Genomic DNA, 144,179 nt, shown 5'->3' on the forward strand with positions numbered 1-144,179 from the left:
GATCCTTTAGTGAGACTCGAAAGAACATTGCCCTGAGGTGAGGTCCCATTAGCCACCACCGTTGTCCCAGGAGAGGTTTGTCATCTATCTCAGTGCTGCTTGGAAGTCTAATACAGGTCTCCTATCACTCATGAAGACCACAGAACTCATTCTCCTTTTGAGTCTCCTGGGAAAATATCTACTGATTCAGTAGATTCTGTCTCTCCACTCTGAGTCTCTCCTTTCTTTGGGTCAATTCAGGTCTTTTTGAAAACAAAGCCTCTTATGTCTCTCTGGTATACACAGAACTGAGCTGAGCTCGCCCCAGGGATAGGAGTGAGAGTCTAGGAGGGTAGCATAAACACTTAATATTACTGATTTAAAATCTCAGTGAACCATCTCAGTAAATTATATGATTGGAAAGATGAGTTCGTAGTCAATAAACACACACCATACTCTGCCTAGAGAGAGATGCACCTCGAGTTCATCCATCCGATCCAACACCCATAAATCAGCTCCATAAAGCAATGGAGGGAGGAACTGAGATTAACAAATAACAAAATCCTTTCAGCCCAGCCCACACAGGCTGACATTAATCTGCATGCATAAAACCCACGGCATTTATTGCACTAGAGTACGCATTTTAGAAAAATGATTTTGCTTTTTCTTATACCTGGTAACCTGGAAAATACAGTCATCTGTACTCTGTCCCCCAGGCGTTAGCACAAATCAGTAAAGAGTTTCCATTGATGGCTCTTTTCGGACTCTAACCACAATTGAACTCTCGGCTTTCCATCACTCGCTCACCCCGTTGTGTACAAAGAAGCAGATATGCAATATAGCAGGAACACCAAGAAAAGGTCTGGCTGTTCTGTCAAAACTATTTAGTTCAATATTGTTCTCAATGTGGCACCATAGCCCTGGACATGACACCCAGCACGTCCAAACAGACATGATTATATATGAGACAGAAAGGCACTTGCATCACTGCGGGTTGTTATGCTTTAAAGGGCTTTTTCCCCCCTCTTCAAATTAAAAGTTTTCAAAAATGAAATAAAAATAAACCTTTGAAGAAACCAGATTGAGACAGAATTTGGAAGGCCCTCCTGCCTAGTGTATACTAAAGAAACATTTTCTGGGTTTGTCCCTGATGATTTTCCTTGTAGTTGAGAAACACAATCCACTGGGAGCTTTTGTGGCAGAACAAGAATTTTATGAACACGAACTTTACAAAGACTTCCCTAGGAGATTTAAGGTCTGGAAATCAATAGATCAATCAGCAGCTTTTATCAATCTATGATGGTTCTCTCTCTTTGGATGCTTGGATGAAAATGGGATCAACGTAAATTGAACACGGAATCACTTATTCTTACAAGTTAAATTTGTCAAACCGTAAGGCACATAAATGACATGAAATATAATCATTTTTGATTTGGGGACCCTTCAGGGTGCACGTTGATTGAAGAAAAAAGAACCAGATGTTTCTTCAGCAGGACTTATGGAGGCAATCTAAATATTCCTCAATTCTTGACACTTCTGATAATTTCCAAAGAAGCCAATTCATTAGTTAATTATTGGGGATATGTCTTGTGTATTATATAATTGGCCCAGGGCAAATAGTCTTCAAAGATGGCTGGCTGACTTTATAGAATCTGTTTTTACCAAATTTCCCCAAGGAAATAGGGGAAGATTAATGAGCACTACCTCATCTTACTTCCACTTTATTTTTAATGATAAAGAAGTGCTGGAACTTCTCCTTCCTTATAAAGTTACCTTAGCAGGTAGTTTATGGTCAGAAGAGTTAGGAGAAAATATGAAAATTACATTTGGAAATAAGAGCTACTTACCCAGTTCTTCTGGAAAAAAACACAGAAAAATGAAGTTGGATTTGTATTTACATTTTTGAGATGTACAAAGGTAACTTGTCTGGGCCATCATCCATACTCAATTCTAAAGCTTTTTATTTTAATGTATTTATTATTTTTCTGGCTGCCCAACACAGCATGTGGGATCTTTGTTTACTGACCAGGGATCAACTCCATGCCCCCTGAAGTGGAAGTGTGGAGCCTCAATCACTGGACGACCAGGGAAGTCCTGTTATTGAATGAGTACTGAGAAATTCCCGGATACATTGCAAGCCTACCATCACCCAGGAAAACAATAACAACAGTCAATGCACATGGAGCATTTCCTTTGTGCTTAACACATACTATCTCATTTAATTTTTATAGCAAATATCAATCTTGGTCACTATCTATTAATATCCCTTTGTTGTAGGTGAGAGAATGGAGACACTGAGAAGGTAAGCCCTACACAGAGTTGCCAGATAAATTACAATATGGCCAGTTAAATTTGAACTTCAGATAAACAATGGATACATTTCATTAGCCTAAGTGTAGCCCAGAAAATAGATCAAACATACTAATATACTAAAAATATATATGTATTACTTATCTGAAATTCACATTTAACAGAGCATCCAGCATTTTTATTTACTAAATTCTTTGGCAGACCCAAACAAAGCTTTCTGATTCCCAAGCTAAAACTCTTTACCACTAAACTGCCTCTTTCCATAAAAATAAAGTTTAAAATCTCCAATTTACAAAGTTTATAGCTTATTTAGACAGAAAGGATAGCACTGAAAGTGGAATGGGTGTGTGCCATGTCACTTCAGCCGTGTCCAACTCTTTGTGACCTCATGGACTGTAGCCCACCAGGTTCCTCTGTCCCTGGGATTCTCCAGACAAGAATACTAGAGTGGGTTGCCATGCCCTCCTCCAGGGGATCTCCCCAACCCAGAGATGGAACCTGCATCTCTTCTGTCTCCTGCATTGTCAGGCAGGTTCTTTACCAATAGCGCCACCTGGGAAGCCCTAAAAGTGGAATCAGTTCAGTTCAGTTACTCAGTCATGTCCGACTCTTTGCAACCACATGAACTGCAGCATGCCAGGGTTCCCTGACCATCACCAACTCCCAGAGCTTGCCCAAACTCATGTCCATCGAGTCGATGTTGCTATCCAACCATCTGTCGTCCCCTTCTCCTCCTGCCTTTCATCTTTTCCAGCATCAGGGTCTTTTCCAATGAGTGAGTTCTTCACTTCAGGTGGCCAAAGTATTGGAGTTTCAGCTTCAGCATCAGTCTTTCCAGTGAATATTCAGGACTGATTTCCTTTATGATGGACTGGTTGGATCTCCTTGCAGTCCAAGGGACTCTCAAGAGTCTTCTCCAATACCTCAGTTCAAAAGCATCAATTCTTCGGTGCTCAGCTTTCTTTATAGTGTAACTCTCACATCCACACATGACTACTGGAAAAACCCTAGCTTTGACTAGATGCACCTTTGTGGGAAAAGTAATGTCTCTGCTTTTTAATGTGCTGTCTAGGTTGATTATAGCTTTTCTTCCAAGAAGCAAGCATCTTTTAATTTCATGGCTGCAGTCACCGTCTACAGTGATTTTGGAGCCCCCCAAAATAAAGTCTCTCACTGTTTCCATTGTTTCCCCATCTATTTGCCATGAAGTGATGGGACCAGATGCCATGATCTTAGTTTTCTGAATGTTGCGCGTTAAGCCAGCTTTTTCACTCTCCTTTTTCACTTTCGTCTAGAGGCTCTTTAGTTCTTCTTTACTTTCTGCCATAAGGGTGGGGTCATCCTCATATCTGACGTTATTGATACTTCTCCCAGCACTCTTGAGTCCAGCTTGTGCTTCACCCAGCCCAGCATTCACATGATGTACTTTGCATATAAGTTAAATAAGCAGGGTGACAGTATACAGCCTTGACGTACTCCTTTTCCTATTTGGAACCAGTCTGTTGTTCCATGTCTAGATCTAACTGTCTCTTCTTGATCAGCATACATATTTCTCAGAAGGCAGGTCAGTTGGTCTGGTATTCCCATCTATTTCAGAATTTTCCACAGTTTTTTGTGATCCACACTGTCAAAGGCTTTGGCATACTCATTAAAGCAGAAGCAGATGTTTTTCTGGAACTCTCTTGCTTTTTCGATGATCCAGCAGATGTTGGCAATTTGGTCTCTGGTTCCTCTGCCTTTTCTAAAACCAGCTTGAACATCTGAAAGTTCATAGTTCAGGTACTGTTGAAACCTGTCTTGGAGAATTTTGAGCATTACTTTACTGGTATGTGAGATGAGTGCAATCGTGCGGCAGTTTGAACATTCTTTGGCATTGCCTTTCTTAGGGACTGGAATGAAAACTGGCCTTTTCCAGTGGCCTGTGGCCACTGCTGAGTTTTCCAAATTTGCTGGCATATTGAGTGCAGCACTTTCACAGCATCATCTTTTAGGATTTGAAATAGCTCAACTGGAATTCCATCACCTCCACTAGTTTGTTTGTAGTGATGCTTCTTAAGGTCCACTTGACTTCACACTCCAGGATGTCTGGCTCTAGGTTAGTGATCACATCATTGTGTTTATCTGGGTCATGAAGATATTTTTTGTATAGTTCTTCTGTGTATTCTTGCCACCTCTTCTTAATATCTTTTGCTTCTGTTTCATCCATACCAGTTCTGTCCTTTATTGTGCCCATCTTTGCATGAAATGTTCCCTTGGTATCTCTAATTTTCTTGGAGAGATCTCTAGTCTTTCTCATCCTATTGTTTCCCCATAAGACAAGGTAATTTTCACCAGTGGTGGGACAGACATTTCTTTTTCTGAGCAGTCTTAGCACAACATGTGGCAAAGCAGGCCTCACTGAATAGTTTAAAAGCAGGTTGAGGTAAGCCACCTCTGAAGAGGTATTGAAGGCTTGTCATGAAGTCAGTGTGGTGATTCCACTATTTTGGCTTCTAGGAGAGTATCAAATTCAAATTTGCTTTGAATACAATGGTGAATGATGGGATGGGGCCATGTTCTTTGCACCACTGTGCCCTCTACCTTCTGCTACTTGAACAGTCCCTTACGATTAATACCCTTGTATTTTGCTCCCAAGACATGGCACACAGGCCTATGGTGAAGGAGTTAGAGCGTAAAGACTTCTGAGTCTTACTGCTTGGTTGGATTCCTAGCTTTACCATATCTCTGTGTCTCAATTTCCCCCTGGGGATTGGAGATAATATTATATATCTCTATAGATTTTATAAGTTGGTTTGAATTAATGCATGTGATAACAGTAACATCCAGTGACATTTTTTTCCACATGTCCATCACTCATCTGAGGGAATTACTTGAATTATTTAATCCTTACAACCACATTATGAGGTCGGTTTTATTATTATCATCCCCACTTTATGGATGAGGAAACAGGTATAAATTAAGTCACTTGCCTAAGGTCACACAATCAGTTAGAGGCAATGGTAAGATTCAAATTCAGGCAGTCTGGATCCTGATTCAGTGCTCTCCATCCTTATGCTGTACACCGGGAACATACTAAGACCAATGCCTGGCACATAGCCAGCCCACACCACCTGGTAGCTATTACTGTAAGCTGGCAAAGAGCAGTTCAGGCATTGCTCTAATTATCCACTTTGGCCCTAATGCAGACTGTACCCACTGACAAATTGCTCCATGCTCGTCTGCATCCAAGGCAACTCAAAAGCTTCTGGGAGGTACCCTAGATTCTCCGACTCCCTCCACTCTGCTTTCAGCCGGCCACCCGCTCCTTCCAGTGCCACAGCCCCCTTCCATCCCCTTTGCCTCAGCCCACATTGACTTAAATGTTCACTTCTCTCCAACCCTAGGACAATATGTGCCCAAAGAATCTTTGTTTCCACTTGATCTGCCCCAACCTTGCCAATGGGGACAGCTTTCTAAATTAGATATGTAACTACAATATGCTGCCCTCTTGCCTAAAGTCCTTCTATGATTCTCTAGTGGCTTCAAGAAACATCCAAGCTCCTTATCTCTGAAGTGCAGATCCTGTGACCTGTCTGCTCATCTCTAACTATTTCCCCATAAAGACCTCATCTTTCATTTCCTTTAATACGCCATGTTCTTTCATGCCTCCATTTGTTTGCAACACTGTTTCTTCCGCATGGAATGTTCTTCCCTTTGAACCCCTAGTCATCCACTGGGACACTGGCCAAGGACTATGTAGTCTGGCATCCTCCATTTCCCCATTTGACTCAGCATCTGAGTTTCCTTGTCCCCCTTCCCACTAGTCAAGGGTATCTTATGAGCAAGGCCCACTCATTATTTATCTCAGTATCCCTAATACTGAGCGCACAGGTTTATCAAATAAAAAAAGAATGTTTTACCTTTATTGACACAGACTTAATAACTATCTGTACCCAAAACAAAGCTAAAGATAACAAACCTCCATAGCAAGAAGAGGAATGGAACTTAAGGTCAGAATGTACATCTGTTGTCTTTCAGGCAATGATGACTGTGAAGGGTAAGATTCTGCATCATTTTCCTAAGCTTATAGAATGATAGAACCACCCCCCAAATGTATACCTTTCATATTGATAAAGTCCTGGTACCAAAAATTCAGGACCTAAAACTGATATATCAAAAGTGCATAGGTATTTATGAGTTCTGCAAAAAGGCAGAAACAGCTGCTTAATTCTAAGCCTTTAACAGACACCCCTATAAATGTTTTTTCACAAAGGAACTATATACAAGGGAAAGAATTCAGCCAGCACTTGTGAAAGGGTGAGGTCACTAACTAGCTTGGCTACTCTCTTTTGAGTCACATTTTCATGGTTCTGGGGTGTGGTCAGTAAAAAGAGAACTTGACTGCAATCAGAAAACCGGACAAGCACAGTTTCTTAAAGATGTTTCTCTCTCCTTCTTTGATGCCAACTTTTTAGGGATGTACTATAATTAAGTTAAAATTGCTTATTTCCCCTGTCTAAACAGGGCAGGTGGTTCCCTAATATTGTATGTCAATCCTAATTCAATTGATTGTATTATAAGTAAAACGGCAGGTAAAAAATTCAAAGTGGATTGCTAATGTTTATTTTAATTCTTGGTTTAACATTATTAAAAATTAAATTCTAGAATTATATGAAGTGATTCCCAATGCTGAAATCCTAGCCTAAGTAGCTGAAACAAGTTTATAAACAAATATGCCTTAGGAAGATAGCTAGAAGTTCAACATCTAATTTCATCTAATATAAATGAAAGTATATCTTTCACGTGATATAAATACAAGTTCATCCTTAGCTTTTCTTTGTCCCACATGTGGCCCCCATCTACTTATGACTTTAAGGAGCAGTCCCATTTTTCCTAGAGGTCCCCCTTTTCCACTATCCTACTGTTTCGACCCTGCTTACCCAGAGATCAAGGAAAAGAAAATCAAACCATCCAAGAACTGAGAACATGGTGCATAGGATAAACTGATGGGAACAGGGTTTGAGGACTTTATGACCCTTCAACTTTTCAGACTTGTTCATTTTTGATTGATTTTCATTTTTAGGAAAAAGCCACCTATACCTTCTGAAATTGTGAGGAGACAAAGATGGAAAAGATGGTACCACAGAAGTGTAGACTTGGGAGGCCATACTGTTGTGACAATGGGGAAGACACTTAACGCTGGGTAGAACACTTGACTGGACTTTTCCTCGAGTTGTGGTTATTAGCAGGGGAGGGGTAGGTAGGTAGGAAAGAGAGTTAGCTACAGACTGAGCTCAAAAATGTTCTTGGAGAAGCCAAATGGCTTCAGGTTAGAAAATCTATGACACACTTTAGCTGTTTTTCTAAAGGATAAGCCAATGGCTGATCTAGCCAGATCACAGACCATCCTATAACACGGGTAGAAACATAGGTTCCCTTGGAAAGCTCTTCTTTGGTCTTTTAATGAATCCTGATTCCATATTAATTGCTATGCAAAGAAATAGGTTTTTCCTGAATCCTCCTCTCCCACCCCATATTCTTTTTTTTTTTTCAATACTTTTCCATATTTCTAATTTCCTGTATGTTAACTCACTCATTGTCAGCATTTTCTCGTGACACTTGTAAGCTCCCTAAAGACAGAGATTCCCGAATAAAGCTTAGTCTCATCTAAGGTACCCAGTAGAAAGCTAAAAAAAATGTTTGATGACAATATATCAATACATTAATCATTTCAGCAAAAACGGTGAGGAAGACATGGTTCTATTCTAGTTTAATGGAGCCCAGCTTCTGGTATCCAGGCCTGACTGCTCCATACATGTTAAACGGTGACTAGAACTTACTGGAGATGTTATATGAGATGCATTACAGACAGGAGTCCTGTCTTCATCATGTTAATGATCTAGAAGGACCCAGGTTGAACAAATCTCTCATGAATGCATGCTTGGTATGAATTATCTGTGCTGTGTTTCTGAACTGCTTTGGGGAAAGTGTGAAAGCTTGGTCTCATTGATCTGCATAATCTGTAAATAAGTCCCTTATGACAAAGATCTGCTGCAGCAAATTATTCCTTTCCCTAGAGTCTGTTGTGTTTTTCCATACAAGTATACGAAAAGGTTCAAGCATCAAACAAAGCCCAATTTCACAATGTCTTGTAGATTAAACAAAAAAAGAACAACAAATTAATCCTATTCTATTACAACCAGGAATGGGAAGTAATTATTAAATCATTCCCTCAAGGTATTTTTATTTTGTTGACTCATGAGAGTTGGCCCTGTCTCCTCCAAAACACTCTGAAGCCATATTTGGAGAATTTTGAGTTGGTGAGTTTACTCATGTGCAGAAAATATTGAGAATTTTTCATACATTCTTTGCTAAATCATTTTGGTTTTCTTAAACAATTGGTATTCCTCCCACTTTTTCTTGCATTTATGCATGTAACTAAAGAAAGATGTAGCTGCATTTGTCAGTGAACTGAAACCCACATCATGCTTGTCTTTTAAAAAATCATGACTTTCCATCTCAACTCTGATCAGCTAAGACTTTTTGAGAGTAAATAATTACCCGAGTCTTGTTATTTAAAGATGTTGGAATTCTGACAAGAAAGTTGTTACATAAATAAAAATGATATCATTTATATTAACAATTAATAACACAATGACAGTGAAGATGAATATTCATTTGGAGGAACACAAAAACCCTAACTAGTATTGGGTATTCCCAAGTCACATCGAGTAATACCCATACAAACTTGTTGACATATTAAATTAGCCTGGAAATCTTGTAAGCAAAAAAGAAAGTCTGCCCTTCTGAGCTTTCTGCTATTTCCTGCCTCTTGTCAGTCTGGAAATGTTTGAGGACCGCCTTACTCCTGGTATTTCAGTGTGCTGGCTTCTGGTCCCAGATGGAACCAAGAAAAGCAGAGGAGTGTGAAAAATAAAAATATTTTCAGTGTTGTTAACCCAACCTTTTAAAGCCTTAAGAGATTTCCTTCGGATTGGTGAAATAAGTGATTAGAATGTAGGGGTGCGGCTTTCCTCCCCAGGCCAGATAGCACATGTTCTCATGTTTCTAATGTCATAAGATAAACCTTAAACTAACTGAAAGTCACATCATCTATAGGTTCAGGCAATTTGACGTTTTTTAAAAAAAAGGAAGAAAAAAATTTTTAAGCTAGGATTTTCACATGTACATGGAAATTTCTAAAAATGTCTAGTCCCGCTATGTCTTTAATGACTTCTCCCATTGGAAGCCAAAAGATGAGCCCTCCCTAAGGCCTGTCAAGGCCCATGGGCTCCCAATAACTTACATCAGGCTCGTGTCACAAGAAGAAAAGTTATGGAGACCACTGTTGTTGCTTATTCTCTAAGTTGTGTCCAACTCTTTGCAACTCCATAGACTGTAGCCCACCAGGCTCCTCTGTCCATGGAATTCTCCAGGCAAGAATATTGGAGTGGGTTGCCATTTCCTTCTCCAAGACATCTTCCCAACCCAGGGATCAAACCCATATCTTCTGCTTGACAAGTGGATTCTTTACCACGTGGACAGAAAGGAGACTTGATTCAGGTCTTCATCACAAAACAGATGAAGCCTAAAATATTCAGATTTCTGACCCCCCCCCCAAAAAAAATCAAGTCAAAACAACAGTCGCAAATTTCTCCAGAATTTTTACACCAACTCAGACATGTCAATTGCTTATTTGCATGCTTTTTATTAGCTTTTATTCCCTTGAATTGAACTGGCTGGGTAATTTCACTGATTCTTATTTTATTTGGGAAACCAAGATGCTCTCTTTTAAGTATCAGAAGTTTGAAGGATCTTTTGAAAGATGGAGGATCTAAGACTTACCAAGTTCTTACTGAATACCAGGCATCATACTGGTCACATATATGCATCATCTCATTTAATTTGGAATAACTTCTGACTATACAAATATTACTGCCAACAATGTGGCAGGTTGAATAATGGTCCCCAAAGATATTCACATCCTAAACCTCAGAGCCTGTGAATATGTTACCTTATATGGCAAAAGGAACTTCACAGATGTGATTCAGTTAAGGGATTTGAGATGAGAAGACTTGGCTGGATAATCTAGGAGGACCTAATGGAATCACAGTGGTTCTTATAAGAAGGAGGAAGGAGGGGCAGAGACAGAGACAGTAGATGTAAGGACAGAGGAAGTAGTCAGAGAAACAAGAAGTACATTGATGGCTTTGAGGATGGAATGAAAGAGCACAGGCTAAGGTGGTTCAGACGGTGAAGAATCTGCATGCGACGCAGGAGACCTGGGTTTGATCCCTGGGTCAGGAAGATCCGCTGGAGAAGGGAATGGCAACTCACTGCAGTATTCTTGCCTGGAGAATCCCATGAACAGAGGAGACTGCCGGGCTACAGTCCATGGGGTTACAAAGAGTCAAACACAACTGAGCATGCACACCCCAGAAACTGGAGACCTCCAGAAGGAATGATGACATCTCAGCCTAAGCCAAATGACACTGATTTTGGAGCCCTGATCACTAAATTGTAAGACAACATATATATGTATTCTTTTAAGCTACTAAATTCTTGGTTACTGCAGAAATAGGAAGCAAATATTTATGAAATGCTTAGTATGTAGCATAAACTGAGCTAAATCACTTTATACATTAAGCCAATTAACAGCCATCCTTTGATTTTGACAGGTAAGGAAGCTGACAGTGGGAAAGATGGAGACTCCCAACTCTAATAGGTAGTGAAACTGGGATTCAGGGAGGGTCGGCCCAGAGAAATCTCTGTCCTTAATGAAATAACAAGATCTGAATTTTATAAGCATTATTTCTTACTCTAAAAAAATAACTCTGACATCAGCATTATTCCCATTTATAGATGGGAAAACTGCAGCTTAAAAGGATGAAGTAACTTGCCAAAGGTCATGGAACAAAAAAGTCAGAGCCAAGATTAGAATCAGACTCTCCATCCAATATTTTATGCGTGTAATCACCACAGGAGATTGAGTACAGTGCCAACCTCAAAATACTATCAACCAGTTATGTGCTCTTGGACAAGTTGCTTTTTACTTCAGGAAGCTTCTGGCTTTTTATCTTTAGAATGGGGACAAGAATTCTTACTTCATATGAATTTTGAGCGAATGACATGTAAAACCCATAGCGTTATGTTTGACACTTAGTAAGTGTTCAATAAATAGCCATTAGTTTATTGCAAATTACACAGTCCTGGAAATCCTTTCCCCTCTGCTACCCCATTGACAAACACAGCTGTGCTCCACTTCCCATAGAGTTGTGTCATGGGAGGAGGCAGCTGCCCATCCAGTCACCATATTTCTCAGCCCCACTTGTTTCGAGGTGTGGCCGCATGCTAATTATTCCCGATGCAATGTGAATGGGAGTGATGGGTAGCAGGCTGAAGACTTGATGAGTAATTATGCTTTATCCTCTCTTTTCCCCTCTGCTGAATATAGAGGGCTGTGGAATGCTAAAGTATAGTGCAGCCATAAGATGGAAAGGAGGGGCTGCCTGAATCATCACGTGGAGGGAAGCTGCCCATCAGCTAGAAATGTTAGGTTTGTTTATTGAATAGTTGGTATTACACTAAGTAAAAAAAGATGTGCACGCATGCACACATACACCCTAATAATCTTTTTCAACCCTTTGCCTCTGCTGAGAACTGCTCTACCAAAAATTTCTCCCCTCAGGTATTATCTGCTGCTGCCAAGTCGCTTCAGTTGTGTCTGACTCTGTGCGACCCCATAGACGGCAGCCCACCAGGCTCCCCCATCCCTGGGATTCTCCAGGCAAGAACACTGGAGTGGGTTGCCATTTCAGGTATTATCTAGGTATCATTTAACGTTGATACAATTATATTACAGAACCCACAGATGACACTGAAATTTCATCCGTTGTTCCAATATCATCCTTTAGAGTTATTTCCTCTTCTCCAGAGTCCGATCATGGAGGATGAACTGCATTCATTTGTTATGTCATTTCAGCTTCGTTAAGCTCCTCAGCCTTTCTTATCCTTTCTTAAAATTTATTTTTAGGCGGGTGATAATTGCTTTACAATGTTGTGTTGGCTTCTGCCATACGACAATGTGAGTCAGTCATAAGCATATCTCCTCCCTGTTGAACCTCCCTCCCCCACCCCCCGGTCCTCCCTCTAGGTTGTCAGGGAGCACCTGGCTGAGCTCCCTGTTATGCAGCAACTTCCCACTAGCTACTTTACATATGGTAATATACAAGTTTCAGTGCTACTCTCTCAACTCATCCCACCCTCTCATGATATTTTACTGTGGCTTCAAGCTGTCAGTTTTAATTTTTTGTTTTGTTTTCATTTGGCTGTGCTGGGTCTTTGTTGCACCTTGGAAGATCTTTGGTTGTGGCACGCAGGCTTTTAGTTTACAGTATGCGAATTGTAGTTCCCTGCCCAGGGATCGAACCCAGGCCCCCTGCATTGGGAGCATGGAATCTTAACCACTAGATGACCAGGAAAGATTAGAGGGAAGCCCATCTAACCTTTCCTGACCTTGTATTTTTGAAGAAGTGAGTTCGGTTAGTTTTTAGAACATATGCTTCCATTTGGGCTTGTTTGTTGTTTTCACGGTTAGATTTATATACCGTATTTTGGTCAGGAATACTACCAATATTGTAGTCTATCATGATACACTAGTGATGAGCTGTTCTTCTCGAGCTGTTCTTCTCTATATTAGGAGGCACAGGATCTTCGATTATTCAATGTTGATGATGTTCAGCTTGATCACGTGAGTCTGCCAACATTCTCCACTATCAAGCTAACATTTCCCTGGTGATATTGGCTTAAAAATAAATATTTCAAACAAATAATTTGTTAAAACCATGAACAAAAGCATAGATGTTTTAACATTCCAAATATGAGTATTCAATGAAGTCAGGAATTAAATAAATGATGTTATCTCATATCAGCTAGAGTCTTAAGTCAGACTCTGAAATTCATGGATATATGATAAATGTGCCATTGGAGAGTCTAACAGTGAGGCTAATGTTCAGCAGTAATTTTCATAGAGTCTCACACTGAAAAAGAGAAATAAGCCTTTTGTTTTTATTGTGTTTGCCTTTGCCTGAGCTCTTGAGAAAGCAGAACTCGAAGCAAAAATTAAGTGCTGATGCTTTATTTAGAGGTGCAAACCCAAGGAAAAGAGTGATAAAGAGGACAGGAGGCAGAAAAAGACAGGAAGCAATGCAATGTGGTACTTTACTGCTCAACGTGGGCTTTGTGAAGAGCTGCTAAGACCTAGAAACTCTGCTCAGTAGGACACATGCTACCTCTCTGGACAGACTATGAAAAAACTTCAGAGCAGCTCATGCACTGAGTAAAGGACACACCGTACTTACCTAGCTCTCCATCTCCCGACCCACGGCTCAGAGTTCACACGTGTGTGCGTGCCAAGTTACTTCAGTCATGCCTGACTCTTTGCGACTCTATGAACTGTAGCCCTCCAGGCTCTTCTGTCCATGGGATTCTTCAGGCAAGAACACTGGAGTGGGTTGCCATGCCCTTCTCCAGGGGATCTTCCCCACCCAGAGATCGAACCTGCATCTCTTATCTCCTGCATTGGAAGGCACTTTTACCACTAACGCCCCCTGGGCAGCCCCAGAGTTCTCACATAAGAAGTGCATTCCCCTGAACTTTTGGGTTGCAGCATCATTTGGTGGTGGCTTGGGACACAGACTCCATTCATTCAGAACTGGTGAGCTAACCAGATACTTGGGGGCAGGACCCTGGTGGGCTTGACTGAGAGACACAGGAGAAAGAGAGAGAGAGAGAAACAAAGAGCAAACCAGCCAGGCACTCCCAGGGCAAGAAACCAATTGGCCCCAGACAATAAAACCACATGGACAGAACAAGCTGGCTAGGTCTGATTGCAACCAGAAGGAACAGATATATACAGTATATTTCTTCTCTGAGTCTTTTTAAAATTTCCTTAATATTTTGGCAATGTGTGGCTGAGTATTTTAAAATGACAAAGGCATCTTCATTTCAAACTTCTAAAACAGACCATTGACACATGTGGACCTGCCAGATGTTGTGTTAGTTTACAGTATATAAAGATTTGGTCCTTTATCTTGTGACTCAGCAAAGATACAGAGCATTGCATAAGCTGAGCATGTGAGTTTTTTGCCTTTAAATATTTTAAAGGACAGTGTGGGGGAAGTGCCAAGAGATCGCTCTTCTATTCCAGGGACAAAAGAGGATGATTGTGGAGAATTTGAATGTCTTAATTAAGGTTCATAACAATTCACACAAAAACAAGAGCTCAGTGAGAAAAAAAGTAATAGAATGTGTCAGAAGATTGGTAACATGTTAAATATTCTTGTAAAAATTGATGTATAGTTAATTTACAATATTGTGTTAGTTTCAGGTATACAAGTGCAGTGATTCAGAGATATATACATATATATATATATATATTTCCCTGGTGGCTTAATTGTAAAGAATCCACCTGCCAATGCGAGACATGGATTCGATCCTGAGTTGGAAAGATGCCTTCAAGAAGGAAATGGCAACCCACTCAGGTATTCATGCCTGGAAAATCCCACGGACAGAGGAGCCCAGTGGGCTAGGTCCATGAAGCTGCAAAAGAGTCGGACACAACTTAGCAACTAAACATATATATATGTATGTGTATATATATATATATATATATATACTTTTTCAGATTCTTTTTCCTAATAGCTTATTGAAAATGTTGAGTATAGCTTTTAATAAAATTTTAAAATTTATAAACTTTTACTTTTGATTAAAAAAAATGACTGAATTAGATACAGTAGCTCAAGATTCAGCTCATGGGCTTGTTGTATGAGAAATAAGCACAGATGTTTTATTTGTTTGTTTGTTTGTTCTTGACCGTGCCCTGCGGCATGTAGGATCTTAGTTCCCCTACCACAGATTGAACCCACGCCTCCTGAATTGGGAGCACAGTCTTAACCACTAGAACAAGAGGGAAGTCCAAGCATGAATATTTTAGAGTATTTCTCCCAGAATGTTTCCATTGCAGAAAATTGAAAGTTAAATGAGATGAAAAGTCTGCATCATCAAATGGATTCTTGAGACATTTAAGAAACAATCCAGAGACACTCTGCTTTGATCTAAGTGTCCAGGAGGGAACATGTGTGTTTTGTGACATTGCCAGATGGATAGACGCTGGCTGTGTAAGACATTATGTGATGGGAGGGAGAAAGGATGTGTGCATGATGGAAAGACATGCAGATATTATAGTCATTTTTTCTTCAGGAAACTAATCTCAAACATCAATTTCATGTCCTCCAAAAAGAAAACTGATTAATTAAAAGGACAATAAAGAATGAAGGAAGTGATCTTCTTTCCTTCAGGAGAATGGTGTGATTAAGCGATTAAGTACAAAGGGAGCATATGGAACACTTTGGCTTGCATTTCGATAATGTCTGGAACAGAAATGTCCACGTGTTGAAGAGCTCAAACAAAATAATTCTAAATATGACATTTAAAAACAAACACAATAAAAATTCAGACCTCTACCAAAGATCCATAAAAGACAAACAAAAGAATTCTTTTACTGCTCTTACTATAACTATGAATTGCATTTCTTTCTTAGCGAGCTTTGTTTAGCTATGTTGGTTTTCTAGGAAAAAAAAAAAAAGAGTGGCTTTGGGTGATGGTAATGACAAGGAAAGAATATTCAATTTTTTAAGTATGGAGTTAATTATGTTGAAAAATACATCAGGGTTATGAATTATCTGAAAGAAACATATCTGTTACAAAACTCCAAACATTAGGTAATTGTGTATCTATAAATATCAATCCTCACTCTGCTTATACTGCCCGTTGCTTGTGTTCAACCAAAACTCAGAAATAGAAGAGTCACTCAATAAGAGTGACATCATGGGGCTTCCATCTTCCCCCTCAATGACTTCCAGGTCAAATTTTCTCAGTGTATAAATGAAACGATGCTATTTCTAACAGCCTTGCAGACTCAACCTGGGATCTCAAAATCCAGCTGTGTTCACTTTGCTTCCTCTTCCGTCTCTGTAATGAACACGCTCCATGCCTGACGACTGTGTTGGTGGTGTGTGAGGTTGAATACAATCTAGCTTGTCTCTTCTGTGAAGGATTTTCTGGCTCCACTAGCAGAAGAGGAATAAAGAAAAATGAGGTGTTTTTTTTTTTGGTCATTCTTCTTAAGTGTGTTTGTGTATCACGGAAGGGATTAAGAAAGTGAGGAGACAGGATGTGAATATACAGAACACAAAATGATTGAATAAGAAAATTCTGCTTTTATGGAGCCCCTTTGAATTCTCCTTCACATAACATATCCTCAATGAACGGATGGTAATTGACGCTCTCTGTACCTCACCAAAGAACAACCCACACACTTGTCACTTCTGTGATAAAGAAATGATTTCTGTGGGCAGCAAAATATTTAAGAGTTTAATTCTCATCTGATGTCACAAAATGTAAGTAATTCAAAATCATCCATGTGGTAAGAGAACAACGAGTTATCACTTGAAATTCTTTCTCTTGAGAAGCATTTTACTTGCCAACATTGTGATCATAAACCTCTTATCTGCCTTGCACCTTCTACAATCAAACCCATTGTCTGTCCACAGTCATTTCTTTCAGATATGTTTACCCCTTTTCCACTTTGTTTCTCTCACTACAAAAATCTGCCCACTACTTCTCTTTTATTCACTCTACTACACTAAGGCAGTAGAAATAGGGAGAATTTTGAACATATAACTTTAAAGAGTTTAAATGGAAACTGTTTACATGATGCTCAAACATCAGGCTCAGGGATGCATAAGTCTAGACAAGGATATGTACTGATAGACTGTAGTAAATTTCAAGAGATATGAGGATAGATGGGAAAATGTGAAGGTAGGAAGGAGATTAGAGGCAGGATTGCAGTGACAGTAGTCCATGGACATAAGTCTGAAAGGAGCTCGACCAAAGTTCCTACTAATGGTAAATTTCCCCCTTCTCTGCCCTTTACTCATTAGGGTTTCAGCTTAACTGCCCAGCAATACTGGTGCTACCTAGCACTGTTTCTCTCCACCCATCAGCTCTTTATTTCCTTCCCTGCCACTTAGCACAAAGTGAAATTATCTCCTGTATTAATTTAATTTGTATAATTAATTGAATTTGTACATATCATTTTGCAAGGTCCTTGAGGTTAGGGACTACAGAATAGGATCTTCACACATATTTTTTTTTTTAAGTGGGGTATAGTTGCTTCACTTGTGAATGTTGTATCAGTTGCTGCTGCACAATAAAGTGAAACAGCTATCTGTATACATATATCCCCTCTCTTGGAACTCCCTCCCACCTATCCCTATGCGATTCATCTAGGAAACTCTCCTGGACTCTTGGTTGGAATGTAAACTGGTGTAGCCACTATGGAGAACAGTATGGAGGTTCCTTATAAAGCTAAAAAATAGAACTAGCATGTGACCCAGCAATCCCAGTAGTGGGCATATATCCATTAAAAAGTGAAAGTGAAAATCGCTCAGTAGTGTCCAACTCTTTGCAACCCCATGGACTGTATAGTCCATGGAATTCTCCAGGCCAGAATACTGGAGTGGGTAGCCTTTCCCTTCTCCAGGGGATTTTTCCAACCCAGGGATCGAACCCAGCTACCCTTAAAACACCATAATTCAAAAAAGACCCCTGATCCGTGGTTTGGGAAGATCCCCTGGAGAAGGAAATGGCAATCCACTCCAGTATTCTTGCCCGGAGAATCCCCATGGACAGAAGAACCTGGCAGGCTTCAGTAGGTGGGATCGCAGTCAGACACGACTGAGCAAAGAACACTTTCATGGACTGTAGCCCACGAGGTTCCTCTGTCCATGGAATTCTCCAGGCAAGAATACTGGAGTGGGTAGACATATCCTCCTCCAGGGGATCTTCACGACCCAAGGACTGAACCCGGGTCTCCTGCGTTGCAGGCAGATTCTTTACCATCTGAGCCTCCACCCTAGACGGGCCCTCCAGATTTCTTTAATCAAGCCAAGGTGCATTTACACATCATCACCACTAGATGGCAGATGCACCATTTTTATAGCTGTGAGTGGTTCCCAGAAGCACTTTGCCCTTTGCCTCCTCTTGCCATTCAAGGATTTGGGACACCCTCAGAAACAGCACATTGAGTGAAGTAATAGCATCTTCTTGAAAAACAATAAGTCATTTATAAGTAATATCTATTATTAAGACTTTATACTTTAATCATTCAAGATAACAATTAAAATGTAAGAAATATATATGTATATCTCCTAGTAATTTATACTTTCTCCTCTAACAATATCCAAAAGAAAAGCAGATAAAAGAGCATTTCCTGAGAGTTTATGACACACATTAGATGTTAGAACTGGCCTACAGATTTGAGGGAGAGATGCTGAGCTAGCTGATATGATGATCCTGTCTTCATGCAGCTTACAATCTAGGGAGAAACATATAATGATATGATATATATACACAATGACATGATATATAATGATAATTATATGATATAAAATAATGATAATGATGATACTGCACGGTTGATCCTGGGGCAGAGCTATTAACTCATTGCTGGGAGAGTTCAACTCTGTGAAAGAGCTTCAGAGAAGTGTTCACAAGAAGGTAACATTGGAATCCGGTCTTAAAGTGATGAAGGGGGTAGAAAACGAAATGGGGAACATGGTTTTCCATAGTCCCCTAAATGCGCATATAAAGATATAAAGCTGTGAAAGGGCAGGGTGCATTTTGAGGACAAAATGAAATGTCTGAACATGCAGAATATGTAAGGCCTTGAATGTTACATAAGGACTAATAGAGGGTCTTCAGAAGGAGGTCACCAGATCCAAATGAGTTTTTAGAAAACGTCTTTCATCAAAAAGCTAAATTTTATGGAGGCATGTGACATCGACAAATGCTAATCCATTTCATTTTAACCATATCTTTAGCTCCTCCCACTTTCCCCATCTTCAGTTTTATTTTTAATGTTTTTTTAATTGGAGTATACTTGCTTTACAATGTTGTGTTAGTTTCTGCTGTACGACAAAGTGAATCAACTATATGTATACATATATCCCCTCCCACATGAGGCTTCCTCCTATTCCCCCCCATCCCACCCCTCCAGGTCATCAGTTTTGGAAATGAGTGTTGCTAACACTAAATAGCTGTTTGTCAAACACTTTGTTTTGAACCCAGAGATAAATCTCCACTGGTTGATTAGGCCACAGGCAAGTTGTCCAGAAAAAGTGAAAATGAAAGTGAAGTCACTCAGTCGTGTACGACTCCTTGCGACCCCGTGGACTGTAGCCCACCAGGCTTCTCCGTCCATGGGATTCTCCAGGCAAGAATACTAGAATGGCTTGCCATTTCCTTCTCCAGGGGATCTTCTCAACCCAGGGATCGAACTCAGTTCTCCTGCATTGCTGGCACATGCTTTAACCTCTGAGCCACCAGGGAAGCCTTGAGCCTTTTCAAACCTCAGGGTAACATAAGTAGGATGACCTTCCATGCCTGTCATCCTTTTCATCCCTCATGTAGGGCCTTTTGAGCCATATTCAATATTTTAGAATTTATTTTAAAATCAGTGAGAACCTATTGAAAAGTTCCCACCTTGGAAGTAAGAGGACTTTTGAGCTGAAATGAGGCCCGTGGGTTACAGCATATGGAGGGTGAATGCTACAGCCTAGCTGAGGGGCAACACGGACCTCAGCTTAATGCCTGTAGAATTGGAGAGAATGGGCAACTGCGTGATAGACTGAGTAGGTAAAATAGCAAACTTGGCAATCATTTAGATGTTGTGAATCTTACAAAAGGCCCTGCTACCTAACATATCATTTCAACTTGTCCCTCTATCACTAAATTTTTTACATGAGGAGCTGTGACAGAAAAAGACAAAACCTTAAATAGGCAAACACAGACATTTTTTATAGGCGGCTGATATGAATCTTCACTTGAGAATTTAACTACTTGAGAATATTATCAATGTTCTCCTTCAGATAAACATGATTTAAAATTGGCTTATGGTCACCAAGACGGAAGAATGGAGGGAAGGAATAGTTAAGGAGTTTGGGATCAACATGCACATACACTATATTTAAAATGGATAACGAACAAGGACCTACTGTAGAGCACAGGGAATTCCGCTGAATGTTATGTGGCAGCCTGGATGGGAGCAGAGTTGGGGGGAGAATGGATACATGAATATGTGTGGCTGAGTCCTTTTGCTGTCCACCTGAAACTATCACAGCATTATTAATTGGCTATACAAAATAAAAACAAAATTTAAACAGCAACAACAACAACAACAAAAAAAACAAAAGAAACCAAAGCAAGCAATCAAAAAACAACCAATAATAAAATACTTAAAATAATATGTTATGAGGAAAGTTACAAAAAAATAAAATTGGGCTTCACTGTTAAAGAGAATTCAGTCAGGTGCCCTTAGGTGTGCAGAGAAGGAGCATGTTAAAAAGGGAAAGGTCAAAGCTCAGCTTTGTCTCATGTCCTCCCAAGAGCACCAGGCTGGCCTTTTCTGGGTGTATGAGGTCGATGGCTTCCTCCTTCTTCTACCTCTGTATCCTCCCTGAACAGAAGCTTTTCTAACTGAGATGTCAGCTATCTGTCAGACTGGTAGCTGGAGCCCTTGCTCAAGGCTTGGCTGTCGAGTAGAAAAGTATTTAAACTGACATTAACGCCAACCTGAGCTGTGCGCACAGCAGGCCATGAGGTGCATCTCTGTGTCTTGGCAGACCAGAGTCTCTTTCCGCGTCTCCCCAATAGAGTCCTGCCTTTGACTTCTTGAGTGGTCGCCTGCTATGTTCCCAGACTAGCTCTAGAAGCATTTCTCATCTGCCTTGGTTTAGCTCTATGTGAAAAGCAACACAAAAGGAGCCAAGCATTTGGAAGTGACAAGGAATATATGATACACACACACACACACACACACACATATATATTGGCTTTCCTGATGGATGGTTCAGCAGGTAAAGTAATGCAGTAGACACAGGAGATATGGTTTCAATTCCTGGATCAGGAAGATCCCCTATGGCAACCCACTCCAGTATTCTTGCCAACACAAAATGAAGTCTTTCTTCCTGTGTGACTGGTTTCTGCCTCTAAAGAAAATCTTTCAAGGTGAGCTGGGTACCATTGAGGTACCCAGTGTTCTCAGCCTGGAATGCTACTGTTCTGTTCTTCTCTGCCCATCCCTCCCCTTGTGCAGGGAATTTCCAAACATTCCTTTTCTTTCCTTATTTTTGCCATACCACGTGGCTTGCAGGATCTCAGTTCCCTGAACGGGGATTGAATTCAAGCCACAGCAGTAAAAGCCTGGAGTCCTAACCACTAGGCCACAAAGGACCTCCTTCCTCCTATTGCTACCTCTGTTTTACAGAACAGAGTAAAAACAATTGTTCTTGAGATCAAGTCTACATACCTGGAAATTAAAAAGACAATTTTTGGAAGACGTGTGTGTGTGTGTGTGCGTGTGTATAGACACACACGTGTGTTTGCATAGTTGCTCAGTTGTGTCTGATTCTTAGCAACCCTATGGACTGTAGCCAGCCAGGCTCCTAAGTCCATGGGACTCTCCAGGCAAGAAGACTGGAGTGGGTTCCCACGCCCTACTCCAGGGGATCTTCCCGACCCAGGGACTGAACCTGTGATTCCTGTGTCTCCTGCATTGCAGGTGGATTCTTTACCTGCTAAGCCATCGGGAAGCGTATATATATATATATATATATATATATATATATATATATACACACACACACATATATATGCGTATGTATCATATTTTCCCTATCACTTCAAAATGCTATTCCTTGCTCATAGTAAAATGCCAAAGACGTATATTTGATAAAAATACTTCTGTCTGTGTGGTCACAGTTCCAGTGACTCTAGCATGTAACTTCTCTCTGAGATTTACTTTCTCCCTTCATATAATGCAGTTTCTTCAAAAGTAAAATGGCCAATACTAAACATTATGTAGATTGCCAAGTTAACTTCATAAGAAAATAATGTATGTGGAAGCTCTTTAAAAATCTTGTGGCTCAGCTGGTAAAGAATCTGCCTGCAATTCGGAAGCCTTGGGTTCAACCCCTGCGTTGGGAAGATCCCCTGGAGAAGGGAAAAGGAAGGGAAGGGAAATACCCACTCCAGTATTCTGGCCTGGAGAATTCCATGGACTCAGTCCATGGAGTCGCAAAGAGTTGGACACAACTGAGCGACTTTCACTTCACTTCACTTCAATCACCATATAAATACAAAGTACTCAGATCATTAATGCTTCCTTTTTCCTGTTGCACAGTTGACTGATATAAGGGATTTTCCAAAATTATTAGCCCTCTCAGGAAGTAATGCAATTGAAAATGTTAATGGGACAACAAAGCTGTTGACTATTAAGTAGAATTTTCAAAGTTGACATAAGTACTTTTACCTTGCAAGCATGAGAATATGCACAACTACCATCATCCTTTGTGACTTAAAAAAAAATCATTTGGTTGCACTGGGTCTTGGTTGCAGCAGGAGGAATCTAGTGCCCTCACCAGGGACCGAACCCTGGTCCCCGGCATTGCGAGTGTGAAATCTTAGCCACTGGACCATCAGGGAAGTCCTGACTCTGTGACTCTTTCGGAATTAGTCACTCTCTTTACTTTTAAAGTCCCTCTGAATAAATTGCAACAAATCTTTCCTGTTCAGAATGTAGTGGGGGCACCTTGCTTTGTATATTGTTGCAGTATCACTGATGGTGTCCTACGAGGATCTATTTCAGTACAACGACTGAACAGAGCAGGATTTGGGGGCCACTGGATCACGAGATTTTCTTTCTGGAAGGACAGTGCTCATCATCCTTGAAATATAAACTATCTATTTATATCCCAAATAATGATGGGTTGAAGTGTTATTATGAAAGGAGAGACACAGATTTTCTATAAATGTGTTTTTCTTGTGATAATATGTGAAATTACATTTCATGTTAAATTGCTTGAGGCAAGCAAGGTTTAATATGTAGCTAAATAATTAAGCTAATTGTGTAAAAATATATTTGCAGAATTCACCAAATGTGTTAATACATTTCACATCATGTTTACCCATTTTACATGACTAAAGTTTGCTCTGTGAAATGTTCTCCAAAATACCGGAAGGCCTCCGAGTCGTCATGATTGTTATCAACATACCGCGCTTTCTGGGGAGAAAAAAAAGGCGCTAAGAGTCACATCTTGAAAATTGGTAGACGGTCTTTCCCTTTCCTCCGTTCTACCTGTTTCCCTTCTTCTCTACTGAATTTCAAATATACGTTCAAAAATGTGTGCTTTGGGATACTCATCTCATGTTCCTAAATGGCATGGCAACCGCCCCCCCAACCCCCACATTCTCACAGGTCAGTGTTCCCATCTCAACTAATTTTTCAGGTCTGAGGGGCTGTGGTTGCCAACAGATTTCCATTCCAGTGTGTGGGCTGAGCTGATGTCACATGACCTTTCCAGTCTTTCCCAGTGTAAATTGCACAGAATGCTGGGTGTGGAGTGAGAGTGCTGCCATGGAAAGAAGGAGGAAAAACTTTTACTGCTTCTCATCATTTCTTAGAGTGAGTATATATTACATTTGGTGTACAAAAGAGTGATGTGGGTCAGGGCATGTTTTGGCGTGTGAACACGTTGTTAATGCCAAATGACTCAGTTTTTTGCCTGGATGTGTGTTCCCGTGGCTCAGTTAAAATGGGCTGGTGTGCTGTCAGCACAATTTATAAGATGAATAAGTAGGACTTACATCTCTGAGATGCCTCTCCCACTTTCCCTCTGGGACCTCTCCTCAACCCTCTTTGAATTTCTTCTGTGTTAACTCTTGCCTTGCCTGGTCCCCGACGTAGCTCCTGTCCCCCCAAATTTCCCCCAATTTCCTCTTCTCTCCACCTTATGAGTCTTGTGTGCTGCATGCTAAGTCACTTCAGTTGTGTCCGACTCTTTGCGACGCTATGGACTATAGCCTGCCAGGCTTCTCTGTCCATGGGATTCTCTAGGCAAGAATATCAGAGTGGGTTGCCGTGCCCTCTTCCAGGGGATCTTCCTGATTTCTCTTATGCCTCCTGTATTGGCAGGCAGGTTCTTTACCACTAGTGCCAGCTGGGTCTTAAATATGTTCTGCTACACTGTCTTAGAATTGTTAGGTGGCAATGATTCCACCTTCTTCAATACATGGGGCCATTTTGAGTTTATGCATTATTTGTTTGGGGGAATCTTTATTTTCTTAGACATGAATAGCCTGGAAGTGAACACAGGCCAAGGTCTCTAGGGTCATAACTCCTGGAACATAACACATCCAGAACTACGCAAGAAAATTGCCTTCCAGTGACCCATACACAGATTGGCCCAGAATATTTACATTCGAGATGAAGGTTGGAAGAATCTCTCCAAATGTACTTTTCTTTTCATTTGTGTAAACTTGTTCTCCGCCCTTGTCACCTTCACTTTCTCTCTCAACTTACCTTTTCTGACAGTAAATTAGGTGCCCAGAGAATTGCATTATTTTTGTGGTGGCTCAGAGGTCATTTAGCAGGGCAGAGCTGATGTGACAGACTAAACCTTCTCCTTGATTCAACACAAAGCATGCTTGAAAATGCACAGCCATCCACCTAGTTTGGACGGTCCCCCATTAACCTGTCACCATCCCATGCTCCTGGCCTTCATCCACTAGGTTCTTCTGTACTCTTTCAGTCTCTTCATCTCTAAAAGGGAATCATAATATTATGTACTTTATAGGGATCTTCTGAGAATTGATAAGTACAGGTAAAACAATGAAAACAGCCCTTAATAGTAATAGTAGTTAATAAGTAAATTACAAAATAATAGAGATGTGGATGGACCTTGAGATTATTATACAGAGTGAAGTAAGTCGGAAAGAGAAAAGCAAATATCATATATTAATGCATATATGTGGAATCTGAAAAAATTGGTATAGACAATCTTATTTACAAAGCAGAAATAGAGACACAGATGTAGAGAACAAATGTATGGATGCCCAAGGAGGAAAGAAGGGATGGGATGAATTGGGAGATTGGGATTCATCAGTTCAGTTCAGTCACTCAGTCGTGTCCAACTCTTTGCGACTCCATGAACTGCATCACCCCATGAACCGCATCATGGAGTTGCAACCCCATCACCAACTCCCAGAATTCACTCAGACTCACGTCCATCGAGTCAGTGATGCCATCCAGCCATCTCATCCTCTGTCGTCCCCTTCTCCTCCTGACCCCAATCCCTCCCAGCATCAGAGTCTTTTCCAATGAGTCAACTCTTCGCATGAGGTGGCCAAAGTACTGGAGTTTCAGCTTTAGCATCAGTCCTTCCAATGAAATCCCAGGGCTGATCTCCTTCAGAATGGATGGGTTGGATCTCCTTGCAGTCCAAGGGACTCTCAAGAGTATTCTCCAACACCACAGTTCAAAAGCATCAATTCTTCAGCTCTCAGCCTTCTTCACAGTCCAACTTTCGCATCCATACATGACCACAGGAAAAACCATAGCCTTGACTAGACGGACCTTTGTTGACAAAGTAATGTCTCTGCTTTTGAATATAATATACATAACTAATGAGAACCTACTATATAGCACAGAGAACACTACTCATTGCTCTGTGTGACATATACAGGAAAAAAATCCAAAAGAGGGGAGATATATGTATACACAGAGCCGATTCACTTTGCTGTATAGTAGAAACTAATACAACATTGTAAAGCAACTATATTCCGATAAAAATTTAAAATTAAATAAACAAGTATAATAGTAGTAGTAAAAAGGTAACACAGTGATAGTAAGTACAAGCCATTAGCGTTATCACCACCATCAGGCTTCACAGGTAGCACCAGTGGTAAAGAACCCGCCCACCAATGCAGGAGACATAAGAGATTAGGGTTCGATCCCTGGGTCAGGAAGCTCCCCTGGAAAAGGAAATGGTACCCGACTCCAGTATCTCAGCTAGAGAATGCCATGGACAGGGGAGCCTTGTGGGCTATAGTCCATGGGGTTGACTTGGCATGCCTGCACCACAACCACCATCGTTATCTAGCCTGTTCTCCTAGAGAATAAAATTCACTTGCATAGAGTTCTCTGGCTCACCCTAGCATCCTCTCTAGAACTGTCCTACGCAGAGTGGTAGCCACTAGTCACATATGGCTACTAAGTACTTGAAATGTAGTTAATTCCAATGGAGATGTGCCATGAGAATAAAATACAAGCTGGATTTAGAAGATACAGCACCCCCAGAAGTATGTGAAATATCTCATTAAAAACATTCATATCAATGACATGTGGAAATGACAATATATTTAACATAGAAGATTGCAGCAAATATAGAAAATTAATTTCTCCTGTTTGTACTTTTTAAATGTAGTGACTAGAATAAATTCAAGATTATATATGTGGCTTGCATTTTTGGCTCATATGATAGTTATTTTGGACAGCACTGCCCTACGTTATAATTTCTCTGTATTTCCCTCCAGGAATCTCACATCTAGACGGTGAGGAGGAGACACTCCTGCTTTCTATTATGGAATTGCAGGGCCTGGGTTGCCCAGGGCAGTTAAGCCCAGCCCAGCCTGCCGAGAGAGAGTGTCGGGAGAAAAACTGATGGGCGTGCAACTTACAAGGCAGTTACAAGGGCCTAAGTGGAGCCCTTGGGATAGAGTTATTGCCTCTTAAACAGCACCTTACTCTCTGGGAGTGAATGATAGGAGGAGTTCTTTCTGTTAAAGTCGTTTCAGATCCTTCGTTGAAAGGAACCATATGCTACACAATGAAATATATTCCAGGCAAGATGCATATGTTTTGCACAATAAACACGTATGCAAATCTTGCAAAGATTTTTGAAGGAGAAAAATGTGCTGATATTATTCATTTTAATATCATTGAATGCCTCCTTGTGCTGATCTGAAGTCAAATCCAAATCATTTCCTCCTCTGCCTCCACCCATGACTATACTGTTGTTGTCTAGTGGCTAAGTCATGTCCAAGTCTTTTGTGACCCCATGGACTGTAGCCTGCCAGGCTTCTCTGTCCATGGAATTTACCAGGCGAGACACTGGAATGGGATGTCATTCCCTTCTCCAGGGGATCTTCCAGGGATCAAACCCAAGTCTCCTGCATTGGCAGGCAGATTCTTTTACTACTGAGCCACCAAGGAAACCCCTGAAAATGAACACTTTATTCAAAAACAATCTCAGATTTTTGTTTTGGGTCAAGAAGAATTTGTTTCTGGTGGCTACAATTTCAGGCTCCAAAAATCCCAAACTCCAGACTTGCTGGCGAATATCTGGTGGGCCTGGCAGCATGTCCACATGCCTCCTTTTTCTCCAGAACAATCTGTGTGGGACCTGCACTGAGCCCAAATCCCAAGACTTGAGGCTGCTGTCTGCCCTTTTCAGTCTAAGATTCACAAAGCATCTGCTCTTTCGGACTGTTCTCAGACTTCAGATACTTTGAACACAGACCTGCAACAGGTAATTGGATCTGGTATTGAAAAGAAATTAGAATGTTCCTGGAATCACATCCATGCGAGGGTTCTCTCTCTTAAATGAGTCTCCATTGCAGGTTATAGAATAGGAGAGGCCTTGTGGGGTCCCAATAAAGTTGTGCCATCTGGTAAATAAACCTGTAAATTCAGAAATCAGTGCAGTCCTGGGAAATGCCATTAGGGAGCGAAAGGGCTGGCCAGGCACGGTGATCTCCCGTTAACTGTCTCCCCACTCCCTCTGTTGCATCCCTTGATACATTGTGCTGAAAAGCCATCTTGCTACAAATACACATTTAGGATTTGATTACAGAATCTCATCCATTTACATGTACAAGATAGAGCCTACTGTGATAGATTAATGCTTCTAAAGTTTGTACAGGAAGGTTAAATAAAGTGCTACTTTTACAACACTGAATATCTTTATGTTGCTTTTGCTAAATCAGAGACCACTCCGTGATGCTATAGAGGTTGCCTGATGCTTATTGTGAGCTGGCAGAGTGCCACCCACACTTTACCATCTATCACCCTCCTTACCTTTCTGCCCTGGCCATCCCCACCGCTGTGTGTAATACAATATTCTTCAGGCAGGTTTCCCTTCTACCCATTTAGTCAAAGTGAAACAATTCAAGTCCTAGCAACCTGAGATGTGCAATGTTACTAGAAAGAGTGAAAGTCGAAATTTCACTCACGATTTTCCTCTTTCCAACAGAGATATAAAACACAGACATTCACCTGCACGCACGTGTGCGCACACACACATACACACACAATCTTGGGGATTGTAAAGTCATAGTCACAGCTGCTGTCATAGTTCGTCTCCTTTTCCTCCCAGCCTTTTGATGACCCTCGGCTTCTGTCACCTTGCCCTTCCTCCTGCTGTGAAGTCTAGAATATCTTGTGACTATCCTTGGCTATATTGACTTTTCTGTTTCCCTTTAAATTCTTCGGTAAATATCTATGCTGAATTTTATGCTATTAGTTCAAACTCTGTTTTTCTTAATGGAAATTAAATATCCAGAAAAACTGGTGTAAAAGCATGTCTGGGGACTTCCCTGGTGGTCCAATGGTTAAGAATCTGCCTGCCAATGCAGGGGACATGGGTTAGATTCCTGGTCCGGGAAGATTCCACATGCCTCAGAGCAACTCTGCCTCAGTGGCGTAGCTAGAGAGCCCATGCTCTGCAACTAGAGAAGCCACCCCAAGGAGAGATCCCACACAGCAAGGAAGAGTAGCCCATGCTTGCCCAACTAGAGATAGACCCAGCACAGCCAAAAATAAAAATAAAATAGATTACATCTTGGCTGACCCATAATTTGGCCAGAGTGGTATATCACGAATGCTTTCTATTGGACCAATGTTTTAAAATTATGACAGAAACATTTTAGGGCCTTTTCCCACTCAGATGGGCTTCCTAGGTGGCACAGTGGTAAAGAACCTGCCCGCCAATTCAGAAGACGCGAGAGACATGGGTTCGATCTCTGGGTGGGGAAGATCCCCTAGAGAAGGCAAAGGCAACCTTCTCCAGTATTCTTGGCTGGAAAATTCCATGAACAGAGGAGCCTGGCAGGCTATAGTCCATGGGATCACAGAGTCGGACACAACTGAGCACAGCACGGCCTAACAGCCCGTTCTGATGGTGTAACAGTGTAAACTTCAAGCCATGTTGGATGGTTTGAAATTGAATGCCAAGGTGTTTAAAGAGAGTCCAATGGTACTCAGCTGACACCCCTGTACTTTGCAGCAACTCAAGGACTGCTCTTTTCTACAGGAGATGTGTCTTCTTAGTGCAGAATACAATTACTGGTTAAATAGCCCAAAAAGAGGCAGGGATCTTGGGCATTCTACTGGAGCACTGAGTAGGAGAGGTGTTAAAATAACATTCCCCCTTCCCCATATGGCTGCCCTACAAAGTAGACTTACTTCCAACCAACACTGATTTGGCTTTTCAGCTCCCTCTCAGCCGTCAAGGAGTTTCCTATGAAACTGGCAAAGTGTCATAGCTCAGATGAAATTACCGGGGAAGGTTTAGACCCCTGGTCAAACGTTGGCTAACGCAATCTACTTCTTACCAATGCTCAGGAACTCACTGAGATCACAGCAGATGTAGAAACACACCAAATCCTTCTTTCCATTTGGTCACTCATGGATATATTTTAAAATACCAACAAATTCAGACCATACTAGTAACCTTCTTATGTGTTCTTAGGTCATACTAATGGAGAGTGCTAATGTGAAAAATGATTCTTGATTTCTTTATTAAAATGAGTACAAATATGTTTAACCAAATCTTTTTTGGACATGAGGTGATAAACATCAAGATGCTTTGCAAATTATAAGTAATGATACAAAGTGAGAAATCACATGTAAAGTATCACATAGAATGGAATACTATATTGCCCTTAGAAAGAACATATGTTAAAATAGACAGAAGTCATATGTAATCAAGTGGATTCCAGCCAGTTTTCAATATCATATGTATAATATGATTCCATTCCATTGTAAGGGAAAAGTAATGTGTGTGTGGCATAATTCCATGAAAAGGTCTGAAAGCTAGAGACTGGCTAGGCAAACTAATTACTTCTAGGGTGTGGGCTATGGTGGGGAAAATCCTCAAACTATAAATTTCTATATCTTTTGAATATTTTCTCAATTTAGAATATATTACTTTCGTTATTTAAAATATTTTTAAATTTAAAAAATCAAAGTCAGATGCTCTCTGAAATTGACTGGTGCATAAATAATCTGCAAATTTTGTCATTCATCCATTGATTTCATCAAAGTATTTGTTATGCTGTCTCTGTAGAATGGCCTGCTCTTAGGTCCAAGACTAACACACAGTCATTCAATTCTCTTTGGTCTCTTCTATTATTCGCTGTAGGGAATAAAACACCAAGGATAAGATGGACTCGAGACAAATTGCTTTTAATCAAATCCTAATCACTCTGCTTTCTAACTGTGTGGCCTTGAGTGAGTGATTTAACGTCTTCATACCTCAGCTTTCTCAAAAATAATGTGGAGCTAATAGTAGTACTTACCTCTTAGGGCTCTTCTGCTAAGTCGCTTCAGTCGTGTCCGACTCTGTGCGACCCCATAGACGGCAGCCCACCAGGCTCCCCCGTCCCTGGGATTCTCCAGGCAAGAACATTGGAGTGGGGTGCCATTTCTTTCTCCAATGCATGAAAGTGAAAGTGAAGTTGCTCTGTCGTGCCCGACTCTTAGCGACCCCATGTACTACAACCTACCAGGCTCCTCCGTCCATTGGATTTTCCAGGCAAGAGTACTGGAATGGGGTGCCATTGCCTTCTCCGCTTAGGGCTCTTACTGGAAATACATGAGCAAATATTTGCTGAGCACCTGGAACACATGGCAAGTACTATACCAATGCTCATTAGACAAAATAATGATATAAAAAGGTATTTGGTCTCAGGAAACTTACAGTCTTATAAGTAAAAGGATAGGATATGTAACAACATATAGATCAAAACCATGTTAATCCACAATAAAGTTTCCTTTGATATGCAGAAGCTTTTAAGTTTAATTAGGTCCCATTTGTTTATTTTTGCTTTTATTTCCAATATTCTGGGAGGTGGGTCATAGAGGATCCTGCTGTGATGTATGTCAGAGAGTGTTTTGCCTATGTTCTCCTCTAGGAGTTTTATAGTTTCTGGTCTTACGTTTAGATCTTTAATCCATTTTGAGTTTATTTTTGTGTATGGTGTTAGAAAGTGTTCTAGTTTCATTCTTTTACAAGTGTTTGACCAGATTTCCCAGCACCACTTGTTAAAGAGATTGTCTTTAATCCATTGTATATTCTTGCCTCCTTTGTCAAAGATAAGGTGTCCATATGTGCGTGGATTTATCTCTGGGCTTTCTATTTTGTTCCATTGATCTATATTTCTGTCTTTGTGCCAGTACCATACTGTCTTGATAACTGTGGCTTTATAGTAGAGCCTGAAGTCAGGTAGGTTGATTCCTCCAGTTCCATTCTTCTTTCTCAAGATCGCTTTGGCTATTCGAGGTTTTTTGTATTTCCATACAAATTGTGAAATTATTTGTTCTAGCTCTATGAAGAATACCATTGGTAGCTTGATAGGGATTGCATTGCATCTATAAATTGCTTTGGGTAGTATACTCATTTTCACTATAGCCTTCAGAATGGGAGAGAATAATAGCAAATGAAGCAACTGACAAACAACTAATCTCAAAAATATACAAGCAACTCCTACAGCTCAACTCCAGAAAAATAAATGACCCAATCAAAAAATGGGCCAAAGAACTAAATAGACATTTCTCCAAAGAAGACATACAGATGGCTAACAAACACATGAAAAGATGCTCAACATCACTCATTATCAGAGAAATGCAAATCAAAACCACAATGAGGTACCATTTCACGCCAGTCAGAATGGCTGCGATCCAAAAGTCTACAAGCAATAAATGCTGGAGAGGGTGTGGAGAAAAGGGAACCCTCTTACACTGTTGGTGGGAATGCAAACTAGTACAGCCACTATGGAGAACAGTGTGGAGATTCCTTAAAAGACTGGAAATAGAACTGCCTTATGATCCAGCAATCCCACTGCCGGGCATACACACTGAGGAAACCAGAAGGGAAAGAGACACGTGTACCCCAATGTTCATCGCAGCACTGTTTATAATAGCCAGGACATGGAAGCAACCTAGGTGTCCATCAGCAGATGAATGGATAAGAAAGCTGTGGTACATATACACAATGGAGTATTACTCAGCCATTAAAAAGAATACATTTGAATCAGTTCTAATGAGGTGGATGAAACTGGAGCCTATTATACAAAGTGAAGTAAGCCAGAAAGAAAAACACCAATACAGTATACTAACGCATATATATGGAATTAAGAAAGATGGTAACAATAACTCAGTGTACAAGACAGCAAAAGAGACACTGATGTATAGAACAGTCTTATGGACTCTGTGGGAGAGGGAGAGGGTGGGGAGAATTGGGAGAATGGCATTGAAACATGTATAATATCATGTATGAAACTAGTTGCCAGTCCAGGTTTGATGCACGATACTGGATGCTTGGGGCTAGTGCACTGGGATGACCCAGAGGGATGGTATGGGGAGGGAGGAGGGTTCAGGATGGGGAACACATGTATACCTGTGGCGGATTCATTTTGATATTTGGCAAAACTAATACAATATTGTAAAGTTTAAAAATAAAATAAAATTTTAAAAAATCCACAATAAAAGCAATGTAATAGATGCTTTAGATAGATCATCCTTATCTCCATGTTGCCCTCATTATATTTGGTGAGATAGGAAGGCTAAAAATGCATTACCAGACTCCTTTGCACATAGGATTGTGGGTTCACATTAGGGTCTTCCAAATTGGGTGCTCTTGTGAGATTTGGATGCCAGAAATGGGAAAGACCTTGTATTCTTGCTGCTGCCAAACAAGCTTCAAGAGCTTCGAGTTTTGTGGCGGCTGGACTTTGCACGTGAATGGGTGGTCATCATCTTGGCGAGTTTAAAAAGCTATTGTAGTAGCAGCTTTCATAATGCTGAATTACAATTAAGACAAGTGACCTTTGGCAGCCTCCTGACCTTTCAGCCCTTCCAACAATCTTCCTCCCCTGAAATACCTGGGGTAGTTTTATTTCCTAGGCTGAACTCTGACTGATACAAAGATAGCAAACAATCACGGCACTTCGGTAGAATTAGAAAGGAAGTCATTCCTGCAGGAGGCATGGACTAAGCAACGTCCTGGAGTCAAGGAGGTATATGGTTGGACTAGAGGACATTTGATTAGGGTAGAAGACATTCTTGGACGTAGTGAAAATTAAAAGTTGAAACATTTGAATCAGATTTTGGAGAATATGTTTTCAGATATAAAGCTAGAATTTTGAACTCTTCTTTGTTCAATAAATGAATATAAAAATTTTTTAGCAGAGTTCAGTGATTAAGACATGGGGGATAAGATGTTCCTTCCAAAAATGCTATCCTGTGTGACCATTCCCTATGGGAATTATAAGTTCAATTTAATAGACATTTACTGAAAGAATACCGTATGTGTGGAACACTATGATTTGTGTCTTTGCTTGGGGAAACCAGGAAGCATGAGTAGTAGCATCCACAAAGGTAAGAATTAAGACGGGCAAATGTGAGCAAATTTCTGTGTTATTAGTGTGGTCCAGAGCAGCCTGATATCCTGATTCTAGGAGCATGTCTGCATCTTATGAGATGTTCTGAATTCTGGACAATGAGACTGAAGTGTATACTGCTTACAAGTGGCATTCCATATCATGGAGTAAAAGTGAATGAGAGGCCTGGGTTTATAACCCTTTCTCCCAAACCTTGAGCAGGTAATTTAACTACTCTAGCCTCACTTTCCTTTTATTATAAATGGAAATAATACTAACACATTATAGTGTTGGGAAGATTAATTGAAATTATACGTGTAAAGCACTTTAAGTTGAAAATTGTACAAAATTGTAAAGTACACAAATGTGTTTCCAAGTGGACAGACTTGCTATGTGCAAAGATTTTCAAGAATTTCCTTTTCACAGGGTGTCATAAGTGTTTCAGTTAGCAGAAATAAATATGCTAATTGGAAGTAGATGAATCATAATCTGTGCCTTTTTGTGAGAGGTTAGGTGTGATCTGAGCTGTGTGTAGTTAACAAAAGAGATGCATGATTAAAACAATTACTTGGTGGTTCATTCAACATGTCCCAAAAGACACCTTGTCTATAAGCTCTCAGCTTCTCCTTTTGACCACTTAGGTTCATACCATATTTTCTTAGCACAGTCAATTCTAGAATATTATGATTTTTTTTCTATTTTAACCCATATTTCTTTATATTCTATATTTATCCATTCTTTTTTTTAAAGGAAGAATGAGGGTGACATTTTAATTTTATTTAAATTTTTTTCAATTAAAATATAGTTGATATACAATATGATATTAGTTTCAGGTATACTATATAGTGATTTGACATTTGCATACATTAAAAAATGATTTCCACAATAAGTCTAGTAACCATCTGTCCCTACACAAAGTTATAAAAATATTATTGCTCATATTCCTTAGGCTGTATATCACATCCCCATGACTTATTTATTCTGTAACTGGAGATTTGTATCTCTTAATCCCCTTCACCTATTTCCTCCACAGTCCTTGTTGCTGCTCCCTTCTGGAAACTACTCATTTGTTCTCTGAATACATGAGTCTGTTTGGTTTGGTTTTGTTTAATTGGTTGTATTGTTTTTTTTTTTTTTTTCAGATTCCACATACAAATGAGATTATATGCTATTTGCCTTTATCTGACTTACTTTGCTTAACATTTGTCTTTATCTGACTTACTTTGCTTAACATAATCCTCTTTAGTTTTATCCATGTTGTCACAAATGGCAAAATTTCATTTTTTATGGCTGAGTAATATTCCATTATATACTGCTTAGTCGCTCAGTCATGTCTGACTCTTTGTGACACCATTGACTGTAGGCTGCCAGGCTCGTCTGTCCATGGGAATTCTCCAGGCAAGAATACTGGAGTGGGTTGCCATGCCCTCCTCCAGGGGATCTTCCCAATCCAGGGATCAAACCCAGGTCTCCTGCATTGCAAGTGGATTCTTTACTGAGAATCACTCAGTAAAGGTCACTTGAGAGAAAAGGGCATTCCTCTCAAGTAATTTACCTTATCTGAACCACCAGGTAAGCCCAAGAATACTGGAGTTGTAGCCTATTCCTTCTCCAGGGAATCTTCCCAACCCAGGAATTTAACCAGGGTCTCCTGCATTGCAGGCAGATTCTTTACCAGCTGAGCTATCAGGGCAACCCATTAGAGTGCATATGTTGTTCAAATCAGTGTTTATGTTTTCTAAATACCCAGAAATGAAATTGCTGGACCATATGACAGTTCTATTTTCAATTTTTTGAGTAAACTCCATACTGTTTCCCATAGTTGCTGCACCAATTTACAAGTCCACCAACAGTACATGAGCATTCCTTTTTCTCCACATTCTTGCCAACATTTATTATTTCCTATCTTTGTGATGATAGCCATTCTGAAAGATGTGAGGTAGTATCACAACTGTGGTTTTGATTTGCATTTGATTTGATTTGATTTGCATTTGATTTGATTTGATTTGATTTGTGGTTTCTCTAATGATCAGTGATGCTGAGCATATTTTCATGTGTCTTTTGGCCGTTGGCAAAAATCATCTATTTCTGCTTTACTGAGTATGCCAAAGCCTTTGACTGTGTGGATCACAAAAACTCTGGAAAATTCTGAAAGAGATGGGAATACCAGACCATCTGACCTGCATCCCGAGAAATCTGTATGCAGGTCAGGAAGCAACAGTTAGAACTGGACATGGAACAACAGACTGGTTCCAAATAGGAAAAGGAGTACGCCAAGGCTGTATATTGTCACCCTGCTTATTTAACTTCTATGCAGAGTACACCATAAGAAATGCTGGGCTGTATGAAACACAAACTGGAATCAAGATTTCCAGGAGAAATATCAATAACCTCAGATATGCAGATGACACCACCCTTACGACAGAAAGTGAAGAAGAACTAAAGAGCCTCTTGATGAAAGTGAAAAAGGAGAGTGAAAAAGTTGGCTTAAAGCTCAACATTCAGAAAACTAAGATCATGGCATCTGGTCCCATCACTTCATGACAAATAAATGGGGAAACAGTGGAAACAGTGTCAGACTTTATTTTTGGGGGGGGTCCAAAATCACTGCAGATGGTGACTAAAGCCATGAAATTAAAAGACACTTACTCCTTGGAAGGAAAGTTATGACCTACTTAGATAGCACATTAAAAAGCAGAGATATTACTTTGCCAACAAAGGTCCATCTTGTCAAGGCTATGGTTTTTCCAGTGGTCATGTATGGATGTGAGAGTTGGACTGTAAAGAAACTTGAGCACTGAAGAATTGATGCTTTTTAACTATGGTGTTGGAGCAGACTCTTGAGAGTCCGCTCGACTGGAAGGAGATCCAACCATTCCATCCTAAAGGAGATCAGTCCTGAGTGTTCATTGGAAAGACTGATGCTGAAGCTGAAACTCCAATACTTTGGCCACCTGATATGAAGAACTGACTCATTGGAAAGACCCTGATCCTGGGAAAGATTGAGGGCAGGAGGAGAAGGGGACGACAGAGGATGAGCTGGTTGGATGGCATCACCAACTCGATGGACATGAGTTTGAGTGAACTCCGGGAGCTGGTGATGGACAGGGAGGCCTGGCGTGCTGTGGTCCATGGGGTCACGAAGAGTCAGACATGACTGAGTGACTGAACTGAGACTGAACTGAGACTGATACATTCCTTGTTCTAGTTTAATCTACAAAAATTTTCATAATTAAAAATAGAATTTTCCTTTTTCCACTGACTCTTGCACTTCATCATCATATAACATGCCTCTTACCTGGTTTTCACATGCCTTCTTAGGACACAGTAGCGTGAACGAAGCAAGAGGAAGAAATAAACAGAAGGGGACAGGCAGGGAGTAAGTTCTCTGCAGCAGGAGACTACAAAGAGAACTTCCTTTCAGAAAGACTCTAAGACTTTCCCTACAAGACTCTTTTCCTGGATTCTGACAATTGTTCACTCCTCTCTTACTACCAAGCCTAGTGGTCTGAGGAGCTCCATGGAGCTTCCTAAACCTTGTAGGCATGCTCAGTTCTTTCAGTCACGTCCAACTCTTTGCAACCCTATGGACTGTAGCTCACCAGGCTCCTCTGTCCATGAGATTGTCCAGGCAAGAATATTGGAGTGTGTTGCCATGCCTCCTCCAGGGGATTTTCCCGACCCAGGGATTGAACCCACATCTCCTGTGTCTCCTGTACTGGCAGGCGGATTCTTTACTGCTGAATGCCCTTGGAAGCTGCCTATTAAACCTTGGATGACTGCATTATTCCTTCTCTGTCCCCTTCTCATACCTCTGTTAATAGTCCTTTTTTTTAAAGTAAATCCCCCTTAAGTTATGTTAAACATGTCATCTATTTTCTGAGGAGATGCTGGCACAACCCTCTTTCTTGGCTCCACACCACTACACCCCTCAACATCCACTTTAGACCCCACCAAGAAATTGCATAAACAAGGGACAACTTTGTGAAATGTGGATCCAGAGGCTACAGAAGAAAAACTGACATGCGCCTTCTTCCCAGAGGACAGAATTAAGGTCTATTCAGAGAAATGTCCCCGCTTTTAGGTCAGGGACCTTTAAAAGTGTGTTCCAGAAGATTTAAAAAATGCTTCTCACTCTTTCAGTCTCTGAATGGGAGTTACTGTTGCTTTTCAGCATCCATTTCCACCTTTTGTAAACTGAGTCTGTGTGGAAGAGGAGAAACTGGATTCCTTGTCTTTTAAATTTACAGGTCAATAGACCAGGGTAGTCAGGCAAATTGAGGCTTGATGGGGGTCACTTGTGATCACCAGGAGGTCCTAAACTGAATGCAGTGATTGCTTCCCTTTGCAGGGGAATGAGTGTGGTCGTCATATGAGGAATATGAGTGAAAAAGACATTTAGTGACAGATTTAGGCCTCCCTGGTGGCTCAGATGGTAAAGAATCTGCTGCAATGTGGGAGGCCCAGGTTAGATCCCTGGGTCAGGAAGATCCCCTGGAGAAGGGAATGGCAACCCACTCCAGTATTCTTGCCTGAAGAGTCCCATGGCCAGAGAAGCCTGGTGGGCTACAGTCCATGGGTTGCAAAGAGTTGACATGACTAAGCAACTATCACTCATGATCTTAGTTTGGCTTCCCTGGTGGCTCAGCAGCAAAGAATCTGCCAGCATTGCAGGAGACACAGGAGGTGTAGGTTCGATCCCTGGGTTGGGAAGATTCCTGGAGGAGGAAATGACAGTCTATGGAGGAGAGAATGGGAATCCTTGGAGGAGGAAATGGCAACCTGCTCCAGTGTTCTTGCCCAGAAAATCCCATAGAGTCGCAAAGAGTCGGACACAACTGAGCATGCAAACTGCAGTAAAGCCTCTTAGTGCCTTTTCTTTCCTGGGAAAAGGTAAATGGATGCTATGTGACAAAAACTGCAAATGTCCATCATATTGTTTTTAGCCTCACTCTTCTGTCATGTCTATCTTTGTTATTGAGTAGTTGAAAAAAATTTCCTTTTGTTGCTCTTGTTTTTGCTACACAATTCTGTTTTGTACCCCTAATTATGGCTGACATAAGATTTAGGGAAGACCTGTTTTTTTTAGCACAGAAATTAGGTTTAATGAAGGTTAGATGCTATCAGTTGATAGAGATCTTGAAAGATACCAGAAAATTCCTACCAGAAGATCCGAAATGGTATCATCTCTTTCTCACAACTTAATCTTCTTTCCCTTAAGCACAAAGGTTTTAAGGTAATTAAAAAAAAAAAAAAAAAAACTTCTTCATTTTTCCTCATATTTTAAATCTATTATTACTAGTCTTAAAGCAATATCGTTACTATTTTAATTGCAAATTTAAGCTACACTGTGGGTTAAACAGACTTTTGTGAATTGCTCTAGGAACTTTACAACTTTTTAACATTCTAACTACTGATAGATATGTTCTGAGTTTCAAAAAGTCAATTTGTAAATGGTGTGTTGATTGGAGATGCTCTTTCTTTTATCTTTTGCTTTGTAACAAACTACCCAAATACCCTGTAGAACCAATCTGTTCATGGTTCTGTGAGTTGTTAGCTCAGTTGGATGGTTCTTGCTTGGGAATCTCTCATGTGATTGCAACTGAGATGGCAGTTATCTAAAGGCAGGACCAAGATGTCTAGATGGATCACGCAAATGCCTGGTGGTTGACACTGGCTGTCATCTGGCAGCTTAACTGGGGACATTGTTAGAGCACTTTCTCATGGCTACTCCATGTTGCTTCGGCTTCGCAGGGTATGGCAGCTGGATTTTGAGGGGGAGAATCTGGAGAATGAGCACTCCAAAAGGCACAGGAGGAAGCTTGGTGCCACCTGTGAAGTAGCCTCAGAAGTACAGAATTCTAAGAACAAGAAAGTCACTAAGGCCCATTTCCATTTAGAGGACAGAGACTGGATTAGACTTTGCCTCTCAATTTGAACAGCAGTGAATAATTTGTAGCCATTTTAAATATACCATAGGGTGTATCAGCATCTCTCTAGAAGTTGTACAGAAGGAGTGGTTAAGAGCTGGACCGTCTGTGTTTGTATCTAGAATTTTATTCCTTGTTGATCTTGAGCAAATATCTTAACCCCTCTGTGTCTTGTTATCATCATCTATGAAATAGTGATGATATGGTACTTAGCTTATAGAGTAGTTGAGAATTATAGGTAATGTATTAAAAGGTGTTTGGTTCAGTTCCTGGCCAATATTATCATTATTATTACCATTATCAGATTTTGGAGAAGGGGATGGCACCCCACTCCAGTACTCTTGCTTGGAAAATCCCATGGACGGAGGAGCCTGGTAGGCTGCAATCCATGGGGTCGCTAAGAGTCGGAGACGACTGATCGACTTCACTTTCACTTTTCACTTTCATGCATTGGAGAAGGAAATAGCAACCCACTCCAGTGTTCTTGCCTGAAGAATCCCAGGGACAGGGGAGCCTGGTGGGCTGCCGTCTATGGGGTCGCACAGAGTCGGACACGACTGAAGTGACTTAGCATATCATTATCAGATTTGAGGATGATATTGCAAGATATGTTTGTTTGACAGTGACATTGTTTCCATGTGGCTTATACAAACGTGAAGGTTTTGTTTATTTTTTTGTTTTTAAGAATGTCAACAGAACGTAACACATTTATTACTGTTTTTTTTGGTTTTGTGTTTTTTTCATTTTAAGGACCAGGTATCAACTCCCCTCCTTCCCTCGCATAATGTCTGCTGTCAGTCATACTTTAGATCAGTTACATAAATGTTTTCTTCATTGGCTACGATGTTGGTACCTCACTTTTGATTGGTTACTGGCTTATCATTCATATATCTTTCTTTCCTGTCTTCTTTCAGGGAGCCCAGATTGGTTTATTATGCAGACCATTGGATCTCTTCTACTACTAATTTGGTGATTGGTATTAGAGAAGCTACTTTTTAAAAAGGCAAAATAATTAGCACGCTCTATTACACATAATGTTTTCTAGGATAACTGCTCTTTAAGCTGAAAATATTTCTTTTTCCAACTGAAAAAGGAGAAAATAATGTTTATACCAGGGTGAAATCTTTCAATATTTTCCTTTCAAAAAGAAACATCTACTCTTCAAATAGATCATTTTTTAATAGTAAATACCCAGCATTAACTTCTCTATAATAAGACTCCAATGGTGACTTTTTCATCTGTTCTTAAATGGGACATCCCATGAAAATTATCAGGCTATTAGAAATAAGCTAGATTTTCCTTTTTGCCAAAAGAACTCTGAATAGCAGTTATACAAACAAAAAAAAAAAAAAATTGGCAGAACAGATTGCAGAAATTATAACTAAGCTAGAGGACATTTTCTATTTCTAGAAGAAAATGTTACTTGTATCCAAGGAGCATTGTTGTTTTGGGTTTGGGCTCCCTTTGCAAAGAGTTCTGGAAGATTTTTAATCTCAGCCTACAGAAGAGAGTAGTTAGGTGCTGGGACAACTTAAAAGACTGGCTTTTGGATCAAGTATAAAGGTACTCTGAGCCTTCTGGGACTTGAGCAGAGTACACTGCTTAGGTCATCTTGACCTCCAGGGTGTCTAGTACTGTTTCTCCCATAAAAGCTGTTTTCTGTGGACTCTCCAATGACAGAATGTCAGAGCAAGTAAGGTCTAGAGAGCCCATAGCGATCCCTTTTATTTTACACCTGGGGAAACTGAAACCAAAAATGGGAAATCACTTACTTGTGGTTCATTTGTGACAGTGTGTCGGGATTCAGACTCTGGCATTATTCTCTTTCTAGGAGGCCAGGAAGCCCCTGGAACACCCCTGTCACAAGGCAGAGGGCACAACTTTGGCTGGATATGTACTCTGACCCAGGGCACCAATAAAAGGCGACTGGAGTGGCCTAACAGCACTCAGCTGAAATTTGTGCTTCCATTCTCAGGACTAGTCACCATTCGGGCCATCTCTCAAGTTGGTATTGCTTGAGAATATTCCAGGTCCCTGTTCCTGCTGATACTGAGCTTCCTTTTAGCCTTAGAAAACACTGTGTATCAGATGTTCACAATCATTATATCTTTAAATGGGAAAGGACTACTCCATTCATTCACTCAGGCCATCATGCATTCATTCACAGATATTCATTCATCACCTTATTCTATGCCAAGCTCCCTATGTAGCACTGGGAAAGCATCACATACTGTCCCTGTCTTCACGGTGCATGAAAAATGAAGAAATGGTTAACTCTAATCAGTTTGAAATTTTGAATATAAAAATTTCCTCTCCTCCCCTCTGTTTTGCCTTTTTGCTGTCTTGATGCTACTGTTTGATGAAGAGAAACTCATAATTTTAACAAAAATATGATACCGCCTTTTTTATGCCCAGTGATTTAAAAAATTTTTCCCATTTAAAAAAATTGGCAAAGGATATTTACAGTAACTTTGCAAAAAAGAAGACATTCAAATAGGCATTAAACATGTGAAAAGGTGTTCAACTTTATTAGCCACCAGAGGAACATAGACCAAAATCACAATATCGTATCTCTACACTTCAATCAGAAGGGCTGATATTAAAACATTAAAACTGACAATATGAAGTATTGGCAGAAATGTAAAATAATTGAGACTCTTATGAGAGTGGCAAGTGTCAGAGTAATGGGGTTTTCCAATGGTCATGTATGGATATGAGAGTTGGACTATGAAGAAGGCTGAGCACCAAAGAATTGATGCTTTTGAACTCTGGTGTTGGAGAAGAATCTTGTGAGTCCCTTGGACTGCAAGGAGATCCAACCAGTCCATTCTGAAGGAGATCAGCCCTGGGATTTCTTTGGAAGGAATGATGCTAAAGCTGAAACTCCAGTACTTTGGCCACCTCATGCAAAGAGTTGACTCATTGGAAAAGACTCTGATGCTGGGGGGGATTGGGGGCAGGAGGAGAAGGGGATGACAGAGGATGAGATGGCTGGATGGCATCACTGACTCAATGGATGTGAGTCTGAATGAACTCCGGGAGTTGGTGATGGACAGGGAGGCCTGGCATGCTGCGATTCATGGGGTTGCAAAGAGTCGGACATGACTGAGCGACTGAACTGAACAGATGTGAATGTCTGATAAGAAGCTAGATATATTCCATATCTGAATTTGGTAGTGGATATACATATATGTAAAAAATTCGTTGGGGTGTACAATTAAGATTTATATACTGGATTGTATGTAAGCTATATCTCAATAGAAAGGAAAAATAAAATATATACTTTGTAATTTAAGGGAAATGAACACGTTTATTCGCAGTTGCTATAGGACTATCATTTATTTTTTTTAAGACTATTTTAAAGAATTTTATATCACATAAAAATTGAGCATTCCCATGTTACACCTTCCCCCAATACACAGTTTCTCCAATTATTGAATATTTTACATTAGTATGGTTAGTATGGTTGTTGCTGTTTAGTTGCTTGCTGAGTTATTATATACTTCAATTTTTGTTGTTGTTCAGTCACTAAGTCATCTCCAACTCTTTGTAATCCTATGGACTGTAGCACGTCAGGCTCCCCTGGAGTTTGCTCACATTCATGTCCATAGAGTCGATGATACTATCTAACTATCTCATACTTTACTTTCACCACCAGATACATCCACAGCTGAACGTTGTTTCTGCTTTGGCCCAGCTGCTTCATTATTTCTGGAGTTATTGGTAATTGCCCTCTCCTCTTCCCCAGTAGCATATTGTATACCTTCCGACCTGGGGGTGCTCATGTTCCAGTGTCATATCTTTTCGCTTTTTAATACTGTCCATTTGTGATAGTGTGTTCTCATGGCAAGAATATCAGAGTGGTTTGCCATTTCCTCCTCCAGTGTAGCATTTTGTCAGAACTCTTCGCTATGACCTGTCCTTCTTGAGTGGCCCTGCATGGTGTGGCTCATTGCTTCATTGAGTTATGCAAGCCCTTTGCCGTGACAAGGCTGTGATCCATGAAGGGGATATACTTCAGTACCTTTCCCAAATCATCCATGGACAGATTTCCAACTGTCTTCTCTTTCTGGTGCTAACACCAGTATTTGCCTACTTTTCTATGAAATCACCTGCCTTCTCTTCACAGATACAAATAAATACCTTCCAACTGTCCTACTCATAAGGTTGGAGTCATGATGTTTGGAATCTTACTATTTTCTAATGAAAGACCAAGACAGGGAAATGGCCACTGGTGAAATAGTTACTCAGAGCATGGGTCTGAGTAAACTAATAGAAGACGACAGCCAAACCAGTATACACAGCAGCTAAAAGGTGACTTTCTCAGGATGAAATGCTGTTTGCTGCACTTTTGTACCACTGAAATGGAACAAGACCTCATGGTCCTCCCCACCACCCAATGTCCTCTATTTGCCTTTTGTCTGTAGAAAAATGTTAGCCAAAGAATAAGTTTAATCTGAGAAGTGAGAAAATGTGTAAACCAAGGAAAACAGTTAAACGAGACATGATAATAGTTTAGTCATTAAATAAAGTCAAGTTAAGTTGTTTAGTTTTTCTTCAAGGGCTATAGATACTATTCTGAGCCATATCCTGTGAGCTGTCATATAGATACTGAAACTCCCACCAGGAGGAAGTTAAGTACATGATGGCCAGATTGTAACCATAACATAAGCTGCCACTGTTCCAAGGATTGGCCTCAAAGAAATGGAAGCAAACTGACCCTGGAACTAAAGACTGATGCTACTGCTGCTAAGTCACTTCAGTCATGTCCAACTCTGTGTGATCCCATAGACGGCAGCCCACCAGGCTCTGCTGTCCGTGGGATTCTCCAGGCAAGAACACTGGAGCGGGTTGCCATTTCCTTCTCCAATGCATGAGAGTGAAAAGTGAAAGTGAAAGTGAAGTCGTGTCCAACCCTCAGCAACCCCATGGACTGCAGCCTTCCAGGCTCCTCCATCCATGGGATTTTCCAGGGATGAGTACTGGAGCAGGGTGCCATTGCCTTCTCTGGGAACTAAAGACTACCTGTACTTAAAACAATCAAGATAGCACTGAGCAGACCACAGCATGACCAATATCAAGATAATGGTTGGAAAGGACCTGTAGCCCCCTCCCTCTGCCTATTGCCCACTGTTTGTCAAGGGGAGAGTTGACCTTTGGACACGAGTCCACCTTCCCCTACCCCCAGTAGCCAACCTCCAAAATAAAACAACTTTCCTTCCCATCAACCTTGCCTTTCTAGTATTGGCTTTAGAAAGGCAAGCAGCTGGACCCCATTTTCAGTAAATCATTTCCTACTACATTTAGTTAAATTGATGCTAACGCTTAAAGAATTCCTAGATTTTTGGAATTGTGACAGTAAATCATAATTTAGTTTGCATATGATTCTTACCAATTTTATAAAAGTGCTATTTGATACATTTCACTTTAAATTAATTATAATTGAGTCAATCACATTTGAGAATTTCTGCATCTCTTGAAACAATTAAATGTCTCTTACAGGGTGTTGTGAAATAAGTTTTAATCACTTACAGCCTTTTCTCACCTTTAAGTGTGCTACAGATTCAAAGTACATATCTCTGCAGTAAAATTTAGATTTTGGCTCACAATCTAAAAAAAAGTGTGTCCCATCCCACCAACTGACAGTGTTTCAAGCTATTAATAGTCTGATCCCTGTATACTTGGTTCTCTGATATTTTTAGAGTCGGCATTGGAGTGTATTAAATTGTTTTTTCTCTCTTCTTAAAAAAGTAATTATTGAGACTAGATTCTGCCAACAACATCTTGCAAAATAAAATAATAGCTTGGAATTGTTTTGAACTACAATATTACTACTTTCACATTGTTGCCGCAAGGAGTATTTTTAGTGGTTTATCTCATGAAAACAGAGCATTCTATGCAGCCCATCATTACATTAGTTCATATTTACTGTACTTTCCTTAGAACTGCCCTTGTAGGGGGTATTTTCTTTCAACAAAGGATATAACACACTGGAAAGTGAAATCAAGAGAAAACCCCTTTGGGAAATGATTACAGTCAAAGGTATGAAATTACACCCACTTCACTAATTACTGCTAATCTAATTTTATTTTTAGCTCCTAAGACAACACCCTGAAAACTCACTTCTCCTAGATGACCTGTAAAATCATTTTACAATCTCAATAAAATAACTAAGTTATAGTGTCAAGCACAAGGAGTGTCTACCTTTGGAATAAAAGGCTTTAATCTGAATCCCTTATTATAGGACATCACCTCCGCTGTGGTCCAGGGTACCCATTCTCTTTCAGTCGTATCTTAGCCCAGGCTTTTCCTGAAGTCCAGGTAAGTTATCTTGATAATTTCCTAAAATCTCTATCTATAAGCTAAATATAAAATATCAAAAACTTATTTTGATTAATAACACTCTACCAAAATTTCATTCTGGCATAATGAGTATATATTCCCTTCCTATGTTCTTTCATATTCCATTTTTCTACTTCCCCAGTAAGTACTTTTATTTTCTATTTTCCTACTTTCTCACAAGTACCTTTTGCTCTGGCTTGAAAAAGATTACTTCCGGTTCTTCACATCCTATGCCACTGCCTTTCCATGTGCCAAGAACCACTTTCTCTGTTGCTGTTCTGTTGTTTTTTTATTGTTTCCTTCAAAATTTAACTAAGATATAAACAATCTTCTGTTATCTCTCTCTTATCTTAATGTTAAAAGTATTAAGTGCTCAACGCCAGAAAACATTACTCTTAGGAATGCTGGATTCTGTTAAAGACTTCACTTCAGGTCAGAGGGCATCTGAAGTTTAGACACATCCCTGCTGTCATTTTGGCTAGTCAGCTTAAAACTTCCTTAGATTTATCTAAGTCTTTAAATTTTAGTCTTTAATCTTTACATTTTCCTTTGGTCTAAGATACATAGTTAGACCTAATCCCACATGTCCAAAATCCAAGTAACATAGATCTTTAGGAATTTCTATTCATTTGAATTATGGCACTAACAGGAGAGTTGCTCTGGTCTAAGATAACTACTTCTACTATGAAATAATGTAGAGAACCACTTTCCTATTTGGCTGGTTTCTAAAGTCAGCACAGAAAAATTGTACATAGTAATGTGTGTGGTTCAACTTCAGTTATGGACCTTTATCCCTTTGGTCTTATGGAAGGGGTAAAGAGCAATGCTGATTATGCTTAGAGAGTGCCATATGAAGACCTTTGAGAAATGGAGGTTGGGTCAGAAACTTAAAAATGTCATTATCTTATAAAAATTTTTAAACTAAATGTAAGTATAACCTTAAAGCCAGAATTAGTAATCTTTAACTTAAATAATAAAATTGGAACACTTTATAGTGTTCCAATTAAATTGAAAGAATAAATAAAAGGATAATATTTTAAAATACATGTGGCTCTGAACATTTAAAGTAAGTTAGACTGAGCAAAAATTCAAAGATAATGAAGCAAGTTTCAGGGCAATAGCAGAAATCCACTCTACTACATAATTTTTTGTTCACTTTCATAAAGGGCTTAATTGATAAAGATTCAGAGACATCCTTCAGTTCAGTTCATTTCAGTTCCGTTGCTCAGTCATGTCCGACTCTGCTTCCCCATGAATCACAGCACGCCAGGCCTCCCTGTCCATCACCAACTCCTGGCATTTACTCAAACTCATGTCCATAGAGTCAGTGATGCCATCCAGCCATCTCATCCTCTGTCATCCCCTTCTCCTCCTGCCCCCAATCCGTCTCAGCATCAGGGTCTTTTCCAATGAGTCAACTCTTCGCATCAGGTGGCCAAAGTATTGGAGTTTCAGCTTCAGCATCAGTCCTAATGAACACCCAGGGCTGATCTCCTTTAGAATGGACTTGTTGGACCACCTTGCAGTCCAAGGGACTCTCAAGAGTCTTCTCCAACACCACAGTTCAAAAGCATCAATTCTTCGGCGCTCCGCTCTCTTCACAGTCCAACTCTCACATCCATACATGACCACAGGAAAAACCATAGCCTTGACTAGACAGACCTTTGTTGGAAAAGTAATGTCTCTGCTTTTTAATATGCTATCTAGGTTTGTCATAACTTTCCTTCCTGATAAAGAATTGCATTCTCAGAGGTTAAAGCTTCTGCCTGCAATGCAGGAGACCTGGGTTTGATCCCTGGGTCAGGAAGATCCCCTGCAGAAGGAAATGGCAACCCGCTCCAGTATTCTTGCCTGGAGAATCCCAAGGATGGAGGAGCCTCGTGGGCTACAGTCCACAGGGTCACAAAGAGTTGAACATGACTGAGTGACTTCACTTTCACTTTCACATAAGAGCGATAGGGCTTCCCTGGTGGCACAGACAGTAAAGAATCCACCTGTAATGCAGGAGACCTGGGTTTGATCCCTGGTATGGGAAGATCCCCTGGAGAAGGGAATGGCTACCCAATATAACCTCAGATATGCAGATGACACCACCCTTATGGCAGAAAGCAAAGAGGAACTAAAGAGCCTCTTGATGAAAGTGAAAGAGGAGAGTGAAAAAGCTGGTTTAAAACACAAAATTCTGAAAATGAAGATCATGGCATCTGGTCCCATCACTCCATGGCAAATAGTTCGGGAAACAATGAAAATAGTGACAGACTTTATTTTCTTGGGCTCCAAAATCACTGCGATGGTGACTGCAGCAGTGAAATTAAAAGACGCTTGCTCCTTGGAAGAAAAGCTATGACAAACTTAGAAAGCATATTAAAAAGCAATGACATTACTTTGCTGACAAAGGTCTGTCTAGTCAAAGCTATGGTTTTTCCAGTAGTCATGTATGGATGTGAGAGTTGGACCATAGAGCAGGCTGAGCACTGAAGAATTGATGCTTTTGAACTGTGGTGTTGGAGAAGACTCTTGAGAGTTCCTTGGACTGCAAGCCTATCAAACCAGTCAATTCCAAAAGAAATAAGTCCTGAATAGTCATTGCAAGGACTGATGCTGAAGCTGAAGCTCCAATACTCTGGCCACCTGATGTGAAGAGCATCAGAGTCATTAGAAAAGACTCGTTAGAAAATACCCTGATACTGGGAATGATTGAAGGCATGAGGAGAAGGGAATGACAGAGGATGAGATGGTTGGATGGCATCACTGACTCAATGGATGTGAGTTTGAGCAAACTCCAGGAGATGGTGAAGGACAAGAAAGCCTGACATGCTGCAGTCTATGGGGTCGCAGAGTTGGACATGACTGAACAACTGAACAACAACTCAAGAATATTCCACTTCTTGCCTGGAGTATTCCTTGGACAGAGGAGCCTGGTGGGCTGTAGTCCATGGGGCTGCAGAGTCAGACACAACTGAGTGACTAACACACACACACACATACACGAGCAATAGTGTTCTGTAGTTTCCAGGAGTGTGCTATTGCTCCATCTTTTAGTGCCAGTGTGCCAGAAAATGGGTGCTCATATCCTAGATGCTTGTAAAATTAATACATATCAAGGTGGAACATTGGAACAGACATGGAAGTATAAGGAAGAAAAAGAAAATGCCCACAGCCTTATATTCACCTGTCATAATAGTACTTCTCATTCCGTGTTGCTGTGAAAATTACGATAATTCAAGTTAAAATCTGAACCATAAGAAGCACTCAGTGAACGTAAGCTCTGCTTATTATTATTAGCCTTCCTTCTCTGTTCAAATGTCAGCCTTCGTTTGACTCTTCAGCAGTAAAAGTATGATAGCAACAAGGTCGTGCGGAGGGTAGTTCTGGCTTGATCCATTAGAGTGAGATGGTCCAACCAGAGCAAGGGAGATGCAGGGACTACACCACGCTTCCTTCAGTGAGTGGTTAATGGCTTCCCCTGGTGACTGGTATATTCCAGGTACCTCTGGCAAATCAGTCTCTATAGCAAGCCAGACAGAAGCATTTCAACAGAGATGCAGAGGCTGACTTTGGGAGTGTAAGCACATGGGAGACACTGTGCACAGAGAAATCCTAGGAATACGGGTGTGGTGGTATCCACCACGTTTCTCTTCTGCTGTCTTTTCTATGCTTGCTTCTTTTCTTTGCATAGCTGTTTGTTTACATAGTTGAAAGGACATTATAAGATACACCAGAATGTATTAGCCCACCAAAGAAGAGATTTTTTTTTCTTTTTTTGGTTCCTAAAAATACCTCTGGGCTTCCCAAGCTTCCCAGGTAGAGCAGTGGTAAAGAATCCACCTACCAGGGCAGGAGACGCAGGGGACCCGGGTTCCATCCCTGGGTGGAAGGGATCCCCTGGAGGAGGAAATGACAACCCACTCCAGTGTTCTTGCCTGAAAAATTCTATGGACAGAGGAACCTGGCAGGCTACAGTCTGTGGGCTCGCAGAGAGTCAGTCACAACTGTGTGAGCTTGCAAACACATATACACAATAATACCTCTAGACTTATAACAATGCTCGTTACAAGGTCAGCACTCAACAAATGTTTGTTGAATGAATGTTTTATAGTCTGCTTTTATCATTTAACATTAAATTTGAGGAACATTTTCCTGACAATCAAGTTCAATTTTTAAACATTTTCTTACACTTCATTACAAATGTTTCTAATATATAGAACCATTTACTTTTTTGTAATGTAATCATTGATTTAATTTTTTCACAAACTTTTTTAATGTAAATTTCTGCTGCATTATGATTACATCCTCACAGCAGATACACAGAAATAGAAATTTTGGGTCAAATCATATCTATTATTTTATAAAATAAGCTTCCGTTTCTCAGATATTTTGACAAGCATGGCCAACAGCACTGATCCCGAACTGAGTCATCACCAAACTAAAAATATTAGGTAGGTTCTATTCTTAAATCAGTCTCAATTCACTGTAAACCAATAAAGTTGTCAAAACTTCTGGTCCTAAGAGGACCTCGAAACTTCAATAAGTATCATTAGAATATGATACATATTTTAATGACCATTTAATGTTGAAACCAAATACCAGGTAAGACTCTGTCCACACTCATCAAAGTCTGCAGCTCAGTGTCCCTGAACTGGCTGTGGGAAAATTCTATAAACCCCAGATGCATCAGTGTTTCCTGCCTGATGAGCAGACGGGACTGCTGCATATTAGAAAGTGCTGGAGCCTTGTGCCCCTGAAGACAGTGGTATGTGATTGGCGGTTTCGGGTCACCTTGATTATACATTGACTCTGTTCTTTTGATAGCAGCTGCCAGATCTTACTTGCAGGGTTTGCCTCCTGCCATCTTCTCTACCAGGTCAGCGTGACATTTCTGTTCAAAAGGAGTCATCCATCTCTGATTGCCACACACCACTGGGCTCTGGTGGCTTCAATATTTTCCTCATCTACTGGAATCTCTGAGCTATTCCATTTCTTTCCCAGTCTATGGATCCATTCATGCCACAGGGCAGACACACTTCTGTGAGTTGCATGTCAGTTTTGAACCCGAGCAAAATCAGGCATGCTTCATTAAAAAAAGAAAAAATATGTATGCTGAGAATGCCTAACACTTAAAATGTAGGCTAGATTTTTCTGGGCACTCTGAGACAAATAAGTTAGTTTTCTTTTTTCCCACCAGACTTTTTACTTTTCAGAATCTAACAATTTATATTTTGAAGTCTTTGGGAACAGGAACTGTCATATGCAATTTTTATGCATACATGCAAACATATTAGCATGTATGGTGTTTGGTATATGAGCAGCTCCTTATAAATACCCTTTGCTTTAAGTGAAAACAGGTTAATTATAGTTTTTTATGTGTTAAAAGAAATTGAATGTCTTTGTGAAATGTGGGCAAAACTGCCAGCTGGAAGGTGATAGTTTTCACTTTTCAGAGAATTCTGGCATTGTGTGGAGAAGACTTTGGTCTCTTAGGTCTGATTCCATCTGCAGCCCTCTAACGCTATCAAGCACCCCTTTCAACTAGTTTAGAAACTTCCATGAAGTTGAGGGCGGGCCTAGCTTTTTGATTGCTTCATGGCTTTCTTTTCCATGCCCAGGTTGTCAGTGTGTACTTTCTCTAAGCTTAAATAAACGACGTCTTTGCTTATATGAAGTTATGTACAGTATATTGTGTTTCTCAAGGGTAATATTCATCCTTCTGGATATATTCCCCAAATGAGAGAACTGTCAACATCTGCTTCTGGCAAGCTAAGAAAGAGAAAGAATGTCAGAGCCAGCAACTTGCTTCCTGTGGGAATAATTTTGGGTTTGTACACCTCCTTGACTGTTAATTTATAAACATGCTAACCACATTATTCTTCCCATCAAAAATTCATGCCAGTTTTGAGCAGTCTTAGAGAAGAAAAAAGAAAACACATCACAAATGTAGAATCAAATTCTCCATCTTTCATTAAGTGGAGTGGAGGTCAGGGTAAACTTAGAAAAGTTCTTTTTTTTAATTTATGTATGTATTTTAATTGGAGGATAATTACTTTACAATATTGTGATGGTTTTTGCCATACATCGACATGAATTGGCCATAGGTATACATGTGTGCCCCTCAACCTGAACGCCCCCCCTTCCCACCTCTCTCCCCACCCTACCTCTCTGGGTTGTCCCAGAGCACCAGCTTTGAGTGCCCTGCTTCATGCGTCAAACTCACCCTGGTCATCTGTTTTACATATGGTATTATATACGTTTCAATTCTATTCTCTCAAATCGTTCCATCCTCTCCTTCTAGTGTTGGTTATGCATTGAAAAATCTAAAGTATATATTAATACAAGTGGCAGAAATAAAGGTTTACGTTGAAGAAGCTTCCACTTCTCTGGATGTAATAAGAAAACCTAACCAAATGTGGGTGGCAGCTAGTAGGGCTGGTTAGGCAGGGCCCAGAAAGCTGAGCAAGGGTACAACGTGTAGCCTGAGTGTTGAGAGCCAGATGACTGCTGAATTGTGAAGGTGCCAGGAATGTGAAATCCAGGGCAGCAGGCCATAGGCATGGCGTTTGCAGTCTTGGAAGCCAAGAGAAAGCCAAAGGGGAAAAAGCCTAGGAACCCATCAGGAAAGGTTGGAGCAGGCAGTTTTCCTAGAGATGAAGCAATAGAGAAGGTGAGAGAATTTGAGTCCATGTTCATTTTAAACTGAAGTAGAAAAATGGGGCTGATCTTAGCATGATGAATTTTTATTTCTAATTGTTTCCATAAATCTCCCTGGGTGGGGATATAGGAGAGAAGAGAAGGCAGTGGCAGCCAGAGAGAAAATCAGTTGCTCTTTGGCATGAGTCAGGATTAGAATTCCCAGGTGGCTGGATGGTAAAGAATCTGCCAGCAAATGCGACGCAGTTTCGATCCCTTGGTCAAGACCCTCTGGAGAAGGAAATGGCAACCCGTGCCAGTTTTCATACCTGGAGAATCCCATGGACAGAGGAGCCTGGTGGGCTACAGTCCTTGGGGTTACAAAGAGTCAGACATGACTGAGTAACTGAGCACACACACGTTTCCAGACTAGGAACTAGTTATAGCGGAGGAGGACACAACCTGGAGAATTAATAGTCTTTTGGAGAAGGGCCTAGCAGCTGGGAAAACCAAAGAGATGGCAGTACCTGCTGTCTAGGGGTTTTGCCAACAGGTAGAAGCTGGAGCTCCAGGCAGACAGGTGGCTGGCATAGAAGATGTCCTGAGGTGAGCCATCGATGTCTCCCTGGCGGATGGGCAGAATGTAGGACAAGGGCGTGTTGGCTGTAGCAAACATCCAGCTATGAAGTTTGGGGCTCAGGTGGAAGCTTTTGTCTTTAAAACAATTGGGGCTGGCGGGCAGGAAAATTGGCAAGAAATGAAACTGAAGACAAGGACATGATCCCTACAGTCAGGGCTCAAAGCTCAGCCTGGATCTTGGGAAATAAAATACTTAGGATCAGAAACTGACCAGAAAGAAGGCAAACATGATGTAAAACTTTGGTGTGGGGTATGTTTCTGTTTCTTATATCCGAGGACTAAAGGGATCACAGGGACTACAGCACGATGGGCGCTTTGGTGCGGAGAGCCTGGGGAGGTGTAAAGAGGAAAAAGTAGTTAAGAAGGTCCACACAGAGAGTTGAAAGAGGAGAGTTGTAAGGAGACTGACAGTACTCGAAGGCTTATACTGAAGCTGGGATAGGAACGAGAGCCATGAGGAAGTCCTTGTAGCTCCTCTCCACTGTCATGCCATTCTTAGTGCTTTGGGGATACCAGGTTTGTCACAGTAGATGCAGTGGAATGCCCTAGGAATTTGGAGGAGTGTGTGCTTGGTGTTAATAGTCTCAGTACTGTTTTTCAGTTTGTACCCAAATAATTGATGCTACTGAGTGATCATTTTAAAAAGTGTCTTCAAAGTCTCCCATGGGACTTCCCAGGGGAGCTAAAGGTAAAGAATCTGCCTGCCAGTGGTGGAGACGCAAGAGTTGCGGGTTAGATACTTGAGTCTATTGAACTCCATTGACGAATTCCATTGACGGAGGTATAGTCCAGGGGGTTACAAAGAGTTGGACTCAACTGAATGACTAACGTTTCTTTCACTTTGATAAAAGGAGTATAGGAGAGTTTCTCTCTGTGTGTGTGTGTGTGTGTGTGTATGTGTGTACGTGCTCAGTCATGTCTGACTCTTTGTGACCCCATGGACTGTAACCCACCAGGCTCCTTTGTCCATAGGATTTCTCAGGAAAGAATACTGGAGTGGGTGCCATTTCCTTCTCCAGGGAATCTTCCCAACCCAGGGACTCAACCCAGGTCTCCTGTATTGCCGACAAATTCTTTACTATTTGAACCACCAGGGAAGACCCTTTTATCAAATGGTGGAGCATTATTCTTCTCCCCTTGAATATGAGTAGCTTTAGAGACTTGCTTCTAAGCAGTAGAATGTGAAGGGAGTAATATAGCGTTACTTCTGAAGCTTCTTTCTGACTTCCTCTTAGATCTCTTGTCCTTAGCAACAATCCTCTATGCTGCGAATGTCAGGTGACGTGGAGAGGCCATATGTAGTTTATCAACAGTCCCCACTGAGGTCCCACCTCACAGCGATCATCAACAACCCATTGTGTGGCTGAGGAGGTCTCAGATGACTCCAGCTAAACTATCATCTGATATCAGTCACATGTGTGACCCTAGTAAGACCTACCTGGCAGAGTTTAGTCAACCCCAAACCATGAAATGATGAGGATAGTGAGACTGGTGAAAAACTGCTATTTTACACCACTGACTTTGGGATACTTTGTTCCAGAGCAGTAGATAACTAAAAAGATGGTTGTACTTGAAACTGGGGTGCTGCTGTAACAAAGTCTGAACCATGTGGCATTGGTTTTGGGACTGGACTGTGGGCACTTGTTAGAAGGGTTTTGAGGAGGCTGTGGGTGGAGAGTTAAAGGAAAGTGAGGATAAGGTTATGGGAAACCGAAGGAAAAGAAAGGTTTTTATGTAGTTACAGAAATTGTAGCATTTTTGCTTGCAGTTTTCTGATAAACTGGATGATTTAGTTAAAGGGATTTCCGTGCAGAATGGTGAAGGTGCCTCCTAGTTTCTTCTAACTGCCTATTAGAGAATGAGAGATGAGAGAATTGAGTTTAAAAATTAACTGTTAAATATAACATAATCGTGCCAGGACTTACTGGGTTCAAAAATAGCATTTTTTTCTCATTTTCCTCCACTCCAGATGGAAAATGATTTTGCTTTCCTTTTTTCAACCATAAAGGGATAATGTGCAATCCTCTCTAATTAAGTATCATGATAGCTGGTTTTCCTTAGATGCCCCTTATCACATCAAGGAAGTTCCCTTCTATTCTAGTATGCTGAGAATTTCTAAATGAACGGATGCTGTATTTTGTGTAATGCTTTTTCTGCATCTATTGAAATAATTGTGTATTTTTTTTTGTTTTTGTTTCTGTTTTTTAGTTTGCTAATAAATGAATCACATTGAATTATTTCCAGATGTTGAACCAACCTTGCATTCTGGAAATAAACCCAACATGATCATATTATATTATCCTTTAATATATTGCACTGGTCAAAAATTTCATTCTTGTTTTTCTATAAGATGTGCTGAAAAACCCAAACAAACTTTTTGGCCAACCCAATATATTGCTGCATTCAATTATATAAAATTGTGCCACTGACTTTTATGTCTATGTCAATAAAGGATATTGTTCTATGGTTTCCTTCTCTTGTGATTCTTTATTCCTGGTTAGTTTATCAGGATAATCCCAGCATCATAAAATCTTCAGGAAAGTGGTCCTTGCTTCTCTCTTTTTGCAATAGTTTGTATACAATTTGTTTTACTTATTTCTTAATCTTTAAGTAGAATTTACCAGTTTAGCCATATGAACCTGTAGTTATTTTTTGTGGGATTTATAATTAAAAATTCAATAAGTATACAACTGTTTAGGTGATCTAATTCTTCTTGAGTGAGCTTTGATATTTGTGTCTTTCAAATGGTCTACCCTAAGTTGTCTAACTTGTTTAGCTGCTAAGTCATGTCCAGATCGTTTGTGACCCCAGGGACTGTAGCCGACCAGGCTCCTCTGTCCATGGGATTTCCCAGACAAGAACACTGGAGTGGGTTGCTTTTTCCTTCTCCAGGGCATCTTCTTGACTCAATAATTGAACCCATGTCTTCTGCATTGGCAGGTGGGTTCTTTACCACTGAGCTTTAACCTAAAGGCATAATATTATTCATAATGTTTCCTCATTATCTTGTAGTGTCTATAGATCCTATAGTGATGTCCCTATTTTTAAATTCTGTTATCTTTCTTTTCCTGATCATATAGCTAGAGATTTTTTTTTAAATCTGGTTTATCTGAATTTTTCTATTACTTCTATTTTATACTTCCTTGACTTCTGTTCTAATTGGTACTATCTTCTAAATCTTTATAACTTTGTGTTTAATATGCTTTTATCTTTCTTATTTCTATCTCTATTTCATTAGCTGATTTTTTATTGTTCTTTTGTTTGAATCAAATTCCTTTGGATTTTGTTTAACTTTCTCTGTCTCTATGAAATTAGGTGAAACCGTTACTTATCCCAATCTTGAAGAGATATTCTTATGTTGGAATGTTCCTGTGCAGTCTGCGTGTCCCCAGTGGCTTCAGTGGCAGAGCTGAATGTGAATTGATCATGGCTCACATCTCTCAGGATGTCCTGGCAGTGTGGGGAGAAGGTAGGGCTGGAAATGAAGGGGTTAGAAATAGAGCCATGTGTGAGCTGGAGCTTCTCCAATGCTCAATGGCCAACGTCCCCCTGTTGCAGGCAGGCTAGGATCCCAGTGCTCTAGAGCAGAAGCCCCAAGGTCAGTTCTGAGCTGGTTTGGTTCCTTCTAAGTATGTGGTCTCCTCTCTCCCAGAAAAGCCACATTTGCCCAATAGGGGTGTAGTACTGAAGCACGTGGAGCTGGAACGCACACCCAGTGTGAGTCAGAGACCACTCTGGGACAGTCCCAGCATACCCATCAGAGCTCAACACAGTTTTCTATCCACCAGCTTCACCAGTGCCAGCAATGGCCACCCTCACCTCCTTCAGATACAGGGCAGGGTCAAAGCCAGCTCCATCCCCTGAACTGCTCTCTCCTCCACAACAGCAGTCTTCATCTTCACAGGGAGCTACACCAGAGCTGGAGGGGCCAGAACTGGCACCTGATGGGGGTAAGGGCATGTGCTGGAGCAGCTGCACGAAACCAGACTGAGCCCTGGGCAGTTCTGTCTGCTTCTTCTTGCTCCTGCGAGTAGTTCAGCTTATGCATGCTCTTCACAAGTGGGGTCTAGATTTGTTATAGCCCTCCTGTAAGTCCGGTAGGTTTTCAAACTCCTCTTGCCAGGGTGGGACCCCTATTGCCTAATATATGGTCTGAACCACTTACTCCCCAAGGAGAGTGTCTGAGCCTGTGGTATCCCACTCCTCTTCTATGTCCCCCTTCTCTAGGGGGAGGGGTCACCACCTGCTCTCTTCTCTTCCTTTCCTACCCAGATTCTTGTGGCTCTTTCTTTACAGCCTTGGTTGTAGAAGAGTCTTTGTGCCAGACTCCAGTTTGTTTTCAGTGAGAATTGTTCCACGTGTAGAAATATTTTTTGATGTGTTTATATAGATACCTGAGTTCAGCATCCTAATTTACCCTCTTGATCTTGCCTCTCAAAAGATATTTTATATTTACTGGCTTATCAACTCCTTCTAAATTTGTACATTCCATTCTTTAGAATCAAGTTCCTAACGGATATTATGTCATTTCCAGATATAAATCTTCTTAATTTGTTTTAGTGTAGGTTTGCTGGAGGTAAATTCTGCCAGCTTTGATCTGTTTGAAATGTATTTTTTTTCTTTACTGAAGAATATTTTAAAGAATAGAATTCTAGGTGACATACCATTTTTTATTTTAGTTTATAGTGTGTGTGTGTGTGTGTTCCAGCCATTTAGAGCACTCATTCAACTGTCTTCTCACTTTGATGTCTTTCCAAGTAAATTCAATTGCAATTTATGATTGTTTCCCTCAAAGTAACACTTCTTTTCATTTGTTGTCTTTAAGAGTTTCCTTGTCTTTAAATTTTTTTTAATTTTATTTTATTTTTAAACTTTACAATATTGTATTAGTTTTGCCAAATATTGAAATGAATCCGTCACAGGTATACATATGTTCCCCATCCTGAACCCTCCTCCCTCCCCATACCATCCCTCTGGGTCATCCCAGTGCACCAGCCCCAAGCGTCCAGTATCGTGCATCAAACCTGGACTGGCAACTCGTTTCATACATATACATGTTTCAATGCCATTCTCCCAAATCTTCCCACCCTCTCCCTCTCCCACAGAGTCCATAAGACTGTTCTATACATCAGTGTCTCTTCTGTTGTCTCGTACACTGGGTTATTGTTACCATCTTTCTAAATTCCATATATATGCATTAGTATACTGCATTGGTGTTTTTCTTTCTGGCTTACTTCACTCTGTATAATAGGCTCCAGTTTCATCCACCTCATTAGAACTGATTCAAATGTATTCTTTTTTAACGGCTGAGTAATACTCCATTGTGTATATGTACCACAGCTTTCTTATCCATTCATCTGCTGATGGACATCTAGGTTGCTTCCATGTCCTGGCTATTATAAACAGTGCTGCGATGAACATTGGGGTACACGTGTCTCTTTCCCTTCTGGTTTCCTCAGTGTGTATGCCCGGCAGTGGGATTGCTGGATCATAAGACAGTTCTATTTCCAGTCTTTTAAGGAATCTCCACACTGTTCTCCATAGTGGCTGTACTAGTTTGCATTCCCACCAACAGTGTAAGAGGGTTCCCTTTTCTCCACACCCTCTCCAGCATTTATTGCTTGTAGACTTTTGGATCGCAGCCATTCTGACTGGCGTGAAATGGTACCTCATAGTGGTTTTGATTTGCATTTCTCTGATAATGAGTGATGTTGAGCATCTTTTCATGTGTTTGTTAGCCATCTGTATGTCTTCTTTGGAGAACTGTCTATTTAGTTCTTTGGCCCATTTTTTGATTGGGTCATTTATTTTTCTGGAGTTGAGCTGTAGGAGTTGCTTGTATATTTTTGAGATTAGTTGTTTGTCAGTTGCTTCATTTGCTATTATTCTCTCCCATTCTGAAGGCTGCCTTTTCACCTTGCTAATAGTTTCCTTTGTTGTGCAGAAGCTTTTAAGTTTAATTAGGTCCCATTTGTATATTTTTGCTTTTATTTCCAATATTCTGCGAGGTGGGTCATAGAGGATCCTGCTGTGATGTATGTCAGAGAGTGTTTTGCCTATGTTCTCCTCTAGGAGTTTTATAGTTTCTGGTCTTACGTTTAGATCTTTAATCCATTTTGAGTTTATTTTTGTGTATGGTGTTAGAAAGTGTTCTAGTTTCATTCTTTTACAAGTGTTTGACCAGATTTCCCAGCACCACTTGTTAAAGAGATTGTCTTTAATCCATTGTATATTCTTGCCTCCTTTGTCAAAGATAAGGTGTCCATATGTGCATGGATTTATCTCTGGGCTTTCTATTTTGTTCCATTGATCTATATTTCTGTCTTTGTGCCAGTACCATACTGTCTTGATAACTGTGGCTTTGTAGTAGAGCCTGAAGTCAGGTAGGTTGATTCTTCCAGTTCCATTCTTCTTTCTCAAGATCGCTTTGGCTATTCGAGGTTTTTTGTATTTCCATACAAATTGTGAAATTATTTGTTCTAGCTCTGTGAAGAATACCGTTGGTAGCTTGATAGGGATTGCATTGAATCTATAAATTGCTTTGGGTAGTATACACATTTTCACTATATTGATTCTTCCAATCCATGAACATGGTATATTTCTCCATCTATTAGTGTCCTCTTTGATTTCTTTCACCAGTGTTTTATAGTTTTCTATATATAGGTCTTTAGTTTCTTTAGGTAGATATATTCCTAAGTATTTTATTCTTTCGATTGCAATGGTGAATGGAATTGTTTCCTTAATTTCTCTTTCTGTTTTCTCATTATTAGTGTATAGGAATGCAAGGGATTTCTGTGTGTTGATTTTATATCCTGCAACTTTACTATAATCATTGATTAGTTCTAGTAATTTTCTGGTACCGTCTTTAGGGTTTTCTATGTAGAGGATCATGTCATCTGCAAATAGTGAGAGTTTTACTTCTTCTTTTCCACTTTGTATTCCTTTTATTTCTTTTTCTGCTCTGATTGCTGTGGCCAAAACTTCCAAAACTATGTTGAATAGTAATGGTGAAAGTGGGCACCCTTGTCTTGTTCCTGACTTTAGAGGAAATGCTTTCAATTTTTCACCATTGAGGATAATTGCCGGGAGCCAGCATATTGCATATTGAGTGCATACTGCATATTGAGTGCAGCACTTTCCACAGCATCATCTTTCAGGATCTGGAATAGGTCAACTGGAATTCTATCACTGCTGGGAGCCAGTGAGGAACTCCGCCCATGACAAAGGTCATGAGGAAGGAGGCTCGGCACACGCAAAGGCGGGATCGAGCCTCAGGAGTCCCCCTGGAAATTCTCGAGCATATACCCCCAAAACCAGAGTCTGCCTACTTTCTGCTTTGTGCTTTCACCTACACCTCTGACTTTACGGGGGGCTGTCCCCCACTACCTCTCTGAGAAAAGAGTTAGCTTACAGCTCCAGTTAATAATTCCTGGGTGTGACAGTGTTTAACCTACAAACTCCTTTGGAAATCCTCTAGCCTGCCTGAATAGGTTTTTCCGGCCACATGTGATTGTTCAGAGCCTCCCAACTGTGAGAGGCAGGAGATGTTCTAAACTGTCTAAACACAGATTCTTTTGAGTAGTTAAAAGATTGATTAGAAGTTGTATTGGTGAAGGGATTTTCACTTGTTGGGCCAAAGTTTGCTGCTAAGTTTCCATATCCCTTACCTGCTGTGTCCCTGGCAGTGTATTGATTAATATAATTGGTGTAAGTAGTAGCTTTAATGTTTGTAACTGGGACCCTTGAGTTAATTCTTTTTCTTGTTATAGCCCACCACACCTTTGCTCTGTAGGAATGCAACTTTATCTAATGCTTTTGGAGGGTGGCTCCTGACCAATCACCTTTAGAGAAAAAAATAAGTTTTCTGAAAAAAAGGTCTTAAAATGTTAACAGGCCTCCGGGCCAGAAGATGATGCAAATCACCTAAGCTTTTGCATATGATGAGCTTGCAGGAAGAAAGCCTGGCTTGCTTCAAGACTCTACCCCTTCCCCCATTATCCTCTATGCATAACTTAAGGTATAAAAACTACTTTGGAAAATAAAGTGCGGGCCTTGTTCACGAAACTTGATCTCCCCATGTCGTTCTTTCTCTTACCTTCTGGCTGAATTATTCAGCCTCTTTTCTCCACTGAATTTCCTCACTGAGCTATCCTTATTTCAGCCTCTTTTCTTCACTGAATTTTACTGAGCTATCCTCATTCTATTACTCTTTATATCCTTAATTAACATTTAATTAAGCAATTGTTTCCTGATCTTCGCCTACGCCGTCTCTCCTTCGAATACCCTGGATCAGCTGGGGCTGGTCCCCGGCAGATAATGTTTGCTGTGGGTTTGTCATATATAGCTTTTATTATATTGAGGTATGTCCCTTCTATTCCTGCTTTCTGGAGAGTTCTTATCATAAATGGATGTTGAATTTTGTCAAAGGCTTTCTCTGCATCTATTGAGATAATCATATGGTTTTTATTTTTCAATTTGTTAATGTGGTGTATTACATTGATTGATTTGCGGATATTGAAGAATCCTTGCATCCCTGGGATAAAGCCCACTTGGTCATGGTGTATGATCTTTTTAATGTGTTGTTGGATTCTGATTGCTAGAATTTTGTTAAGGATTTTTGCATCTATGTTCATCAGTGATATTGGCCTATAGTTTTCTTTTTTTGTGGGATCTTTGTCAGGTTTTGGTATTAGGGTGATGGTGGCCTGATAGAATGAGTTTGGAAGTTTACCTTCCTCTGCAATTTTCTGGAAAAGTTGAGCAGGATAGGTGTTAGCTCTTCTCTAAATTTTTGGTAGAATTCAGCTGTGAAGCCGTGAGGACCTGGGCTTTTGTTTGCTGGAAGATTTTTGATTACAGTTTCAATTTCCGTGCTTGTGATGGGTCTGTTAAGATTTTCTATTTCTTCCTGGTCGAGTTTTGGAAAGTTGTACTTTTCTAAGAATTTGTCCACTTCTTCCACGTTGTCCATTTTATTGGCATATAATTATTGATAGTAGTCTCTTATGATCCTTTGTATTTCTGTGTTGTCTGTTGTGATCTCTCCATTTTCATTTCTAATTTTATTGATTTGATTTTTCTCCCTTTGTTTCTTGATGAGTCTGGCTAATGGTTTGTCAATTGTATTTATCCTTTCAAAGAACCAGCTTTTGGCTTTGTTGATTTTTGCTATGGTCTCTTTTGTTTCTTTTGCATTTATTTCTGCTCTAATTTTTAAGATTTCTTTCCTTCTACTAACCCTGGGGTTCTTCATTTCTTCCTTTTCTAGTTGCTTTAGGTGTAGAGTTAGGTTATTTATTTGACTTTTTTCTTGTTTCTTTAGGTATGCCTGTATTGCTATGAACTTTCCCCTTAGGACTGCTTTTACCGTGTCCCACAGGTTTTGGGTTGTTGTGTTTTCATTTTCATTCGTTTCTATGCAAATTTTGATTTCTTTTTTGATTTCTTCTGTGATTTGTTGGTTATTCAGCAGCGTGTTGTTCAGCCTCCATATGTTGGAATTTTTAATAGTTTTTCTCCTGTAATTGAGATCTAATCTTACTGCATTGTGGTCAGAAAAGATGCTTGGAATGATTTCTATTTTTTTGAATTTACCAAGGCTAGATTTATGGCCCAGGATGTGATCTATCCTGGAGAAGGTTCCATGTGCACTTGAGAAAAAGGTGAAATTCATTGTTTTGGGATGAAATGTCCTATAGATATCAATTAGGTCTAACTGGTCTATTGTATCGTTTAAAGTTTGTGTTTCCTTGTTAATTTTCTGTTTAGTTGATCTATCCATAGGTGTGAGTGGGGTATTAAAGTCTCCCACTATTATTGTGTTATTGTTAATTTCTCCTTTCATACTTGTTAACATTTGTCTTACATATTACGGGGCTCCCGTGTTGGGTGCATCATTTTGATTGGAATATGTATGTGTGTATTTTCCCTTGCATTTTTCCTTCTTTCAGTTCTCCAGGATTCTTGGATCTGTGATTCATTGTCTTTCATTAATTTGGGAAATTTGGGCCATTATCTCTTCACCTGTTTTTTATGCATCATTGACTCTTCTATATCAGTACTCCAATTAGATGCCTATTAAACTACTTTATACTTTTTCACAGATCTTGGATGCCCCAGTTTATTTTCCTTTTCAAAATTTTTCCTCACTTTATTTCAATTTACATAATATCATTTAATCTAAATTTCAGTTCACTGCTTTTTTCTCTTTGTGTCCAGTCTTCTGTCCTACTTATAGAGGAAATATTTCATCTCTAATACCATGTTTTCGTTTCTATCATTTTTGTCGATTTTATACAGTTTGTATCTTTCTGCTGAAATGTGTCACCTATCATGCATGTTTTTCATCTTTTACTTCAATATATTAAGCACAGAAAAAAAAAGAGGAGTTCCCAAAGAAAAAGATAATATGATTATTTAAGCTTAGGAGGTTTGTAAATTGAAATAGACAATGGTCAGTTTTGAGACTTTAAAAGATGCAAAATCTGTCTCAACTACAGAGTAAATGTAGAAAGAGTTAAAAATCATTAGAGAAAAAAACTAAGGTAAATAGATTCAGGAAATCTAATATGAAAATGGTTAAACTCTAAAAAGGAAAGAAACAGAATGATGATTAAAAATGATAAAAGAAATTTAAAGCAGATAAAACATATATTTGCAGAAAAGCTCTTTGTTTTTCAGAAGGGATTGTTAAGAAACTGCATTCAACTGTAAAATTTTTAGAATTCCGACACTAAAGGAAAATCATTAACAAACTTCTAGACAAACTAAAGACATCTTGCAAAAGAGAAGAAGTATTAGACTGGCATTGTACTTCTCATCTGAAATACTGCATGTTAGAAGGTGGTAGAATAATGTCTGCAAACTCACTGGTGGGGAAGAAGGAATGTAACTTGAGAATAATACATTCAGTCCAAACAGCATTCATTCTCAGGGAAAATAAGATATTTGCATGCTGGTAAACTTTTAGATTCAGAGTGTTAGTTCCAACACAGGCTTTAATGCTATACTCCAAAATACAGTGGTCCCAAAAGGGGTAAACATTTGTCTCATGTAACACTGCAGAGAAGAGAGTGTGACTGAGGGGCACTATGGGCTAATTCAAGGGTCTGCGTTCCTCCCAACCTCCTTCTCTGCCATTCTGGAAGGCAGTACTTCTAACCTTGGTTTATCATTGAACTCTCAGACAGACTGCTGAAGCCTCTCTCGAAATAACTGTTATACATGCATACATTATAAAGTCATATAAATAACAATGATGTTGAATTATGATTATTGACATATCTATAAAACAGATCTGTGATAAAGTAATATATATGCTTTTATGATAACATCAAATAACGGATTCAGATGGTGGGCCTAGTAATTACCTTCACTCTAAAGGAGTGATGAGTGTAAACACAAAATGAGTGAGGTAATTTTGTCATTGTTCCAATTTTTTAGGTGATGCAACAGAATTATGAGGGACCAAATAATTCATCCAAGGTTTACAACCTATTATTCAGTTGAGCCAGGGTTATGACCTGAGCAGTCTGGCTGCAAAGTCTGTGTTCTTTGTTGCTAAATAATGAAGAGGTATAGGAAAATAAAATTAATCAATAACAAAATTAATCATTTAGAAAAAAACAGCAAAGTGAAAACTAAAACAGGTTATTTGAAAAGACTGATAGGAGAGATAAACAAGTAATTAACCAAAATGAGAAAAAAAAAAAAAAAACAAAACAGAGAAAGAAAAGCAACAAAGAATGAGAAAAAGGCAGAACTACAGATATAAATGGAGTTTCCCTGGTGGCTCAGTGGTAAAGAACCGCCTGCCAATACAGGAGATGTGGGTTCAATCCCTGGGTCATGAAGATTCTCTATGGAAGGAAATGGCAATCCAGTCCAGTGTTCTTGCCTGGGAAATCACATGGACAGAGGAGCCTAGCAGACTATAGTCCATGGGGTCACAAGAGTCAGACATGACATGACTTAGTGACTAAACAACAATAGATATAAATGAGCATAGATGTGTGACTTCACATGATAAGTGACACATGTTTTCTGGCCCCCCTGGAACCTCAGGCAAAGACATCCTGGAAGGTGCCTGGTCCCTGACCAGCTGGTCATCCACTGACACCAATCACTTGCATCAATGTGTTTTGACCTGTTCTTTCCAATTTGGGCTTTCCAGATGGCTCACTGGTAAAGAATCCACCTGCAATGCAGGACACCAGGGTTTGATCCCTGGATCAGGAAGATCCCCTGGAGAAGGGAATGACAACCCACTCCAGTATTATTGCCTGGGAAATACCATGGACAGAGGAGCCTGGCAGGCTACAGTCCATGGTGTCACAGAGTCAGACAACTGAGTGACTATACACTTTCCAACTTGAACACTAGATTTAAACATCTTTGGAGAAATCTGATGGAGTCAAGAAGGAGTTTAAGGCAGAGCCATACAGGCTGTTAATTAAACAGAGGTCAAGGCCTGGAAACCTGACTGGATGTCAGGGACTTTGCCACGGGGGGAGAGTTGGGGCAAGTTGAGGGTCTAGAAGCCAGAGAGTTACTCAAGAAAGGAATTTCAGCAAGTAGGTTCTCAAGGTCAAATGAACCAAGGCCAGGAATCTAGAAGGTCTGGCTGAGTCAGAGTCACTATGGAGCAAAAACACCCAGGTGAGTCTAATGGCCCTGCAGAAGTGTTTGCTCATGAGTGGCTGCAGCCAGGGAGAGAATGAGAGACTGGCCAGACCCAGACAGAGCTGCATTGAGGCATATGAGACCTCAGAGTGATTCTTACACTGAGGACACACAGCTGTTTCTTTGCTATGAATATATTTTCATGAATAATATCTTTCCATTCAAAACCTGATACAACAATGACTTTATAAAATGGAGTCTTTTCAACAACCACACACATATCATGAGGATTTAAATCAAATATGTCCATGGTATTTTCCAGAAGTACTTTTGTTTATTTTTTAAACAATATGGTGGAAACTTAAAAAAAATTTTTTTTAGATTTTTAAAATTTATTTTCAATTGAAGGATAATTGCTTTACAATATTGGTTTGACTTCTGCCATACATCAACATGAATTAGCCATAGGTGTGCAAGGGGATCCAACAAGTCCATTCTGAAGGAGATCAGCCCTGGGATTTCTTTGGAAGGAATGATGCTAAAGCTGAAACTCCAGTACTTTGGCCACCTCATGCAAAGAGTTGACTCATTGGAAAAGACCCTGATGCTGGGATGGATTGGGGGCAGGAGGAGAAGGGGACGACAGAGGATGAGATGGCTGGATGGCATCACTGACTCAATGGACGTGAGTCTGAGTGAACTCTGGGAGTTGGTGATGGACAGGGAGGCCTGGCGTGCTGCAATTCATGGGGTCACAAAGAGTCGGACACGACTGAGCGACTGAACTGAACTGTACATATGTCCCCTCTCCCTTGAACCTCCCTCCCACCACCCACCCTTTCTCTCTCCTCTAGGTTGTTGCAGAAACCCAGTGTGAGAACCCTGAGTCATGTAGCAAATTTCCATTGGCTATCCATTTTACATACTGTAGTGTATATGCTTCCATGCTATTTTATTTTTATTTTATTTTTTCCTTTTTTTTTTTGGCCATGCTGTGTGGCTTATGGGATCTTAGTTCCCTGACCAGTGAAAGAACCCGCACCCTCTACAGTAATTGTGAGGAGTCATAACCACTGGACAGCCAGGGAAGTCCCTGTTTGCTTTAATATCATTCTCCATCCCACTCCCACCCTGGCAGGAATTTTGACCTTTGCTGCTGGTTAAAATACAATAAAGAAGTTACGTTTTCAAAGGTGTTTATACTAAATTGAATTGGTCCCAGTAAAGGGATAAAATGATCCATGGAAACTCTCGACCTCCAGATGTACTTGACTTTTTGTATTCTTTTGACTTGTAATGGTGCTTGGTGTTTATTTTAATTATGTATTGTTTAAATATAAACATGTACTGCTTGGTGTTAATGGAACATGAAGAAACCATTGCATAATTACAATCTGGAGTCTCTTGTGCCTAGTTAATGTGCATGAGCTGAAGACAAGGACATCACAAACTTCACATGGAGAGGTTCAGAAGTCCTGTAATGACTGACAGCAAATCACACACACACATATGGGTGCATGCGTGCTGAGTAGCTTCAATCGTGTTCGACTCTTTGCAACTTATGGACTGTAGCCCGCCAGGCCCTCTGTCCATGGAATTCTCCAGGCAAGAATACTGGAGAGCATTGCCACGCCCTCCTCCAGAGGATCCTCCCGACCCAGAAATCGAACCCGCATCTCCTGCTGTTATGGCACTGAAGGTGGATTCTGTATAGCTGAGCCACCAGGGAAGCCGTTCCCCCCACCCCCCTCCCCCGCTACATATATATATATGCACACAGATATTTATGTTGGAAACAGCAGAAAATTGAAGGATGGGGGGTGTTGTTCTAAAGAGCCAATTTTTCAACCTGTTAATGCTTCCCAGGTGGCTCAGTGGTAAAGAACACACCTGCCAATGCAGGAGACACGGGTTCGATCCCTGGGTCAGGAAGATTCCTTGGAGTAGAAAATGGCAACCCATTCCAGTATTCTTGCAGGGGAAATCTCATGGACAGAGGCTGGCAGGCTACAGTCCATAAGTTGCAAAGACTATAGACCCTATAGTCTATAGGGTCACAAAAGAGTTAGACATGACTTAGTGACTAAACAACAACAAATGTTTCCCATCTCACACAGGGTTCAGGCAAGAGCAGAGTAATCAGAAGTCATTGCTCTTCTCAGACAATGAGAAATAGAGTACTGAAGGCATAAATCCCTCACACTCAGTTAATGGGACCACTATGGTGGGAATTTGGCAGCTCCAGAGAGTTATCTTAGTTTTTCTAAATTATCCTGGAAAGACATTATGGACCCTACTATGAATAAGCAGTTAAGATCAATTAGAAATATACACACTTTTCATCATATCTGCATTGGAGATATGTCCAATTTGTAGATAAAGACAATTGTTGTAGACTTTACATGCATAAACTCTATTGTGAACAATAACTTAATGAGGTAAGTACCACTGTTATTTCCATTTTGTAGATGAGGAAACAGGAACAGACAGGTAAAGCATATTACTTAAGAGTCTTATAACTGTGTTCTTTACGCTCTGCATTTTCAAGTACATTTATTTAATTGATATATTTTTAAGATCATTTCTTAACTTGCTTGTTCTACTGAGGTATTATGGATCACTTTACATTTTCCTATAGGGATCTGTGTGGGTTTTGAATCAGAATTTCATGAGAAAATCCTGAAAAGTTTAAACTGCTTTCTGAAGGCACAAAACTAACTGTAAAGAATGACTACAAGGGAGACAGATTTTTGCAATGCATTTAGAATTGTCTGAAGTAATTTCTAACCAATACTGAATCTAACAGACTATTAGGCCAGCTATAGGGCCATTTCAAATCACAGAATTACTTAGAGAATCTCCTCGATTCCAATATTTCTGATGTCAAGTGAGATGCTTTTCCATCTTTAAAACCTGAGAATTGCCTGTTACACATTAGAACTATACAAAAAAGATATTCATGACCCAGATAATCATGATGGTGTGATCACTCACCTAGAGGCAGACATCCTGGAATGAGAAGTCAGTGGGCCTTAGGAAGCATCACTACGAACAAAGCTAGTGGAGGTAATGGAATTCCAGTTAGGCTATTTCAAATCCTAGAAGATGATGCAGTGAAAGTGCTGCACTCAATATGCCAGCAAATTTGGAAAACTCAGCAATGGCCACAGGAATGGAAAAGGTCAGTTTTCATTCCAATCCCAAAGAAAGGCAATGCCAAAGAATGCTCAAATTACCACACAATTGCACTCATCTCACACGCTAGTAAAGTAATGCTCAAAATTCTCCAAGCCAGGCTTCAGCAACACGTGAACCGTGAACTTCCAGATGTTCAAGCTGGTTTTAGAAAAGGCAGAGGAACCAGAGATCAAATTGCCAACATCCGCTGGATCATGGAAAAAGCAAGAGAGTTCCAGAAAAACATCTATTTCTGCTTTATTGACTATGCCAAAGCCTTTGACTGTGTGGATCACCACAAACTGGAAAATTCTTCAAGAGATGGGAATACCAGACCACCTGACCTGCCTCCTGAGAAATCTGTATGCAGGTCAGGAAGCAACAGTTAGAACTGGACATGGAACAACAGACTGGTTCCAAATAAGGAAAGGAGTACATCAAGGCTGTATATTATCACCCTGCTTATTTAACTTATATGCAGAGTACATCATGCAAAATGCTGGACTTGATGAAGCACAAGCTGGAATCAAAACTTCCGGGAGAAATATGAATAACCTCAGATATGCAGATGACACCACCCTTATGGCAGAAAGTGAAGAAGAACTAAAGAGTCTCTTAATGAAAGTGAAAAAGGAGAGTGAAAAAGTTGGCTTAAAACTCAACATTCAAAACACTAAGATCTGGTCCTATCACTTTCTGGCAAATAGATGGGGAAACAATGGAAACAGTGAGAGATTTTATTTTGGGGGCTCCAGAATCACTGCAGATGGTGACTGCAGCCATGAAATTATAAATGCTTACTCCTTGGAAGAAAAGTTATGACCAACCTAGACAGCTTATTGAAAAGCAGAGTCATTACTTTGCCAACAAGGATCCATCCAGTCAAATCTATGGTTTTTCCAGTAGTCATGTATAGATGTTAGAGTTGGACTATAAAGAAAGCTGAGTGCCGAAGAATTGATGCTTTTGAACCATGGTGTTGGAGAAGACTCTTGAGAGTCTCTTGAACAGCAAGGAAATCTAACTAGTCCATTCTAAAGGAAACCAGTTCTGAATATTCATTGGAAGGACTGATGCTGAAACTCCAATACTCGGGCCACCTGATGTGAAGAACTGACTCATTTGAAAAGACCCTGACACTGGAAAAGACTGAAGGAGAGAGGAGAAGGGGATGACAGAGGATGAGATGATTGGATGGCATCACCAACTCAATGGAGATGAGTTTGAGTAGACTCCGGGAGTTGGTGATGGACAGGAAGGCCTGGAGTGCTGCAGTCTATGGGATCGCAAAAAGTCAGAAATGACTGAGCAACTGATTTGATTGACTGAAATAATTTTTAGTGTTACTTCTGTTTAATTTGTTCCAAATAAGAATACATTAGCCATACATCTTTAAGAGATTATTTTTTTTTCAGAAGGTAGACCATTTTTTAAAAAAATAATACTTCCATTTAGAAAGAATTAGTAACTCCAATTAGAGCAGGCTGCTATATTTCAATTCCTATGGCTTTTTGTTCCATAAAAAGTTACATTCATTCATAAAAATGTGGAAAGTTATTGATTCTAATTAAGACAATAGAATTTTGATAAACATTTGATGTATTAAATTCTAAAAGAATTTTTGCTTATCGAAACAACTTTAGCTGAGTTTTGGTTAATTTCCTTTCTTAAATCCTAAATAAGTATACATAAATATAAAAATATTGAAACTAAAAGCTTATATCATGATCAAATTAGTGGAGTAAGCATATTTCTCAGTCAAAAGGCAAAAATGTTTTGTTAATACAAAAGCAAACAATTAGATCTTCCAATTTGTCTATTCTTAGCTAGCAGGCAAATTATTCTATCCAACATGTCTCAGTGATAAAATATTCAATGGAACAGCACTTAATAGACACATAAAAGCAAATAGGAATTAGATGATAAACCTTAAACAAAGGTTAGCCTTAAATGCTTGAGACTTTCGAAATTTGTGCTTATGTTTGTTTACTCTTTTAAGTTAGTCTGCTTTGTCCCTAGAAATATACACATGTGCAGAAGTGCTTCTTAACAAACTACCACGGTCACATAAAATACTGCAGTCCAGGAAAAAGAAAAACAGAGTGTGAGTTGTTTTGTTTTGTTTTTTTAGCTAACACTCACATTATTTTCTCAAACTTACTTTTAAAATAACTACCCATGCCAGCCTCTGTCATTAGACGCTAATACAATTCATCTTACTCTCTGAATTCACTATACCCGCTTCCAGACCTTTGCATATAGTAGGCATCAACATTTACTTCCAGTTTATTGAGTGAAGGATACTGAGTCTTGCACCTGTGGGTGCTATTTCTTGGGAGGCAGCTGCAATTACATACCACTTGAATCTTTGTTTCCGCAAAAGTAATTCCATTTGTACATTATTTGTCTTTCTCTGACTTATTACTCTTAGTATGATATGTTCGAGGTGCATCTGTGCTGTGCCATGCTTAGTCTCTTCAGTTGTGTCTGACTGTTTGCGACCCCATGGACTGTAACCTGCCAGGTTCCTCTATACATGGGATTCTACAGGCAAGAATACTGGAGTGGGTTGCCATGCCCTCCTCCAGGGAATCTTCCCAACCCAGGGATCGAACCCAGGTCTCCTGCATTTCAGGCAAATTCTTTACTTTCTGAGCTACCAGGGAAACCAAAGATTATGGAGCCTATCCCTTATCCAGGGGATCTTCCTGACCCAGGAGTCAAACCAGGGTCCCCTGCATTGCAGGCAGATTCTTTACCAGCTGAGCTACAAGGGAAGCCCTCAGGGTCTATCTGTGTTGTCTCAAATGGCAAAATTTCATTATTTATTATGACTAAGTAATACAATATACATATATATATATATATATATATAAAATGGATGAAGAAAATGTGGTACATATATACAATGGAATATTACTCAGTCATAAAAGGTGCAAGTTTATCACTGTAGTCTTGGTTTTCATTTCTCTGATAATTAGTGATGTTGAGCACGTTTTCATGTGCCTGTTGGCCATCTGTGTGTCTTCTCTGGAAAAGTGTCTATTCAGGTCCTCTGACTATTTTATTTTTAAAAAATTTTGAGTTATCTGGCTTCTTTATGTATTTTGGATATCAACCCTTTATTCAATATATTAAAAGACAGATACCATATCATTTCACCCATACGTGAAATCTAAGAAACAAAGCAAGCAAACAACATAAAACAGAAACAGAGTCACAGTTACAGAAAACAAACTGGTGGCTGCCAAAGGGGAGGGAGGGCAGGGGAGTGGATAAAATACATAATGGAGATTAAGGGGCACAAATATCCCACCTATTAAATAAGTCATGGAGCTGTAATGTACACATAAGGAATATAAGTCAGTAATACTAAAATAACTTTGTACAGTGACAGACTGTATGGAGTTATTGTGGCGATTATTTCATAATGTATAAAAATATCAAATCATAACATTGTACACCTGAAACTAATATAATATTGTATATTAAACACAGCTTAATAAAGAAGTAATTCCAGCCAGCCAACTTATTTCAAAACACTAAAGACAGTATTGAAGTTTTCTTCCTTTATTTATGTTTTGTACTAAAACTAAACTTGATACCATTTAAGAACAAGTTTAAGCTTACACTCAAACTATCCTAAACATCTAACGCTGAAACTTGAGAGCACCTTTCAGCATCACACTCCAGTTGACTTTATATACTATATGAAGCTGTCCTTGACAAATTGCCTTATCTTAAAGATCATTAAAATCATTGAAAATTTGCATTACAGTATCATAGCAAGTTAAAATTAACTTAATCTCAAAATAAAGACCATTAATGAATACTATTTTTCAACATACTTTGCTATTTCTCTCTACCATTAGGCCAGAATAACATCAGGCTTGCAATTCCAAGTGCCACTGCACACAAATTTTTATAAGTGTAAATAAATATAGAGGCTATAAGTAAGACATAAGTGATAAAGTAGCATCGAGTGTACTAAGAAGGAAAGAAATATACAGACATTATGCATACCCAGAAACACAATGAAAGTGAAAATTTTATCCTGTGAACCTAGAACTTTTTGTTGTTGAGTCACCAAGTTGTATTCGACTCCCTGAGACCCCATGAACTGCAGCACGCCAGGCTTCCCTGTCTTTCACTGTCTCCCTGAGTTTGCTCAAACTCATGTTCATTGAGTCAGTGATGCCGTCCAACCATCTTATCCTCTGTTGCCCCTTTCTCCTCCTCCTGCCCTAAATCTTTCTGCATCAGAGTCTTTTCCAGTGAAATGGCTCTTCACATCAGGCGGCCAAAGTATTGGAGCTTCAGCACCAGTCCTTCGAGTGAATATTGAGGGTTGATTTCCTTTAGGATTGGCTGGTTTGATCTCCTTGCTGTCCAAGGGACTCTAAAGAGTCTTATCCAGCACCATGGTTCAAAAGCATCAACTGGTACCAGGTAAAACTGGGAAGTAGGTGACAGTATGTCTACAAACTTCTGCCCTGTCTTTTCTTCCTCCTACCCAACCCTAAACACCTGGGACTCTTGAATAATAAATTTCATTGGACCAGTTCAGTACTTGATAGGTGGAAGGTAACAAGGCTTCTGGGCATATGGCCACTGCCCATTAAGGGAAACTTCATAAGTATTTAATTATAATGTGACTATATAATTGTAATGTGACTGCTACTCTCCATTTCTTCCCTTTGGTATCTTTCCTAGTTTAACCCCTTTTAGTTTCCTTAATTTAATATTATCAGGTAAGACTCATTTGTGATGAACTAAAATATCTATTTTCCTTTTTTGATTTTAAAAGTTTAGAATTTGGAAGGACTGAAGATATAGGCTATAATTGTGTCCTGAGTGTGAATACAGATAAAACACATTAGCCAGTGCAGATTTCTTTTTGCTGAGAACTTAGTGGAGAGAAATGTAAAATTCATTCCAGAGACTTTAATAAGAATTTTAAAAAGAAAGAAAAAGAAGGGAACTTGTACCTTTTCATGACCCCTTAAAGTAGGAGTCCTCAACCTCTGGGATCTAATGCCCATGATATGAGGTGGAGCTGATGTAATAATAATAGAAATAATGGAAATAAATTATACAATAAATGTAATGCACTTGATTCATCCAAAAAGCAACCCCCCACCACCATCTGTGGAAAAATTGTCTTCCACGAAACCAGTCCCTCGTGCCAAAAAGGCTGGGGACTACTGCCTTAAAATGTTTTCAAGCGTAATTCATTGGAAGAGATACTTATGATTATTTCCCCTTTCACATAAAGTTTCAGAGCTAAACATCACAGTGTACAAAATTTCCCTTCTTTTCCTACAAAGACTTCTCTGTTTAGAAAACGCATTCATCTGTAAAATGGAGCTAACTTTTGGTTCATCCCAGGGGGTCATTTGAGGGACAATGAATCAAGGTTTTTTTTTTAAAGTTCTGTGAAATCATAATATTCAGAGATTCTTTATAAATTATTATTATTAGTTTTAACTCCAAAGTCTCATCTTTGACACATGGCCTCATCACAACTTCCTCCTTTTGGCTCTGGCTCAACAATTCCTACAGACAAGGATCACTGCAGACATCTGATTTCTACATTGTTGAGCTAAAGAGAGGCATATACTAAGGCCATGTTTCTCTGGGCACTTGTTTATCTTGGGTTCAGTCGGTGTGTTACAGAAATATATTAGACCCTCACTCCCAGGAGGAAACCGAAACTGTGAGAAAGACAAAATCTGGCTGACCTTCTGCAAAAACAGCCAGCCAGCCCTGCTGAGAGGCAGCAGCAGCAAAAACAGAGGCCAGAACTATTGAGTTTTTGTCTCGCAGGATGACAATTCGTTAAAAATTGTTTTAACTACGGAAGGAGTAACTCAGCTCCACCCTCCCGTTTCATCTGCATTAGGCGGATAACAAATGGCAACGCGTAATCTATATGGGTAATAGTGTCAATGAAAGATCAAGATTATACATGATACTTGCTAAATTTGTTATGCCTCATTAGTGCTGGGGCTTATTACAGAGAGCTCCACGGTTCCCAGGCATTCCCTCATGGGCTGTCCTGATGGATAATGCAAATAAAGAAAGGAAAGGCACCAATGACACAGTGCTCACACTGCATTTGTCAGGGGCATAGTTAGCTGGATTAGGTATGCTCTGCATTTTCTATCACCGTCACATATTGATCTGAATTTATAGTCACGCTCACTTAGCACTGCCGTGTTTTCCACAATGGTGCTCCCTCGAAGGACAAATGACACTCCAACCAAACTTTCCAAAGAATATCTAGATTTTCCAACATGAAGAGGCCATCTGGCTGAATAGTTAGTGGCCCTTTAGATCTTTAGCTGAAAGGAAAATGTATGTGTGTGTGTGTGTGTATATATATATATATATATATATATATATATATGTATATAGGTAAGAATTTTTTAACTTATTTTAAAAAGGAAAAAAAAAGTATCTTGTTTTAAAGGCAATTCACAAGATGCCAAAGCATTGAAAAGTTATATTCTTGAGTTTCTCTTTAAGTTAATTAAAAGTAAGAAACAGAACCCCAAGCTTCTTCTTTTCCAAGAGGAAAGCAGAAACATTCTAAAAGAAAATGCTTTGTTGCATTCTTATTCCATGAAGATTTAGCTAGAAAAAAAGAAATCTTTTAACTAGAAGTAACCAGAAAGACTCAATATTCAAGGAGAGAAGTGTATGAGTATTCATAAGGATGTGGCCTTGACTCTGACCTGAGCATCAGAGGTAGTAAGTTACTTAGCAGAGGCATTTCATTCATATGCTCCTTAAGTAAGTGCTCATTCATGTCCAGCTCTTTGCAACCCCATGGACTGTATGGTATTCCATGGACCCCTGCCAGGCTCCTCTGTCCACGGGATTTTCCCGGCAAGAATACTGGAGTGGTTGCCATTTCCTCCTCCAGTGGATCTTCCTGGCCCAGGGATTGAACACATGTCTCTTGTGTCTCCCGCATTGCTGGCAGATTCTTCACTGCTGAGCACTAGGGAAACTCCTTAAATAAACAGTATGCAAAATCATAGGTAGGTAGTATGCTCCATACTCCTACCATGCAATTTTATGTCATTCGGCTGTTGTGCTTGATTTTGTTTCCAGCGTAGAATGTGTGTGTATGCTTTCATATCTCCTGACTAAAATAAACCATTAATTTCACAAGAAAAAAAAAAAAAGTAAGAAACAGGTCAACTAAGGATTCTAATCCTAAGAGACATGCTTAGTTTAGGACCTGAGTATCTCACTCTCTGTCCACCAGATTCTTAACCACTTAGGCTGTTAAGAATTATCATGTTTTCCATAGCCACTTCAAAAGTGATACCTTGGTTTAGATTACGTCAAAGATTGATGCATTGTACTTTCTCTGAATGCCATCAAAGAAAGTCTTGCTTTTTATTTGATAATATGCACATGTTTATGTTAAGATACGTCAGAAAAAGAGATGGCATTTTAATGATTGCCATCATCAAGAGCTTCCTGAGCATTATAAGAAATAACTGCTTAGAAAATTGAAAAGACCTTAGAGCACTGATATAAACATGATTGTTTTCTGTCATTAGGTTTTTACTTCTGATTGGTTTTTCCTAATCCTTGAGTTATTCTATCCTATACCCAGTAAACATATGACTTCTACTTATCCAAAGACAATTTTGATAATTCCTTTCTTTAATACTCACATATTTATCATGGTGGCTTTTTGTGGGACTATCAGATCAGATCAGATCAGATCAGTCGCTCAGTCGTGTCCAACTCTTTGTGACCCCATGAATTGCAGCACGCCAGGCCTCCCTGTCCATCACCAACTCCCAGAGTTCACTCAGACTCACGTCCATCAAGTCAGTGATGCCATCCAGCCATCTCATCCTCTGTCGTCCCCTTCTCCTCCTGCCCCCAATCCCTCCCAGCATCAGAGTCTTTTCCAATGAGTCAACTCTTTGCATGAGGTGGCCAAAGTACTGGAGTTTCAGCTTTAGCATCATTCCTTCCAAAGAAATCCCAGGGCTGATCTCCTTCAGAATGGACTGGTTGGATCTCCTTGCAGTCCAAGGGACTCTCAAGAGTCTTCTCCAACACCACAGTTTAAAAGCATCAATTCTTCGGCGCTCAGCCTTCTTCACAGTCCAACTCTCAAATCCATACATGACCACAGGAAAAACCATAGCCTTGACTAGACGAACCTTTGTTGGCAAAGTAATGTCTCTGCTTTTGAATATGCTATCTAGGTTGGTCATAACTCTCCTTCCAAGGAGTAAGCGTCTTTTAATTTCATGGCTGCAGTCACCGTCTGCAGTGATTTTGGAGCCCCCCCAGAATAAAGTCTGACACTGTTTCCACTGTTTCCCCATCTATTTCCCATGAAGTGGTGGGACCGGATGCCATGATCTTCGTTTTCTGAATGTTGAACTTTAAGCCAACTTTTTCACTCTCCACTTTCACTTTCATCAAGAGGCTTTTGAGTTCCTCTTCACTTTCTGCCGTAAGGGTGGTGTCATCTGCATATCTGAGGTTATTGATATTTCTCCTGGCAATCTTGATTCCAGCTTGTGTTTCTTGCAGTCCAGCGTTTCTCATGATGTACTCTGCATATAAGTTAAATAAACAGGGTGACAATATACAGCTTTGACGAACTCCTTTTCCTATTTGGAACCAGTCTGTTGTTCCATGTCCAGTTCTAACTGTTGCTTCCTGACCTGCATACAAATTTCTCAAGAGGCAGATCAGGTGGTCTGGTATTCCCATCGTGATTATCTGGGTCCTGAAGATCTTTTTTGTACAGTTCTTCTGTGTATTCTTGCCATCTCTTCTTAATATCTTCTGTGGGACTATACCATGGCTCAAATGTTTCAAATGTCTGATTTCTCTTTAAACATGTTTTTTGAACCTATGGCTTAAACTCTGTACTTTTAACTAAGACCTTTAGAAAAATAATATATATCTAGCAAGCACGTGATAAGTAAGCCTATGGATTTCTAAGGAGAACAACATGTTTAGTGTGCAGTTTTCAGTCTTGGTTAGAATTAGAATCACCTATAGAGCCTTAACGGAGAAGGTGGTGGCACCCCATTCCAGTACTCTTGTCTGGAAAATCCCATGGACCGAGGAGCCTGGTAGGCTGCAGTCCATGGGGTTGCTAAGAGTCGGACACGACTGAGTGACTTCACTTTCACTTTTCACTTTCATGCATTGGAGAAGGAAATGGCAACCCACTCCAGTGTTCTTGCCTGGAGAATCCCAGGACGGGGGAGCCTGGTGGGCTGCTGTCTACTGGGTCGCACAGAGTCGCTTACACGACTGAAGGGACTTAGCAGCAGCAGTATACAGCCTTAAATATTCTCATGTCCAGCTCTGACCTCTAGTCAAATAATGGTCATTGAATAAGGCCAAGGCACCAGTTTTTCAGAAAATTCTCCATATATTTTTAAGGTATGATTACAATTGACAGTCACTGGTATAAACCAAATGCCTAATGGAAGAATAGGCACTTAAAGAAAATTTTATGCAAAAAGCAAATGTGAAAAGGTAATGAGATGAAGAATAAAAGCACATTATTTAAAAAGATACATATGAAGATACTCTATGCTAAACTGCCTGATTTTTGCACATGGATAGGAAAAAGGGAATTTATTCTTCAGAGGGAGAAGTTTTCCACAGAAAATGAAAACAAAAGCAGGATTTTTGAATACTAGAAATGGAGAGGACCTCGAAGGTCCTCTTGCTTGATTCACAGAACATCAGAATTTGAGAGGACATTTCATTTGAAGAAACCAAGGGTATAGGGAGATTAATCAGATATAATCAAGTTGTTAAGCGAGTTAGAAAAGCGGTGCTAGTGGTAGAGGATCTGCCTGCCAATGCAAGAGACGGGATTCGATCCCTGGGTCAGGAAGATCCCTAGAGAAGGAAATGACAACTCACTCCAGTATTCTTGCCTGGGAAAATCCCAAGAACAGAGGAGCCTGGTGGGCTATAGTCCACGGGGTTGCCGAGAGTCAGACGTGACTGAGCACAGCACACACAGAGAAAGCACAGGGCCTAGAAACCCAGATGTCCTAAAGAAGATACAGGGCTCCTTCTATCAGGTTATCATGTTACACTTCTCCATTCACCAGGAATCCAGGCCCATCTGTGTGCTACAGAACAGTATTAGGAAGAAATTCAGATAGATTAAAATTAACATTATAAGTTTGGCTAGAGTTAAACACCATGGTGATTCGTAAGTTGAAATAGCAATGAAATGTTAGAAAGAACAGCACTGAATTGTACTTTATATTTGTGTATGGAGGGGGAGTGCAAAAATAGTTAATGCTAAGCTTAACTATTAATAAAATATTTGTTTTCATTTTTGTAAAAGAACTCTTGAGTGGAAAAGTACATTAATCTTCTGAGTTATTCATTTCCATGGTGGCCTGGATGTTTGACCCAGAAACCCATAACTAAGACATCATTTTCCAAAATATAGGAAGGTTCGCTAAAGTGAAAGAAAGTGAAAGTTAAGTCACTCAGTTGTGTCCGACACTTTGCGACCCCATGGACTGTTGCCTTCCAGGATCCTCTGTCCATGGGATTTTCCAGGCAAGAGTACTGGAGTGGGTTGCCATTTCCTTCTCCAGGGGATGCTCCTGACCCAGGGTCGAACCCAGGTCTCCCGCATTGTAAGCAGATGCTTTGCCATCTGAGACATAGGTACTCTAAAGAAAATTTAAGAAGAGATGAGCAAGCCAGAATTAATATTAAACATAGCAATTGTGCAAAACACTATATTGCTATCAATAGTAATGTAACAATAACTCCTTTTAGAAATAGTGGGATTTATAAAATCAAAGTGAAAGTGTTAGTTGCTCTTTTGTGACTGACTCTTTGCAACCCCATGGACTGTAGACCGCTGTAGCCTGCCAGGCTCCTCTGTCCATGGAATTCTCCAGGCAAGAATACTGGAGTGGGTTGCCATTTCCTCCACCAGGGGATCTTCCTGACCTAGGGATTGAAACTGCGTCTCCTGCATCTTCTGCATTGCAAGCAAATTCTACATTGCTGAGCCGCCAGGGACACCTCTAAAGTGATTTTGGCTCCTTCCAAAGATCAAATCCTTTCTCAAAGTTTCACGATTTTTTTTTAACCCCTGAGGACAGTAAAAAGAATATGCTAAATACTTTTTGTTTAACAGGACATTTTGCTAGTAGCACCTGATATTGAAAGTGAAAGTCTCTCAGTCGTGTCTGACTCTTTGCGACTCCATCGACTATACAGTCCATGGAATTCTCCAGACCAGAATACTGAAATGGATAGCTATTCCCTTCTCCAGGGGATCTTCCCAACCCAGCGATTGAACCCGGGTCTCCTGCATTGCAGGCGGATTCTTTACCAGCTGAGCCACAAGGGAAGCCCTAGTAGCCCTGATACAGCTTCTCAAATTACACAGCGAATAAAACAAAAAAATGATAAAACACAAATCAGCACCAAAATAAAAGATTAGTTATGTAGAAGACATATATGGAACTATTAGGAAAATAAAACTGCATTGAGACAATAACACCACCTCTACTTTACCCTAGGGAGGTAAATTTATGAAACATATAAGGAAACTTAAGAGAAACCTGAAATAAAACAGTCCTATCTGTTTCTATATCCTCAATAGTTTTCCCTCAATCACACAGCCTAAAGATAGGCCCTAACTAGAGTTGTAGAACAGATTTGGAAACTATTTTTTATCAGTCTGTGATAATAGAGAAATTTAGAGTGCTTGGAAAATTTCATAGAAATTCATAGAATGTCATTGTGTTGACATTCAAGCACCTGACTGGTGGGCTGGTTTCACGCCATAGGACAAAGACCAGGCTGCGTAATTTTGAACTCATGGGGTTCATCCCAGGTGGAATAAGACAAATTGGATATTCACTGTGATATCACATTACAACACTAACACCATCAAGGTTAGTTTTATAATTGTAGCTTTGATATGTAAAATTATTTAGAAAAAAACATTTATTTATTCTTGTAACTTGCTATTTTAGCAATCACTTTCTTTTATAGCCTGAACTCTTTTTTAATGTATAATTTAGCATTATTTACTGTGGGCTTCCCATGTGGTTCAATGGTAGAGAATCTGCCTGCCAATGTAGGAGACACAGGAGATGCTTATTCAATCCCTGGGTCAGGAAGATCCACTGGAGGAGGAAATGGCAACCCACTCCAGTATTCTTGCCTGGAAAATCTCATGAACAGAGGATCCTGGTGGGCTACCATCCATGGGGTTACAAAGAGTTGGACACAACTGAGCAAACATGCACATTATTTACTACATTAAGAAAGTATAATTTATAATATTTCAACCCCAATTTGCAAATGCCAAACAAGCCTCATTGAAGAGTTCTAAATTTTTTAATGTATTATTAATGATAAACCAGATGCTGAATATGAAAGTGATTTCAAATACATGAAGACCAAAAGAGTTCATATTAATTTTACTTGGAAGTATGAGTCATGTGCTGAGTTCAATTTTGTAGCCTTAATTGACACCAAAACATGAAACACTGGTGTGTTACTTGCAGAGATACACTAGCCATTGAAACAATGGAACTATTGTGAGATAAGCAGTATTTACATTTTAAAAAGACATGAAGAAGTAAATTCAAAATTAAAAAAAAAAAAAAAACTATTTCAAAGGAAAGCTATTGATTTGAAAAGCCAAAAGAAACAGACATCACTATATCATAGTGTGTGTGGAGCATCTTGTAAAGAACTTTAGATTACAAAATAGTAAAAAAAAATCACAGACAACTGTCGAGACATTAGTGAAGGCCTGCATTAAATAGATTTTCTCTGAACTGTCCGGCAAATCTATAGCATAGAAGATAGCTGAAGTATCACTTTCCTATGATACAATGTCTATGGATATTCAGGAATTAGCTTATGAGGTGGAATACCAAGTCATATAACAAATAATACGAGCAAAGTTTTTTTTATTTTTATTACAGCTTAATGAATGCAAATATATTGTCTGAGCTTCCCTGCTGGCTCAGATGGTAAAGAATCTGCCTGCAATGCAGAATACCAGGTTTCGATCCCTTGGTTGGGAAGATCCTCTGGAGAAGGGAATGGCAACCCACTCCAGTATTCTTGCCTTTCTTGCCTGGAGAATTCCACAGGCAGAAGAGCCTGGTGAGCTCCAGTTCATGGGGTTGAAAGAGTCAGACATGACTGATGGACGAACACTTACACTTATTTATATTGTCTTACATGAGCATACTCTTTTTTTAGTATATGAGCAATTTGAATATGATGACATTATGAAGGAAGAATTTTTTCAGCTCTATGGAGATAAAGAACAATCTTTGAACTGTCTACTATTATGAAAGATTGCATTATCAACAAATGTGGTTTAGAGTTCAAATTGGGTGTAGGAATATGTTCTATGGAGCAGAACATATGGAACCTATCTGTTCTGTGGAACAAAAATGACAGGGAAACATTTTGGAGTTATCATAACCAGATGAAGGAGCTTGTATCAGAAAGTGAATCAACATCTGCTTCCGTCATTGAGAAAGTCTTGCTACCAGTAAAAGTCACCTGAACTAAACAGTTTAGTGACATGGTAAAAATTATAAATTACATAAAGCTAAAGAGCTTTTACTTGCTGTTATCCCTATTGTTATAATACTGAAAATGATGGTAAGTAATTGGTTTGTTTGTTTGTTTTTTTGAGGTTAAGTGGCTTCACTGATGGCTCAGACAGTAAAGAGTCTGCCTGAAATGCAGGAGACCTGGGTTCAATCCCTGAGTCAGGAAGAGCCCCTGGAGAAGGAAATGACTGAGTAGAGGTAAGATGTTCATCCAGGAAAAATATCTGTTAAAAATGTTTGAATGAAGAATGAATTCATAATGCTTAGCCAGATAATTCATTTAGTTCCAGTTTTTCAAAGGTATAAATCATTCAGTCTGACTTCCTTAATTTTATTGTATTTTTATACATTTCATATTCTTGAAGTGTATGTGTGTGCTGTGCTCAGTTGTATTTGATGCTCCAGGCCCCTCTGTCCATGGGATTTCCCAGGCAAGAATACTGGAGTGGGTTGCCATTTCCTATTCCAGGGGATCTTTACAGCCCAGGGATCAAACCCAAGTCTCTTGCAAGTCTCCTTGCATTGGCAGGCTGGTTCTTTACCACTACCACCACCTGGGAAGCCCCAAAAATGATTTCTTCAAATAGATACTGTAACCCAACAGTATTCCTGTGAGTCATAGTTGTAATTGGTTAGGAAATTTGAAATTCAGAGGGTTAACTTTCATATAGTACATTCCAATTCTCCTGATGCCATGCTAGATTTCAAGTTTAAACTCTTGCAAAAAGCCTTTTCAATAACTTTAAAATTATATAACTATAAATGAAAGTCTCAAAAATGAACTTCTATGCTCTAAATTCTTCCTGGCTCATCCATCATGCACACTCTCCTTGTATTACTCTCACAATATGATTATGTCATCAGGGTTCCAACGAGGAACCTATGGGGCATTCACAGGAGATGCAGGTTCAATCTAGCCTGGAAAATTCCATGGAAAGAGGAGCCTGGTAGGCTAACATCCATGGGATCGAAGAGAGTCAAACACAGCTGAGCACACACACACACTCTAAATCACCAGGTACAGTTAACACTTTGGTGTTATGGTAGTAGAAGGCAGACATCAACAACAGATTTCTAACATTCAAAAAAAAATACTTTTCTGTTTTTTAACAACCAGTTCCAGAATAGGTACTTTGTTTCTTACTAGACGCTACCTACTATACAGCCAGTAACTTCTTGGTTTTCTTCATGTCATTAGAGATCAAATTCTTATATTACTTTTTATTCTGTGAAGCATATCCAAGTGTGGAGTTCCTTTTGAAGTGAATTTTTCAAATTACTTCTCTTAGATAATCTCCAGTGCTGAGAAATGCAATAAATACAACAGTAAAATACATCAACCCTTTGTACTTGGTCAGTTTCTTAACAAGAACATTATCCTCAGGCAAATACCAGACTAAAAAATAGGGTAAACACTTTGTACTAAAGGTTAGTGGGAAAATTCAGCCTTCAATTCACTTAAGATCATACAATGTTATGAATATGTTCTGTTTGCCACGCAATGTGCTAGGAACAACAAAATTTAAAAGATGAGTAAGTGTCATCTTACTGAGAAGGTGTTTATAATTTTGGGGAATGTATAATATGCATAAATATTTTGTATAGTAAATATATTATAAGTGTTTGTATGATATGCAGGAAATAATAACTAATTTGCAAAGTACAACTGAAGACCTACATAGTCTTTGACGTAGTTAAAGAGCACAGACTTTGTAGTTAGTTCTGGGTTTGGCCACTTATTATATGATATTGAACAAGAAAACACTCTCATCTGAGCCTCGGTTTCATCTGAAAATGGGATAATAGTCCGTAACTCAGAAGATAGGTGTAAGGATAAAATTAAATAAAATGGTATATGGACAATGTCTAATATTTTTCCTAACATGGAGTGGATGCTTAACAGTTCTGATCTCCTCCTTTATGTCTTCAAAGCTCTTGTATAGTATTTGTAGTTGTATTATTATGCTGCCAGATTTATCATTCAGTCATTCAGCAAAAATCGCTATATACATGTTATGTGCAAGGGACTCTAAAATACAATTCGGGTGAGCAGAGTGGAGGGAAGGAGATGAAGAGCAGAAAATGAAATAGATGCTGTGAAGGAAATAAATAGGAGATCTATAGAAGATAATGATGGAATGAGGACTAATATAGATGAGAAGGGGAGAGTGAGTTCATGATAAAAGATGCAACAGAGAAGAAAATGCTAGGCCAGTTTTTATAGAACTTTGTAGGCCATAGCAAGAGGATTTTATATAAGGAATTAAATAATACAAATTTTATGTAATACAAATTACTATGAGTTGTCTGTCAGAAAAGAATGTAGAGGAAATGAGTAGAAGAAAAGACATCAGCTGAGAATCTTTTCATTACAGTAAGAAAGACATGCAGTAATATTAGGACTTAGGATGATAATTCTGGTGAGAGAGTGTATTATCCAGATTTGACATGGTTTTGTATGTAAAGTCAATGGCACTTCCTGAAAAATGGGATAAGGAGAATGAGGAGAAGGAAGGAATAGGGAAAACTCTGGATTTTGACTTAAGTAAAAGAATACATGATGACTTGAAAAACAGTGGGTGGAATTTGGGGGACAGAAGCCAAATTTACATGTGCTAAATAAGGGAAAATGGGGGATGAATTGGAACCAACTTGGGTAGACTATACATTCAAGACATTTTACTGCCTAAGAAAAGGAAGTGAAAATGGAGAAATAGCTGTTAGGAGATGTGGGGTCAAGAGGGCTTTTTTTTTTTTTTTTTTAAAGATGGGAGATAGTGGTGGATTTTTTAAAAATATATGAACCAATAATTTCAGTTCAATCACTCAGTCATGTCTGACTCTTTGTATTCCGATGGACTATAGCACAGCAGGCTTCCCTGTCCATCACCAAATCCTGAGCTTGCTCAAACTCATGTCCATAGAGTCGGTGATGCCATCCAACCATCTCATCCTCTGTCGTCCCCTTCTCCACTTGCCTTCAATCTTTACCAACATCAGGGTCTTTTCCAATGAGTCAGTTCTTCACATGAGGTGGTCAAAGGATTGGAATTTCAGCTTCAGCATCAGTCCTTCCAATGAATATTCAGGACTGATTTCCATTAGGATGGACTGGTTGGATCTCCTTGCAGTCCAAGGGACTCTCAAGAGTCTTCTCCAACATGACAGTTCAAAAGCATCAATTATTTGGTGCTCAGCTTTCTTTATAGTCCAACTCTCACATCCATACATGAATGGTGGAAAAACCATAGCTTTGACTAGACGGACCTTTGTCAGCAAATTATGTCTCTGCTTTTTAATGAACTGTCTAGGTTGGTCATAGCTTTTCTTCCAAGGAGCAAGCATTTTTAATTTCATGGCTGCAATCACCATCTGCAGTGATTTTGGAGCCCCCCCAAAAATAAAGTCTCTCACTACTTCCATTGTTTCCCCATCTATTTGGCCATGAAGTGATGGGACCAGATGCTATGATCTTAGTTTTCTGAATGTTGAGTTTTAAACATACTTTTTCACTCTCCTCTTTCACTTTCATCAAGAGGCTCTTTAGTTCTTCTTTGCTTTCTGCCATAAGGGTGGTGTCATCTGCATATCTGAGGTTATTGATATTTCTCCTGACAAACTTGATTCCAATTTGTGCTTCATCCAGTCCAGGATTTTGCATGATGTACTCTGCATATAAATCAAATAAGCAGGGTGACAATATACAGCCTTGATGTACTCCTTTCCTTATGTACATCTCCTCTGATGTACTCCTCTGTTGTTCCATGTCCAGTTCTAACTGTTGCTTCTTGACCTGCATACTGATTTCTCAGGAGGCAAGTCAGGTGGTCTGGTAGTCCCATCTCTTGAAGAATTTTCCACAGTTTATTGTGATCCACACAGTTAAAGGCTTTGCTATAGTCAGCAAAGCAGAAATAGATGTTTTTCTGGAACTCTCTTGCTTTTTTGATAATCCAATGGATGTTGGCAATTTGATCTCTGGTTCTTCTGCCTTTTGTAAATCCAGCTTGAACATCTGGAATTTCATGGTTCACATACTGTTGAAGCCTGGCTTGGAGAATTTTGGGCATTAATTTGCTAGTGTGTGAGATGAGTGCAATTGTGCGGTAGTTTGAGCATTCTTCGGCATTGCCTTTCTTTGGGATTGGAATGAAAACTGACCTTTTCCAGTCCTGTGGCCACTGCTGAGTTTTCCAAATTTGCTGGTATATTGACTACAGCACTTTCACAGCATCATCTTTTAGGATTTGAAATAGCTCAACTGGAATTCCATCACCTCCACTAGCTTTGTTTGTAGTGATGGTTCCTAAGGCTCACTTGACTTTGCATTCCAGGATGTCTGGCTCTAGGTGAGTGATCACACCATCGTGGTTATCTGGGTCATGAAGATCTTTGTACAGTTCTTTTGTGTATTCTTGCCACCTTTTCTTAATATCTTCTGCTTCTGTTAGATCCGTAACATTTCTATCCTTTCTTGTGCCTATCTTTGCATGAAATGTTCCCGTGGTATCTCTAATTTTCTTGAAGATATTTTTAGTCTTCCCATTCTATTGTTTTCCTCTATTAGGAAGGTTTTCTTATCTCCCCTTGCTATTATTTGGAACTCTGCATTCAATGCAGAGTATATCTTTCCTTTTCTCCTTTGCTTTTAGCTTTTCTTCTTTTCTCAGTTATTTGTAAGACCTCCTCAGACAACCATCTTGCCCTTTTGTATTTCTTTTTCTTGGGAAAGTTCTTGATCACTGCCTCCTGTACAATGCCATGGACCTCCTTCCATAGTTCTTCAGGCACTCTATCAATTAGATCTAATCCCATAAATCTACTTGTCACTTCCACTGTATAATCATAAAGGACCATTATGATTATACTTCCCTTATGAACTGGTAAGATGAGAGACAAATGATATTTTTTTCCTCTCACCTTTAATGAGGTGCAAATTGACATACTGCACTGAATAAGTTTAAGGTATATAACATGATCATTTGACTTACATACATTGTGAAATGATATTTCAGTTCAGTTCAGTCCAGTCACTCAGTCGTGTCCGACTCTTTGTGACCCCATGAATCGCAGCACGCCAGGCCTCCCTGTCCATCACCAAATCCCGGAGTTCACTCAAACTCATTTCCATCGAGTCGGTGATGCCATCCAGCCATCTCATCCTCTGTCAGCCCATTCTCCTCCTGCACCTAATCCCTCTCAGCATCAGAGTCTTTTCCAATGAGTCAACTCTTCTGATCAGGTGGCCAAAGTATTGGAGTTTCAGCTGTAACATCAGTCCTTCCAATGAACACCCAGGACTGATCTCCTTTAGGATGGACTGGTTGGATCTCCTTGCAGTCCAAGGGACTCTCAAGAGTCTTCTCCAACACCACAGTTCAAAAGCATCAATTCTTTGGCACTCAGCTTTCTTCACAGTCCAACTCTCACGTCCATACATGACCACAGGAAAAACCATAGCATTGACTAGACGGACCTTTGTTGGCAAAGTAATGTCTCTGATTTTGAATATGCTGTCTAGGTTGGTCATAACTTTCCTTCCAAGGAGTAAGCGTCTTTTAATTTCATGGCTGCAATCACCATTTGCAGTGATTTTGGAGCCCCAAAAAATAAAGTCTGCCACTGTTTCCACTGTTTCCCCATCCATTTCCCATGAAGTGATGGGACCAGATGCCATGATCTTAGTTTTCTGAATGTTGAACTTTAAGCCAACTTTTTCACTCTCTTCTTTAACTTTCATCAAGGGGCTCTTTAGTTTTTCACTTTCTGCCATAAGGGTGGTGTCATCTGCATATCTGAGGTTATTGACATTTCTCCAGGCAATTAGTGAACATCTATCATGTCATATAAGTAAAAAAAGAAAGAAAGAAATAGAAAAAATATTTTTCCCTGTGATGAGAACTCTTAGGATTTACTCTCTTGTTGTTGTTATTTATTAGCTAAGTCCTGTCTGACTTTGCAACCCCTCAGACTGCAGCACACCAGGCTTCCCTGTCCTTCACTATCTCCTGGAGTTTGCTCAAGTTGATGTCCATGGAGTCAGTGATGCTATCTAACCATCTCTTCCTCTGCCACCCTCTTCTCCTTTTGCCTTCACTCTTTTCCAGCATCAAGCTCTTTTCCAATAAGTCGGCTCTTCACATCGGGTGGGCTTCCCTGGTAGCTCAGACGGTAAAGCGTCTGCCTGTAATGCGGGAGACCCGGGTTCAATTCCTGGGTTGGGAAGAATCCCTGGAGAAGGAAATGGCAATCCACTCCAGCATTCTTGCCTGGAAAATCCCATGGATGGAGGAGCCTGATAGGCTACAATCCATGGGGTCGCAAAGAGTCGGACACGACTGAGCGACTTCACTCACTCACTCTTCACATCAGACTCAGACGCATCAGTTGTTACCCTCTTAACAGCTTTCATATATAACATACAACAGTGTCAATTACATATATCATGTTGTACATTACACCTCCATCACTTATCTTTGTTATACCTAGAAGTTTGTACATTTTGACTATCTTTGTCCACTAGGGGGATGGACACATGCCCGACCTCTGGTAACCACAAATCTGATCTCATTTTCTATGAGTTTGTTTTTGAAGTGTCATTGACCTACAACAGTATGTTAGCTCCTCTTACCCAACATAGTGATTTAATATTTCTGTACATTTCATAATAAGTCTATTTATGATATGCCACCACACAAAGATATTAGATAATTATGACTATATTCCCCACACTACACATTTCACACTCCTGACTCATTTATTTTGCACTTGGGAGATGGTACCTCCTAATCTCCCTCACCTATTTCTTTCCTCCCCCCAGTCCCCTCCCCTCTGGTCTCCATACGGTAAATTGCCAACTCAGGAGTACAAACTAATGTACTTATAAACAAGAAAAGTTTGCAGTGGTCACTACCCCAATATGATGATAAAAGTGTCACCCTACAATCAAGTAATTGGCTTTTTCTGTTGCTTTATCTTCCTATTGTTCTTCAAAAAGATCACTTTCTTGGGGAAAAGGATTACCATAGATTATAATGGTTCTCTGAAATGGCATCTTGAAATATAAGGAGTCCGAATATAGGAAGGGATATAAACAGAATTGGGCTTCCCTGGTAGCTCAGTGATAAAAAGTCAGCCTGCCAAAGCAGGAGATGCATGTTCAATCCCTGGATCAGTAAGATCCCCTAGAGAAGGCCATGGCAACCCATTCCAGTGTTCTTGCCTGGGAACTCCCATGGGCTGAGGAGCCTGGTGGGCTATAGTTCGTGGGATTCACAAAATAGTTGGACACGACTTAGTGAATAAACAACAGCATAAACAGCATTACCTAGTATATGTGTTTTAGTCACAGTGTTATATAAGCATGTATACAATGGTGAGTGAGCCAGAGATAGCCTATGAGTTCATGGCAGTTGAATAGCATAAAGATAGAAATTACTGTACAGAAAAACACCTCCAATTTATCAGTCCTCTCTGAGTTTTGCAAGGGCCTTAGGGATGCCTAAGCTTGAGATAGACTTTATATGGGAATAGGCTTTCCTAATATGTTTCCAGAAGCTTAAATCTACCATCTGGTTGAAGCAGCTGTGAGGAAAACCTTTGTTGTGTTGTTTTGAAATTTGTTTCCACTAGTGTCAGACAGAAACTTAATGCAGGAGGAAAGGGATGCAGTACAAACAAAATTAATTTATTTAAAATAAATAACTGGAATTAGGGCATCAAAAGTGCCTGGGAAATACTTGACAGGCCTATAAATTCTACTAGAGTACATAAGGGGGATATTTCTAGAAATAGTGGACTAGAGAAATGGTCTTTTTGGGAATTTTAATTAGATAACCAGAATTAATGCCTCTGATTTTAATTTTGGATCACGAATACAGGTATGTCCAACAATTTAAAAAAGTTTAATTCTATGTTAACATTAAAAAGTTCTGTTGAAGTCCATTTTTAATAAAACATTTGATACAGAAGTCATTTTAAAATGAAATTTTTGTATAAAAATAATAAATGGTATTGGGAGAGAATTAAAATAAAAAATATTTTTTAAAACCATCCATAATCCCACCATGCAGAAATGACTTAATATTTATTGTATGTATTATGTACTATATTATATCTACCATTATGTATTATATTAAATTGAACTTAAGCTCCATTATGGGGCTTCCCTGGTGCCTCAGATGGTAAAGAATCTGCCTGCAATGAAGGAGACCTGGGTTCAGTCCCTGGGCCGGGAAGATCCTCTGGAGAAGGGGATGGCTACCCACTCAAGTATTCTTGCCTGGAGAATTCCATGGACAGAGGAGCCTGGTGGGCTATAGTCCATGGGGTTGCAAAAAGTCAGATAGACTGAACTAACACTTTAACTTTTCACTTTTGTTTGTTGCTGTTATCTTCAGTGTCTAGATCATAGTCTACTTGACAGTAGGCACAGGCACTCCATAAATATTTTTCAATTAATGAATATGCAAGTAATTATATAACTAAAGTAAAGCTCATATAATCTACAAAATTTAACATTACACATTGATCACATTATATCCCTTTTTATTTAATATTAAGTCATCTGCTAGTAAGTAGTTTTAATGGCTAGGATTAAATTCATCTTATGACACTATGATAAGATATAATTGGAAAAAATGTTTCATCATTTCCTTAGGATTTAGCCTTAGAAGTGGGTATGAATATTTTCATATATATTGAAATATATTTCAAAACAATCCTACAAATGGTTATATCAATTTATATCAGTACTCTCTCTCCAAGTCTGAGAGTTTGAGATCTTTTATTTTTAAGAAATTATGAATTGTATAAAATAATTATTTAAAATAAAATTTAACTGGTTTCATTACTTATTGCATATGCTTACATTTCACATTTTTTTATCTGACCTTATGTCTGTTTTTTCTGTCTTGGATTGCCAATTATATAGAAGGCAGGGTATGTTCCATGTTCTTGAATATTTGAGAATATATTTTACATATAAAATATATTTCACATATGAAAGAAAATTTTTCTGGCATCTTAGTCTACAAAGGTTTTTCCTCAGATTTCTGTATATTTAGCTATATTACCTTTTATTAATATTGTGTAGGAAAGTTATATAACATTGTGATTTAGTCACAATACTTGAGGAGATGTTCATATGCCTCATATTTTAAATATTTTTTCTCAAAATGTTTAATGACATGCCTTTCTCCCAGTAATTTAACATAAAAAAATGAGGGAATTTCCTATACATTTGCTAACATGAATCTTTTTTAGGTCAGAATATTTTCTCCAGTTGTGTCTTTGATTGTGACAAAAGGCTCTCACTTTTTCTTCAGGTGCATTACAAATTTTATTCTCTGTTGTCTAGTTCTCTCATTTTTTCAGTACCTGTTTTTTTTTTTAACATTGTTTACATATATTTAAAATTTAATTTTAGTTAATTGTATAATGGCTTTACAATATTGTGTTGATTTGTTTCTGTCATACAACATAAATCAGCCATAAATATATTATATATGTGTGTGTGTGTATATATATATTATACATGTATATACAGACACACACGTATTTATATATCCCCTCCCTCTTGAACCACCCTCCCATATCCCACCAACCCATCCCTCTGGCTTTAGTCCTTGTTCATAAAGTCTTTTTTTTTTTCTCTAAGCTGTAAGATAATTTATATGTCTGTACACCAAATGACTGATAAAATTTGCTTCTTTGTCAGTTCTGTACTTTACTACTTCTTGTTGCATATTTGTTTCCTGAAAGTGTTCATCTTTATATCATTTATAGTCCATCCTATTGACTTTTCATTTTAAAATTTGTCCCTTAACAGGGAAATTGGACTTCCCTAGTGGTTCAGTTGGTAAAGAATCTCTCCGCTATGCGGGAGACCAGGGTTCGATCCTTGGGTCGGGAAGATCCCCTGAAGAAAGAAATGGTAACCCACTCCAGTATTCTTGCCTGGGAAATACCATGGACAGAGGAGCTTGGCAGGTTGCAGTCCATGAAATAGCAGAGTCAGACATGACTGAGCAACTAGCACTTTGAACAGGGAAATAGCATTATAATGGCCATATCTTGTTAAATTTTACTGACTGTGCCAATTTGTTTCCTGAAAACTTTTTTCTGAATTCTTAAATAATCTTATTTTTAGAGATTTCTTTGATTTACTTACTGTGATTTTACTCAAAAGAGGCAAGATATTTCCAGACCTAATATTTACTAATGAATGTGGGTGTCAGTTATCTGAAGCCGAGACATAATTTTCTCCTATTATTTTTCTTAGCTGGAATTCAAGTTTCACAGCACCTAACTCTAATTTTTGCAGACATTAATATATTCTTTAATAACTAGTAGACCACATGAAATGCTACACTACTTAGTCAGGGACTCTTTTCAAATCTCTATTTGACCTAGTGCTCTTGACTCCTAAAAACTCTCCCTCTCACACTGCAAAGCAAGCACGTCATTAATTTACTGCTCTTTTGGCTTTTGTAATTTGCTAAATCTGGGTGGATGTAGATAGCTGGAATTGAAGAAACAAAGGCAGGAACAGTCTTCAAATTTTCCCAAAGCAGCACCTTGTGAACAGACGTGGCTTGTACAGGCTGTATGTCTCGAGTTGATGAGCAATACAGTATATCTTGGGCCTTCCCTGGCAGCTCAGCTGGTAAAGAATCTGCCTGCAATGCAGGAGACCTGGGTTTGATCCCTGTGTCAGGAAGATCCCCTGGAGGAGGAAATGGCCACCCATTCTAGTATTTTTTGCCTGGAGAATCCCCATGGACAGAGGAGCCTGGCAGGCTACAGTCCATGGGGTCTCAAAGAGTCAGACACGACCGAGTGACATAGCAAACACACACATACACACACACTGTATCTTAAACATTTTTTTTTTCAGGCAATATCCACTCAATGGCGAAGCATGTTATAGCTTTTCCTAAATCAAACTTCATCTGCCTTACCCTTGGTAGAATTTTTCCAGGATTATGGCATATGTTTGTCTCTCTTTGGTATTATTATCTGTGAATTTTCCTTCTTCTGTTGTCTCTTGTCTCTATAGCTTTTTTAACGTTGGAACTTGTGAGGATCTGCATGTAGGATTAAAGCTAAGATCAATTAAACAAGTTCATTTCTTATGGTTTTAGAAAAATAGTGGCTATGAATTAGGTACTTGAGCTATATTAAATCATATCTAGTTTAAAACAATGACTATATTGTTGACAATTTCTAAACATCTGAACAAGTATGACCTAATGGTTTGCTAATAAGTAATAGCAAAAATGATAAAAAATAATACCTTAAAATATCTCCAGCTTCTGAATGTAAGTTTACATTTCACAGCGTAATATCAATGTAATACAAAGCATTCAAATAGTATCCAAAGCGGCATCAATGATTGTGACCTCAGACTCAGAACCTAGAAGATCAAATTCTGCTGAAATATTTCCCTGTGCTCCACCCCTTGCTGATCCATGTGTGACCTCATAGCTTGAATGCTAGTTGGGTTTCGATTCTGCTGTTGTTGCTGTTTATTCACCAAATAGTGTCTGACATTTTTGCAACCCCATGGACTATAGCCCACCAAGCTCCTTTGCCCATGGAATATTTCCCAGTAAGAGTACTGGAAGGGGTTGCATTTCCATCTCCAGTGGATCTTCCTGACCCAGGAATCAAACCCATGTCTCCTTCTTTGGCAGGCAGATTCTTTGCCACTGAGCCACCGGAGAAGCCTCTAAATTTGACTAGGGATTTATTAATCCTAATGCTCTGATTTCTGCGAAAACACCTGAGTAAAGGCCCTTGAAACTCACACTATGCATAGTAGTGTATATATATCAATTCCATTCTCCCAATTCCTCCCCTCTCCCCTTTTCCCATATTGGTGTCCATATATTTGTTCTCTAGTCTATGTCTCTATTTCTGCTTTGTAAATAGGTTCATCTGTACCATTTTTTCTAGATTACACATATATACATTAATGTACAATATTTTTTTTCTCTTTCTGACTTACTTCACTGTCTATCACAGTCTCTGGGTCCATCCACATCTCTGAAAATAGCACAATTTAATTCCTTTTTAAGGCTGAGTAATATTCCATTGTATATGTGTTCCACATCTTTATCCATTCCTCTGTTGATGGACATTTAAGTTGCTTACATGTCCTGGCTATTGTAAATAGTGCTGCAATAAAGATTGGGGGGGCATGTATCTTCTGGAATTATGATGACCTAAATGGGAAGGAAATCCAAAAAAGAGAGGTTGTATATATGTATATGGCTGATTGACTTTGCTGTACAGCCAAAAATAACACATTGTAAAGCAACTATACACCAATAATTTTTTTAAAAACTCTCACTATCAATGTATATCCTTTTCTGAAGGGAATGAAGTTTTAAGAGAAAAGAGGAAGAGAAAACACTGAGGAGGCCGATTGTGTCACTCAGGTGAAGAGATGATGCCACTCTTACAGAAAAAATACCAGAGAACACAGAAGACTTTTGAGTATGGAAACCAAGCTTTGATTGCAATGACCCCTTACCTGACTCTCGTTAGTCCACAAATGATCTCTTGTCCAATGATCATTACAAGCTTACTGATATATGAGGGTGGAGTGTTTGATCAGTGTTCAGAAGATGGAATTAACTGATCATGTCCAGTTGTTGAGCATGATTTTTAGTTTTGAGATGTTCTGTTTGTCATGACTTTCAACATGGCTTTTATTTCTCTGAACATGAGTGTGCAAATAAAAAAAAAAAAAAAAAAAAGCTGTACAAAGGTAGACAATGTGTATTTTTCCCTTCTGTATTCCTGGAATTTAGGAGAGCATTTGGTATGTAATGTGCTTCCCTAGTGGCTCAGACAGTGAAGAATCCTCCTGCAATGTGGATACCTGTGTTCAGTCCCTGAATTGGGAAGATCCCCTGGAGAAGGGAGTGGCTACCCACTCCAGGATTCTGGCCTGGAGAATTCCATGGAGAGAGGAGCCTGACCGGCTACAGTGCAGGGGGTCTCAAGGAGTCGGACATGACTGAGCAGCTTTCACTTTCACTTTGATACATAACAGTTGTTTGATAGTTATTTATTGAGCAAGTGAAAAAAATGAATGATAAATGAATGAAGTCAGAAATCCTCAAAGAGCAATGTCAAAGTTGTTGAACTTCAGAAAAATCTAAACTTATGGTTACCAAAGGGGACAGATAAAGGGAGGAATAAATTGGAAATTTGAGATTAACATATACACACTATTGTATATAAGATAAATAACAAGGACATACAGTATAGGACAGGGAACTGTTTTCAATATCTTGTTATAACCTATAATGGAAAAGAATCTGAATAAGTTTACGTTTTGAATATTCACTTTGCTGTACACCCAAGATGTTGTAAATCAGCTCGACTTCAATAAAAAATAAAAACAAAAGTCTCCCCCCACCAAAATGTTGTCTAGTGTAATGAATAGAACCCTGGATGAGATATTGTGATTGGATTCTACTTCCTGTCATGGGGCTAAATTTCTGTGCAACTTTAGTTCCGACTATCCTTCTCGTATCTAAGTTTTTGCTTTTATAATCTGAGAGATGAGAGTGTCTCTAATGAAGACTATCAGCATAAACTCCAATAGCAAACCCCATGTGTCAGTCATATCAGCCAGAAAATATCTGCTGCTTTCTCCCAACAGATCCTTTGTTAACCTCAGGGCTTAGACGCTGCCCAGCAGGGAGAACATTGAAGTGTCCCAGTCTGTTCTGGCTTTGTGCTACCATGTGGTATCACATGTGACAGGTGATAGCAGTTCACCTGGGGCTTCCCAGGTGGCTCAATGGTAAAGAATCCACCTGCCAATGCAGAAGATATGGGTTCGATCCCTTGGTCAGGAAGATCCCCTGCAGAAGGAAATGGCAACCTACTCTGGAATTCTTGCCTGGAAAATCCTGTGGACAGAAGAGCCTGGCTGGCTACAGTCAATGGAGTCACAAAGGAGCCGGACATGACTTAGCTACTAAACACAACAACAACCAGTCCACACAGTGATGATGCTCTCAGCTCTCACAGCTCACACTTCTGCTGTAGTTCTACAGGGAGGGAGGGTAATTAACAATCACTTGAGTCAGCTTGGGCAGCTCTTAGGTTGCAACAGTGAGTTCTCAACTCTTTGAATCCTAAACCTAACTGACTCCCAGGATGCCCAACCAGGATGAGGGCATAATTTATTACACTATTTGCCATCCTTCTGAACCAGAATCACCACTTTCTTTCTTTCACAGCCTTCACTACTAAGGAGAATGGGCTGCTTTCTTTTAAACTTTCAGATCAGATGAATTTTCTGATCATCCTATCTGTTGACTATAATACATTCCTATTGTAATGCATTTAAGTACTGCTCTCTACTCTCCTCCAGTTTGTGTCTATTTACACTGTCTTTCACCACCCCAGGGGACTGTCAGATAGTCAAGAAGGCCACCTACAATTTCCTTGGTGTCAAAGTCTGACACTCTCTTTTATCAGGGAAGGTGGGAGAGTAATTGAGATCAATGCTGATTAGATATTTGGGAGCAGCTGGAAGCATATTGGTTCAGAGGGTATAATTATATTTTATACTCTGGCAAATATGGTAACAAAATCTTTCCTCAGGCAATGGGCACTTTGCCAGCCTTTTAAGAAAAAATATCTCATGATGCTTCCAGAGATTCCAAAACCTACCTTCTGGAAGGGACTCTGCTTCTTTCCAAAGGTAATTTACCATTTTAGAAATTAGAATAGTAATATACCCTTGTAATCCATCCCTAGGCAGTGTGAATGGAGAAAAACAAAGCATTATTCACAGCATTGGCAAGCTATGACATGTCTGAATTTAATTTTGAGTCTCATTGTCAAAGCCAATTTAAGGAAAAATTATGAAACAGGTAGAGACTAGACATTAACACCTCACCTTCTACCTCATCAGCTCTCTTTTCCATTCAATTTATCCTATACCCTACAATTTTAACAATCAAGCCCCCTAGGAAGGTCCTCACATAGGTATGTTTCTCTCTGTCTTTTAGTGAATTATCAACTAATTCCTGGATAAGATCATGGCATCTGGTCCCTTCATGGCAAATAATGGGGAAACAGTGGAAACCGTGACAGACTTTATTTTCTTGGACTCCAAAATCACTGTAGATGGTGACTGCAGCCATGAAATTACAAGACACTTGCCCCTTGGAAGAAAATCTATGACCAATCTAGACAGTATATTAAAAAAGCAGAGACATTGCTTTGTCGACAAAAGTCCATCTAGTCAAAGCTATGGTTTTTCCAGTAGTCATGTACAGATGTGAGAGTTGGACCATAAAGAAAGCTGAGCACCAAAGAACTGATGCTTTTGAACTGTGGTGTTGGAGAAGAATCTTGAGAGTTCCTTGGGCTGCGAGTAGATCAGACCAGTCAATCCTAAAGGAAATCAGTCCTAAATTTTGGAAGGACTGATGCTGAAACTGAAGCTCCAATACTTTGGACACCTGATGCAAAGAACTGACTCATTGGAAAAGACCCTGATGCTGGGAAAGATTGAAGGCATGAGAAGAAGGGAACAACAGAGGATGAGATGGTTGGATGGCATCACCAACTCGATGAACATGAGTTTGAGCAAGCTCTGGGAGCTGATAATGGACAGGGAAGCCTGGCCTGCTGCAGTCCTTAGGGTCACAAAGAGACACGATTGAGTGGCTGAACTGAACTGAAGATAATGTTTGCTGGTAAATATTAAGGAAAATTCTATTCAAAGAAAATTTGCATTGCTGTGTCTTTTGATAGATTATGAGTTTAATATGTTTGGGAGCAGTCTTGCCTAAAATTTCACATTGATCCGGTCATAGAAGCTCTACTATAGGGAATTGGGGGAAATGTCAGAACTCCAGCTCAACCTTCCAGCCTTGTCATTAGGGACTCTCTGAATATCCAGTCATAGCCTTCCAAGTTCCATTGAAACCTTTTCCGATCCTCATTCTTCCAATAGGGAATGAAACATGACGCTGGAAGCTCATCCATAAAACGTTCTTTGGGTGTGGAATGGGGTGGAGTTGAAAAGTTTGACACTTTAGTGATCCCCTTCCCCTCCCACTTTTTTTGATTGAAGTATAGTTGATGTATGATACTATGTTACAGGTATACAATACAATGATTTACAACTTTTAAAGGCTATACTCCATTTATGGTTATCATAAAATATTGGCTCTATTCCCTGTGTTGTACAATATATCCTTATATCAATAGTCTATTTTGTTGACAGTTGTTAGTACCTCTTGGTCCCATTCCTCTATAATGTCCCTTTCTCCCTCCCTCTCCCCACTGGTAAGCACTTGTTTGTTCTGTATATCTGTGAGTCACTTCTTTTTTGTTATACTCACTAGTTTGTTGTATTTTTAGATTCCACATATAAGTGATATCATACACTGTCTGTCTTTTGCTGTCTGACTTCACTTAGTATAATATTTTTCAAGTTCATTCATGTTGGTGAAAATGGCAAAATTTCAGTCTTCCATAGACTGAGTAGTAGTATTCCATTGTGTAAATAGACACACACACACACACACACACACATATATAGGTTGCTTCCATGTCTTGGCAATTATAAACAATGCAATTATGAATATTTGGTGCATGTATCTTTTCAAATTAGTGTTTCCATTTTGTTTCATATATATATCCAGGAGGAAGGGTTTCCCTGGTGGCTCAGATGGTAAAGAATCTGCCTGCAATGCAGGAGACCCAGGTTCAATCCCTGAGTCAGGAAGATCCCCTGGCAAATGGAAAGGCTACCCACTCCATTATTCTTGCCTGGGAAATCCCATGGACAGAGGGGCCTGGTGGGCTACAGTCCATGGGGTCACAAAGAGTCAGGCGTGACTGAGCAACTAACACACACTCAGGAGTAGAATGCTGGGTCATATGGCAGTCCTATTTTTAGTTTTTTGAGAAACCTCCAGTCTGTTTTCCACAGTGGCTGCACCAATTTACATTCCCAACAACAGTGTATGAGAGTTCCCTTTCCTCCACATCCTTGCCAACATTCATTATTTGCGTTCTTTTTGACAATAGATTCTGACAGGTGTGAGGTGCTATCTCATTGTGGTTTTGATTTGCATTTCCCTGATGATTAGCAATGTTGCACATCTTTTCATGGGCCTGTTGGCCATCTGCATTTCTTCTTTGGAAAAGTGGCTATTCAATTCTCCTGCTCAGTTTTTAATTGGATTTTTTTTTATGTTAAATTGTATGAGCTATTTCTATATTTGGGGTATTAACCCCTTATTGGCCATATTTGCAAATATTTTCTCCTATTCAGTAGGTTGTCTTTTGCTTTGTTGATGGTTTCCTTTGATGTGCAAAAGCTTTTATTTAGGTTTAATTAGGTCCCTTTTGTTTAATTTTGCTTTTATTTCCTTTGCTTTTAGAGATAGATCCAAAAAATATTGCTATGATTTATGTTAGAGTGCGCTCCCTAAGTTTTCCTCTAGGAGTTTAACTGTCACTGTTTGCAAATGACATAATACTATGTATAGAAAATTCTAAAGATGCCATCAGAAAATTACTAGAGCTTATCAATGAATTTGATAAAGTTGTGGGATATAAAATTAATGTCTAGAAATCTGCTGCACTTCTAGACACTAACAAACTATCAAAAAGAGAAATTAAGGAAGCAATCTCATTTATTATCACAACAAAAAGAGTAAAATATCTAGAAATAAACCCACCTAAGGAGGTAAAATACCTGTATTCATAAAACTATGAAACACTGATGAAAGAAATTAAAGATGACACAAACAGATGGGAAGATATACCATGTTCTTGGATTGGAAGAATTAATATTATTTTAAAAATGACCGTACTACCAAAAAGAAATCTGCAGATTCAGTGCTATCCCTATCAAAATACCAAAGGTATTTTTAATGGAACAAATAATTTTAAAATTTGTATGGAAACACAAAAGACCCCCATACTACCAAAACAATCTTGAGAAAGAAAAACAGAACTGGAAGAATCATGCTCACTGACTTCAGACTAGACTACAAAGTTTAAAGAATCGGCCTGTAATGCAGGAGACCCTGGTTTGATTCCTGGGTCAGGAAGATCCCCTGGAGAAGGAAATGGCAATCCACTCCAGTATCCTTGCCTGGAAAATCTCATGGACAGAAGAGCCTGGCGGGCTACAGTCCATGGGGTTGCAAGAGTCAGGCATGACTTAGTGACTAAACAAACCATCACCACCACAAAGTTTCAATAATCAAAACAGTACGGCACTGACACTAAAACAGAAACATAGATCAATGAAACAGAATAGAGATCCCCCAGATAAACCCCCACCCTTCCGGTCAATTCATCTATGACAAAAGAAGCAAGAATATACAATGGAGAAACACAGACAAGACAATCTCTTCCATAAGTGGTGTTGGGAAAACCGGACAGGATGTGCGTATGCTCAATCATATCCAACTCTTTGTGACCAATGGACCATAGCCCATCAGGCCCCTCTGTCCATGGAATTTTCCAGGCAAGAATACTGGAATGGATTGCCATTTCCTACTCTAGGGGACCTTCCTGACCCAGGGATCGAATCTGAGCCTCTTATTTCTCCTGTATTGGCCAGAAGTTTCTTTACCACTGTGCCACTGATGCAGGAAAACTGAACACTTACATGTAAAAGAATGAAATTAGAACCTTCCCTAACACCATATAGAAAAATAAACTCAAAATGGTTTAAAGACCTAAATGTAAGACTTCTCCCTCTCTTATAGAAGACTTACTGTCTCATCATCTTCATCTCTACAACACCATAGGGGTAGCTAACAGAATGAAAAATTGGGAGCCTCTTCAGAAAGGTAATTTCACTAAAGTAAAATATTATTATCTAATTTTTTCTGTTTCTCTTTACTAATATACATGCTTTCTTTCACTTCCTTAAATAATATCTATTATAAAATTTAAATTATAAGCATATCCAGTTGAAACTTTCACTTCCTTAAATAATATCTATTATAAAATTTAAATTATAAGCATATCCAGTTGAAAATTATTATCTAATTTTTTGTTTCTCTTTACTAATATACATGCTTTCTTTCACTTCCTTAAATAATATCTATTATAAAATTTAAATTATAAGCATATCCAATAATCAATGCTGTGTCAGTTTGCTAGAACATCAAGAGAGAGCCTCCAGGGGTGGTCTACGGTAGAAATTGCCAGGATAGCCTAGAAATGCTATTAAATGAGAGCACTTTGATCAGCTCTTCAAATAGAATATGTGTGTGTTTTGGGGGCAGGGGAGTACTTTTAAATATGCTATTGCCTTTTAAGAGACATCCCCAACATTAACTGAGACGACAAAATTTGCAGAGAATGAAAGCAATGGATCCAATTTTAATTATGATCACCCACATAATTCAAGTTCCAAATGTGTGTGTTGTCAGTTTTGAAATCATTTACTTTAGATATAAGAGTTGGGGGAAAAAAGAGGAAATGACACCTAAACGGCGACCTGGTTGTACAATGTTCCATTCTTATTTCCACTCAAACTTGTAGGACATTTGTGGAGGCTATATTTGAAATCTGTATCTCTAGCACACACCAAAGCCCTGATTTATTTTTATTAATAATGTAGAACTGTTTTCTTTTTTTGGAGGGGTGAAATAATTGCATAGACTTTCTTCAATTATATTGTACCATATGTTGTAAGATAAGTTATATGAGCATATGTATTTCATTATGAATATGAGCACATCAAGAAGAGAACATAGGATATTTGGACACTTTCACTGTATGCCATCGCTTCTCCAACCCTGTCAAAACCCCTGAAGTCTCAGGAAATTTGGATGCTAATCACCTGTGAATCTTCTCACATAAAATTTCCAGTAGTTCCTGAAGTTAATATGACCAAAAATGCCAATAGAACAGACTTTGCTATATTACAGAACATCTGGTTCTGATCCTGGCAAGAGAAAATGAAAAGTAATGGAAACCAATATTTTGCCAGAATCTGTTTTTTTCAAGGTTCTTTTTTAGAAATGGGCAGAGATTCAATGGGCATCAATTCCAGGAATCGCTGGTTCCCTCCCCATTTTCGTTTCTATAGCTCTTTCAATTATGCACACACCCAGATTTATATGCAGCCATATCTTCTTTTATTTGTAGAGCAAATCTTCACTTCACTAGAAATTTCTGATCTATAAGGTGGTACACTTGCAGTAAAGTCAACATGATAAATCTTTCAAGTAACAGGATTATAGCTACTAATTAGAATGTGTTTTGCATTTACTATTTAAAAAACAAGTGGTGGGTGTTCACGATATGTCAGTGACATTGGCCTCTTTTATTGTATTCATATTTCTCAAAGCTTATAAATCTTCAAGAGATCTCATGTTTCACAGAAACAATACTGTTCTAAAGACAAAATATGCTATTATGTTTGCCATTAGAAATGAATATTTAAAATGCTACATTTAAACACAGAAAAATAATAGTCTAAATATATATATATGTATCCACATGTAACAAATTTAATTTCATACAGAAGAAAACATCTCTCTCTTTTGAATCCTTTAATGAAAAGGAATAAATTTGTCCATGAATTTAAAATCATAGAAATACTTATCCATAAGCCACATTCCTAGAAAAGTATGAAGAGATGTAACAAGGCATAATAAGGTGTTTGTCTTGGGAGGCTTTACAATTCATTTTATTTGAATACAATGACAAAGAACAGTCAGATGTTTATGACTCTGCTGGGAAAAAAAAAGAGGTCATTTTCATTTTCCCATCTCTGTATATCCCCACTTGCCCTGTAATCAAAGTAAATTTCCTGTGAAAAGTTGAATTTTAGATACTTTGAACAGGGAAGGACAAGTCAGTGGAAACAATGGGGTTATAAGAAAGAAGTCAGGTAGGACGTACGGGCAAAATAGGGATGGAGAGAAGGTTGGAATTCAGAAAATTAGCACTAAGTCCTTGAAAGCAATCTATGGCATTGCAAATGTTTTGTTGTTAAACTAAAAATTATATTTATATCGCATTTATATAATTTCACTGTTTCATGATTCATGCTACTAAAGATTCTTACAGAGTCAATCTTAATTCCTAAATCATCTCTCTTTAGTATTTCTATTCAACTTCTAGTTTTAGAACATATCTGGAAAATATTAGGAAAAAAAAAATTGGGAGTCAAGTTTGCTTACAGTGTTGCAATAAATCTGTGAACTATGCCCTCCTCTGTTTCTTTCAGATTCCTGTTAGTAAAATGGATCTACAGTGCTGCCTTTCTCCCAAAGCTTGTATTTATTCAAGAACAAACACAATTCTATTTTTCTCATATCAGCAAATTCCCTAGGATTGGAGAAAAATCTGCACTAAATCCTTCAAAACATTAAGTCCTATGTAACCAAAATTAAACCTACATAAAATATTTTTCAGTTTTCAGCACCCCCTGTTATCCTTCCATATGTTTAGTGTTTGTTTTTCGTGCTGAACAAATAAAAATGAAACTTGTGTTAAGAGAAGTATGTTAGAGTTACTTTAGTGAAGTACTGTCTATCTATCAAAGCCGTTCCCAGTTTCAGTGCAAAACTGGTGCAAAACTTAATTAATCTAATTAACTTGTATATTTAAGGGAAAATGTGTGCACCTCAAAGGTTTAGGCAGGCCATGATCTCTCAGGTAAATACAGGTTTTGATCCGTGTCCAAACCCCAAATAAAATTTTGAAACCATTTGGGAAGGTCTCAAGTAAATGTTCTTGATATTTAAAATATGCTCTGCCTTACCATATGTTTGTAGAATTATGAATATTGGCCAGTTTCTCTTTGTGAACAGTTGCAGTGCTAGGACTGACTTTTAGAAATTCCTCACTACAGTAGAGTGTCTCAAGGATCCTGTGAGTTCTGTGCATATGAACTGTATGAATTTTTAAGTTTGGAAGGATTTGTAGCAGGGCAATGGGGTTGGTTGAAATTCAAGGACTTGGAGGCAAAATAGATTGCCAAGAAGGATGTTGTACCCTTTGGAAATGGTGGCAGAATAGGCTCTGGGCAGCAACACAGGGACTGTTTCCTTTGTGAGCAGCTTGGCAAGGTCTTGTGTCTCTGGACCACTAGCAAATGGCTGAAGGCAAAGTGAGGAGGTGAGTGCTATGGACACAGGCCTCAGTGGCAATGGAAGGCCATCAGCTCCAGATCATAAGGAAATTGAGAGGAGTATCCACTGAGAATAGAGAAAGAGCTTTCAGACCCAATGGACTGGTTTTACATTTCAAGTCTGTCCTGGATAAGCTGCACAGCCCCTTGAGCTTTGGGTTCTCCATCTGTAAAACAGGGTCATGAAATCTGCTATACAGGGTTATACTAAGGATGGATGCTCTACAAGTAAATGTGTCTATACATACTGTTGTCGAGTCCCTAAGTCATGTCTGACTCTTTTGTGACCCCATGGACAGTAGCCCGCCAGGCCTCTCTGTCCATGAGATTTCCTCGGCAAGAATACTGGAGTGGATTGCCATTTCCTTCTCCAGGGGATCCTCCCAGATCAGGGATCTAACCCAAGTCTTCTGCATTGGCAGGCAGACTCTTTACCACTGCAGATTCCTTACCACTGAGTACATATTAGTCTTTCAAGCAACACTCTTCTCCCTCACCTTGTTCTCCCTCCATGATCTTATCTACACCCCAGGTTTAACTGAGATACTGGGTTAACCAAAATTTCATTCGGATTTTTCCATAGGATGCTAGAGGAAAACCTGAACAAACTTTTTGGCCAATCCAATGTATGCTGATAATCCCCTAGTCTAGGATACAACCCTATATTAAACACCTCTGTTCAGTGTTTCAGAAATGTGAAACCAGCCCCCACCCCACCCCTTTTTCTCTCAATAAGGCTAGCACAATAGTTCTCTACCATCTCCTGCCTAATGCATCCTCCCCACATTTGGCTAAATGATCCTAAAATGCATACCTAACAGGTCTTTTCCTTTTGAAAAGCTCTCAGTCATCCCCATCACCTATGGGAGGGGGGGCCTGCAATCTCTGGTCCAAGGGGGACACACACACACACACACACACAGAGTGTGCATCGAGCTGCATGTGGTCTGTAAAATCTAAAATATTTACTCTCTGGACCTTGACAGAAAACATTTGCCTAACAGGAGCCACTTCAAGTTCTGACTCCAGGTCTTCTCTTGCCTCTCCCCGTCTTCAGCCACACTGAACCAGTTGTATGTTGTTTAGCCGTAGAGAATCTGTAATTTCATGTCTCTGTGTATGGTACAGCTTGTGGTCTGTGTCGCAAACGTCTTTTACCTTCAGCTGGCTAACACCTACTTATTCATTAATTGTCACATCGGCTCTCTCCTCTTCCAGGAAGCCTTCCTTAAATAACTGTCTCAGGCATACTGACCAAGCAGAGTCCGATTTCCTTTCCTCTGTACTCCATCATTGCTTATGTATACCCCCAATATTACAGCTCACATCATATTATTTTTCTCATATAGGTCATACTTACCAGCTTCTTTGTATGCCTGATAATATTTGATTGGGTGCCAGACACTATAACTGTAACCTTGTGAGGTATGGATATTTTTGTGTGGCTTTGTTCTGAGAGACATTTCAGTTACTTGAAAGGAGTTTGACACTTTTGGCTCTTGGTTTTAAATTTTGTTAAACTAGAAAAGAGCAGCTTTTAGTCTGTGGCTACTTTGGGCCCACTTCTGACTAATCTGAGTAGTCAGCTTCCTTGGTGGCTCAGATGGTAAAGAATCTGCCTCCAATACAGAAGACCCAGATTCGATCCCTGGGTTGGGAAGATCCCCTGGTGTAGGAAATGGCTACCTGCTATAGTATTCTCGCTTGGAAAATCCCATGGAGAGAGGAGCCTAGCAGGCTACAGTCTATGTAGTCACAAAGAGTGGAACACGACTGGGTACAGCAACAAAGATTAGTTTCTCATATCTTAGGAATCACTGTCCTTTGTTGTCTGGTGTTCCATGCCTTAAGAGTCATTGATTTTGTCCTTTTTTGAATTGTTTCAGCAGGAGGCTAGATTCCTGTTACTTCATCTTGATCAGGAGCAGAAATACCATATTATATTACCATTATTAACCTATGGTTGTAGTTCCCCTTCCTGAACTGTGAGGTCCTTAATAGTAGGGCTTTCATTTCTAGCACCTAGTACCATGTTGTATTTTGCACAGTACTTTCTCAACGGGTTTTTAAAACATGACCAGGGCAAAAGAAAAGTGAGAAAGAAAATTAAATAAAATTAAATGGATACTACATCTTCTACAAGCTTCCCCAGAACAATTATTGCAAGGGCTTCTTTTATTTTAAACACAAGGCCAAACTCTCTTCCATACCAATCTTAAAGCAAAGATGCTTACAAAGCCACTTAAAAATGGTACTCAATACATTATACATGTATTATTTTTCACTATTAATCAGAGCCCATGAAAAACATGTACTGATATTGTAATACAAAAATTAAACAGTATTGTTTGACTTAGTCTGATAATAATAAATACTAAAGCTCCTTGAATTACAGAGATTCTTTCATTGATAATAATTTGAACTTTTCTGGTTAAACTGCCGTTTTGTGGGAAGACAATTAAATGATGTTTAACTACATAAATGCTTCAGTAATTGCTTTCATTAAACATTTCATGTATATTATTATATTAGACATTATTACCTGACAATCTGACAAACCTACATTCTTTAGTGGGAGAAAATGATATTGGATTGACAATTAATAATATTAAATCCCTAGTTTTACACAAAGTTGTCACTAGTGAAGATAGCTGAGAATACTATAATGAATTAAATTATATCCCCTCCAAATGTATATATTGGAGTTCTAGCTCCCAGTATCTCAGAATGTAACCTATTTGAAAATAAGCTCATTGTAGATATAAGTTAAGATGAAGTCATACTAGAATAGGTGGACCCTGGTGGCTCAGACAGTAAAGAATCTGCCTGCAATGCTGGAGACCAGTGTTCAATCCCTAGGTCAGGAGGATACCATGGAAAAGTAAATGGCTACCCACTCCAGTATTATTGCCTGGAGAATTCCATGGACAGAAGAGCCTAGTGGGCTACAGTTCATGGGGTTGCAAAGAGTCAGACATGACTTAGCAACTAACACTTTCACTAATCAGATATGGCTTATGTCCTTTAAAATAAAGGTAAATTGGATACACATTGGGAGAACTTCATGTGAAGAAGGCAGAGATTTGGATGATGCTTTTATAAGTCTGAGCAACCTTAATTCCCCTCACCCTGTAAGGTAAATATTTACAGATTCTTAGATGTCCATCAGCAGATGAATGGATAAGAAAGCTGTGGTACATATACACAATGGAGTATTACTCAGCCATTAAAAAGAATACATTCGAATCAGTTCTAATGAGGTGGATGAAACTGGAGCCTATTATACAGAGTGAAGTAAGCCAGAAAGAAAAACACCAATACAGTATATTAACGCATATATATGTAATTTAGAAAGATGGTAACAATAACCCTGTATATGAGACAGCAAAAGAGATACAGATGTATAGAACAGTCTTTCGGACTCTGTGGGAGAGGAAGAGGGTGGGATGATTTGGGAGAATGGCATTGAAATACGTATAATATCATATATGGAATGAGTCGCCAGTCCAGGTTCGATGCTTGGGGCTGGTGCACTGGGACGACCCAGAGGGATGGTATGGGGAGGGAGCAGGGAGGAAGGTTCAGGATGGGGAACACATGTATACCTGTGGCGGATTCATTTCGATATTTGGCAAAACCAATACAATAGTGTAAAGTTTAAAAAAAAAAATAAAATGTATTGAAAAGCAACTAGTGCTTTGAGAGAAGGACACGAGTCAATGAATACTGGATATAATTCAAATATGAGATTAAAAAATAATGAATCTAAAAAAAAAAATTTACAGATTCCAGGGATTAGGAGAGCTTCCCTGGTGGTTCAACACTAAAAGAATCTGCCTGAAATGCAGGAGATCCGGGTTTGATCCCTGAGTCAGGAAGATCCCCTGGAAAAGGATATGGCAACCCACTCCAGTATTCTTGCCTGGAGAGTCCCATGGACAGAGGAGCCTCATGGGCTACAGTCCATGGGGTCATAGAGAGTCAGACACCACCAAAGCAACTGAGCATGCATGCATGCAGAGATTAGGGTATACTGATCTTTCTTAGCGGGGAGGAGGATTATTCTGCCTACCACAAGATCTAAGGCAGGTTATATGGGGCTTGTAATAAGCCCATGTACAGTAATCACAGCAGAATTCTTCTGGGTTTTGAGATGAAACCATTTCATCTTTGTGAGATATTTTTTCTCCTTTTGAAAAGTAGGTAGTGGTTTGACTAGCTACTGATCTCTGAGAGAGAGTGCTTCTTAACCATGGAGCATCAGGTGAAACGGTTTTGGAAGACAGTTCTCTATGGCTCTCTGCACATCTCATTTTCAGGTCAATGTTCTGGACTCTCTTTTGGTGGATGTTTGCATAGGAAACAGCCTGAGAAAATAGAGATTAGGTGTTCCTTCAGTATGAAGATTGGGCAGTTCTGCTAACAGCCTCTTTAAAACACTAGGGTTTCCTAAGTGCATGGTTCCTCAGTTACGACACAAGCACAAATACTGTGTTTAGCATACACTTGGGCCCTGTGGAACTTTAGGGACAAAGACCCAATGCACACACGAAGCTTTGTCTTTTTCACTCTGCCATGAGTGGTAAAGTCCTTTGCCTCTAACCCAGGGACTGTGTATCTTCTGCTAGCAGTGAAGAAACTGTAGAAGGCTAACTTGTTAGCTTGTCCGAAGAGTAAGATCTCAGACCCTTCCAAGTTTATGAGTTTTGGTGACAAGGATGAGATGCTGACAGAGACATGCAATGTTTTCTGGAAGAGGAAAGAACAATGTCTCTTTGTGGACTGGGTTAGGGGGTCTGAGGAGCCTTCTCAGGATCCAGTAGCAAATGCTCTCTCTCGAGTAGTGGGTGAGAAGGGAGAGTCGGGGACTCTTCCTATCTTAGGTTTCAGAGAGGCTGAGTGCCAGGAAGTAAGGTAGAAACAAGCTGCCTCAGTGGTGTATGTGTGTTGTTGTTCCCTTTCTTCCAGGCAGGAAGAGAAGGAGTCAAGCAGGCTCTAAATCTAACAGAGAGCTTTGGATGTAAAAGCTTTAGAAGTTCTTTTGGCTGAATCATGATACAGTCACTCAAAACCGGAAGTGCCTTGTTGACTGGCACCAAAAACAAATGTGCCTTTCTCGTGATCATGAAGGCTCTCTTTCTCTCCAACCCTGTTCCGTTGCTCACACTAGTCCCCAACCTCAGCTATTTTCTCAGTATGCTGGGGAATACTGGAAAGGGAAGGATTCTGTCTCCTATGGTTCTGTTAGGTGTGAGACCATAGTCTCCATCCTGCACAAACCTAGAGGAGAAGGGGTGTCTGGATCTCACTGATAGGTTTGGGGGCAGGGATCAGATGGAAGAGAAAGGCTAATGAGACCTGGTGTATTGTTTTTGCTGCTTCTACAAGTTGGTGTGTTATACACGTGTACTTCCTTGTCGTATAAGTACCAAAGGAGCCTATTGAAACTTAGGAAGAGTTGCAGGTAAAGTGCTAGTGCTACTTACCACCAGAGGGGCTTCCTGATTGAATAGGAGTGTTATTCTCCCCTCTGATATTCAAAGTTTTCATTATAGAGGTAATGTCTTTTTGTTTGTTAAGTCAGAAATTTCAGTCTCAATAGCCCAGATAAGCCCTGATGAGTTATCATATTTCTGCCACCAGGAGTAGCCAATCAATCCTGAGAAGACTCATCTTTGCCAAGTAAGTCTTCTCAGGACTGAAAGGATGGATTTACAACGCTCAGTCCATCCAGCAGTGAAAGAACAACTGCTGTGTCTTTGGTTCCTCATCACCAAAAAGGAGGTCCAGCACCATAATTGGGCATATTGGGTACTGGGGGTGGTATGAGTCTCTAAAACTGATGTTTTTGACAACTGGAGCTTCTGGCAAAGGGAGGCAGCCTCCACCTCGGAGTAGCCTTTGGGGTTTTAAACTTGTGTCCTCCTTGACATGCTGCCAGGTACATACCTGTAGGGAATCAGCTACTAGCTTGCTCCTGAGCTCTTTGTCAAAACTTAATGCCTGGTCCACGGAGGTGTTATGGAACTCTGATTTGACATTTCATTTTAAGTGGTTTAATTTTGACTCAGAGACTAGTAGTGGGAACGATCAAAAAGCATTATTTATCAATTGGGAATTATACATTCAAGGATGTACCCTGTCTGGCCCCAGTGGCATCACTCAGTTATACATACAAAAGTCGCAGCTATTCTTCTGGACGAAACTTTATCCCTTACTCCTTGACAGGAAGTTAAACTCCTGGCTCAATGGAGGCCTTGATGATCAGAGCTTCTCCAAAATGCCTGGGACTGGTTCACCAATGTTGACACTTTCTGAGCTACTGAGCAGCTGAATTCATGGTAGCCCTTGAAACAAATGTATGTTATGTCTTTGCCTTTTCAGACTATTTACCATCTGACAATGATGCACCTTTTATCACAAAAACTGCCTCCCCTAGCTCCCCTTTCCCTAGGCCATATGCCTTAGGAGCACAATTTGGTCACTGAATGCAATAGTCCCTAGAAAGTGATAATCATTTTTCACCTGCTTCCAGGTGATTTTCAGAATGAAAATGATTAGGGATCACACATATTTATTTTAAAAATTTGGACTTCCATTTTGAATATTATTGAGGATGACTCATCTTTCCTTTTCCTAACATTAATCCCAGGCTAGCCTGGTTGATACTTCTTCCAGAAGGGAACCCAGCCAGAAGAAGGCTTATACAAATCAAGCTTAATTCTGGTTAAGTTTTATAAAAGTGACCTTGGCTATCCTCCACTATCTCCTGGAGTTTGCTCAAATTCATGCCCATTGAGTCGGTGATACTATTTCACCGTCTCATTCTCTGCCACTGTCTTCTCCTTTTGTCTTCATTCTTTCCCAACATTAGTGTCTTTTTCAATGAGTCAGGTCATCACATTAGATGGCCAAACTACTGGAGCTCCAGCTTCAGTATCAGGTGATCTCCAGTGAATATTCAGGGTTGATTTCCTTTAGGACAGACTGGTTTGATCTCCTTTCAGACTGTCAAGAGTCTTCTCCAGCATCACAATTTGAAAGCATCAGTTCTTCTGTGCTCAGCCTTCTTTATGGTTCAACTATTATGTATGATATAAATAAGATACAAGGATATATTGTACAGCACAAGGAATAGAGCCAATATTTTATAATAACTGTAAATGGAATATAACCTTTAAAATTGTGAATTACAATGCTGTACACCTGAAACATAGAATATTGTACAATTATATCATTACCTCAATAAAAAGCTATATTATCTAATTAATTTTATCTCAGTACATTTAGTTGACTGAAGAACTATTTTTTGAGATCTTATAATTTCTATAGCATTTCCTTAAGATTAAGGGAATGGAGAGTTGCATAAGACAAAGTCCTCATCTTAGAGCATTAGCAGTTAAAGAAATTTTCATTATTCATTTAGTAAAGCCTTTCCCCATTCCTCTAAAAGATTTGAATCTGAAGCAACTGCTGAAAGGACCATGGTTGGAATAATATTCTTTTTGGGTAGCAAAAAGACAATATTAGCCTAAAGATACTCTAGCACCAATAGACTGCCTCTCCTACTGAACCACCTACATGCAGTTAAATATAGATATTAAGCTATAAAGTCATATTTAGTTTAATTTGGGGTTCTTTATATTCCTTACTGACAGCCTTATGAACTGTTCAGTTTCTGCTCTGAAAAGTTTGAATGCTCGTGTCTCTAAGAGCTTGAAATTTTCAACTTTGTATTCCTATTTTGTTTAATAAGCACTTTTCATAAACCATCATTTCAGCTCTTTGCTCAAGAAAAGTAAGTTCTGTTATAACATTTCACCTAATTTTGGAAGACAGTTTTTAAAAACGAGTCTCCAACAGGCAAGGAAATTATCATCTACTGCAACATTAACTGCAATGAAGTTAAAAATAGTAAAACTTATTTCATAAATTGGCATTTTCTTTACAATTCCTCCCAATGTTTTTCTTCCTTTGTTAACAATTTATGTTATAATTTTTTAAAATCTCACAAAAGTGATATAACTGCTGCACAGTTCAGTTATAATAACTGCACAGCAAAGATTTCCAAGCATCTTGCCCTTTGTTCAAATCTCTTTTTTTTTTTTTGCTTCCTGAATTAAGGTTATTGTACAATAATTACACACCTTGTTAGACCTTATGCATTTAGTTCTGTACACTCTTCTCTGTTAACTTATTAGCAAAGAGGATGGGATGTGACACCAGATTAACAGCAAGTATTGACAGGAATACATCTAATAATTCCTGGCTCCAAACAGAAGCACTGATTATGACTAAAATAATTAGATTCAACTAATGAGAAGAGTATAGGTAATATATCCAAGTCTCTCTAGATTGCTTTCTTCTTCTCCAGGATATGGACACTTTTAATAAGAAAGATTTGAGCAAAGAAGTATTAAGAAGAGACAGAGAGATGAATCATGAGAAGGACTTTATTTTTAATTCACACCTAACTTCCTCAACCCACTCCAGTATTCTTGCCTGGAGAATCCCACGGATGGAGGAGCTTGGTGAGCTACAGTCCCCGGGTGGCAAAGAGTCGGACACGACTGAGCGACTTCACTCACTAGCTTCCTCACGATCCAAATTCTGGTTTTTACCTAAGCAGATCATAAAAAATAATGTATACTATCCATGTTATCCTCTCTATCGCCCAACTTTCAGCTCTTCTTTCCCATTTCAGTGCATTCAAGACTAATGATTAAGATCTCTCTCAAACTCCCCTCCCATCCAGGCTGCCACATAACACTGATCAGGGTTCCATGTACTATATACAGTAGGTCCTTGTTGGTTATCCACTTTAAATACAGCAGTGTGTAAAGGGCCATTCAAAAACCCTTTGGGAGAGAATGGATACATATATATGTACGGCTGAGTCCCTTGGCTGTTCTCTTCAAACTGTGACAACATTGTTTGTTAATCGGCTATGTTCTTGTTCAGTCACTAAGTCATGTCTGACTCTTTGTGACCCCATGGACTGCAGCACAGCAGGCTTCCCTGTCCTTCACCATCTCCCAGAGTTTGCTGAAATTCATGTCCATTGAGTCCCCAGTACAAAATAAAAGATTCTTTTATTTTAAAAAGGATGTTATCTCATTTTCCTCTACAATATTTCAGGAATTATTCAGTATTATTTTATCAATTTCAGATGAGCCCTAGTCCTCAACTTCAGGTGATCAATAAACAGTTACTAGCCATACAAAAACTCATTTGTTCAAATATTTATTGAATGCTAATTATGGAATAAACTCTGGTCTGAGTAACACAATTATTGGTGCAAAAGGGTGATAATAAATAAATACATTCAATCATAAAGCTTTCAGTCTGGTAGGAGATAGATGCTGATTAAGAAATTAAGGTGATGGGATTTCCCTGGTGGTCCAGCGGTTAAGAATTCGCTTTGCAATGCAGGGAACTAAGATTCCACATGCCAAGGAGCAACTAAGCCCACAACTACAGAGTCTGTGCATCACAAAGGAAGGTCCCATACGATGCAATGAAGATCCTGCATGCCGCAGCTACTAAGACCTAATGCAGCCAAAGAAATGAAATAAATAAATATTCTTAAAAAAAAAAGAAATTAAGGTGAAAATGTCATAAAGAAGACCAGGGTAGAAGCATGTAATGGAGACCTAAACTATTATGGGATGGAACAAACTGATTTGCAAAAAGTGGGGAAAGGCATTCTAGTAAATGACAGTTTTAAATGAATCTTGAGGCCCTATAGAAGTTAGCAAAACTGTTTGGGTATGAGAAAGGGAAGTTGATGGAAATTAAGAACAACAATCCTTACAGAGAAAACATGCACAAAGGCTTGGAGTGAGCAAGAACACACTGCAGTCTGTGAACTAAGAGGGTTACTATGACTGGAGCATAGTCATAGAACAAGTAGAGTGTTTCTTAAAGGGGTTCCTTCAATCTCTATTCTAAGCCTTCTTTTCGTCTCATTTTATACTGTATCTGTGACTTCAAGGAACCATGGATTTTTTTATGTCCTACAGGAAAATGGTTTACAATTTTAATTCTGTAGATAGCTCTTCTGAATTCTACATAGTTGTATACTACAGTCCACTCAAGGCCTCCAACTGATTTAAAGGCAACTGAAATTCCAGATGTACAAAATCAGACTAATAGTGCCCCCAGAAAATTATCCTCTTCTAATGTTCCCTGTCTTTTCATTATCTCATCTGTTTTTTTTCCATTAACGCCCTCCTTCTATTCCAATATTCAATCCAGGGTACCATGTTGCATTTAGTTGTTTTTTTTTTTTAAGTTATTTATTTATTTGACTGTGTGGGGTCTTAGTTGTGGCACATGGAATCTTCCTTTCAGCATGTGAAATCTTTCATTGCAGTGGTCAGGCTCTTCATTGCGGTACGCAGGTTTCTCTCTAGTCGTGGTGTGTGGGCTCAACACTTGTGGTGAGCTAGCTTAGTTGCCCCACAGCTTGTGGGAACTTAGTTCTCCTGACCAAGGTTCAAACCCATGTTCCCTGCATTGGAAAGCAGATTCTTAACCACTGGACACTGGGGAAGTGACTCATTATCCTAAAGATCAGAAATGAGGCTTCATTTTGGACAACTGTCTTCATCTTCCTTCTCTACATTATCCAATGTGTAATCAAACATGTTAATTTTACTTCTTGCTCATCTCTTGAGTAAGTTAGTTTATTTCTACCTCCACCATCACTACCTTAGTCTAAGCAATCACCCACTTACCTTTGAATTACTAAAGACCTACTCCCTGGTTTTCTTGCATCTGTTGTCTGGTCATGCCATATTTATTCTCCACCCTGCAATGTTAAATTATTTCACACACTGTAGATTACCCTTTTCTGCTTAGGATGGAGAAAAATGGAAAGAAAACTATGCCCATTGTACAAAAATGAAAGCACTGGACAATCTTCAAATTCAAACTGACATCTTTTCTTGAACTACTTATAGAGCAAAGATCACAGAATAAGAAACTAACCTGAAATCCAAAGACAACAAGTAATGCCACACTACCTTATTTGATGTGATGGAGCTAACACTATTTAAGTGTAAGGTAGCTAATGCTACCTTTAGAGAAGGTGATGGCACCCCACTCCAGTACTCTTGCCTGGAAAATCCCATGGATGGAGGAGCCTGGTAGGCTGCAGTCCATGGGGTCGTGAAGAGTCGGACACGACTGAGTGACTTCATTTTCACTTTTCACTTTCATGCATTGGAGGAGGAAATGGCAACCCACTCCAGTGTTCTTGCCTGGAGAATCCCAGGACGGGGGAGCCTGGTGGGCTGCCGTCTATGGGGTCACACAGAGTCGGACACGACTGAAGCGACTTAGCAGCAGCAGCTAATGCTACCTTATCTGAAGCAGAATCTGCAGAATTCCACAGTGGTAAAAATGATCCAGCTAGAAATTTTTAAGAAATTGGTAAAGGCTGACTATGGGCTAACACAAGGAAAGAACTCCTAGGAGTGCAGGTATTTGGGAAGAAAAAGAGCCTAGAGGAAACATTACTATAGTGCTGTGGGAAGATGGAAACAGCAGTTAATTTCTTCATTGGCTTCCCTGGTGGCTCAGTGGTAAAGAATCCATCAGCCAAGCAGGAAATGGGTTCAGTCCCTGATTGGGGATGATCTCCTGGAGAAGGAAATGGCAACCTGCTCCAATATTCTTGCCTGGGGAATCCCATGAACAGAGGAACCTGGAAGGCTACAGTCCATGGGGTCACAAAAGAGTTGGACATGACTTAGTGATTAAACAACAACATCTTCTTTATTGAATAAAGTTCTTAAACTGTTAAGGAAAACAACAAACAATACTCTCCCTTAGGCCACTGTTAAAGACTCATTCAAACTATGAGTTTACTTTGTTGTTGAATTGACTATGTTGTATTTTTATTCTTGGTGGAAATATGAGAGACCAGATATGTGATTATAATGGACTTCTAGTTAAAATGAACTATTTATGACTTGTAGAAATATGCTCTAAAAATACAAGCTGACTATTCATAAGCTTTACAAATAAGTCATTGCAGCTGGTGGAGGGCAATAGAAAAAAAAAAAATCCTCTCCTCCTGGGTTAGTGGCAGGAATATGTACTGTGCCAGTAAGTAAATGTGGAAGAAGGGCAGGGATATAGAGAAGGCCACATAACCTGTCTGTGGACACAGCGCTTCCTAAGACTGAGGCTTCATCACAGAGAAAAGCTCCATACTTCCTCCTGCCATGCTGAGTCACTTCAGTCGTGTCCAACTCTTTGCAACCCTATGGACTCCAGCCTGCCAGGGTCCTCTGTCCATGGGATTTCCCAGGCAAGAACACTGGAGTGGGTTGCTGTGCCGTCCTCCAGGGGACCTTCCCAGGGATTGAATCTATGCCTCCTGAGACTCCCGAATTATAGGCGGATTCTTTACTGCTGAGCCACCAGAGAAGCCCATACTTCCTTCTACTACCAGACTAATAGGTTTAGAAGAACAAATAGCAGCAGTATATGGTTTAAGAGAAACAGAAGCACATAGAGAGAGCCACTCTGAGTGATAGAATTAAGGAGAGATTTCAACTAAGATTGGAACAGATATTGAGGAAAACATTCTGCAAAACAGCTCCCATTTTAAATACAAAATAATTATAGAGGAATTTGAAGTTAGTGGTGTACTTATAATAACCATAGTAGTAACAAATACCAAATCCTATTCAACTCTGGAAAAACAGAATCTAAATCTCACACTAACAGCCTAGAACAATAAAGTTCTTAGTCACTCAGCAGTGTCTGACTCTGTGACCCCGAGGACTGTAGCCCACCAAGGCTCCTCTTTCCATGGGATTTCTTAGGCAAGAATATTGGAGGGGGTAGCCATTTCCTATTCTAGGGGATCTCCCTGACCCAGGGATTGAACCCGCATCTCCTGTGTCTCCTACATTGCAGGAGGGTTCTTTACCCACTGAGCCATCAGGGAAACCTAGAACAAGAAAAGGCATGCCTAATTCCAGCCATAAAATATCAGCCTCTGCTATTCTAAATATGATGTTAAAGTTTCAACAAAAAGACTGGAAGGCATACAAAAATAAAGGAAAAGCAGCACAATGACAAAAGACAAAGAAATCTCTTTGATGTGAACCAGTTTCAAACACGAGGGCTTCACAGGTGGCTCAGTGCTAAAGAATCCACCTGCCAATGCAGAAGCTGCAGGAGATGCCAGTTCAATCCCAGGATCAGGAAGATCCCCTGGAGAAGAAAATGGCAACCCACTCCAATATTCTTGCCTGGAGAATCCCTATGGACAGAGGAGCCTGGCAGGCTACAGTCCATGCTGCTGCTGCTGCTAAGTCGCTTCAGTCGTGTCCGACTCTGTGTGACCCCATAGACGGCAGCCCACCAGGCTCCCCCATTCCTGGGATTCTCCAGGCAAGAACACTGGAGTGGGTTGCCATTTCCTTCTCCAATGCATGAAAGTGAAAAGTGAAAGTGAAGTCGCTCAGTCGTGTCCGACTCTTAGTGACCCCATAGACTGCAGCCTACCAGGCTCCTCCGCCCATGGGGTTTTCCAGGCAAGAGTACTGGAGTGGGGTGCCAATGCCTTCTCCGCTACAGTCCATAAGGTCACACAAATTTGGACATGACTTAAGCATGCACCAGACAACTAGAGACAGTCCTTGTGCCGCAAAGACTGCTGAAATTATGCAATCTAGCCAGTCCTAAACTTGCTTGCCCTACCTCATCTGTTCCTTTCTGAGGAATAAAGGCTCTTGCCCACAGTCCCTTACTATCTCATCTCTGACTCTACTGACACTGGTGCTTCCCCATGCGCCTCCCCCACCCGCCCCCACCTCCTGCAGCTTAAGATGCCTTCTCTTGAGAACTATGAGTGATAAGCTATCTTTATAGTGACCACTATCTCCTGTTCTGTGGGTGTTACCTCAAAATTTTTATTACTACATTATTTTTTATGGCTGCACTGGGTCTTCATTGTGGCATGCAGGCCTTTCTAGCTGTAGCATGTGGGCTTAGTTGTCCCACCGCAGGGATGGAACCTATATCCTCTGCACTGGAAGGTGGATTCTTAACCCCTGGACCACCAGGAAGTCCTCTATTACAGTATATTTTAGAACAAAACATCAACTAAGAATTTGAATTGATATTATCTCCAAGAAGAGATATGAAATGGCCAGTAAACACACAAAAGGATGGTCAACACATTAGTCATTAGAAAAATGCAAACTAAAACCACAATGAGAAATCACCACCTCACATCCATTGCAGCAGTATTCATAATAGACAAAAGATGGAAACAACCTATACCTTTAGAATGGAATACTATTCAGCTATCAGTTCAGTTCAGTCACCCAGCGGTGTCTGACCCTTTGTGACCCCATGGACTGCAGCACACCAGGCTTCCCTGTTCATCACCAACTCTCAGAGCTTGCTCAAATTCATGTCCATTGAGTTTGTGATGCCATCCAACCATCTTATCCTCTGCCATCCCCTTCTCCTCCTACTTCAATCTTTCCCAGCATCAAGAATACAACATGGATGAACCTTAAAAATGTTATCTTAAGTGAATGAAGCCAGTCATAAAGGACCATATATTGTATTATTCCATTTATATGAGATATACAGAATAGGAATATCTATATAGAGATAGGACTTAGATTAATTGTTGCCTAGGGCTGGGGTACTTTTTTGGGGCTCCAAAATCACTGCGGATGGTGACTGCAGCCATGAAATTAAAAGGCACTTACTCCTTAGAAGAAAAGTTATGACCAACCTAGATAGCATATTCAAAAGCAGAGATATTACTTTGCCAACAAAGGTCCGTCTAGTCAAGGCTATGGTTTTCCCAGTGGTCATGTATGGATATGAGAGTTGGACTGTGAAGAAAGCTGAGCACCAAAGAATTGATACTTTTGAACTGTGGTATTGGAGAATACTCTTGAGAGTCCCTTGGACTGCAAGGAGGTCCAACCAGTCCATTCTGAAGTAGATCAGCCCTGGGATTTCTTTGGAAGGAATGATGCTTAAGCTGAAACTCCAGTACTTTGGCCACCTTATGCAAAGAGTTGACTCATTGGAAAAGACTCTGATGCTGGGAGGGATTGGGGGCAGGAGGAGAAGGGGACAACAGAGGATGAGATGGCTGGATGGCATCACTGACTTGATGGACGTGAGTCTGAGTGAACTCCGGGAGTTGGTGATGGACAGGGAGGCCTGGCGTGCTGCAGTTCATGGGGTCGCAAAGAGTCGGACACAACTGAGCTACTGAACTGAACTGAACTGAGAGCTGGGGTTGGGTGGCAAGTGACTGCTTTTGGGATTGGAGAAGAAAATAAAATTGAATCATGCCAGTTGTTGCACTACTATGTGAACTTACAAACAAACAAACAAATAATGAATTATACTCTGAAAGTGGATAAGTTATGTAATATATGAATTATATCTCAGTCTGTCAAAAATATTGGCGTAGAGATCCCTTTAACATCCAAGTGAAGATTCCAAGTTCTTACCTGCAGATATTAATTTGATAGGCACCTACACATAAAGAAATAGATATGAACTATCAGAGAGTAACAGGAAGATAGTATAAACAAGGGAACAGTAAATTTCATCACTTTGTTGATTCATCAAAGTGATTTTTTTTAAACCCTGAATGGGTTTAAAATTCAATAGTTTTTTAATTGTATTTATCATAATTTCAGTTTCTAGTACATGTGCATTGTAAATAATGGACTTTTCTGTGGACTTTGCTATTTCTGTTGGCTTTGAATGTATCTTAATGGTATTATAAAGCTGTGCAGAACAATTAGGCCATTTGCAGACAATGTTCCTATTTGGTGGGTAGAGGAAAGAAATGCAGAAGCGAGGAGAAGAGAGAACAGTGGGAATAGTAATAGCTTAATAACTTCACTAACATTTTTTATTAGGGTTTTCTATGCTTTACCAATCACCAGTGTGTGAGATTTTGGGCAGTTGACACTAGGGCATGGGGAAAATGGAATCAACCAAATTACTAGTAAATTCAATGATCAAATTTTAAACATAATCATTCCTCTTTTTCATTTATGATTATTTACAAGTGCGTGGGCTTCCCAGGTGGCTCTAATGATAAAGAAACCACCTAGCAATGCAGGAGACGTAAGAAATGCAGGTTTGATCCCTGGGTTAAGACGATCCACTGGAGAAAGAAATGGCAACATGATCCAGTATTCTCGCCTGGGAAATTCCATGGACAGAGGAGCCTGGTGGGCTACAGTCCATAGCATCTCAAAGAGTTGGACACAATTGAAGCAACTTAGCACACACAATGTGTAACAGTATCTAAGGGGTTAACTAGACATTAAGTAATTTGATTTTTACAATAATGGGGAATCTCGTATTTTGCATTCATTTGTGATATATTGTTTCCTCAAGGACAGTTTTCAAGGGCAATAGATGCATCTGAATATCAGCTGAGCAACATGGTAGAAGGTCATCATAAAGATGAAGACATTTCTCTTAGAATTTCAACTGTTCTTTAATTAATGTGCCTGAAAAAGACAAGTATATTTCAAATGAAATCTGGTAAAGTTATTTAGATGTATGTCCGAATAATCAAAGAGGAGAAACCATTGAGGCTGAAGACAAGTGAATTTCTCTTAAGGCAGCTAAAAAATTAATTGCCAACTGCATTATTGTGGAGCATTTCACAATTTCAGAGAAAACTTCATGTCTAGTTATTTGGGAATGCCTTTTCATATTTCAGTTTTAAGTTTTTCTTCCTGTCTTCACCCAGCTCCCTGGAATAGTGGGCTGAGATTATGCAAAATCACTCAAGTATACATTCAAATTTGTGATTCAGAAAGTGTTTAGACTGTAGAGGCAAATTGGAATTTTTAGAACAGGTAGACTGATAAGGTATACTTTTATAAAATGCATGATATGTTATAAGTGAAAGTGAAGTCGCTCAGTCGTGTCCAACTCTTTGCGACCCCATGGACTGTAGCCTACCAGGATCCTCTGTCCATGGGATTTTCCAGGCAAGAGTACTGGAGTGGGTTGCCATTTCCTTCTCCAGGGGATCCTCCTGACCCAGGAACTGAACCCGGGTTTCCCGCATTGTAGGCAGACGCTTTACCGTCTGAGCCACCAGGGAAGTCCTCCATAATTTAATGTAAGTCCTCTTATATTAAAAGAGGAAAAACACTTTTCTTGTAAGAGAAACTATAGAGAATAAAGTTTATCAGTATCTTTCTGACCAGGAGGTACATTTAGGAGATATTAAGAGTCTCTCATGAAGGAAACACTCTTAGAACACTGGGAGGTTGTGTGTATAGAATTCTCAATTGTATCTACAGGGACAAATATTTTTAAAAGTTCAGAAACACTGAATTGTTACTTATTAATTCATGAATATCGTAAGTTTGAATTTTCACAGGTCTTTTTTTCTTCTAGATAAGATGTATACATATATACATACATATATATATATATATACATATATATATATACACACACATAGACAATTTGGTCACAATAAATGAGAAAGATTTTCTTAAAGTAATTTAAAACATCTATCCTCTCCATCTTCCATCTTCATAAAACATTTTCTATATTATCTGTTATATTATGATAACTTAACAATATGGTAAAAAATTTTTAATTAAGTTTTAATGGAGTATAGTTGATTTACAATGTGTATTAGTTTCTGCTGTACAGCAAAGTAAATCAATAATACATGTACATATATGTATACATGCTTTTCTTAGTTTTTTTCCCATTTACATCATTACAGAGTATTGAGTAGAGTTCCCTGTGCTATAGAGTAGGTTCTTATTATTAACAGTTATCTATTTTCTATATAGTAGTGTGCCATGGGGCTGCAAAGAATCAGACACAACTGAGTGACTGAGAACCCCATACACATATGTCAATACCAATCTCCCAGTTTATGCCCCCCTCCTCCTTCCCTTTGGTTACCATAAGTTTGCTTTCTACATCTGATTTTATTTCTGTTTGTAAATAAGTTCATTTGAACCATTTTTTTTTAAGATTCCATGTATAAGCAATATCATGTATTTGTCTTTCTCTGTCTGACTTACTTATGGTAAACAATTTCTATTCCTTAAAGTGGTGGGGGGCAGCTTCCCAGGGGGTTCAGTGGATGAAGAATCTGCCCTCAATGCAGGAGAAACAGAAAATGCAGATTTTGTTATTAGGTGAGGTTTCTCAATTAAACCATGAATCTAAAAGAATCATAAGATATTTGGCAAAACTAATACAATTATGTAAAGTTTAAAAATAAAATAAAATTTAAAAAATAAATAAATAAATTAAATATTAAAAAAATAAAAGAATCATAAGTACCTCTCCTGTTCAACTGCTTACATCTGGCAAGAACAATACTTTAAATAATTCAGACAGGCAAAACTCTCACCAATCAAAAACTCTAGAGAAAACATGCCCATAACACAACTATGGCTAACAGCCTCTACTATCTATAAATGCTCTTTACCCTTAAATGGAACCAATTGATGTACTGCTTTTGAAACACATTTCTTTTTACTCTGTCTTAATAGAAGATAGAAACTGGCCACCATCTTTCAAATAAGATCTGTGTTACATCTGATTTTACTAAATTTTTAATTAAAATCTAAAATAATTGTAATAATGTTTTAATAATGTTTTTATTAAAATATTAAAATTTTTATTAATTTTTTTTAGAATAGAAGTGCCAAAAATATCCTGTTAAAACCTCATTGGCTTTAGAAAAACACAGATAGGTTCAAATCTAGATTCTTATTGGATGTGTTATTGTAACTCAGACTCTTGCTAGTAAATGGGGGTAGTCATATTTATCACAGAGTTGTTGCAACTATTACATGAGACAAAGCAAATGAAGTGTCTCTCATAAGCACTCAGAAATGATAGCTCTTATCAATGCCTAGATCAAAAGAGTTAAGGACTCCACACATACCTTCTTTCTGCCCCCTGTCTTCTCATACATGTGAAACTGACATCCACCATATTATTAGGTAATTTATCTACCATGATCCAGTTCAATGATGACAGTCAGTACTAGAATCTTAGCCTCCTGACTCCTCCCTTCACCATCCTCCATCTTCCCCATCTCACTCAGAAAAATTCCATATTCTCTATGAAGTCATAAGGATCTTCCATGAACCCACTGTCTACACTCATCTCCTAGTGTGCAGCCCACAGTCCACAATCCTTAGTGTTCAAAATAGCACAACGTCTCATGGGATTTTGCAGCCTCCCAGCCTCCCAGACCTCTGTCCTGGGTGATTCCCTCCCCTAGAAACTCTTCCTGACCTTCCTCCTTCTCCAGTGGGACTGCCCCCTCATTCATTCATGCTCTACTGTATTTTTCTGTTTGAAGGATGATTAAAATTTTATTTTAAACATAGGTATAAACAAATTTTAATTAAGTAAATTTTCAAAAGTAAAATTTTGTTTTGAATGATGATTTCTATTGTTAATAGTTTTAAATTTAATACTATTTTCTTCTTTTATATAATGGTCTACATTTTTTTCTAAGTTAAAGGAAAGTATTTTTTTTAATTGGAGGATAATTACTTTACAATGTTGTTTTGGTTTCTGCCATACAACAAAGCAAATCAGTCATAAGTATACATATATCACCTCCCTCCCACCCAGTCCCATTCCACCGCTTTAGGTCATCACAGAGCACCAAGCTGAGCTCCCTGTGTTATGTAACAGCATCCCATTAGCCATCTGCTTTACACATGGTAGTGTATGTCGGTCAATGCTACTGTTTCAGTTCGTCCCACCCTGTCCTCCCCCTTCTGGTTCCACAAGACTCTTCTCTACATCTGTGCCTCCATTCCTGCCCAACAAATAGGTTCACCATCCACTGCATTCTTTAGTTTTACTCTCACGCCCTGTAACTGTACTGTTGGCTTGTTTATACGTCTGCATCTCTCCCCTAGAAAGCAGGCTTCTGTGGAAAGGCAATACAGTTGGTAGCACTTCTGTTCTGTCTCCATCCTTGAGATGATTCCGATGGAGAAAGGCAGGACCATTTGAAAGTGATCACTTGTGGCGTGAATATTCAACAACAGCTGGGAATCTTCCAGGCAGGTCCTCAGAACAAATATCTATTTCTAAACATCACGGGAGGTACGGGGCCTGTGTCAGGTATTCAAATAAACTTATAAGTGGACTCAGATGATAAATATTTGCTCTCTTAGGAATAAAATGGTTCTATGTATACATTATGCTTAACTAGGAATTTCCTCTGCTATTTGTTTAGTTCTCATCAAATTCATACTTATTCTAATTGTTATTACTTTACTTTCATCTTTAATAAACACACTGTGCGTGTATTTTAAACCTTTCTTGTGTCTATAATTGAAAAAGTATATTTATTACTTGGCAACTTGCACGGTAGCTTGTTCTAAATTTGAAACCTATTACATATATCTCAGACCTACTTGGTAGCCGATCTACACAAGTTTTGTTTATCCTTGACTAAGTCTTCTCTTTGTTCTTCAAATCTCTACCCCTCCCCCAGATCCCATGACCCACACACATCTTGGTTGGAATCTCTCTCCTCACTGTTACAGAGTTTCTGATCTGCTGTAAAGTGAGTGACAGAGGGGAAAAATGAAACAAAACAGAACAATTAACAAAGATCAGAAGAAAGTATGACATGGAGATAGAAAAATGGAAAAAGAAAAACTTGAAGCAAAAATGAAATGAGTGAGTGGCAGGACTGAATTTTGAGATGTTGGTCTAGATTCAAATAACTGCCCCAAAACAAAGACCAAGATAATATAAATGTTTGGCTGTGAATTAAAGGAGGAAAGAAAATCAAGGATATGTCAAATGTATATCAAGGGGCCTTTCTCCCCAAAAGGCAGATGGAAAAATGTCCATAACCTCTGTTCTAAATTTAAATATTTGAATGTATTTCTGTGTGTGTGGTGGGGGATTCCCAGGCGGCACTAGTGGTAAAGAACCTGCCTGCCGATGCAGGAGACATAAGAAATGCAGGTTCGATACCTGGGTTGGGAAGATCCCCTGGAGGAGCACATGGCAACCCATCCTGTATTCTTGCCTGGAGAATCGCATGGAGAAAGGAGCCTGGTGGGCTACAGTCCATGGGGTTGCAAAGAGTTGGACATGACTGAAGTGACTTAACACACATGTGTATCTGTGCACACAGTTATGCTTAACTTTCTGATAATTTCTGCTATCTGGAAAGTGATAAATTTAGATAAGCAGAACATTCTCAAAGAAGTAGAGCATTTTTTCACAGGACAATTGTCAGGCCCTCACTCAGAACCTAAATTGAACAAGCAAATAATTTGGTGCCCTTTGAAAATAATCTTTAAGTAATTTTCATTCAAATTGACTTAGTGAAGCTGGAGAGACACCAATTTTCTGTTAATAAATATGATATTCGTATATAAATGTGCTTACTAATTTGTTTCCAATGACTGAAGTAAAAAAGGCAAAGTGTTTCTAATTTTTAAGGTTAGGTTAACATTCTACATTTTTTTGGTTTTCCTGTTTTTTTTTTAGTCTGTTTTGAGCCAGGTGTGTCTGGGAAGCATCACAATAAAGTGATAAAAATTTAGATAATAAGGAAAATCACTTGTTCCCAGTAAATAGCACTATACAATCATTATTTTGTTTCAGAACTTTAGCTGTTGGTGACTCCAAGTTCAGGTGACTGTCTACGAGCTAGCTTCAGAGCTGGCTGGCAAGGGGTGGTTTTTTTTTTTTATAAATTTCCATTCAGGGCATTGCCGCTTCAGTGGGAGCAGACCCAATATTCATTTTGCCAATAATATAAGGAATCGCTTGTGGAAACCTGAGTTTTTTGGCACCGTATATTTGATTTATTCCACTGAAGTTTTAGCGCCCCTTACAGATTAGCACCCCTGGTGAGAACCAGCTGGCCCTTAATCCACGTGTCCCTCACTCCAAGCGCATTCGTATTCAACGTTGTACTGGACTTCTTAGCACATGTACAAGAAATAGGAGGTGTAAGGACTGAAAAGGGGAAACAAAATTGACAGTATTCTCAGACAGTATGATTAGTTAGAAGAAAAGAATCCAAATGAATCTGTAAGAACAAATTCAAGTTTAGGCTGTAGGATTAATGGTGTTTCTATACATCATTAACAACCAAAAATAAAAACTAATAAGATGTTTCCACTCATAAAAAGCAGTAATTTACCTATTAATACGTATAACAAAATACATGCAAGGACTTTATGAAGACATTTAGAAAACGTATTGAAAGAGATCAAAGAAGATCCACCCAAATAAAGTGGATCAAGGATGAGGATGTGAATACTCAGTATTTGAACATTGATTGTACGTTATTGTTCACTTGCTTCGTCAGGTCCAACTTTTTGTGACTCCATGGACTGCAGCACACCATGCTTCCCTGTCCTTCACCATCTCCAGAGAGTACATTACCTCCAAGTTAATCTGTAAATATCATACAAGTCCAAAAAGACCCCAACTTCTTTTCATGGAAATGCACTGATTCTAAAATCTTTGTGGGATGGTAAAGGGTCGAGAAGAGCCAGTGACTTAAAAGAAAAAGTATAAGAACCTAGTACTAACTTTGAGTCATAAAAATATATGATAAAATTCTGGTAATTTAAACTGTGGTATTGCAGTGGAAATGGACAAAAAGATAATTTGATGAAATTAAGGAGCTGGGGAAGAGTCCCAAGTGTAAAGGGGAACAGAAATCTTGAGAGTTTTTGATTATGTATCAGTAAATGATGAAATAATAAATGGTGAAACTGTGCAGTTATTTGTAATTATATAGCATAAAAATCACACTTCTCTCTCTTACAGTTCTCAGAAATACATTTCAGATAGATAGAAACCTAAATGTGCAGAGTAAAACTTAAAACACTTAGAAGAAAACGTACAGACGTGGCTTATGACCTCGGGTTAGAGAATAACTTTTGAAAAATGAACAAGAAGCACGAATCATAAAGATTGTTGATGAATTTGATGACATTACAATAAAAGTTTGTTTTATGACCAAAAAAACCTAGACTGAAAAACGATATCTGTAGTGCCTACAACCAATGATGGTTAGTGTTCAGAATAAGTTAATAAATAAATGTCTATAAATCATAAGAAAAAGGCAACCAGCTGAAAAGGAAAATCAACAATGGGTGTGAACATTCAATTCACAGGAGAAAAATATTCATGGGCCCAACAGACATTTGGAAGGTCCTCAATTTCAGGATTCATCCAGCGTGGTGGGGAGTATGGGTTCTATTATTCCTGTTCTATTTGGAAAGTGGAGAAAGCTAAAAATATATTCTAGACACTTTAGCTGTGAGGATTCCAGATGGAAATGAAGTCCTGTCTGTTAGGTGTACTCAGGAGTGGCTCACAAGGCAGAGAGAAGAGGGGGCAATTTTTCCTTGTCCCTCTTGGTGGTTTTGGCAGGCACACAGAGTGGAAAGAAATGTCTGCACCAGGCTACCAGTGTCCATTCTCTCGCTGTCTGGGTTGTGAGAAGTATTGTATTTACAATCCTTGCAGCAGTAGCAGGGACATTCTGGGCACTGACAGGCAGCAAGGGAGTGTGTGATTTCAACTCATGATTTCCAGGAGTTGCCTCAAACAACCCTACAGACTATTTTCCCAACTTTTCCAATAACTTTGAAAATCCCCCATTCTCTATTAATCTCTTCCTTCTCAATATACAGTCTTTTCTTTTTCCTGCACCAAACGTTGACTGATCCAACAGATAACTGTTCATTAAAATTATGCCTGTTTCACAGCCCTGCTATAGACAATCATTTTAAAGTCTGATTATAACCAAACAGGGCTTCCCAGGTGGCGCTAGTGGTAAAGAACCCACCTGCCAATACCAGAGATATAAGAGACGTGGGTTGGATCCCGGGGTCAGGAAGATGCTCTGGAGGAGGGCATGGCAACCCACTCCAGTATTCTTGCCTAGAGAATCCCATGGATAAAGGGTGTCTGGCGTGCTACAGTCCGGAGGGTTGCAAAGAGTCAGACACAACTGATTCTACTTAACACTGCACAGCAGCATAACCAAACATTGCTAAGGAGAGCTGGAAATAGACATGAATGAGGAAGCTATTGTTTGAATTTTTTGTTTTTAATCAAAAGAATAGAGAACAGGCAATACAGTTTAGTGAGTAAGGACACAGATTTCAGATCCAGGTAAATAATGGTTCAAATCTTGGCTCTTCTACTCATGTTGGCAAGTCTCTTTATCTAAATTTCAGTGTCCTCAGCTGTAATAGTAGAAAATAATATCTAACTACAATGTGAGAATTAAATGCAATAATAAATTATTATTTACAGTCTGAATCTGCAAGGATTGTTTTTGTTGTTTAGTTGCTAAGTTGTGTCTGACACAACTTAATCCCTGTCCACGGGATTTTCCAGGCAAGAATATTGGAGTGGGCTGCCATTTCCTCCTCCAGGGAGTCTTCCTGATTCAGGGGTCAAACCTGCATCTCCTGCATCACAGGTGGATTCCTTACCGCTGAGTCAACAGGGAAACCCACATAAATGGTAGATATCATATTAGATTTCCACTAAGTGAAACTGGAAAAAATACAAGTGGGAAAAAAGAAGACATTCTAGAAAATAAAAGACCTTAGAATATACTACAATTTAGGAGGAAATGAGAAATTCATACCTCCTGGACTTTTCAGACTATGGCTAAAGAATGAGATTCTCTATGCTTTTAATACATAAATTGAGTGTGATACAATTCCCCACTGATAGATTTGTTATAATCATCAACCCCAAACTGTAGCCCTTGGTTTACATCACTCGAGGCTTTTTGTCTCAATGGTACCATGTGGCCACCGTCTCTGGTCTTCATGGGTAGAGTGCTCTGCTGGGCTCCGCTGTCCTCCGCTAATGGCCCCTCTCTGGCCTTAGAGAAGAAGCTTTCATCTTACAACTTGCCATAATCTATACTCAGACAACAGGGAGAAAGTAAATAAGACCCGCTGAACGCTTGAGAAAAGAGGCACGTCAAGTAGCTTGTACCGCTTTAAGCTGTATGTTGTCTTAGGACTCCCGTGGTTAAAGTAAAATTCACTACCATTTGTTGTCTTAACTTGTCCCATAGTTAAAGTAAAATTCGCTACTGTTACCACTGGTAGATTCTTACATGGCAGAGTCAACACCCTCCCACCTACTGGATCTTCGCGTCAGCAAAGTGCAAGCCCCAGAAAATTCTCTTTTGGCTCTAGATAATGGAAGTTCACCTTAGTTTTTGCTCCAGGATGATTGTGGGAAATTTTCAACGTCAGCTCAAATTTTATATCTCAATACAATTTCTTTTTTTAAACCCCAGATTTGTTTAAAACAATGAATTACAATGTTTTAGACTGCTAGGTTTTCTTATGAACTACCTTTGCATCCCAGGGATGACCAAATTTGGTCATGAGGCATTGTTTTTGAGAAGGACTGCTGTATTAATTTAACAAATGTAATTTTGTACCTACCTCTACAATGAAATTATCCACCAGTTGATCTTTTCTAGTTTTTGCCTGGTTTTGTATAAAAAATTACCAACTTCAAAAAGTCAGTTGTATAATTTTCCATCATAATTCATATTGCAAAACAAATTATTAGAGATAGGAGGGATCTGTTCCTTAAGGGTTTAGTAGATCTCTCCCATAAAATTATCTTTGTCTGATGTCTTTTGTAGAAGGACATCTTTATCACCTTTTAGTTTCTCTTACCATAACTGGTCCATCCAAAACTTTAAATTGATTTAAAACCCCCTAATTTTTAAAAATTTTCATTTTAGCTAGTCTAAATTTTCATTAAGTAAATTTATTTGCAATAGTCTCTTATGGATCTTTTTTTTTCCTCTTTTTTAGTGTTTGTCTCCATCTATTTAATTTCTTTTTTGGTTCAGTTCAGTTCAGTCACTCAGTCGTGTCCAACTCTTTGCAACCCCATGAATCGCAGCAGGCCAGGCCTCCCTGTCCATCACCAACTCCCGGAGTTCACTCAGACTCATGTCCATCGAGTCAGTGATGCCATCCAGCCATCTCATCCTCTGTCATCCCCTTCTCCTCCTGCCCCCAATTCCTCCCAGCATCAGAGTCTTTTCCAATGAGTCAACTCTTCGCATGAGGTGGCCAAAGTACTGGAGTTTCAGCTTTAGCATCATTCCTTCCAAAGAACACCCAGGGCTGATCTCCTTTAGAAATTAACATACAGTAAAATTTAGTTTTAGAGGGGTACAGTTTTATAAGTTTAAACACTTGTGCATTAATGTATGAACAACAATTTGGATACAAAATAGTTTCATTGCCCTAAGACAGTCTCTCATACTGCCCTTTTGTAGCTGCACCCTCCCTTAACCACCAAATCCTGGCAGTCACTGATGTTCTCCATCACTGTAGCTTTGCTTTTCTTGAATTCTATTTTTTTTCTCCTCTTCTTTAATTATTTTTTAATATAAATTTATTTATTTTAATTGGAGGCTAATTACTTTACAATATTGTATTGGTTTTGCCATACATCAACATGCATCCGCCACGGGTGTACACATGTTCCCCATCCTGAACCCCCCTCCCTCCCCATACCATCCCTCTGGGTCATCCCAGTGCACCAGCCCCGAGCATCCTGTATCATGCATTGAACCTGGACTGGCGATTAGTTTCATATATGATATTACACATGTTTCAATGCCATTCTTCCAGAACATCCCAGCCTCTCCCTCTCCCACAGAGTCCAAAAGACTGTTCTATACATCTGTGTCTCTTTTGTTGTCTTGCATACAGGGTTATCGTTATCTTTACTCCTCTGCAGTTATTTCCTCTTTCTTATTTTTTTTTTTTTTTTTCTCTCTTGATTAATTTTCCAGGGTCTTGTCTACTCTGTAGTCCTTTTAAAGAATGATCTTTTGGATTTGCTGATTATTTCCATTGGTTGTAGTATTATATTTCATTGTTTCTGTTTTATATTTACTTCCTTCCATTTTATTTGGATTTATTTTACTTACTTTCCTTCTGACAGTTTCTTGAGCTGAACACTTATTTCTTTTTAATATTCTAATTTATTAAGAAGTTTGATTTATGTGATTTCATGGTCATGTAGTTGTAAATGTTTATCATTTCTATTTAAGTTTTCTTTTTAATCCAGAAGTGGTTTATAAATGTGCTTTTTAGTCCCCAAATAGGGAGGTTTAGTGTTAAGTTAATGAGTTTTCTGTAAACAGTATGAAATTTGACATGTTTATTTTTACCCCAATAATAATATTCCTTTCATTACATGGTTTATTATTGTAACTTAGATATATAATATTCCATAGCTGCTATTGTTCCATGATTTATACAATCATCCTTCTAGCACTAAACTTTAGCTTGCCTTCAATTTTTGTTGGTAAAGTTAATGCTTTAATACCTTCAAACACATTTTTTTTTTTCTTCTGGAGAGAAAGGAGTTGGATATTGATAGGGGAAAGCCTAGGAATATAGGTCTTCAGTAGGAAAAAGATTTAGGACAATATCCCCATGCAGAATTAAATGTGGGGAGGAATGCCGTCAGTACCACTAAGGGAATAATTTTCTCTCTCAAATAAGAGGAAATTAAGCGACTTAAGGAGGGATGAGCACCATTAAATTTAGTAAGTCCTAATGAAGAGTTAAGCCATGAAGAGAAATCAAGATAATCTTTTAAATACAACCCAGCAAGTTATATAAATCCATGCCTAGGAAAATGGCTTCCTGGTAACTCTTGGATTTTGAACACAGATATGAGTGACCAGTTGTTACTGCTTTCAGAGTTTCAGCATTGAAGGCTATTTTTACCAAGCACTTCATGTCCCATCAAAGAGTCAGGACAACAGAGCAAGGCAAAGTAAAGTCTAGTGCTAGGAAGATGATTATATAAATCACCACCTCTAAAGACCCCTTCAACCCTTGCCATTCTCTGAGGCAGAGTATCCACGATTGCTCCTGATCAAGGCATTTCCACTTCTCCCAACTCCCCCTCCTTCTTTCTTAAAGTTAAATTAATCTGGAGTTACTTAAGTGTTTATGTGTTTTTGTTTTCAACATTCAGACCTTTACAACAAAACCGTGTATTGAATAGATCCCTTCTTCTGGAAGGAACGATGCTCTCTTCTTCCTCTATAGTCCATAGTAGCCAAAAGAGTAAAATGCATGTTAGCTTTGGTTGACCCTTCGTAACTCCTTCATAAACTCATCAAGCAGCCTCTCCAGCGTCACCTTTCTGAGCATCTTAGTGAAAACGCAAAGACAGCCTAAGCCTTTGTTGCAGTCAAACTAGGGATATTTTGTTAATGTTCCTTGCCTGAAAGAAATCTCTTACCTCCCTGCTTTGAGTGACTTCGCCCAGCTCTGACCTGGACCTCTGCCCGGTGTCTGCAGTCATATATGGCAGAGCCTGCGGATTTTAAATAATGTTTCCCTTCATAAGGGAACTGAGAAAACACTGCGATTAGGGCAGTTCTAACGTGCTCTAAGTGCAGGTAATATTAGCATTATCCTGGGAGGAAATTTGAAACTTGGTGGTCTCCTGAGTCACTCAAGTTAAAGTTTTAGCAGATTCGACATTAAAAAGGGATTTGGGAAGTATTAAGGGAGCACAGAAGTGCTGCTGTTTTCAAGGCCTCCCCGTTTTTGGTGATTTTCTCTGCCGCCATGACTGTGCCTCCCTCCTGACTTCTAGAAAGAAGATTTAAAAACAATTTTCAAAGAGAAGAGAAGTAGCTATGAGAAAGGAATAAACTCAGTTAAACAAATAATTAAATAAAGATAATGAAATAAAGTTGATCCCCCCCGCCAAATGAAACAAAGATAACTTATGGAAGAAAGTAAAAATAGGAAAGTAGCTAATGTTTTAAAAAGTAGAGGGAGAAAACAAACAAAGAAAATAGCCAAAATGTAAAAGCGTAAAATTCTCTTCCAGAGAAAAATCGGACTATAAAATCGTTCTATTTTTTAGATGTATTTAGTTATTCATTTTTGGCTGTGGTGGGGCTTCCTTGCTGCACGTGGGCTTTCTCTAGTTGCAAAGAACGGGGGCTACTCTTTGTTGCTGTGTGCAGGCTTCTCACTGTGCTGGCTTCTCTTGTGGAGCACGGGCTCTAGGGCATATGGGCTCAGTAGTTGTGATGCTCGGGCTTAGTGGGTCCATAGCATGTGGAATCTTCCTGGACTAGGGATGGAATCCACATCCCCTGTGTTACAAGGAGGATTCTTAACCACTAGACCACCAGGGAAGTCCCAAACTATAAAATCTTAAAACAAGAACTTAAAAGGATACACATTAAGTCAAAATAGATAGCAATAATAAAAGAAAATAAAATTACCAACAAAAAGATGGGGAATAAATAAATTGAGTAAAATATTTAAAAAAGCAAAAGTTTGTTTTTTGGCACTCAGAACCCCTTTAGATAATTCCTCCTTGTTTTCCACCCACTGAGTCACAGTGTTCCCCTTTGGCTGACAACATCTTTGTGGGGAAAAGACCACTGCGCTCTCCTCTTATCATTACATGTGCCCTCCATTCTTTCCAGGGTTCTTGACAGACCCAGATACTCGAGGGGTTTGTCATGCTGCCTCTCCAGTTGGACAGAAATGTCTGGAAAAGCAAAATTTCTCTTCAAATCAGGTGCTGCCACTATGTCATCTCCTTGGACTCCTCACCAACCTTTGGATTCCATACGAAAATAAAGACAATAGGAGCAGAAAAAACATCTCCTCCTAAGGTGCCCCTAGGGAGACAAGCCAGAGGTCACTTCCAAGAGGAATTTGCCACCATGGATGCCACTGCAATTTCTGCGTCTCCATCTTCTTTCCCATCTTGAGTTTATAGGAATAGAGTGAGGGTTTTTGTTGTTGTTTTTTTCAGATTTATTTTTATTTATTTATTTTTGGCTGCACTGGGTCTTTGTTGCTGCCCGTGGGCTTTCTCTAGTTGTGGAAAGCGAGGGCTATGCTTCGTTGCCATGCACAGACCGCTCACTGTTGAGCACGAGCTCTAGGGTGCGTGGGCTTCGCTGGTGTGGCTCCTGGGCTCCAGAGCAGTTGCAGTAGTTGTGGTGCGTAGACTTAGTTGCTCCGTGTCATGTGGAGTCTCCCTGGAACAGGGAGACAAACTGTGTCCCTTGAATTGACAGGAGGACCCTCTGGACCACCTGGGAAGCCTAACAGTGAGTTTTGAGGAGTGAATGTTTGCAGAGAGCCCTGAGCAAGGATTCAGTGTTGGGAGCTAATCTCAAACCCTGAAAATGGTCCCCTGGAGTTGACTGCAGCTCTGAATTAATCCTGAGACTCTCTGATAAAAGCTACTGAGTTAGCTCATATCCATCCATGCCTTCTCCTCTAAAGGTATAAGCAACAAAACCCAATTTTGAATAAGTAATACAAACAAAGCCTCAGAACAAATTTTGCCAAGCTCCCTCTCCTTTCCAATCGTGGTGCCTGGACACCTCTTCAAGAGAAATTCTGAGCCACCACATGCTCCAGTAAAGTAGTGTTGCTAACTGTGGTGACAGTGGCATGGCCACATCAGGGGACCCCTGAACAGTGCCTGCATAAAAATCTGAACAGAGCAGTGGCTTCTGTATTTTGAAGTGGCCTCATTTCTCTTGATAACAGGGACAAGCTTCGGCAGGAATGAAAATGCACACAGGTATTATTGGTGGTAGTTAGTGGAGCAAATGAAGAATAGCCATGGGAATTTGTTTGTGAGACTACATGAGACATCTTCCTAGGACCCCCAAAATAAATGGTGAAGGTACAAAGTAACGCCTTAAAGATCTGTAGTATTTGGAGGCTGATAAGAAAGAGACAAGGAAATACTCCTGTCTCTCTCGTTTTTACTTGAAGTTGGCTGAGGCTAGGGGAAAATGAACAAAGGCATAAAGGAAGTAACTTAAAATGACAGTAGCCTAAAGTCTAGGACCGAGATGCAGTCTAACATAAATTGCACAGCCTGTATTAATTTCTCAGCCCTCAATTCTCTAACTCTCCTGTAGATTTTATTCCTTGGGGAATCACTCTCTGCCATGATATAATATCATCATTTCCCGACCAGTTTGCAAAGAAAAAGGAAGGTCATACTTATGGATTACTTGGAGAGGATCCAAAAGATCATAACAAAAATGATCAAGGCTGTTAAAATGAGCAATTAGAAAATGTTAAAAGAATCAGAGTGATGTGTCCTTGAAAGAAGAAAAGTAAAGATAAAAACTTCATAAAAAGTTCAGGTATTTCCTTTTTAGTCCCAAATGAGAGTTTTTGATTAAGGTAAAAGGGGTAGAGAGAGGGCAAGTGGAGGAATGTTAATGCAGTTGGGGGTGTGCCTTGAAGGATGGTCCTTTCTAGCAAACAGTGAAAAAATAAGGCACCATCAGGAAAAAAATATATACGTGCTGCAATTCATCTTAAAAAAAAAATTAGATGGAGGGGATATATGTATACATATGGCTGATTTGAGGGCTTCCCAGGTGGTGCTAGTGGTAAAGAACTCGCCTGTCAATGTTGGATTTGCAGGAGGTATCGGTTCAGTCTCTCGGTTGGGAAGATCCTCTGGAGAAGGAAATGGCAACCCAACTCCAGTATTCTTGCCTGGAGAATCCCATGGGCAGAGGAATGTGGCGGGCTATAATCCATGTCTGAAAGAGTTGGACTTGACAAGCATGCACGCCAGGAATGGCTGATTCACTTTGTTGTACAGCAGAAACTAACACAAAATTATAAAGCAACTATATCTCAATTTTAAAAAAAATTAAAGCCAACATTAAATTCAAACTCAAAATTTAGAAAGCAGATTAGATAATATTTGAAATTTATGGAAAGGATTATATTCTTACTGAGGACATATTAATTAAGGATGTGAATTTTTTCTGTTTTTTTGGACCTGGCAGAGGGGCTGTAGAGAAAGATCCAGAACAATTGTAAAATGGCAATCCCTGGGACAAAGCAGGAAAGACCTGTATTATTAATACTGAACTTATTTCAGAGAAAATCATTTGATATATGTAGAAAAATATATGAATACAATATCTGGAAAATAAAAAGAATTCCTGAACTGACATAAAATTCTGAAGCCTGGGGCTTAGCAAGCCTGTCTAACTTCTTTTTAATATAAAAGAGAAAGAGTCGGTCATGGAATGTTCTTCCTTAGGCAATTATATATTTCACATGACTGTTAGGCAGCTGTCAGTGTCAGTAATGACACTATGAAAATGGAAATCTTAAAAAAAAGGTACTGTTTATATTGATAAAAAAACTCTACTAACCGAGTGAAAGAAGCACAATAATGAGAAAAGATATGAGTAGTGAACCAGATACACAGTTCTTTATTATCCTTGAATTTTCTCAAGACAATTCTGATGAAAAGAAAGCAAATCTGAATTTGTGGTGGGAAGATGAGAAATCAGTTTCAGATTTGAGTCAAAAGGAGATGGCATTAACCTTCCTGGTTCTTTCTAACAAAGAATGTGAGCTTACTAATAAAGATTTACAGCAGTACCTCATCTTTTCATATCATCTTACATATGCATTAGGCAGGAAGTAACATCAAATAATAGGTTTGGAAGATGGTCTGAATTAAGCCCACGATGTCCGCAGACAGGTGAATTTCTGCGTTGGCCAATTGTGTCCATCCCAGTCTTAAGGACCACCATTGTTACAACTCCAAAATCTCAATTCTGCATTCCTTCTTTAAGAGTTCTCCCTTTTGTCCAACTGAAGTGTTTACACATACAAATTAACATGTTTTGTCAATTACATAAGGTTGTTCTTTGCAGGTGCATTTCAGTTTCTCTTTCCTGAGTGAAACAATGCCAGTTCTGTACCCTTTCTTCAGAGTTCCTTTAACCTTACTTTGATTGTTCTTGTCTAGACCATCTCAACGTCCATAGACTCTCATGGTTTGAAATCTTAAACTTTTACAAAAGAGTGACACTGGACTATGAAAAAGCTCAGGGCAATATTAATAATGCAAAAACTTCCCATAATTATGCATTTGGGTTTTCTTTATTCAAGAGTGATGCTTTGCTGGTCAAATCAAACTAGCTTCAAATGGGCTGGATAACATTCATGATTTTACCTGGGGAAGATCACATTACTTGGGAAAAAGGATCTCCTTTAGAAAATAAAAATTTATATTAGTTCAAATAAGGTAATTCTGCAAAAAAAAAAAAAAAAGAGAGAGAGAGAGAAATGAGTTCAAGAGATACATTCTACACTTAGACACAGAAACCGCCACTAACTCTATAGTAATAAAAGTGGAAAAGAAAACAAATCTTTGAGTGTTCTTTCCTCTGTGCTTTCTGTATTCTTTGTTCTCACTCAACATCTCTCTCTCCCCCAACTTTTCTCTTTTTCCTATGCCACCCTGAGGCAGAATGGCAAGTGGGCACCAGACAGCTAGCTACTTCAAGGCAGGAGACACTCTCATGCAATAGGTGCATTGCTCTGTCCATGGAATCCTCCAGGCAAGATCACTGGAGGGGCTTCCCTTGGTGGCTCAGATGGTAAAGAATCTACCTCCAATGCAGGAGACCCAGGTTGGGAAAATCCCCTAGAGAAGGGACTGGCTACCCACTCCAGTATTCTTGCCTGGGAAATCCCACGGACAGAGGAGCCTGGCAGGCTACTGTCCATGGGGTCACAAAGAGTCAGAAAGTGATTAAGCAACTAAAACTTTCGCTTTTTCATAGGTGCATTCATTCATGTTATGATATAATAAAATTCTGAAACATACAAACAAGATTGAGCTTTAATTTTGTATCAGGTGGCATCTAGCTACAGTCTCTTTTCTCACCCTGGGCTTCAGTCCATGCCCTCCGCTTGGCCAGTGTCAGTCAGTTCCCTGCCTTTACACAGTGCTTGACCTTGTCAGCCTAGGATCCCCACAGCAGGTGCACTATATTCCCCCCAGTTTGCCAAGTGCTTCATTTGATTTCTTTACGTAAAGAGTTATTCAAGCTCCAGCTCTGTGATAAGACTTTTTCTCCTTAACTAATAATGAAGATCTTTCCCAGTGAATGATATAACAGTGATTTTTTTTTCATATCCTAATCTGTTGTATGGGCTACCCTGATGGCTCAGTGGTAAAGAATCTGCCTGCCGATGCAGGATACAGGAGACAGGAGACGCAGATCTGATCTCTGGGTCGGGAAGATCCTCCAGAGGAGAAAATGGCAACCCACGCCAGTATTCTTGCCTGGAAAATTCCATGGACGGAGGAACCTAGCAGGCTACACTCCTTGGGGTCACAAAGTCGGACACAGCTGAGCACATACACACGCACACAGACACACAATATGTTGTACATTACAACTCAATTTTTCCTTTCTGTTTGCTCCATGCTTTAATTTCAGTACACGATCTTACAGTGTTATGAGTTGTGTCAGCCCATTGTCATCTGTTCTCAATTGTAAACTTGAAAGAGCAGCGGGGAGCGTGTCTGTGTACTGCTCTCTGTGGTGTCCAACACAGCACTGTGCAGAGGTCAGTGTGAACTGGATGTTCATTAATGACAGTGTCCAGGAGGTTCTGATCTCCCAGTTCCCTCTTTTATTGAACTGTCCACTAGTGAAAAAGCATTTTGCAAAATACCTTTGTTAGAGTCTAATCAGAATACCATAGGACTGTTTCACTCTCTGTGTCATGCCCTACAGTGGCCCTGGTATTTGAGTGAGGGACAAAGAGAGAGAGAACAGCAATGTTTCACATAGGCTATGTTAGGGAAGGTTTAGGACATAGCGTTTTATTGGTATGGAATTGTGATTTTTATTTGAATCTCATCAAACTCTCTCCTGAAAAGGATCTTTCATTCATTATTTCTTCTCTTCTCTTTCTTTCTCTTTTCTTTCTTTCTCTTTCTAGACCCGTTCAGCTCTGAACACTTACAATGGAGAAGATTTTATATCACCAAAGACACAATTACATGGTGAATGTACGAAATAACAGTTTGGTTTCTATAGAAAATGTATTTCGCATTGTTATTTCAAAACCTTTCCTTGTCTTACCTTGAAAGAAAAGCTCTTTCAAAGAAGCATTTGGCTTTTTCTCATCTATCTGTTTAGCCATCGCTCCTTAGTCCATGCATACGTGAGCGAACAGAAACAACCCTTTTTGTTTCTCTTGAAGATATCTAAGTAAAGTTTCAAGTAGCCAATTAGCTTTTTGACCTAAGCTTTGTTGGCTGCAGAAAGCCTGTATCCCAGGAACATTTGGTTCTCAAGGCATTTGGATCTCATAAGAAAGCCTCGGTGCCAGCACCAATCAGAATGGCTGCCAGCTGTTATTCTTCTTCACAACTGGCGGCCATTTCCAGCACTGTTACGGAGCTGTGATCAATCTCTGCACCTGTCTATCAGTGGATGTTCATAGAGAGAACTGTGTGGGCTGCATCTGCAGATACCACATGTAACCAAAAGGGAGTGGGGAGAGAGGAGAGTGCAACCCCTCCCCCCACCATATATAAAGTGAGAAAAGCTACAGGGAGAGGAAAAACATACGAAAATACGCAAGGGCTAGGTATAAGTTAGAAGAAAAGAGCAAACGAATGTTTTATAATGGGATGTTTATGGTGGGAATGCATAGTTTTCACCTCATCCGTGAGTTGAGGTCTCAGTTTAACACTTGCACGGGTTTTCTCATTCTTTCTTGGATAGTCCTTGTCTTTGCAGTAATACTTCATTTCTTATCAAGACAGAGAATCTTGTTATATTTCTATGTCCTTTATCCCATGTTGTTAGAATCCTTGGTGCCTAGAATTAATTTTTTGTTATCCCTCCTTGGTGTATGCACCCATGAATTAACAGAAATAGCTTGGCATGTTGATTGTTTTCTATGTGTCTGATTTGGGGAGGGCTTCTTACGTTTTGTAAATTTATCAACTTCATTCCTACAAACCAGGAAACTGAACAATCATTTTGATAATTAATAGAATATATCACAATATATCTTCATGCAGGAGTCCATAAAGTGTGGTTATATATATCTGTATTTTATGTTTGTGAGTGTTGTAATTCTTTCTTGAGATTTGAAACATGAAATACTAAATGATCTAGCAAGATAATTTAAAAGCTTTGCTTATTTGTTATCTCTGCAGATGTATATATTTATGTCTTTTATACACTAGCACAATCTGCAGTGTATGATTCCTGAAGCCCTTCCATTCTGTGTTGAAAGCTGGGTTCACATTGCATGAAATTTCTGTTTAACTGCCCTGCAATGAACTTAGCCCCTCAGTGCTTCTCTCTGAGTGAGTTTAGAATGCTTTGCATAGTCAATCAATAAAGTTAACAATTTAATGTCCCTGATCTTATTTCATAATGCTGTTTTATAAGTATTCTTTTCAACTTCTGTGTTCAATAAAATTCCCTTGAATAAATGGATTCATGTTAGTTTAAAAATGGAAGAGGAAAAAGTGCTTTCTAAAATTTTAAACCTAGCAAGACGTTTGATACCGTTGAAAGATCAAACAGTCTGAAAGAAAGAGTGAAAATACAGAAATATTTCAAACCTAACAAAACATTAAAAAATACTCCACATCTGTCCAAGGAACTCAGCCTTTTCCCAATACCAGTTACATCAGATCAAGCAATAGACATTTTAGAAATAAAAGGTAAATATAGGGGAAATTATATCTATGTCTATCAATCTATATTTCTTGAGATCATGACTGTATGGATTTCTACAGGAAAAACTGTGGAAAAAACATTCTGAAACTCTAGCAAATAGAATATTCAGACTAATTATATGCAGATAAATTATTTTATTTAATTTCCAGTATCTGTAGACTCTTCTCTGTAAATCCAGGCTCAGATATAAATATTACTCTCAAGCCAGCCTACAGCTCACTTCTTCTTTTGATAATACTTGGTCCAAAAAGATAGTAAGTTTTATATCTTTCAAAGTTCAGTTATGATTTTCTTCTGGAATAACATTTGCTTTTATCAATGCAAATGGAGGCAGAATTTTCCTTAATAAAATCTCACCACTTACAGAATATTTTGATTTTTTTTTTTAGTGACAAATAAATCAAGATTTCTGAGGATTCAAAATAGAGAAAATGAATAAAACAGTACTGAGAATTTCAAGAATCTGTGGGTTTAAGTTGAAGATAGAATTGTCTTTTTTCTAGAATATTCTCTAAATCATATGGAACAAAACAATGGGAAAAGCAAAAGATATTCTTAATTGGCTATTATCCTAAGAGTTAGATATCCAGTATTACTGTTTTGGAATTCATCTTTTATCTTGGGTAGGAATAAAGATATGAGTCATCTCTTAAAATTAAGAAGCCCACAATTAATTTGCTGCTGATTTAATGCTTTAGATCATAGTCCCAAAATGATACAGTTCCACCAGGGAGGAAGGAAAGAGAATAGAGGAAGCCTTGGTCACTTTGCTGAAGTAGTGAAGTTGGTCTCTTGTACCTTCATCACTTCCTGTGTGCAAACTTCCTTCTTAGTATTGTTAGAGTACTAGTACTATCTGAGTACTTTTCCTGGCCAGTCTCCTGATGCAGATTTTGCTCTTATCTTCCTCAAAGAGAGCTACCCCTTTGAAAATTTCCCACTTCATGTCTAAATCCCTTAGAGTTCTATTAGAAGACAAAACTAAACTGATAATTCAACTGGATTTAAAATCTGAGTGGTTTGAAGTGGTTTTATCTGATGTTCTTCCCAGATGACCTGCCTATTACAGAAAGAAGATAAGTATCACGGAGGTTTTGGGATAATGGCAAAACAAGTGAGGGCTTTTGGGGGTTAAAGTTTCAGTGGCGTAGTGATAAAGAATCCGCCTGCCAATGCAGGAAATACAGGTTTGACTCCGGGTCCAGGAAGATCCCACATACCACAGAGCAACTAAACCCATGAGCCACAACTACTGAGCTGTGCCCTAGAGCCCAGGTACTACAACGAATGAGCCTGTGCTCTGCAACCAGAGAAGCCACAGCAACAAGAAGGCCACACACCGCAACTAAAAAGTCACCCTTGCTCACTGCTGCTAGAGAAAGTCTGTGTAGCAATGAAGACCCAGCACAGTCAAAAATTAAAAATAAATAAATAAAATAATAAAATCAGAACAATAAGGAGGACCACTCTTTCAAGGAGTCACAGCTTTTGCACAGATGCTAGGCCCTGAGGACAAGCAAGAATGCCCATTCTCACCACTTCCCACCTATTGCTTTTGCTGTAATGGCAAGTCCTTTTACAACAGCAACAGCCCAGTTGACTCACCAACTGTCTCTTCCTTCTTAGAGTTTAGGGGAGGAAGAGCCTCCAAAACTAACATAATGTAATCATGATGGTCAATAGTTTACTAATGAGTTCTGGGCCTCCCACCTGGCTTTAATTCCAATCCCATAGCAAGAGTACCTGCCTCCCCGCTTTACCCTCTGAACACTTCAGCTTTGCTTTCCTCCCTGGAACTGCCTGGGTGGCAGTTGTTCCCAGAGGTTTGCTAAAAAGTGAAGAATGAAAGAACAGAAGATTTATTTTTAGACTTTTGTATACCTTTAATAAGGAAAAGGGAGTTCTGTACACCACCACAGGTCCATATCCTGATGGTAAGGAAGCGTACCTCCATATGGCATCAGATTCCTGCTGCAAGCACGATTCTAAGAAAAGAAGATGAAAAGTGAAAGTGAAGTCACTCAGTCGTGTCCAACTCTTTGCGACCCCATCGACTGTAGCCTACCAGGTTCTTCCCTCCATGGGATTTTTTAAGCAAGAGTACTGGAGTGGGTTGCCATTTCCTTCTTCAGGGGATCTTCCCACCCCAGGGATCAAACCCAGGTCTCCCGCATTGCGGGCCAATTCTTTACTATCTGAGCCACCAGGGAAGCCACAGAAAGACAATCACTTTTACTGTAGTGTTACCCATCATTATTTCCTTGCTGGAGTTTAGAAGTGACCTATGGAGATAAAGTCACAAAGTACAATTTCATGAAGGCAATAGAACTACTTTGAAACCAAGTTAACATACCTGCATCTCAGTGTCAATGAAATGGGATACTAGTAAGTTGACTTCGACTAAACAGGTTTGTTTGGTAAGCAAGAAGTTGATTCTCAATCTGGAATGTGCAAAGGAGAGAAGTCCCAATTAAATGAGTCAATCATTTACTGAATTCGAATAGGACAGCTACTCTGAG

The 144,179-nt window shown here is 39.4% G+C and overlaps 1 long non-coding RNA gene and 1 other non-coding gene across 2 annotated transcripts; both read left to right on the top strand.

Moving 5' to 3' along the window:
* The first annotated feature begins 23,796 nt into the window (after nucleotides 1–23,796).
* On the top strand, nucleotides 23,797–104,288 carry LOC138987849 (uncharacterized). The gene is made up of 4 exons (XR_011464132.1): nucleotides 23,797–23,851; nucleotides 82,939–83,053; nucleotides 101,629–101,712; nucleotides 104,109–104,288. It is a non-coding gene; the product is annotated as an uncharacterized lncRNA (long non-coding RNA).
* On the top strand, nucleotides 89,009–89,080 carry TRNAY-GUA (transfer RNA tyrosine (anticodon GUA)). Its single transcript has one exon. It is a non-coding gene; the product is annotated as a tRNA-Tyr (tRNA).
* Nucleotides 104,289–144,179: the final 39,891 nt, after the last annotated feature.

Source organism: Bos mutus, chromosome 5, assembly GCF_027580195.1.
Source record: "Bos mutus isolate GX-2022 chromosome 5, NWIPB_WYAK_1.1, whole genome shotgun sequence".
Classification (NCBI taxonomy): domain Eukaryota; kingdom Metazoa; phylum Chordata; class Mammalia; order Artiodactyla; family Bovidae; genus Bos; species Bos mutus.